At 40.4% G+C, this 144,179-nt stretch overlaps 2 protein-coding genes across 2 annotated transcripts; one reads left to right on the top strand and one right to left on the bottom strand.

The window, feature by feature from the left end:
- Positions 1 to 12,832: 12,832 nt before the first annotated feature.
- On the bottom strand, positions 12,833 to 57,207 carry ADAMTS5 (ADAM metallopeptidase with thrombospondin type 1 motif 5). Its single transcript, XM_064644023.1, has 8 exons — positions 56,057 to 57,207; positions 44,117 to 44,249; positions 29,163 to 29,330; positions 23,106 to 23,389; positions 21,776 to 21,959; positions 21,162 to 21,337; positions 20,360 to 20,535; positions 12,833 to 16,926 (listed from the first exon to the last, which is right to left on the bottom strand). The coding sequence occupies exons 1-8, from the start codon at positions 56,921 to 56,923 to the stop codon at positions 16,371 to 16,373; spliced, it is 2,544 nt and encodes an 847-aa protein (XP_064500093.1). The 5' UTR covers positions 56,924 to 57,207; the 3' UTR covers positions 12,833 to 16,370.
- On the top strand, positions 23,314 to 59,148 carry LOC135407230 (uncharacterized). The gene is made up of 4 exons (XM_064642118.1): positions 23,314 to 23,522; positions 55,957 to 56,282; positions 57,198 to 57,615; positions 58,651 to 59,148. Exons 1-4 carry the CDS (start codon positions 23,314 to 23,316, stop codon positions 58,997 to 58,999), a joined length of 1,302 nt encoding a protein of 433 aa, XP_064498188.1. The 3' UTR covers positions 59,000 to 59,148.
- Positions 59,149 to 144,179: the final 85,031 nt, after the last annotated feature.

Here is a 144,179-nt window from a genome sequence, read left to right on the forward strand (position 1 = left end):
CACCTATAAACCCTGTTCAGATGCAGATTCAAAAGTCCTTGCGAGAAAGCCCCTCCCCAGTGTCAAAATATTTTTTTTTACATTCTTGAAAGCCTATGAAAGAGTTGTAGCAGTTTTATATATTTAGACTTAAAAAAATTAATAAGAGGAATGGTGTAACACAGTCTTGGCAGACAACATGCCACTGGAATAGTTTATGACAGGAGTGTTTGTCTTTATAGACCTGCTCACAGAGAAGTCAACCATTGTTCCATAATGCAGTCTGTGGAGCAATCGGAGACCAGGGATGCAGCAAACAGGGAAGCATCCCCTACATATAACAGTAGAGACCAGTGGGCAGAAACAAGAGCCTGTAGGGTACTGTTCATCTTATCCTAAGGTCAATGGCAAAAGCCACAATCCTTGTACCTTTTAGGTGCTTACTTTTCAGTCCTGTTTGATATCTTCAGTTCTGTTTAATATCCTTATTGATGATCTGAATGAAAGGATCGAGTGTACTCAGTAAATTTGCAGAAGACACCAAGTTGGGCAGGAGTGTTGATCTGCTGGAGGGCAGGAAGGCACTGCTGAGGGACCGATGGGCCAAAGTAGACAGGTTCAACAAGGCCAAGTGCTGGATCCTGCACTTGGGTCACAACAACCCCCTGCAGTGCTACAGGTTTGGGGCAGTGTGGCTGGAGAGCTGCCCAGGGGAAAAGGACCTGGGAGTGCTGGTCAACAGTAGCTGAACACGAGCCAATGTGTGCCCAGGTGGGCAAGATGACCAGTGGCATCCTGGCCTGTATCAGCAATAGTGTGGCCAGCAGGACCAGGGCAGTGATTGTCCCCCTGTGCTGGGCACTAATGAGTCCACACCTCGAGTGCTGTGTCCATTTCTGGGCCCCTCACTGCAAGAAAGACACTGAGGAGCTGGAGCATGTCCAGAGAAGTACAACAGAGATAGGGAAGGGTCTGGACCACAAGTCTGATGAGGAGCACTTGGGGCAGCTGGGGGGGGCTCATCCCAGAGAAAAGGAGTCTCAGGAGTGACCTTCCTGCTCTCCACAACTACCTGACAGGATGTTGTAGACAGGTGGGGGTCTCCCAGGCAAATAATGACAGGCCAAGAGGATGCAGCATAAAGCTGGGCCAGGGAAGGTTTAGGTTGGACATCAGGAACAATTTCTTCATGGAAAGAGTTGTCAGGCATTGGAACGAGCTACCAGGAAGGTGTTGGATCACCATCCCTGGAGGTGTTCAAGAATCCACTGGATGTGGCAATTAATACTGTCATTCAGTTGACAAGGTCATGTGGTCAGTCAAAGGTTAGGCTCGACAATCTTGTAGGTCTTTTCCAACCTAAATGATTCTGTGATTCTCTGTCAATTAGCAAAGATGCCTGGGTTGACTAATTAAAGGTGCTTTAAGAGTTGCTGTAGGCAGGGCCAGCACTCCTGTCTGCAGTGTGGAACTGCTTCTGTGCATGCAGCTGCAAGAGGTGGCTGGAATGAAAAAAATAACTGAGAACGTAAACCTGATGCTGAAAGCAGCTGTAAAAAATCCTGGTAACAGAGGAACAGTTGTTTTATATCACTATTTTGGAGCCTAGAAGCCCATGGTACATTCCTGGCTGTGGTTCTGCTCACTGTGTGACTTAAAACAGGATAATTATGACTTTTATGTCTTCCAGTTGCTTCAGCTGGGAAACAGGGGTAAGGATATCTTCTGGTGTCTATTTGTCACCACTTCATTTGACCTGTCTAAGCATAGGCAAATTCTGAAATCTTGCAGCTCAACTTCACAGTTAAGGGGAACTTGGGGATATTTGATTAGGATTAGGTTTTGAATGGCGACGCTATCTTTTAGTTAGACTAGTCTTACATCAACCTAGCATAATTTATTTGGGAGAAAATCCAAGCAATGAATTAATCAGTAAATCCTTGGAGATACAAACTTCAATTTATTTCATGTCATTATATGTATATGCTTTGCTTTTTCTTCTTGTTTCTTTTAATTTCTCTGTTGCTGCAATGCATGCTAGCTCAAGGTTGGGAACTGGAGACAAAAGCAGGGAGCAGACATTCCTGTAGTTGTACAGCCTTTCTCCCTTTCTGCCACTACTCTGGAGAGGGTTTGTGTAACTCCACCATTACCCACACAGCTCAGTCACAGGGGGCTACTTGATGACTCCTGCCATTAAACTGCCCAGTGGGAAGGGACTTCCAAAGCCTGAAGTCCTGTTGCTGTACTTACCGGATAAAAGAAGCTAAAATGCCTAACACAGCTGTACAATACATCACTTGCACAGAGGCAGTGACAACCATTTTGGAGGCAAAAGTCTCAGCAAGGCGGGCACTTCTTGGGGAGAAAAAGGGTTTCAGTGAGTGAGCACTGCATTAACACAGAGTACTGGGCAATGCAGTCCCGTTGCTGAACCTGGGAGCAAAACTGTAGTAATATTGACCCAAAATTTGGGTTGGATCCATGTCTCTGCTGTTACATTTCCTTCCCTTCTGTTTTTCATGACTTCAAGCTTGTGTACTCTGTGTGTGTTTGTGTGTTTGGGTGCTTACACTGTCTACGCCCTGTTTCTTCTATTTGTTTGCAAAATATCTTGTAGGCTGAAGCTACTGTGGTGGAAATTATTAATGATCACAATGCCTGCAATGCCTAATTAGACCTGGAACTCGTGCCTTATCCTCTCACATGCAGCCAAAAATCCCAAAGTGACTTGAATCATGATGGTTGTGTTGCATTTTAATAAAATTTCCAAATTCAGTCAATATTAGAGAATTCCTGCTTTATAAGTGACTTTTCATTCTTGATTCGTTCAATTTTTGACATTCTTGTAAATTTATATTCGCTACACAGGGGCTTGAAGGAACAGCACATTGAACTGTTCGCTCAAAGCATTGCTCTGTTACAATGTTTTCTCATAATAAGAGAGCATGAAATCATCCAACTATCTGCTGGAAAACGTACTAATTATTTTCTGAGTGGGTAAAAGGTCACAAGCAACAAAGCAAGGGAAAGACAAGCAAGCTCCACATAACTCTGCACTGGAATTACACATCGGCAGGAAAATAATATTTATTAATATAGCCTACAAAAGTAATAGTAAAGCTTTTCTAAAAGCTTTAGCATGTTGTCCAACATGAAATTTAAGAATTATTTTGTGTCAAGACCAGAAAGACCTGCCCATAGAAACAGAGTTATGGTACTAGCAAAGAATAGGAACATTTTATTTTCAGGTTCACAAAGCAAACTTTGATCATCAGGCAGGAAATACACCAGACTTAAGAAATCCTGCCACTGACCTCTGTGGTAGAATAAAACTGAGAAAAAAGGGGAAATAACTCACCAATTTCTTAATTACTATTATGCCAAGACTTTTAAGAGTTTGAATTCCAAACGTGTTCTAAGAAAGGAAAACATTTTCTTTCATTGAACAGCCCTTGGGGTTGACTGGCTTTTTTTCCCCCTCGACTCTCCCCGAGAGATTTTTCTATTTCTTTTCTATTGCATGTACGTGTAAAAATACAAAGTCATTTGTAAGAAGTTCACTTAATTCCTCACTCTTAGCTCACATTTGTTACAGATTTTGTTTGGCTTTCAGTTTGCCAGAAGGGAAAGGAAGAGTGTGCTCCAGCCAGGGAATGCTGCTGTCCACTGAAAAATGTGTTTGGATGGAGGAGCTCTTTTTCATGGATGGATTGTGGCTTTTGGCAGCAGAGGTGGCAGGAAGCAGTTGCCATAACTACTATACCATTAGAAAAAAATGTTTTAAGTAAAGAGACATTTTTGAAATTATGGTTTTATTAACAATCCTGGTAGAAACAATCAGTTCAATATGATGGGTGGCAGGATACTGAATGTGGTCTCCTGAGTGTATGCTGAGGATATGCTTTTAGGGCTATATTCAGGCTTTAGCTTGTAAGGTACATAGAAGAGGAAAATATGTAGACAGCCAGAGAACTGAACATAATCTGCCTTGCGTGGGATTTTGGGTTTTGGCTAGAATCACACTATGGTGTTAAATAGCAGAGTAAAAAAATAATATGTTTTTCAAAAGCTTTAAGGAGGGGATTTACAAATTCACTGCAATGATTTAGAAATAAAATTTACATTTTAAGTCAACACTAAGGACTCTGCCTTAAGTATAAACATAATTTAATATTTATCTCTATTCAAGTGACAGCTACTACTCAGATAAAAAGCCCAGATACAGGTGGTTAACACTGCATATTACTGGAGTAGAGCCAGGGATGGTTTATACTGGGTGAAACCCAGCTGAAGGTTTTTCATCCTCAACATTACACTACACATTATTGTCACTGGCAAATTACTTTGGCACTTTTTGTGTGCTGGTGGAATCAGAAAACATTTCACACTGCTAAAATAACCTCAGTCTATTGCCATATAGACACCAGTGCAGTTTTTGTGGTCCTTTAGCTACTTTCCTGTATTGCTTTGAGACATGTCCCAAATGACCAAGCTATTTATTTACTAGTGAATTGGCCTCGTGCCCTTGCTTAAAGACTGGCTCCCAGGCAGGTTTATCCCCTCATTCTGACAAATTTCTGGGGTCAGCACCTAGGAGACTGTCTCGCAGTGAGCAACCCACGGTCATGGTGCACCTTCAGCTGGGACCCTGGTCCCGGTCCCACGCACAGGAGAAGTGCAGCCACATTCCCACCTCATTCAGCCAGTGGCTTCCTCTTGTGTGACGACACCAAGAGCCCTGGGTCACTTGTTAATCAAGCTTATGCCTAAATCCCAGGTGTCTGAAGTGTGTTTCCTATGGTACGTCTTGCTGAGCAGGTGTAAAGAAGAAACTCTAGTTTACCTGCTAACCCTTTGCTTTGAAAGCCAGCGTTACATTAAGAAGTACATTTGGAATGACTGATTCACTTCCATACCTTTGTGGGTTTTAATGCATATTGCAGCTACAATTGCTTCCATGCAAGTGTAGGAACCTCCTGGAATATCTAATTAAAAAAATAACAAAGCTTTGAAAAGGCTTGAAATTATAAACCCATCTGGGCTGCAGTCTTCAGGATTTTAGTAACAATATCCACATTCTCATGAATAATTGGGCTATGAAGTCTTAAGGTACTGCTTCCAATGGAAATCCATATTTATTGTTTTGGAATCAAAAATTTTTGTTCCTTATATTTAGCTGATAAGTTTAATCTTGTATGAAATTATCCTAAACCTGGGACTATCTGGGCTCCCTTCTTAGTTACTACTTCTTCCTTGCTGTATCTAATTGAAAAGTAAAGCATTTTTTCCTCTACTGCTGCCCCATTCTCTTATTTTAGCTGTTCTGTTTTATATTTTAAAGCTTACCCAAAGATATTGAGTTCTCTGAGATCTAAATCAACTCCCTGAGTTTTCCAAAGTTTTTGGATGCTGCCTGGTTATTGCTTAGATCCAGATACAAAAGAGAAAAGATCCTGTTCACAGATACTGTTCTTTCTTGGAGTTTTTCCCCTGCTTTTTTCTTTTGTAGTTGTAAATGAGAAGTAACTACATCTCTTAATTTTTTTTTTGCCAATGTCTTTCTTTTTCCTAGTCTTCTAGGTATTTAACATCCTCTTTTACATATTTCTAGAAATCTGACTAGCTCTGAAAACAAACCAGGTGATTATTTGAATACACATTATGAATGCGGCCAAAGGAAATGGCTCCTGGGGTGGAAGGTGTGGACTATGGGGAAGAGGAGCCTGAGACTGGAGCCACACTGGAAAGGCCTTCCCAGGCTGAGGCAGGCAGAGATCTTTTGGAGGCAAAGCTATTCCACAGTAACATTACAACTTGTTCTGGCTCTGTCTCTGCCCGGCCTTAAGAAACTATTTTGGGGGAAAAAATAGCCAAAAATACACAACAAATCTATCCCAAAATAATAAACATTCTGATGGAGGGGGAAACAAATCCTTTGGTTCTTTCTCCTCTCCTCTGAAGGAAAAGTTCTTCATATATAATTCTTCACCGTTTCATTTTATTCTGACGAACGGGCAGAGTTGTGATGGTGATTTCCTGCATTCATGGAGAGGCTGAGGTTTCCACAGAGGAGTTCTGCCACTTCCCTTCTCCCTTTGAAGTGAAGCTGAAGAGCATTACAGTGTGCCTGTGCAGCCAAGAGTCTGACTGTGTATTTTGGCATTTGAATGCCAGACTGGTTGGTAATTTCCCCTTAAATCCTTTCATAGCTCAAATTCCTGTTGAAACAACCTATATCTCCGTAGCCTCTGGTTTACCATACAGGGTCTGCCATTCGGTTTATCCCTCAGAAGCCATACCATTTCATGTGCCTTTATTTGGCTGTGTGCAGCATGTATTTAAAATGAAATATTGGCCCAAACCCCTCTGGATGGCTGTCAGATCTTAGCATGCCACATAAATATCAGTGAGAAAACATTCCTCCCAGCCCACACAGAATGTATCTAACACTGTTTTTTCTGGACAAACCAGCCCTAGCACAGTGAGGCCTTCGGCAAAGGACCACTTCCAGTGGGCAGAGCCCTGTTTTAAATTGACCACTTTAAAGTGCTCTGAACGTTTCCAGTATAATTTTTGTTACCCTTTAGTTACAGACCACCTTTACTAGGTAACTAAGCTTGTTTGCCAACCCATTGGGTAGCTGCCATCTGAGCAATTCCCTGGGTGGCCTGCTGCCAGCTCTCAACTATTTCAAGATGTGAGTTACCTGATGCTCTCAGGCACGACAGGACTGTAGTGGTGCTCACTGTGCTGGTTCCTGCCTGCTTTACCAGGCAGCTGTTTCTCTGTGGTGCCTCCATGGTTTTTTGGCTGCACAGGGCTGGTTTGCAATGGGCCTCTCTGCTGCAGTGCCAGTCAAGTGCAATTTGCACTTTTTTTTTTTTTTTTTCAAAAATGTACAGTTTATGTGCACTAACATGTGGATGGCCCTTATGTGATTACTGGCATGGCTAGAGCAGAATTTACACCCGCAAACCTCACCAGGGCATATGGGCTTCAAACTTTACAGCAGGTAAGCAAAATTATCCATGGGCATGAGAACATCTGGCTCCCATCAGCAGAGGGCCTGGGCACAGCACCTGCTGCCAACAGCAGCCTAAAGCTTGAAAGGAGAGCAAGGGCCTCAGTGCCTGCAGAGCAAACAATGCAAAATCCATTTTGACTGCACTCTCTCAAAATAACACTGCAACTGTGCCAGGGTGAAAAAAGGACACAAGCAGAGTTGGCGCTATTTAAAAGATTGATTTCTGATGCACACCTGTGCAAAGCATCCAGATGAGCCAGAGACAGGCATGTCCTTGACCTTGTGCAGGATCTGAAAGTTCAGCTGGTTTCACCCTGTGACACAGTGAGAGTCAATGCCGGCAGGGCTCTCAGATGCACTGTGGGGTTCAGCCCCCTGCCCTCCACTTCTGGCAGCTGCGAGGGCAGGGGTTCCTGTTCCTTTGGAGCCCAGCTGGCAGCCATCATGACTTAAGGGAAGTGCTGCTGCTAAAGGGAGACTGCTTAGCAGAATGCACCCTTCTGTGGTCAGGGACATGGGGGAGGGCTTGGCTTAATTCTACAAGTTTAGGTCCTTTGGGTTTACTGAGACAGTGGAATAGATGGAAGAAATAAAACAAAGGCACACCACTGAATTACACACACAAATTACAGGTAGGCATAAATAGATGCTTATGAGCTTCCTGTGTCAAGATGCATTAAAGCTAATAAAGGTTACAGAGTAAAACACTTCTAACCCCTTCCACCTTCTGAGACACCCCCCTCTCTCCCATACCTACGTGCACGTGTTCTCCAGAATTTCATCCAACTTCCCGGTCTTACTGTATTTGTTAAGCAGCACTTGGAGCAGTCAGACTATGGTGGCAATGGCCAAAGTGGCCATTTTAATAAACTCATCCTTAGGCTGCACACAATTGCTACAACAAAGCTTTCTTGAGCAGCTGCTTAAGAAAATGTCTGTGCACTTTCATTTAGATGTGTTTTTCCCCAGAATGATCAAGGGAAAGCAAAGCGATTGCTGCCCTGGCCTTCCAAGCATGGAAAATAATAATTTTTCTTTGGCTTTTTTTAGATTATTTTTCCCACACATTTGCTCTTCAACCCTATCCTTGGGTCAGCTTAGAATGCTGAGTGGTCTAAGTATGATGAATTTATTACTTTAAACTTCGCAGAGCACAGCATAAGGAGAGTGAGAGGAACAGTGGAAAGGCTTGTACATTTCCTAGTTTGATTACTGGATGTATTTTGAGGTTTCCAAAACTAATTTTTTTCTTAAAAAAAAAGGATCAGTTTGGCTAGAAGACTGAAATTGGATCAAATCCATCTTGCATCCCCACCTAAAAATGAGATTTGGGTCTGCAAGTTCAGAATCTTGGGAATAGAAGTCTCCCTCCTCACATGTAATTACGGATAGTTTCTGAAGAGGTGAAATGTCACATTATGAAGAGATGGAAAATACATTAAGAGAGAATGAGTTCATCTTCCTGATACAGAACAGTCTCTGCAGAATAATGGGATTATGGCAGCGTTGGACATTTGAGAAAGTCTATACTGCTGTGTCTGCTTTATTTGATTTGTATATGAATGGATTTCTGTTCCCAGTAATCGCTTTCTCTGAGCTACTGCAAACTCTAAAATGGAAAATAAAAATGGAATTTTGGGGAGATAGGACCTGCTATAATCACTTGGTGACACTGCAGCTTGCCATGCAGAGAGAGATATGGAGGAGGTGCTGACTTATCTCTGAGATGGTAACACTTGCAGAGTTCTGTAGGAGGCAAAATGAAAGTAGAGGGTAAAGTTGTGGCTTAGGTTGCATATCTGGTATTTCTACCTGCAGGTGGGCAGGAGGAGACAAGGTGTTAGAGGAGGTTTTGCACTGCTCTAGGACCCTGGCTGAGGAAAGATGCAGGGAGGGGTAAAAACCTGTTAGTCAACTTTTACTGAAGACTGTAGCAGATGATCCATTTCCCTGAAACATTTAGGCAGGGTTAAGTGCCAAAACTGCCTTCTAGCACAGGTTTTTCACTGCACCCTTCCCTGGTGTTGACTGGTGTAGGCTTGATGGGCAGTGACCAGCCTTATAACCATCTAGTGTAAATGTATAAGCAAGATTTTCTAAAATATCTTTATATATGTGTATTTCTCTCTATATACAGTAGTAATATTAAAAGTATGAAATACTGTGCATATATCAAGCACTAGTAGAACAGCTCTCTTCAAGCAGATTTATTAGCCAATTTTTTCTGAAGACCTTGGGCCCCTCTATAGGTACTGACGGCTCTGTAAAGCTTCACTGCTTTTTTTGTTTGAACAGCCTAGGAAGAAAAGCTATTCTTGGCATGTATAAAACTGTTTCTGCAAATAAGAACCAATTTCATTCACAGTTTGTAAAACAAAATAAAAGCAAAACCTCCAAATTAATAAAAAGCAAAATCAAAAATTCATAAAAAACACCAGCAATCAATAAATTAGACATGCACATGGAGTAAGATTTAGACACGATGAGTTTGCTTTTACTTTGGGGAAGAACACCTCTTTGGAAAGCATAATTTCTGGGAACAAGAAAAACTCCAACTTAATGTTGTGCAATGTGAAAGGATAAGCAAGAAATCAGCGTGAAAAATGAAATATAAGGTATAATAATATGGTTCTATTGGACAAGTAAATCTTTGTAATAGGGATCTTTGTCTGAGGCTCTGGAAGGGCACCGAATGCCCCCTTCTGCACTTTCCTGTTATGTGTCTTGACTCCTTCAAACACTTTGCTGGAACTCCACCCAACCACAACTTAAGTGCAGTGTTTACCTAGAGAAAGGATATTTATGCCTTAATGTAGAAATCAACTCTTTATGCTCTTCTGTCTGTAGTGGGGCACAAACAGCAAACAGTTGCCCTGAATATACCATATAAACAAATATTTTGGACCTATGATACAGTTTGTATTTATTACTTTTACTGAAATCACAGAATCAAATGTTTCAAGATTACAACTGGTAAATTATACATATGTAATAGTTCACAAAACAAAATATTGGCCTTCAATGTGTCATAGTACAGTGTAGACCTTGTACAATTCAGTTCAAATGAATCTTTATTTTGCATAACATATTTTTAGGATGTAAACTGGCTGACATAGTAGTGCTCTAAAAATGTTAACTCTTCGGTTGGACACATACTAGGATGAAAAAAGAGTTTTGTGACACATCTTGTTTTTACAAAGGGTACTGGTATTTCAGCCAAGTTATCTGTAATGCACAAAGTGACACGTCCCAGAATATGCTGACACCAACAGTGTATAAAGAGGCACGTGAAGTAAACTAAGCAAAACCAAACATTGTGCTTTCCCCTTAGTCCTTCCTACAATACCTCGTTCATTTTATCTTATCTGGTGCTGGGCAGATGACCTGGCTATAGAGGTTAAAGGGGTTTATTGCTGTACAGGAGTATACACTCTGTCTCCAACTTGAATTCAGCGTATTATTTCCTGTATCTGGTGGGATTTTAACAATGCACTTATGCTTGACTGTCACTATGTTTCATATGATAAACTATTTGAAGATTTCACAGTTCATATGATAAATAGTGTAAACCAGTTACTATAAATTAAAGTTATGCTGTCACTTACAGTGGTATAAGTCTGAAGCACCTCCTGCAAAGCCAAATGATGTAATGAAGTTACTCTAAATTTACACAGATATAACTAAACCCAGTGTAACTTTTCTCCCCTGTGAGTGGGAGTAATGGAGACCCCGAAAACTTGCTTCTGTATGTATGTACATGTACATGTTTATATATACACAAGCATACACATGCACACACAAAAACTATGCACTTTGCATTTAGCCACGGGGAAGCTCTACATGTGCCCATGTATGAGTTTCAACACGGACCAAGCCAGGCTGATGTGTGTGGAGATGATTTTACTGTCCTTACAGTGACCATGAGCCCCCACAGACAACATCCAGAGCGAACGACGCTGTGGGTTTTGTCTTCGACGTGTAAAAGTCTGCAGTGTGCAGAGCAGCGGGGTGGTACTGGGGTGCTTGGTGTGATGTGTCTGGAGAGAAGCTCCTACACCACTCACCTGCGTTTGGGCATTTCAAATTTTGCACTCTGTCACTGAAAATTTGCACTTGTGATAAAATCTTCTAAGGCTCAAAGCCACCTTCTGGGGTCCCGGCTGAGGACCTAGTTTCCCTTACATTGAGTCATTACTGGTACACCTGATAAACCAGAAATACCTGCATTTGCAATGTTATTTAAAGCAAGGATGTTGAAATAGCTTTACCATACAAGTTAGTATCAGCGTACCCACAGAAAACACCCTCTCGAAAATGTTGCAAATATCAAGTATGAATGCAATGATGCACTCTGGCAGCTCTATAAAAATCAATCACTTAATTAAAAAAAGGAACAAACCCCTCCAAACCAAGCAACTTTTTTCCTGAAAAATTGCAGCCCATGCTCAGAGAATCCAATTTTGCCTCTTGTCATAGGCTCCATCTCCCTCAGTGACAAAGAACACCATGGCATTCACTGGCATGAGGAAAAACATTCACCTAAACATATTGCTGAAAGCCCACAATTGTTAATGAGCCATCCCTAGAAATCCTATTTAAAGCCTGCCCTGAAGATCATCAAGGACCTGGCTAGTAGCCACTCCATGGCATTTTGGATTGTGCCTTGAGTGAGGCAGCATCACCCACCGGCCACCACTAATTCATTTAAAGCCTTGTGGCTGGCACTGGGTCCTTGGTAGTGCCTGGGTGGCAGCAAGGGCTGTGCAGAGAGGCTGAGCTGGAATTTAACTTAGGTGAATGTGGGCACTGGTAGGCAAGGGGACTTTCAACAGCTTGAAATTGCTTATAAGCAATCTGTAGTACTGCCTTTACAGTGAAGTGGCTACAGGAGTCACTTGTATTGTTAAATAAACTGCAGAAAAGCTGTACGTTTGTCTGTATCACATTTTCCCCTAACACTGGACCTGATACTAGTTCCCTTGAGTTCTGCAGTAGTTGAACTGGAGGAAAAGTGGAAGTAAAACAGATATGGTTATTTTCATGGAAACATGCTTTACTAGCTTTACTAGCTTTTTTTGTATCTAACTTTTCCTGATGTGGTGCAAAGAGCTAGAATACAATGAAGTAAAATATTGAAAAGCATTCCAAACTGGGCTTTTGACTTTTATAGCCATATATACATATTTATATATGTATATATAAATATACATATATATATGTATATATACATATATATATGTATATACATATATATGTTTATACATATATAACAGTGAAAACACTGGAAAAGTACCTTCTATAATGGTTCAGGCTTCATAAACCAAATCATACATTGTTTGAGCTATTTCTTAAAGAGGTACCCAAGAGTTTCTCTTTAGTGTTTTCACTTTAATGTAAGAAGCTGCATGAGAGAAGACTCACTTGCCACCCTGGCAACTCAGGAACTTCATTCACATATAGAGGACTCCCAGTTACTAAAAGTCTGTGCCTGCTTCAATGGAAGCACCAGCCTCAGTGGTCAGTCTGAGGTGTGCAGCACGAATTGCACAAGTCTAAGCGAAGCAAATCTGTTGTCTGACTTCTTCAGGAGCCATTATGGGGTTTTTTTCAGTCCACAGACCTTTATGACTCTCTAGTTGAGAGATTTTTGAAGTGTAAGTGTAACAGGGAGCTTTGAGCACAAGGTGTCACAAAATTACAAATCCAGAACCTACTCTAAGTAAAAGATGGTAGCAGAAAGAGAATATACATCTATACAGTGTGCACACATGTATACACATATACTCCTGTTTCATGAAAAAAGTTTTCTAAATAAAATCATACAAAAAAAAATAACCAGTGCCATATATTATGTAAACTCACAAGGCATACTTTCAACACAAATCTGAAGCATAAATTAAAAGAGAGCGAGAAAGTGAGAGACAGAGATGATAGCAAAACATTTTAAATATAGAATTTGCACAATTGGTATTTTGTTAAATAAGAATAAATAAATTCATTACATCCATTCACATACCAGTTGTAAAAACAATAAATTACTTTATTTTTTTCAGTGCTGTGTTGCCCTTTTCTTTTTTTAAACAGCTGTTATTATTCCACAAGATTATTCCCTCTCCCCCTTGTGATAAAACTGTTTCCACAGGAGGGCAGCTAAATTTAATTTCTTGTATACAGTCAAACCAAAGTTGACAGGCTTTTTCCTAATGAGAATCTCTTATTTGAAAAGCAGATGCTGTAAAACCCACCAAAGCTTAGAGGTCCAAATTCACCTAAGGGCACCCTAAGTGTGTCCCAAAGTCAGTGTGAATTTAACTGAGGACTGTTCCTTAATATGCCAAGAGCAAAACTCTGGGTTTCTATCCCCTAGGTGCATTTTATGACTCCAGCTTGGCAACACTGGGTAGCGATGTAAACAATGATGTAACAGAGCGAGTGACACAGAATTTAGTTGGGAACAGATGTGGACATGACAAACTCAGATACCTTCCACCAATTCTTCATTCATCAGTTACATGAGACAGCCATGACTGACAGAAGGAAGGTTTGGAATTGGAATCTGACTACCAAGAACACCTAAAAAAGTAACAGTTAACTACAGCAGGCTGTGTTAACTACAGCAGGCTGACCTAGTTTATCTTACACTTTTAGGGTCCTGCCTTGGTCTGTCCCCTTTGCCCTCTCACCATAGAAGGGCAACTGCTCTTTGCTCATGATACTATGCTTCATTGCTACACTGGTGAAAAGGGTAAAGTCACTATAGTGGTTTGTTCTCATACTTATTTATATTTATATAAATAAACTCTTTCAGTGGAAAAGATACTCTTGATCTAAGGAAGCTTTAAATTTATACCCGCGTATGGTATTACTCTTCTGGAGCCTAAACAGCATCCAAAAGCTTTACTCATCCTTTTGAATATATAATAAATTATAACCATCATGAAAACACAAATACTTGTACATTCTGTGTCTATTATGAAAAAACGCAGGAAAAACAAATACCACTTAATGCAGCAGCTGTATGCTGAGACAAATGTTAAGTCTGTGCTGAGACACATTAAATCTCCTGATTTTTCCTCTCATGATGGTTTCTATTTGTTATTGACTTTTTCGAGAGGTTCTAGAACATGGGTAATATATAGATAAGTATAGAAATTTGATTACCTGAAAGGAAAATAAGGCATTTCAAAGCGATCTTATTTTAACAGGCAGAGAAGGCTCTCTGCAAATATTCAGAGCCTCCCAGTTCTTAGGGTGGGATCAAGATTAAATGGGGAGTTTTCCTCAAGACCCACAATTTTGCATAGGGACTACTCCTAAACAGAAGGCCACACCGGTTTTGAAAGCTGAAGATGATTAGTAACATTTGTTGGTGATCCATTTAACAGAGGAGGAGGCCCTGCCCCTGTTACTGTTTATTTAGAACAAGGTACAAAAATAGATACTTCTCCAGGTTTCACAGTTGTGGATGTAGCAACTCTATGCTGTTTTGAAATCATCACATGATTTCTAAGAGTTCATACAAACATGCCACAGTTGCAAAAACATGTTTGTGTCAGCCTGGAGTCAGACTTGCCCTTCTTGCTACACACTCCAACAAGTTTTCCCTCCTGATTTCATGGGATTTTCAGAAAAGCCTGAGGTGCTCGAGGACCACTGACTCACAGCTGTGAGGCTTGTCTGAAAATCCTCCTGTGATCCTGGACTCTCCTGTGTGGATGAACAAAGGCATAAAAGACAGATGGGATTCTAATTCCATCAGTGTTTTTTAACTGTTTCTTTCACTACCTGTTATCTCAGGGCTTAATTCAAAGCCTGCTGATATAAGAGGAAGCAATTTTAACAGGATTGCTATCAGGCCTTCACCTGCATAAGGTGAAATGTCCATCCTCAGTAACAGAACTTCTACCAGACAATAATGGGATTCAGGAACTGCTGCCAATGAAAACTATTACCAGCTACTGCCTGTACTGTGGAAACAGTCTTATTGATATTGGACAAGTCCTCCACATCCTGATGTGGTTTGACTTCCTAGTGACCCCTCTTCCTCCCAAATGTGGTAGATATACAAAACATGAATGCCTTCTATAGATTTAAAAAACCCCAAAAGACACACAAAACAATCAAAAAAGACAAACAGTTACAAACTTTTGCTGGTAAGATGAATACCAGAGTTAGACATGATGGACAAAACAGTGATAAAATATTAACTGCTTGCTGTGTTTTTTTGACCTTTATAGCCTCTTGAAAAGATGTAGGTACATTACACATTGTTAGATTCAAGGTGGAAGCCATAGAGAAAATAACAGAGAAAGCAGCTGAACACAGCCTCAGAATATCTGAGTTAGAAGACACTTGATTATCTTACCTGTAATTTTTGGTTCTCTAACTAGTTTCTACAAAATACAGTATGCCTTTGTTTCATGGAAAGAAGCAGCTAGCAGCTATTGTTAACTGACAACAAGGACCCCAAGCTGTGGCACAGCTGGAACTAAGTGAAAGGTTTACAAGCACAGTGTACACAAATTCCTCCTAGCAGCCAAATCCTCCTTCTGTGCATGCCTGACACACACATGGTGAGGAGCTGCTGATGGTCCTGGTATTTGAGCAATGTACACGTGGGGTGTTCTGGTCTGCAAGCTGCTGCACCGCTCCTTCTGAGAATTTCTTGGTGGATACACAGTACTTGTCATAGAATAATGATATATACTGTCAGGAAATTCTAGCATGAAAATGTATTTCCTTTTGTCAAAACCAAAAGGTATTACTTTTTAAAACCAGCAGCAAGCTCTTCATTTTCCAGTAAAACATCTGTGGCCCTTTTTGAAGAACGGACCAAGTCCAAAAGGGCTACAGATATACTTTGGTCAATCACTTTGCTTATGTAGTTTGTCTTTTCATTTCTTAATAGAACCATGTCATATAAAGTGACATACTGAATGAAAGATATTTACAAAACAGTATAAAATAAGCTACTGTGGGATCATGGGTACATGTGGCATTTTCTAAGGACATACTGTATTAGAGGTAGGTGAAAAAGGGGAGATGATTCTGTAACCTTTAAATATCCCAGGCTCCTCCATTCACTAGTTCTTCTTCTTTTGCATTATTTTAGTTTACATTTTTGCAGACACAGAGGGCTTGTAACAACTTTAATGCTTAGTTTTTTTGACATATTAAGATCACCCTACTATTACTTAAAGCAGTGCACATCTTCATTTGGTCCAAATAGGCAGATTCTGCCCATAATTTGAGACTGTATGTAAGTACATTGAAGCCTTTGCTTCGCTCTGTCTGGGCAGACCTAATACCAGTATGTCAACAATGGCTTAATCAAACCTCTTTTAAAGAAGATCACGACCACAGGTTAACACTTTTTCAACAAGCACTGTTTAAATGCTGACGGTCTCTGAGAGAGAAGACAACCCTTAGCTAGTTTTCCATGCCCGTCTTTGCACTGGACAGTCCTGGTGTGCCATCCCGTGTCACACGTTCGAGAACAGGAGAGCCACGGCCCCGTAACCCAGCGGGGTTGCGTGAGCTGCGGAGTCACTTTGCTGGTGACAGAGTTAGTCATTTGCCCGGGTTTCTTTGGCACGAAGAAACTGTAGCGGACGTCCACGGGCTGCGTTGGATCGGTCGCCAGTATCTGCACAATCAGAATCTCCTTCGTGGCAGAGTGTCCCATCGCGTGCAAAAAATCGTCTCTGTGGCTCCATCCGCTGTAGTTCATGACAGTCCCGTTGATGTCAATGATTGTTTCTGAAGTAGAGATCATGTATTTCCCATTGACAAGGTACTCACCGTTTTTCTTCTTCAGGGCCAGGTAGGCAGTGAACCTGCTCTGGTCCTTAGTCTTGAACTGCCGAACTTTGATGTGGGTTGCCCCTTCGGGGATCCTCACTACGTCTGTGTAGCCCTTGCTGAATGCAGGGAGAGAAAGAAGAGCATTCAGTAGCTAGCATGAAATAAGCCTCAAGTCTTACTGCAATGCCTCACGAAGTCATTGGTATGACACATCTCGCTTCATTCAGTTCAGGCCCTGAATCCAGCTGTATTGAGACTCATCTTAGATTAATTTGACCAGGTTCCACTGCTGGTCTACTGTGTTGTTCTTTATGTTCTTGAAGAAATTTCTATTGCACTTCTTTCAGATTGCTTAATCTTTAGCTTTAGTAACAATTTTATGTAAGTCAGATACAAGAGGAATGAAAAATAACAGATAGCTCATATATTTCACCAAAGGGTGGGAGATACGAAATATGATGCATGCGTCTCCTGCCAAGGAAAAGATAATGAGATATGCATTGGTTACAGCTGTTTCTTGCTGTCTTTGCTAAAATGATGATTAAGGAAAGCATGAGCAGAGAAACAGCTGGGTAGAGGTACCTCAGGAACATTTAAAAATAATCTTGATCACTGAGAAAAAATTTGTTTACTCTGAAACTCATAAACCCAAAGATTAATTGTCTAATAAGAGGGGCACCCAAATGTTTCATTTGTATCATCACAGAGTTCTCCCTGTTGCTACTTATGGAATATCTGAACTCAGATTTAGAAAAAGGTATTAAACTCTTTTACCGAAAGTGACAAGCATTCAAAACGTGCAAGTGTGCTGGAATTTGTCACTATCTCAAGCATGTTATTTTAACTTTACTGATACATAGAAAAAAATGTAAAGACTATACATAGCTATAAGCTACCAGCTGGACTTTGGAGACACGTATTTTCATTTCTAAATCCGTGACAAAACCATACTGCAAGTGTCCTATATCTGAAAGGTTTAATGAGAAAATACATTAAAAATATATAAAAGTGAAGGGGTGTCCTTTGGGATTGTTCAAAGAACAGATTGCTAATTTTGAGAATTTCTGGCTGCACAAGTAGAGATAGCACATACTACACATGAAATGCTTGTGCTATTTCCCTGCTATTTCCAGCAGTTATGGGACAATGACTAAAACTCTAGTGATTTAGCACCTCCATAAAGCTGAAGGGATATGGTGCGAAACCCAGGCAGGGGACTCTGCTCTACAGCACTGCACAAATATTTTTACGTAACAGTTGCCAGAATAAGTCTGTTAAAACATGTCATTAAGGTTACAAAATCATTTGTTCAAAAACTAAAAGCAGTACTGGAGAATTCAAGTCGTCTGCATAAAGAACTGTAACACTTCATGTGCACAAAGAAATATGTGCAGGATTAATTCTCCTCTTTCCCAACTTCTTATAATTTGGCTTTAGAGCTTTTTAAAGAAAGTTCTCAGGAAGCAAGTTTCCCAGAAGATTATGTTTTGCCTGCTTTGAAAGAAAAAAAGTACAAACAAATGTTGTTACAGCAATTGTCTGCAATGGGAAATACTTGTGCATTTAAGTTTTGCTGTACACTTAATGTACAGATTGCTACAGTTTGATTATAATGGACAGCAACACATGAGCTGCCATTTTTTCAGTGGAGGAAAGACAATTCTACTACAGCCATTGCCTTTTCATACACAGCTGTAAAAACTGTTTACAGACAATTAAGATTTCATGATTTTAATGAGGGGTTTATTTTAAAGTCAATTACTCACATAAAAGAATCGTCTCAAACAACATTTCCAGTAAAAATAAATCCTCGTCAGTCCAAAATCCAATCAAAATCCAGTTAGAAGATACTTGTGACTGGTTGATTATGACTTTCCAAAAGGGGCAACGTTTTAAAATGCATTGAGGCTGAATTTATATTTTACCCTCTGGCCAGTCTCATGTCACTTAGAGGTGTGATTTGAGGTGTAAGATGGGAACTTCACAGGAATAATTATAATAAACCTCTCCATTTCCAAGTGTATCACTTCTACAAATCTGGCCTCACTGAAATTCATGGAGTCCCTTTAACACTTCTGCTGGAGGCTGGATCCCAGCATAAGGATTATTACTGAATCATATGAAGTGAATCTCCCACTGTCTTCATTCAGACATCCCAGGCATTTCAATATTTACAAACTGGAAAAGATTTAGTTTATATAGTTGCTAATTTGTATGGAAAGCCATTCCTTTTGGCAGAGGTGTTTTGGCACTGTTAGGTGAGCAATCATTGGTTTAGCAGGAAGAAGATTAGTTATGTTTATTTTTAGAATAAATTCAGTCTCAAAGCCATTTTTGACTGCTATTAATCTCTATGTTGAAATGCATAGAAATAAAAGGTCATTTCAGGAGTCATATTTCAACTTCTGGTAGCTTTCAATATGCTATGTAAGAATTTGGAAGATATAAAACAAAATCAAGTTTATATATAAAGATGTTACACTGATGCAGTCACTGATTCTGAGTGGTAATTGTCAACTAAAAGTTCCTACCTTTGGATCTCTACAGCAATCCTCTTAGACCCTGGAAGCTATATGAATGATAATTTAAAATCCTCATTTTTCTATGAATCTTAGGAATTGGAGAGGGAGGAAAATGAGCCCAGACATAAAGGAGACTTACTTGATATTGGTATCTCTGCCCCCTCAACGTGGTGAGGGAAAACCACGAGGGCGGTTCCTTTTATTTTACTTAACGTGTTAAGTTTTATTACAGTTAAAAGGTGAACTCTGACAGAAAAAAATGGATAACTGTTATAAATATTTTGACTTACAAAAATCCATCTGGAGATTGATATTATGCCAATGGACATGAAGGGATATAGTCACACTTAAGCCAATGTTTACTTCTGGTATCTCATCTAGTTATCTAAACTCCACACATACTCAGCAGCTGAAAAGGTGATTTCGGGGTATAATCCCTCTCAGCTATTAAGTAAGATGTTTACAGCTGTCTGCTTCTCTCCATTAGTTATACATGGAATGTGTGTCACAAAATCACGTGGAATGCTCTCACTGGCATTCAGAATAGATGAGATGAAAAAACCTTCTCGGGGCATAACTTGCTAATGCAACAACACCTGGGAAATGCAAAATTTCAGATATGGAGATAATTCTGATCCCAAAAATTTTCTGATTCATTCTTCTCTTCCTTTTTCTCTGTCCTCTAGGAACCACAGTCCACCTGACACAGCAAGATTAGCAAGTAGGATGACTTGCTATGCCTTATTCTAGGCAGGCTTCCCATTAATGGGGTGCTCACCTGCATCACTGGCACTTTGTATCAGAAATGAACTTGGTACAGTGTTTTGCCAGTTGATGATCTGCTAGTTTCAGGGTAATGCTAAGAGCCAGCTGTACACATCTGGAAAGTGCAGTATAGCACAGGCAATGTACTTTTTTCCCCAATCTTCATATGAAAGCAAATTGCATTGAGAGACATACAGAAAGCAGCACATTAGCAAAGTTATTATTTGCACAAGATACATTTAGCAATACTTGAGAGCAATACCTCTTTTTGGTAAAGGTGCCCATGACTTTTGTGCAGCTGGAGTTGTCTCCTCCACACACCCCACATTTGTCATACTGGAGCTTTGAGCCGATGATGCCATCACAACCAGTCCGGATGCATTTTCCTCGGACACAGACTGAGTTGCTGTACGGTCGACATTCAGTACCATCAGTTACCTGGGCAATCAAATAAATGAGCCTCAGTTAAAACTGCCACAGAAAAGACCGACTTTTTTGGATCCAACCGGCACGACACAGTTACTTATGTATGTCACCTACTCAGAACAGAGAGCCCGACAGACCAGACTGAGTTTCTCTAACATCCCCAGCACAAAAACAATTTAGTAAAGCGCTGAAAGCAGCGACAGGTAACTTTCAGTTTGAGTGGCATCTGATAGAACAAACTGACCACAAGTCACATCTATACTACTTGGCTAGGTTAATTGGCTCTGTAAGATTTACTCTGGACTCCCTAAACCTAATTCAGGGTTAAAATTCCAGAATAATGGAAAACTCCAGGCAGAAACCCCTTTAGCCCCTTCTGAGAACAAACTAGTGCAGAGAGCACTAAGAGGCTCATATTTTTCATGAATTCACATACTGAGATGTGGAAAAACCCATCTCATTTTAGAGGCCAGTTCTGGTCCTAATGTATAACCAGTGGATCAAACCATTAAATCTAATCACACAGTGAAATCTCTGAATCATAGGATTAACTTCTTTTCCCTGGTTGAAGGGAAAGATTTTTAGATACAGGCCACTTCTGCACTGGAGCATGAAATCATGACTGGAGTTGCCATTACCTTCTGAGAAAACACCACATAATAGCCGGTTCCCTTGGCTCGGCAGGTGAGCTTGCAGACATCTCCGGGAAGTACTCCAGCATACTTGGGGACCCATTCAACAAATGTCTTGACACCCTTTGCATCAGACTGATAGCCATTCCTTGCTTCACACTGCTCTTGTCGAAAAGACTTAGCTGCAGAATTATTCACATCATTAGTGGCTATTTCAGACTACACTGCAAATATCATTATGTCCATCTATTATTTCAATTTCTTCTTTACATAATTTTTAAGATACATCTCATCACTTCTCTACTTAAAACTGGCCCTCCAGTCCTTCAACTGTTTTAGCTTGGAAATGTTCCTATGGCATAATAAGCATTAAAGGCCTAAAATTTGCATTACATTTCATTTTCCAGGACTGAAAATCTTTTTTCATTCACGTGTCCTTTCTCTATGGCGTCTGGGGAGAGCGTGGGTGAAAAAATTACGATACCGTATCAATGATTAATGTCTTGCTTTAGTAAGTACATTTTGAGGAAACTACAGTGGACCTTTGCTGTGTCCTTCTACAGCAGATATTCAGTATTTACTGTCTATGAACAGACAGGCTGGAACACGAAGGCACTCACCGTTGGCGGGGCAGGGAGCGACGTTGCAGGAGCGGTAGATGGCCCTCTTGCCCGTGCAGTACCGCCCGTTGTTTCTGGGAGCTGGGTTGTTGCAGTGGCGATAAGCAAACTGAACTCCTCCACCACAGGTCCGGGAGCACTGTCCCCAAGGCCCCCAGGAGCCCCAGTTACCATGGCTTGAAGCCTGGAACGTAAGAAACAGTAGCAGGTAAGTTCATCATCCAAGTGCGGATGAAGTTGTGACATCTCAAAGTCGCTGCTAAAATTTTCCTCATTGAAAGCAATTCTTTGATCATTTTAATCAGGAGCCTTCTTTCTCCCAGCAGAGTTAATTTCTGTCTTTTATCTGTACATTGACAACATCTCATTTGGCAAAGGCAATACTAGGCCTTGCTCCACACAGCTGCCTTCACACTGTTCCACGGAAGACACCGATGCACCAGAAAGAACGCCCAAAGTCTCATGTGCTGCTCTCTTTTATTTTGCTTTTCCTACCAAAAGGGCCCTTTAAACTGGCTTCAAGGGGTCTGGCTCCCAGAATATGTTCATAAAGCTAATCTATGATTAATTAAATCCAATTATTGTGATGTGTAGGCATTGCTTTGAATTACTGGCAAGAGATGGAGTTGTCAACTCTGCTAAACTGGCTATCTAGAAACAGTATTGCAATAGCATGTAGAAGTCTATAAATCTGTAAAACAGGGTGTTATAAGGGCTGTAGCTTGATTTGAATGGTTCTCATAGTTTGCAAATATTTTCACAAAGCTCTGCAAGTCCACACCTCTTCTGTGGGGCTACTCTCTTACCCAGTAAATTTAGAAGTATCTGAACTGACAGTTCTCATGAGCTTTCAGATGCACAGTGGACATAGGAGATTCTGTCACTGGAGGTACAAACTTCTCTCCTCCAGAAATTATATTTTGTATTAACTTCATCAACCTTTTCCTTCACTGCAATTAGGGTCCTGGGGCCTTTCAGATGAGGGATGTAAATTAAATTTACATATTTAATTTATCTTGCATTCCATGGCCAAGAAGCCCAGAGAGCTATGTCCTGATAACTGATTTACTGAATGGGCATATCATCTACTCTGAAAGGATGCTCCCAGTTTTCCAGGAATGAAGGTTTTCATACTTCAAGAAGAAAACATGCTTCCTGAACCTCAGCAGCATTTTTCCTATATCCCTCACCAATAACAATCCAATTACACGCTAAAAAAATAAGGCAGCTTTCAATCTGACTTCCAGAAAGTTCCTTTCACTTTCACAAAAATCAGCAATTTGAGGATCACACCTTTTAAAATCCCCTAGGGTCACAGCCGGTAACTTACTGAGTAGTATTTCTTCTTGGTTTTGTCAACACATTTTCCTTGGAGGCAGATCCTTCCTTTTCCACACGGTGTTCCCTCGACAGCAGGGAGCTTCTTAGTCAGACAGACCATCTGCCCTTGGCGCACCACGGCACACCAGAGGCGAGAGCACACGTCCATCCCGGGACACACGGTGTACTCGGGCCCGAACGCCAGCTTGCACTGACGAATGGCGTCGTACGTTTGTCCCGGCAGCTCCTCGGGGCCCACGATGTGTTTCCTCGGTTGGTCCAGCAAACAGTTACCTAAAAGAGCGATCCAACCTGTTACTACTCATTTCCTACTCTTCTCTGCAAAGCTGCAAATCTGTCAGGTAAGGCAGAACAACGATGACAGCAAACCTCACTCAAAGGAAGCTGATGTGAACGGGGAAGCTCTGTGAGATGACAGCAGGTTCTGCACAAGGTCATACTGCTGCCACTGTGTTCCCACCCAGCAGCACACAGGGTGTCGAGCTGCCTATCTCCCATCTGAGCTTGTAAGTGAGTTTTACTCGGGTCCCCTTGGCCTTTCATCCTGGTTTCCTTTATGCGACGACGGGACACGTTCCACACTATCAGTTTGTGATTTAAGGAGTGAGCAAAGTAAGCAAAGTTGTCATTTGAGTTCTGAGACAGAATGTCAGAAATGGTAAAGCTTCTAAAGGGATGTCAGAAAAACCAAAAAACACAGACTTGTAGCCAATGAGGCACTTAAAAAAAAAAAAAAAAGGGAAAAAAATCAAAACAAAAGGGAAAGAAAAAAACCCTAACAGACCAAAGGGAAAATATAAGCTGCATGTCAAAACTAATGCTGGTGGTAAACCTGGACCAGTCTCCTTATAAGGAATGATACTCAGCTGCTTATGGAATTAGTTTGAAGAGGGCTATCCATTAATTAAAAAAATACATAAATACCAGGAAGAAAAAATTACAAAAACATACAGAATTGTATATGTGTTTTAAGATCTACTGCAGTGGTCAGGATTTGTCTGGCATACTCTAAACATGAAAATTCCCATTTATGTTGTAGGTATCTACTGATAGCTATTTTTTCACCACTGGAAACCTCACTTGTTGACATGCAGAACTATTTATTCAGTGTAACCTCTTTTACACTTCATGAAAGGGATATGTGGTCTGGGCAAGCTTCACTTATCCTTGGCCAAAATAACTTACCACAATTTACCTCATTTTGGAATCTATACCAGTGTTCTTCAGTTGGATCGTGGGTGAGAAAAGCCTATCTATAAAAACCTCCACTATTTACACAAAATGGAATAGAATTTCAAGCTATGGCAGTGAATTTAAACAAACCAAATACTTAATTTCTCAATAACTTGGGTTTTCCTTTCAGAACACATACTTACTGCAACTGTTATTTTGTTCCTCTAAAGACCAAGGCCCATTAGCCAAATTAGCCAAAAATGCTTTCTGCATTACCTCTTACTACCAAAAACTCTCTGTTTTGCTAAACCTGTTCCATTTGTTGACCCTGATTTACCCCAGCCTTATCTGGACTATGCCGACCTTTTTAATGCAAACAAGGTGTGACAATGCTAACTCTCAAGAGATGAAGATACTTAGAAGTACCCTGGCATTCAAAGGTTGTTGTAGTGTAAAATATTAGAGACATGATGAGGAGTGAGGAAGCACCTATCTTTTTTCTCGAGTTTCTGAAAAGGACATAACTGGCAAAAGTTCTGGCAAAAATACACTTTGTAAAAGTAAGTAATAGTGGAAATTCTACTTCATATACCTTGTGATGAGGAAGGAAGCTAATACATTGTTAGGGCAGTGATGGGAAGTCAGTAGTGTATCAACACTCATTATTATACATTGCTATTGTACCTATGGTTTATCCAACTCACATGTAGAACTGTTATTCAGTATTTTAAAACATCATAATAACACTTCATTTCACCATGACAGACACCTTTGCCCCTCACTGAAATCTCCTTTGACTGAAATGCCTGGAAATACAAATTTAGAGAAAAAAGAAAGAAAAGTCTCATCCTTGCATATACTTATCTGTCAATCATTTTAGTTAAAACCCATTCAAATACCTTTCACATTGAATAACAAACAGGTTTCACAAGCTTACATAGAAAATATAGTATTTTTCCCCTCCAGAAGACATTAATTCAAAACTGAAGATAGTGAACATCCCTAAGGATTCCCCACAGGAAAAAAAATTTATATTGGTAGAGAGTAGCAGTGTCTATGTTTAGACAGGTTGCAATGAAGTGCAGGTGTTGTTACCATGAGCTGGCCCAACCTCCTACTTGCAACGGTAAAAAAAGAGTTGAGAAGTTGGAGAAAAGTTTGTCCTGGGCCCCCTGGTTGAGAAGGCAGAGAGGGCTTCAATTCACTGGTACACTTCAACATACAGAATATGTATATTCTGCAATTCCCATTTTTTGTCCTGAGTACCAAAGAACATCTTTGTGCCCTGGAATAGAACGACGTTGTTGGCTGATGACAGTGCTAATTAAGCCTTCTCATTATCTCTCTCAATGTTTTGTGTAATCTATCTTGGGGAAAAAAAAAGGTGGAACGAGATCTGTGCAGGAAGCAGATAAGCAGGATATAAATTAATTAAAATACAAACAGTCCTTGTTTCAGGTTGCACTGAGCGCTGTGGCTGAACACAATAAATCTCAGGCAGTCATACCACAGCCTCGTGGTTGGCATGACAATAAAGGCAATTAGTACCTTTGGAAAGGCTTTGCTAAAAGCAGATGGAAATAAATGTCACTCTCTTCTGGACACTAACTGAGCCTTTTCTTCCTAAATGTCAAACTGCTGTGTGGGGTCATCTCATGAGTGTAAAACAAATGGTGATATCATGACAACACTGTTTATCGTTCTCAGAGCAGGCCTCTGGAACAGGGAAGCAGGACCTTGATCTGCCCCAGACCTCCTGGTTGACCTTGGACAAGACATTTACATTGGGATTTATTTAGCTGACTTTAGCTGTATGTAATGCTGGTGTCTGCAATGCAGTCAGCTGTCAGGTGTTTCACTACTGAGGCAAACAAGTTTATGGTGTAATTAAGCACCACTAAGGCAACTGATGAGCTTCAATGCTGCTGATGGCATCGATTAGACCTCTGTGCACAACGATGGGAACTTGAGTACCCAGTTTAGGAGCAGCTACCTACATAGTAAGTACTCACATTTTATAAGAATAATACAGTCCCCAACATCACTTTCCAAATTTAGAACTTAGGCATATGCGTATTTGACAAAGTCACGTCAAGGAATTAGAGTCAAGACTGTAATGCTTTCTATTACAGCAGTACAGGGTGACTATCTAAATCTACATGAGAAGCTTGCTTAAAGCTTTGGTAAGACATGGACTCTTCATTTGTAATACAATAGTGCTCACAGATCCAAACTTCTGGACTTCACTCATATTTAATTTTGCTTACCCATAAGAAGGAGCAGATGAACCATTTTATTTCCTCACGCCAATGCTGCCATGCCCTGTTTGTCATCCCAAAGCACAATTCATATGCTCATGCCCGCTCAGATCTACATAGTGCCTGCTGCACTTCTTGAAATTACACCCAAATGAGTGAGGGTTGTTTCCTCTCCCTAGCAGTGCTTAAAAGAGATAGGATTTTCTTCTTTCTGCAGCAAGGTTGGAGGGGAGCTCCTTCTTGAAAACGAAAAGGAAGGAAAACACTGAAATGATACAGCAGTACATCTGCCACACCTAAGGAAAACCCAAAAAGTAGACACATACTTAATCTGAAGGAAGCACAGAACTGTGGCATGTTTGCACTGTTCCATTATCAGCCCAAAGCTGATAGATAGCATTGCTCTAATAGGCTCCTGTGGTTTCTGATACACTCAGTGCACTACAAATGGGAATTATGGAGTTACGGATTAATTAACTGTCTGAAAGATGAAAATAAAACAAGAAGAACCGTTCCAAAAATAATGCATGTCCTTTCAAGCACAATAATTTGAAGAAAGTGCAGTTTAAATCACTGACTTCCATTTTTACTTCATGGATAGCATTTGCATTCTGTTAAGACTGATCTCTGATTTAAAATAAATAACTGTAAAATTATAAATTTCAACAGAAAAGAAGACTGTTACTCACAAAAGGTCCCTGAAGGGCTGATCTATCAAGAAAAGAGATTTCCTAAACACTGTGTATTTGAAATCACATCAATCAGTAACAACATTAATTCTCAGAGGACTATGGAACTCTGTGATGAGAGGTTCAATAACTCTTATTTAAGACTACATAACTACTCATGAGTTTTCAAAAAGGCAATACACCCTAACCCATTCCTTAACAGACTGACAGATTGTAAGTCCTTTACATGCAGCAAAGAACACATGACATTGTGAAAAATTGGGTGGGTGGAAGGTGTCCCTGCCCACGGCAGGAGGTTGGAATTACATATCTTTAAGGTCCCTTCCAACCCAAACCATTCCGTGAGTCCATGATTCAAGGGAAAGTGTCAGCAGCTGAGGACTGCCAAACTTCTTGCGTAGGAACTCAGCACTCATGATGAACAAGGAGACCATAATGCAGCTCTGAAGGATGTGAAGCTCTTGCCTATTTGTACATGAAAGAACTGGCAGAGTTACATTGTTAAACCTGCAGGACAGACTGTTACAGGCCCACCTTACTTCGATATTGAGACTGGGCCCAACTCATGAATAAGAGTCCAAATTTCAAGCATCCTCCAGACAGAAACAAGCCAAAGGTAAAGTGGGTGGGAGAAATGCTTTCTTTGCTTGCTTACTGCTGGAGAAAGCAGCTCACTGGAGGCACAGTAAGGAGAACAACTCAGGTCACCAAAAAAAAAAAAAGAAAAAGGAAAAATACAACCTTTCTACTCACCTGCATCAGGAGAGGAACAGAAGAGGAAAAGTAGTTCAGAGTTCCTTTTGCTCTCTAAGAGGTTATTTATGCATGGTGAGAGAAGTCCCTTTTTTTACCCCAGTGGACTGCACTGTACCTCAGTAACTAAACTCAAAAGGGAAAGTTCTCTTTGTATGTGGAAACTAACTTGGTAATATTAAGTCACTGCCAGAGCAATATGGACCATAAAACAGGACAGTACAGATTAATGGATCTAATAAAATTGAGAGAAAAAATTAAGTCATTCTCCAATCAAGAAAAACGGGAGAAAATATTTCAGAGAGCACTGAAATTAGTCGACAAAATATTTAAGAGCAAACCTTTACATATAGCAGACATACCATGGTTTTTATCCATAAGCATTTCAGTTACCATAACAACTTGATGTATTCACTCAATTATGTCATTTTTATCTCAGCATTTTGGAATTTCAGTGGTTTATTTAAGAACTGCTGTTGCTTTGGGAGCATACTGAAGACTTTAAAACTCATTAAAGAGTGAAGACTATGCTTTTTTATTTCTGCCTTTGGAAAATGAAAGCTTTACACTTATTCTCCAAGAGGTAAATTTCATATTTAACAAATAATAGTTACATGACTTTGGAAGGTAAGCTCCTGGGGCAGAAGTTACCTCTTACCATATATAGCACAGAGGACTCTGTATTTACATAGTAAATACAACGGCATTATAAATGAAATAAATGCAATAAATATAACAGCATTATAAACATAATAAACGCCATTAATGGTAACAAGAGCTAACTCCAGGTAGACCATATCATCCACTTTAATTTCTGTGAGGAAAAAGCCCTTTTCTTGTGCTCTTTGTTTAAAGGACCCCTCTGAGCTCATATCTGTGGCATTTCGGAAGACAAGACTAATTTCATGCTTTTAAATAAACCTCTCAATTTTCCAAACCACAGTATTGCCAACATATACTCCACCAACTCTTTCTTTTCTCTTGCATTTGAACCATTGGAGGGAGGGTGAGACTGTGCCAGGTTTTTAGACTTTTGCCTAGCTTTGCAGTCACTTCCAAGATAGTCCTGAAGATGACCAAGGAATGAACAAGCTGCCATAAAATGTTCTTATTTAAAAAATAGATCACAGCAAAAACTAACATGTAGCTGACACAAGGTGTGATAATACATACCATGACCATCATCAAAAAATTCTGTAATAGTTGCTGAAGTGCATTTGGACCAGGGTTTTGAAGCATCAATGCTGGTCAGAATGGAGGACATCAGGCGCTTGTCTTCCATGGAGCCAAAGTTCTCCTCACAAAATTTGGAGTCATCATGGGAAAGTCCAAGCAAGTGCCCTATAGATATGAAACAAATAAATAAATTATATTACTATCCGTAACAGAATTTACCAGCTGGAGCTCACAGTCATGGCAAAATGAATCGTATAATTCATCCTCAAATTTTAAAGAGCAGCCCAAAGCAGGGCACTTGAAATGTGGTATCTCCACCTAAATAAAACACCAAAAAAGCTATGACAGTTTACACCATTACATATAGAAAAGAAGTAATGCCATCAGCTGACATGTCATTGAACTAACTGAAATCTGATGGAGGGTAAAGGGAACTGTACTCAATTATATTAGTCAACAATTTAGCCCTTACTGTTTTTCCAAATCATCTTCTGCAAGAAAGACTAATACTTTACGCTGTAAAGGCATTCTGCAATTGTCTAGGAAGGTGCTACAACATCTTTTAAAACAGAAAAAAATCAAAGTATTTATGATGCAACCAAACAACCTCTATATAAATTCTTAAAGTGCACACCTTGCTTAAGTGCAAGTACCCTCAATAATATCAAATGCATAAGCCATTTGAATAATGTTTTCAGCCCCTTTCATGTAGAGTCTTGTTTTGTGTTTTTTTAGTTTGTTTTGATTAGGGTTCTAGTTTTGCTGGGTTTTACTTTTAAATGTACATGGTACTGGATATTTATACTTCAGAACACAAAATAATATGTGCATAAAGCAGCACACGATGGAACTTTCAAAAATCCTTTATGTTCCAGGGGAGTTCAGTCCAGTGCTATGTGAGCTCCTGTAAGTGTGACAGCCCCAAGCTGACAGAGCTCAAGAAGTGTTTGGACAACACTCTCAGGAACACGATGGGACCCTGTTCTGTGCAGGGTCAGGAGCTGGACTTTGATGGTCCTTCAGGGTGCCTTCCAACTCAGGTTATTCTGTGATTCTCTGAACCCTTCCTGTAGATTAGTGACCCCCATCTTCTCTCCTCTCTGGGCGACAATAATAGTCTGTAGATAACGCACCCTGTTCCCTCTGCAAACATTAGGTGTAACTTTAATTTCCATGCCTGCACTAGATCATTTTGCAGCCAACTTACTATCCAAGAGGTAGAAGAATGAATGGGAATAAAATTGCAGAGAGCTCAAGCTCACAGTCTTCAGCCTAGGCCAGGAGATGATTAATCCGACATCTAGGGCTAGACCAAGAGTCCTTTAATAATAAGGACAAAGACCACCCATCAAAGCCACTGTAGAGGAATAAACCTGATGCCCTGAAAGACGCATACTGTACTATTCTGCAATAACTACAAGCCTTGTATGTACCATCAGTTTCATGTTTTGGTATAACTGCTGTGGACTAGCTGTAAGGTGACACAAGGGACACTTGATGGCAGGATAAATATTCTGATATCCATAATCATAGGCATGACAATAGTAATAATAATAGTAGAAAGTACAGTACACACTGGAAAAGAAGAAAATGAGCAAATTCTACTCATTTTCCTTCTATAAACTTGCTGTTATGTTGTTTTCATCTGCTTTGGGGGAGAAGTCAAGAGGAAAGAGATGCAGGCAGTACTCACTGCTGAGCTGTATCTGCGATTACAAAAGTAGCTGTCAGATGAGAAGTCTGTGTTAAGGTTATGGGAGGTCAGAAATCAGGGTTTCTATCCTGTGAAAGAAGCCAAGGAATCATCTGGCAGCCTTTACTCAGACGCTGGGTTCCTGACCAAAGGATGGAGCCACAGGAAAAGTGACAAGAGGACCTTGATCTATCACTCCCAGTTGTAGCAGTGAGGACCAAGAAGAGCCAATCTGTCTTCTGCAGCTACTGAATCCCCACTGGAGGGGAGATGGGAAGGAGAATGAAGAGGGCATTTATCTTTTTTTCTCTCTTCCTCTCATGTGCACACATTTACCAACATCATTCAAAGACAGCCGGTATTTTGAACAAAAGGTCCTGTAATGCCTAATAAATGAAGAATTTATTCAAGGAACCTGGGTTAACACTGATGGGAGTTCATACTTTTTGCCCTGTTACTCCTGTTGCTAACTGCTACTGCAGTGCTACATGACAAGTACATTGCTGCAAAAACATAACGAATCAAACTTTCACACTGAAGGCACATCTAATTTCTGGTGTGTTTTATATGCAAGATTTGGGCTTATTTTTTTTGGATAACCCACTTTCCTTTGGCAATACTTACTGTATATGGTCAGATAATGCTATTTTTATACTGCACTGAGACACAGCTGAGTATCAGTAGGTACATGTTGAATTTCAATCTGATAGAGCACTACATAAAGATGTGCTCTTAAAGAGATGACAGAAACTTTGTTTTATTTAAGACAAATGCTGGTGTTGAGCAAAATAATTTACTACCAACATTATTATTTCACTTCATTTCTCTGGATTGATAGATTTCTCTGACAAGAGTAACCAAATAATCAGTGCATCACTTCTAACCTACAGAGCAAATTCTGTGGAAGTGTCACAGGCTGAGTGAGGGTTTGATGCATCAGCAGCTACTGTGCCAAGGAGAACTGCCTCTGACTTTGCCAAAGTCCTAGACACAACTAGCGTCTTCAGGAAACGCAAAGTTGATGTTACTTTTGGTTGCTGTTCTATGCTGTGTTATCTCTGAGCTTGCTAATGCACTGAGGAACAGTGAGGTCACACCTCACAGCTCAGAACTGTGGGCAGAACTGACAGGTTAGTGAACCTCAACATATGCCTAGTAGTAATATAACTAGAACCATTTTCTGCCGACATTTCATAGCTCCTTGTTAGCACGTTTCACCAGTGTTCTCCTAACCCTAGCAGGACAGGGCTTCAGGCCTATCCCCTGGCTTTTGTTGATGGACCCCTCAATATGCAGCACAGCCCCTCATTTAAATCAGGACCACACACTGCTTTGCAGAGCTGTTCAGGAGTTTCAGCCACTTTCTTGCATTTAACTTGAATCCATTCACTTCAATATGCACATACTAGCACTCAACCGAACAGAAATATTTGCAAAAAATTAGCCCAGCCAGCAAGAAAATGCCACACTGGTTAGACTTAAGCCTCACTAGAGCAATCTTCTCTGAGACAACTTGTATGCTCAAAGGTTGCAGGAAGAATGCTTTTGTATTTACTGTCCCAAGAGTACTCATAGCTGTAGAAATTACTTCATTGCAGCATGCTTGTGAAATAAGGCAACGAGGCTCTCTCAGTGGAAAAGGAGTTTCATTTCTAAGTCATTGGCTTGGTAGTAAACATCTCCGGGTGAATAAAAAAAGCTGGAGAATTGATCTGAAGAGTTTGGCTGAATAACATCACATGGCACACAACACATGTTCAGTGTAGGATATGAATGACAGTTGAGTGCAAAACAGAACTTGACAACTTAATTTTTCAAAGTGCTCAACATTTTATAGCACCACTCAGAACCATCCAAAACTTTGTGATATGAAGCATTCAGTCTTGTAGGGCAGAATTCAAGTTTCTTAACCTCTGGTTACCAGCCTGTGATACCACTCTTCAAGACTCCACCCATTTAAGATACAGTTTTGCTCTCTATACGAATCCCTTTCTTGCACAACTGTACTTCACCTTTTGGAATTGTTCATTTTATGTGAAGGACACTCCATGTGAGCACATAATTAAAGACTTAATGCATTGCATATATTCACAGCCCCATTAATGCTGATGCTTCTGAATGCACAACCTGAGCACCTCTGAGTTTCTCTGCTACCTGGGACATTCTGAAAGGTCCTCTTTGCCTTTCCTACATGTGTTTTTCAGCCCTGGCTCCTCCTGCAGTGCAATTTGTAAGCAATTTCAGCTCAGACTACCTACTGTTAGAGCAATGTGGTCACACCACATCAAACTATGGAAACCCTACAGCCAAGCAACGTGAATGCCCCTGGAGCAGGCCAGGCAGTACATTTTGCTTTAGCTTACTCCATCTTCCTGTCCTGAAGACAGTTTAGTTTCCTTCTCTCTCAGCTCTGAGAGACACACTGACTCTGCAGAGAATGAAACCGCTGAATTGTGGACTGAAATTCTTCTCCTTCCTTTCTTTTTTTCTCCTTCACATAGAAAAAAATATCCTTCAGATTAGAGGAAGCTTGCAGCCGAATTTCAAGCTCTTCACTTTGAGCAGAGTGATTGAAAATTTTTTCATAACATGATTAAAATTTAAGTCTCCCTCTCAAAAAAGGCTGGACAGTCTCTGTGGAGAAGTTCGGAGTAAATAAATAAAATTAAATGCTTCTCAGGAGACTACTCAGCACAGAACATTTCATCCCAAATACTTTGGCAAAAGCACAGGAATCTGAAACAGGGTCATCTTCTGGAAAGTGTCAAGCTACTGGCTTCACCTTTAATTGGAGTGCAGCATAACTTCTATACAGTGGTAAATGGGGTGAGCTGAGGACACACCTCATTAACGGCGTCTACTTTGTCATATTAAATCAGGCCATTGTTCTAATGCATGACGAGAACTAAGACACTTACTTGGCAGACTTCAGCTTTTTGAGGAGAAGCCTCCCAAAGTATTTGTGAATCTCTCTTGTTATGTTTAAAATTTTCAAAAATAATTTAAAAAAAATCTTGACAAGGAAAGAAGCAGTAAGCAATAATACATAATCCTGATTGTCAGTTTTTGAGCTTCTAAATTAGCCACTGGTGACGTTAGCTGTTTATAGCATTAAATATATGGATTTTAGCTCTCCATACTGATTTGCCAGTTAAAATGATTTGCCAGTTAACTCTGTATGCATACTTACAAACACCGCGAATGCAAATTTCAAAGGATTTTATGGAAACTAAAAATCCAAATTCTTATCCCAATCTTAATTTCCCTCTGTCCTAACTTCGCCTTTTAAGGCATTCTGACCAGACTTAAAAGTAATTAAAGCACAGGACAAACTTCCAATGACACTTAAAGCTGGTTTTGCCTTTCATTAAAAGGAATCAAAATTCAAAATATCACAGGGTTCTGCAATCTCTACTGCCTAGCTAAGTTATGCTCTTTTTAGCACAGAAGTGAGAACAACAAAATACTTCAACACCTGTGCCCTTTGTCCTTTTGCATCCCAAAATTAAAGAAGGGACGTTTCCCTTCCTACTTCAAAAAGTCACTCCCTCCCAATCCTTGCATGCATGAACATGTTGGTGTTATCACATATTGCTCAGGACATTAGGGGAGTTTCTGGCATTTATTGGTGAGGTGCTCCCTTTCATAAGAACCTGAGTTAAAAGCTTACAGGTGATCCTTCAAGTGATCCTGTATGTCAGCAGAACTCCAGAGAAAGCTTTGGACAAAAGCAAGACTTAAGGAATACAAATCTTATAAAGAAGGCTTTTAAAAACAGTGCCAATTTTAGCACCACACCATTTTGTACCACTATGAACGTCAAACCAGGCTATTGAAAAAAAAGAAAGGGCTCCCAGCAGCTGTGTAAAATGATGACTGATTGAGAATGGGTTAGTAGATCATCTGATGTTTTCTACTTAATGAAGCATCTTACTGGTGTTGACAGTTCCCACTGAGTGAAAATGACATAATATAATTTTACCAGCAGGATGGTGTTTAGTTAAGTTATGCTGTAGGAATGCACAAAATGGTGAAAGAAACAGATGGCGAGGAAGCAGGGTTTGCCCTCGTGGAAGGGAAGAGGAGTTAGCCTTCTTGTGAATTGGTTCTGTCCCAAGCTGAAAAAAGACCAACCACCTAAATGTATTGATACCCTTTCCTCACAGCCTTCCTTCTCCCCCTTGAGGGGAGACAAAGTGTGACTACTTCAGTAAACTGCTGACAGTGGTATGACAGCAACCTGCGTTCTTTGGACAGGAGTATATTTTGGAACACCACATGCAAGGGGCTCTTGGCATGGCTCAGCCAGTTTAGATTCTGAAGCAAGAGGAGGAAGAGGAGACAACAGCAGCCAATAGTTCCTGGATCCCAGTTCACCTGCACTGTCTGCATTGCTGATTGTGGGCCTTGCACTGCACAGGCTTTCCTACCCCAATACTACTGAAGGCCAACACCTGCTACAGCCCAACAGGAAATAATACCTGCAATGGGTTAAAAAAAATTCCTATGTCTTGTAGGAACGGGGTGTATATTCCTAATATAAGGTGGGAATACCCCAAAGCAATTATGACATATCAGCTAAAACTCTGATCCTCTCTAAGCATCAGGACACAAAGAGCTCTGCAGGGAAACCAGGAGTTGGATGTGTGGTGGAGCACACTGGACTGCAGCTATCTTATTCCCAGATGAGGTGGGAAGCAAAACAGAATTACAGAATCACAAAATATGCTGAGCTGGAAGGGACCCACAAGGATCATCGAAGTCCAGCTCCTGGCCCTGCACAGGACAGACCCAAGAATCACACCATGGGCCTGAGAGTGTTGTCCAAATGTTTCTTGAAGTTTGGATATTTCTGATTTTTCTTAATATATTATTTCTAGACTATCTGCAGAAGTTCTCTGAGTGAAAAGCATGCAAAATTAATCTCATTCATTTTTCCCTTGTATCTCAAGCATAAGAAGCAAGAAAACAAGGTGTTCACAATGTACAGCAAGCAACCCCCAGCTTTTGATTATGCACAAATCATGGTGGCTCTCCTGAAAAAAAGCCAACAGTCTTGTTTATGGACATACATTGATCTCTAGTGCTTGAACTGAACAGCTTGTCAAAGTACAGCTCTTGCACTCAATTTGACCACAGGACACATGCAAAGTGACACAGCATGCTAAAAAATGCTGCAGGCATCGTAATTTGTTTTCTTAGAAAAGCTCAGCTCTGGTGAAGCATGTGTCTTCCAGTGAGGTCATACCTTTCCCCTAATTTTCAGTTGGGATGACTGGGGTACAAAAGCAGGTCAAGTGATTTGCCCAAGGTTACCCAGTGAGTCACTGGCTCTCATGGGATCAGGACTCAGGAAGCTCCTGGCTCAACATTCCTCGGTCTAATCACCAGCCCATACCTTCTGCATTAGCCTCCCACTCTCTCCTTTGGTAAACAAAGATTGCATGTGGTAACTCTTTCAAAATAAAACCACTTCTTTTCATATGTACTGTTTTTCTAACTTGTGTCAGTACATGACGCCTTATTAAGAACTTTATATTGATATAACTTACAAATCCTCCTGAATTCATGGGAATTTTGCATAAAAATGATGGACCTAAGCAATAACAATTAATAAAGTTTTTTTTTTTTAAAGTGATTTGAATTTCACAAGCTTACGAAAAAATTGCATAGAATATAAAACTGGCTATTCCTCTTTCTTCATCCTTGAACTTTCCTCCCAATTTTCTTTTCTTTGACTGCTATCAATCATTTATGAAAGAAAAAAGAATAAAAAAAAACCTCTCTCTTTTAAATCACCATCCCAGAGGCAATTTTTAATATTTCTGGCTTAAAAGAGTTCTTCAGACTAAATGAAACAATAGTATGAAGTGCAGCTTCTTCTCAGGAGCAGACATAAAAACAAGCCACAATCAGACATTCATACACCAGCGCTGCAGACTTTACACAAAACAAACTTGGGCTGGAAAGGCTTGTTATAACAGACTTCTGTGGGAGATCAGAGATACATCACCCCATCAGACAGGCAATTTGCAAGCAAAATTCTGGCCAGGCAATGCAGTCAAGGCAATCAGAGACCACTACGTCCACATAGACCCAAATAATCATTAAAAACATGCGGTCTTGGAGGTCCACACTACCTCTACTGCACTAATTAATGGGGCATGTAGAAGATAAATATTAATTTCAGTGAAAAAGTGGGAGGTGGTGACACCTATTTCACATCTGTTCAACAAACAATATAATTCATCGCAGCTCATGGTAAATGAATGAACTCCAGGAGAGTACACAGTGTAAAAATGTAAAAATTGCATTGCCTGCTGCCTGCTTATTAGGTAATTCTGCCTTCCTTTCTGTACCAGAAGTACCTTGCCCACAAAAACTACATGATCATAGGTAGGTAGGATCTACCTGCCAAGGAGGAAAGCAGTCCCTACTTTACCCTGCAGCCTGGAAGACTGGGGATCCAAGCTGAACACAGAACTTGTTCTAGGATCATAGAATCACTTAGGTTGGAAAAGACCCTTTAAGACCATTGAGTACAACTATAAACTTAACACTGCCAAGTCCACTGCTAAACCAAGTCCTTGAAATGTTTTTTGATAATGACTGTTCTGAAACATTAGACAAAATATGTTTTATTCTCAACTCCCCTGTGGTTGCAGAGATACTGATATTCCACTCTACATATCTGGCTTTAAGTTATGATGTTCAGGATCTATAGCAGCTTCTCAAAGCATGGTGTCTGTTTAGTCTAATTCTTCGTGAGGTTACACGTACACAGAGATCAGCACAACTCCAGAAAACCTCTGGAAACTCAGGCAATGTTAGTGCTCTGAGTCACTTCCTGAAGCCTCTGGTTGAGAATCTGACCTTTCACCTCCTCACTGCTCTGTCAGGACCACCTCAGAGGCATTATGAAGGCAGAGATCCCCAGTCCACTCAGACTTAAAAGCACATGGTAGATAAAAAAGAGCTCAGGTATATTCGGAATCTGAGGATTATATTTTTCTACAGGATATCAATTTATCCCTTCCACCTGTCCATATGAACTGCCTCACCTTCACCAAATAAGGTCTGCTATAAGCACCACATCTGCTGCAGGTGGAAAAATTATATATTTTATATAATATTACAAGTTAATAAAAATATTGTTGGGTAAGCCAAGAATTTTTATTCAAAATTTTAACCAGCAACCTTTTATACAGCTGATGTTTGCTTTTTGAAGCATCAGCTCAATTTTCTGCCCTATCAGCACCTCTTGTGAAGGCTTATCTTGGACTGCTCATCTTTTCTCTTAATCAAAGGGGAGATGCTCATGAAGGCTTAATTCAAGAGCTTTTGCAAGCAGAAGTTAATACAGAAGTTTGAAAAAGGTTCAAAGAGAAGGAATCAAACAATTGTCCTGATATATGTCATCAGAGAAGACTTGGATAAGTGTACTCCCTCTCCTTTTTTGTTGTTTTAAGAAAGCAAATCTGCCTAATTATGATTACCTGGATATTTGCCTAAACTTCATCTGTCATGAAGGAAACATAATACGAGAGTCAGACAGCCTTCACCGTTTTTTCATGTGGCTATGAGATTCTGTGCCCTTGGCAATGTATCCCCCTTGAAATGAAAGGCTACAAAAGATTTGTAGCTGTCAAATCTGAAGCTTGTCTTTATCTGCTTTATCTTGACAGCCCTGAAATCAAAGGGCTACATGTTCAGCAGTGGAAAAGAAAAGATTACTGTATTTAGTTACTTTTGAGTGTACACAAAATGAGCACATGTGGTAAAATATGAAATGGGAGCATTTTTTGACTGTTCTATGGACATCAAAAGCAAGACTACCATGGAAGTATCATACACATTGTTCCCAGTTTAATTTTTTACTGAAGAAGGGTCAGAATCGTAGTTTGCTATAAACCTTACATAGGTTAGACGTGGTCTTCTTTCCACAGAGGCCTGCAACTCAAACACAGGCTCAGTTGCTGAATAAATAGCTTCAAACCACTTGGAATTCACCATAATGGTATTCTGACATATTTCAGTGACCACCAGAGTAGAGATGCCAGGAGTGATACCTCACTTCTAAAATGGCTTCTTTACAGAAAATTATGTTCTCTAATAAAGCACTACATTTTGCCAACGGTGCTTGTGACACTTTTGTCGTCAGTGGTGGCAGATGCTGAAAAAGATTTGGTATTAAACACGTTATTTAGTATTTGGAAGAAATTCTTCCCTGTGAGAGTGGTGAGGCACTGCAACAGGTTGCCCAGAGAAGCTGTGGCCACCCTATCCCTGGAAATGTTCAAGGTCAGGTTGGATCTGCCCAGCAACCTGGTCTAGTGAAAGGTCTCCCTGGGAAGGGGAGGTGTAACTAGATGGTCTTTGAGGCCCCTTCCAACCCAAACCATTCTACGATTCTGTGATTTTCTAGTTTTAGTTTCTGTACACTTCCCTGATTTTAAGCATTACACAGTACAGCTGTGGAGGAAGTTGTGATAACTTCACATAACCACAGAAAATGAAGCTCCTCAGAGACCTTGAAAAGGCACCTTGTGCATGCCTCTGCCCTAGGGTAGGATCACTGGCCCCTCAGCCACAGCTGTTTTAGTCAGACAGCTCCTGTGAAACTCCAGTAATGGAGATTTCACTGCCTCCCCAAGCAATTAATTTCTGCCCTTAACTGTCCTGGTTAGATGATTTTGGCTAATGCTTAAAGTAAATCTCCCTTGCTGCAATTTAAGGCCATTACCCCTTCTGCTGTCCCAGATGGACACAGAGAATAATTTATTACGCAAATTTTTGCAACAATTTTTTTAACATATTTGAAGGCTGCTTTTATTCCCCCCTTTGGCCTTCCCTTCTCTAAAGTCACATGTAAAAGATAAAAGAAAACTAATGAACAAAAGTTTAATTAGTTCCACATAGCAATACTGAAGTTATATCCTAAAAATAAAATACTTGGAAAGAACATCAGTAAACCATATTACTCAGGACAGGAGGAGTAATAGCCTGCCAGACTGTTTGTGCAACAGAGGAATAGGAACACTGCAAAAGGTCAAATGGACATTATCATTCAGCAGAAAGGCAGAGCTTTCTCTGTATTGCCTCCTCTAAAAAAAATAAGTTGTTCAAGATTGATGAAAGGAACAAAGATACATATAATTTAAGCTATTAGACCCATGTAAGGCTCATTGAACTGAACTGGAGCTTTGCCTACTTGAAGACTGCAGGAAGGATGCTTTTGTATTTAAGGATTAGATCAAAACTCAAGAGACAACTTTAAACCTTGGCTTTCCTTGTGACTTCCTTTGCAATTTGGGGAAATGACCAACTGATAAAACAAGCAGTAGCTCCACTTATGTCCTCTTGAACTCTTCTCATTTTGCTTTTGTAGATGACAAACTGTTTAGGATGGTGGGCTGCCTGTAACAAAAAGCATGTGGAATTGCAGCATAAGAGGAGCCAGTCAGCAGAAACTTCTGGCTGTGACTGCACCTCAAAATACTACTCCAGGCTACTAAACATGGACAATATCCCATCACAAAATATGTAAACTTTAACTTCAAACTAACTGACTGCGCCTGTTGGTGACGTTGGATCACGCTTATCTTCAGGAGATGCAAAGGTTGGCTTATAATTCAACACTGTAAAAGCAACAAATCTCCAACCCCAAAGTCCAGAGTACTGAAGTGAGAATCTACTTATTATTGTTTCCTGATGGTTATTTTATAAGGGATATATGGAGAAGCAATATGCTAGTGCTGACCTATGAAAAACATAAAATAAATGTTGAGATTATGAGCAATAATAAGTTCTTCAATGCTTTTGTCCCCATGAAGCAGAAAAGTGCATGAAGTAAGGAAACATCATTTTTTTTACAGATAATAGGCTGATGACAACAAAGACTTGGAGAATGCCTACATACTGTGCCTAAGCTAGCTCAGATAGCTCTGCAAAGCCACGGAGGTGTAGCTGAAGGAGCTGCTAAAAGTAAAAAAAGGCATCCATATGCCACAGAGTGAACTGATGATTTCAGGCAATAATCCAGAAGACTATTTTTGTGAAAACAAAGCTACTGCTGTCCAACCTGATAGAAGCATGTCCTTTGCTAAAAAAGAGCCATATATGGATTTACTATTAGTGGCTGGATGTCTTGACAGGCTATGATTTAAATATAACATTTACGGTATTAGTATTGCTTCTCTTTATTCTGAGGAGAAACTGGATTATCACATTCAAAGTTGCAAGATTTCCTTCTGGTTTTGCTGCATTATCCTAATTTTTTGCATGTGACATTGGAGACAAACTATTACTGATTTCCCTACATTCAAGTAGGACAAGATTCAGCTCCTACCTCATCAAACTTTATATATAGATCTCCACCTCTTATTGTCAGCTAAGCAGCTGCACTAAGTATTTGATTGCATCTATGTCTTTGGTTGCATCTGTGCTCTCCTTTACAGACCTTTGGAGATTTTGCCTGTTACTGCCACTCATTCATACTCTTCCCCTCAAAAACCACTGGTCAAAATCCATCTATTTTATCTGAAAGAAATAAAATAAAACAAACATCTTACACACAATGTGGTAGACACCCCAGAAACAGAAGCAGCAGGCTTTACTCTGTATCAGGCTGCTTTCTGGCTTCCTATGCACGGATCCAACCTGAGCCCCCGGGCTGTGCATCGTCCTGTTTGGTTGAGCTGCAGTTCAATTGACTTTGGTTGCCTTCCAGAGAAAGAATGTGATCCTGAAAAATGCTCTTCAATCCTTCAGAGAGGAAATACGAGCACTTAGGTCCCCTTGGAAGTTAAAGTGAGGACACACAGCCATTCTGTTGATCTAGTCCACCTTAATGATGCTGCATCTGCTCCACATGCACACAGACATGGGTTACTTAAAAAACTGCAGAGAGTGACTCTGATTCACCTTGTGGCTCACTCTGATCTTCCTACTAACAGAAAGGAACACCTTAGAGCCCTTAGCATCCCTCTGACTTGCAGGGCATCACTTATGTCGCCATGTGAATTCTACCAAGTAACTAAGCCTGGTGTAAAATTAAAGCTACACCCTGCCCACAGGACAGGGGGAACTTTAAGATTTCTGGATTGTAGGAAGAAATCTAGTCTCCAACTAAAATAAAGCAAGGTTTTCCCCAAAGCGTTTAACTAAAGGGTATCCATGCCACACTTTTATTTTTCATCCTTTTTTGACCTTTGATTTAAGTACTCAAGCAATTTTAGCTGTGTTTTTTTCTCAACTTCTCCCACTTCAGGACACACACACAAAGATCATTCTGTGACCTGACACTCCTCCTTTCTTTAAAACTTCTGGTGAAGAGAAAAAAAAGAAAGGATGTTATTTTAAACAGCCTCAAACTAAAGGTTTTAAGTCCATTAGGGTAGTTATTCATTAATTTTAATTCCTGCCTTTTTTACATTGAAAATGTTTTTACAGATTCCTGTAAATGTCTAGGTATGAAAATGGCTCTTTTTCAAAAATGTTCTTCTAGATGACTAAAAATAATTCACTTTTGTTTATATTTTCTTTGTGCAGAATTCAAGGTAACAATATGTACGTTTACTGCTCATCCCTATCTTTATTGATCTATATTCCTTCATTTTTAATCTGCCTAAACATGTATTTATTGCTGATAGAGTGGTAGTCGAGACACATTACTCACTTCTTCACATACCAGATACACTGGCATCACAAGCAGGTTCCTCAGCCAACCTCACCAATGCCCACTAACCCTCATCCTTCTGGATGCAAGGAGATACAAGCAGTCCCTCCCAGCAGGCTGGCCTTTGACTGACAGGCTAAGTTTGCAATCTATTTGTCCCAGGTCTAGACCAGGTTCGTGATGGGTCGTTGGCTTCACAGCATCCGCGTTTGGAGCCTCTGAACACATACAGCATGAATCTGTATTTGACGTGTTGCTCTAGCTACCTCCAAATGCTCTGAATTACTGATTTCAGAGGGCTTTTTCTTTTATAATTACATTATTGTTTATTAAAATAAAATTTCTGTTCGGGGGACTCGTCCTGCCACAATACCTTATGTTTTCATGCAACGCATGATCCCCTCTCCAGCCACTACTGATTTAACTTCTTTGTAGCTCCATAGGAGCAGTAGGTTTAGGTTCACTCATCACTGAAGAGTCAGGTCACTGACACACCAGCTGCTTTTACACAGTTGGTGACCTCTGTTTGCGGAGCCCGAGGTATATGTAAGGCATGCAACTCTTGGGCTCTACCTGCTAGCTACTTGAAAATTGAACTACTGCAGTGATACTCCCAAAGCAAACTTTACTTTGGTTTGGCATGAGGTACAAGGCAATTCAGCAATTGGCTCTCTCTGAAAGTTCTCCTTTCCTTGTTATTTCCTTCCAAGAATGTTGGGGAAAAAAAAAAAAAGAACCTTCTCCACTTTTAAGTTGCTGTTTGCTCACCGAAGTGAATAGCCCTTACAGCAAATGTGAACACAGTTCAAAAAACATCAGTAAATTAAACATAATCAAGATAGCAGCAGTCTCTCTGAAGGAATATATCATGACAGACGTAATATTCCAGAACATAAACTTTCTTCTGTCACTAATTCTATCCTAAATCCTTCTGAAGGCTACATGTAAGGCTTCTAATTTAATTGCTGTGCACTGCAGTGGAAACTGAAACAAAGTTAAACAGTTTTTTTGACCAAACCTTTATCACCTAAATACTATTGCACTTATTACAGCATTCATATTAGTACCTTATTTCACCACAAAGGTGGAATTTCCATAAAGTTAGAAAAATATTAGAATTATAAGGCTTTTTTTCCACAAAAGTCTTTCTCTGCAGGTAATACAGTGTCCCAGGAAAAAAAAGCTTTGTAACAGCAGAGTATGCAAACAGTTCAAAAATGTCAGTTATTTTCCACTCTGTATGTACTAAAAGGATGCAAATTACAGTAGATGGGCCAAATGCTTTCTCAGGAGGGACATGTATTGACATCTTTGGACAGTAACAGTAGCAGCAGCCTTTAAATTTTCACTTCAACTACTGCTTAGAAACGACACTGTCAGAAAGGAAACACCTACTGTGCGCCTTCACTTGCCTTCTGATCCCTTATTAGTTAACCCTGAAGTGCATATGTATACAGCCTTAATCCCCAAGTGAGTATCTGGACCAGGGGAAATCTGGAATTAATTGCGAAGTATTTTGGTTACTAATGCAGCTGTTACAAGTGTTTGATTTGGCAAGGGAACAGAAAAGGCACTGCATACCAATTTCGTGAGCCACTGTAAAAGCTGCGTGGAGGCCGTCATCTTCAATCACCGCACAGCTGCGCTCCGGAGAGCATATGGTCCCAACGTCTGCCATTCCCAGAGTATCACATGAATGATGCCCACATAAATCCTGCCCAGGAAAGGGGAGAAAATAAAAAAAAAAAAAAAAGGCATTAAAATAAATTTTTACACCCATAGGTAACAACCGGTTAGGGGCACCAGCCCTTTGCGAAGAGCAGAACCTGGGTAAAAACATCAGTGTAAGCGTCTATCTAAAGGTATCAACGCAGTTTAAAAGAATGATGAGCCAATCCCACCCCTGGTAAAATCAGTGGGAGGATTTTCATTGACTTTAACAGGATTTGGATATGTTGTGTAAATAATTACTATTTCTTTTTCTGCTCAAAATTGCACTGAGGTAGGTACTCAAAATATGCTGTAGAAGCATTTCTTCATTGGCAATAAAAATGGAATATCCTCTTTATTTACAGAAGGTAAACAAAGGCACAGAGAGAACACTTCAGATTCCTGATCAGTTCTTGAACCAGAGATCACCCTTCTTCTCCAAAGGCAGGTCTCATACTTTGCACTTAAATGAGATTGTTATATGTGCAATGTCATTCCACATCTGTCAGGCAACACAATGATTAACAGTGTATTACCCAATATACCAAGTATTTAAGCAATTCTCAGAGGTTGCTTACAGAGTCAGTGATGTGATAGAGTCCAAAATGCCTTCACTCTCAGCCTTACTAGTGCACCAACTCAACCACATCTCCTACGTGTAGATATGGGGTGTCTCCAAAAACCATGCAGGTAGCATTAGGTTTATTCTTCCATTCAGGATGGTGATAATGGCAATGATAATAATGGAAGGAACTTTGGTCAGACGTTGTGTTTTAATCATCAGCAGTAACATTTCTGTGCTTCTGTTGAAGCAGAGGGAAGAATACTAGTCTGAATATACGTACATAATGCTTTTTTGGGTGAGAAGGAAAAGTAGGTATCATGCTATTTAGAACACTTCAACATTTCATTGTGGTTGAATGAAATTGTAATTTTCAAGGCATTATAGTATTATCAAAGGTTATCATCAAAATGATCAAAGAGTACCTTTTTTTCACCTTCATTTTTAAGACTCTCTGCTTTCCTTCACATCTCTTTTTATAAGGACTTCTTTTGATGAAGCCTTTCATAATTTATCCATCTGAATAATAGACACTTTGTATGAGGTTTGAATTGTACGAACAATGTTCACTGATTAGACAGGTTAGGCAAACTTGAAAATGCACAGGATTCAAACCCACTGAAGCAAAAGAAAAACACACCGAGTTCACAGATATTGTGACAGAGCATCTCTTTTAAAAAAAGTAAAAACAAAACCAAACAAACAAACAAAAATTTTTTTTTTCCCCCAAGAAGAAACAAAGAAATTTTTCAAGCTAAAAATACACAGCAATATTACATATATGGAGGAAGAATTTCAGGCTCAGTTCTGGCTTCCAGGTGTCTGGGAACTCTTTTTTCAGTAAGTGCATTCTTGGTGCTACTTAATACCAAGATTTAAATTCTGCAGTACCAATGAACAAAACAGCCTGACAAAAAGAGAAGGGATACAGTTCAAAAGTATTTCAATTTCCAAATTACAAGTGTAATCCATGGTTTAAGAAAAATTTCCATTCTGCAGCAATGCAGATAATATGCAGACAATTTTCTCTCCAACACCCCAGGCTCCCCTCCTCAGAATCCAATCAGCTCCCCAGACTTTGCCTCTGGCTCAGCATGGGTTATGGGAAGGTATGGGATGCCTGCTTTAAAAGAAATTCAAAATGTTTTCACTTGTATTTAGGGAAATAAACTTTGTATCATTTTCAGCAGCTTTCGACTAGTGTTGGATCAGGCTCCAAGTGAGATCATGTTATTATAATGTCAAATATCTGGGGCATATTCAAGAAAAAAGACACAATCCTTAAACTCCTATATCTTTTGCTTGGGTTCATATCCATTTAGCCCTTTATGTATCACTTCTGAATCTGGCCCTTTTGGTCTAAGGGTACATTTTAGATAAAGTAAACTCCATGTAGATGTAACTGTAAGTGGTTTACCTACAGGAGCACGTGTAACAAAACTCAGAAAAAACGCATGTGCATAGTACCAATAAACATACCTTTCCATGGGGATATAATCCTTCTAAATAAATGAGTGTAAGCCATATAGGAAGTAAGATACCTTTATACTACAGCCATGCAGTGCTAAAGGCTGAGGGAAGAGTGGCTGGAAAGTGGCCCTCCTGGAAAAGGACCTGGGAGTGCTGGTTGACCGTGGCTGAACAAGAGCCAGTGTGTGCCCAAGTGGCCAAGAAGGCCAGTGGCATCCTGGCCTGTATCAGAAATAGTGGGACCAGAAGGACTAGGAAAGTGATTCTTCCCCTGCACTCAGCACTGGTGCAGCCACACCTCGAGTGCTGTGTCCAGTTCTGGGCTCCTCACTACAGAAAAGACATTCAGGGGCTGGAGAGTGCCCAGAGAAGGACAACAGAGCTGGGGAAGGGTCTGGAGCACAAGTCTGGTGAGGAGCAGCTGAGGGACCTAAGGTTTACCCAGAAGAAAAGGAGTTCCAGGAGAGACCTTATGACTCTCTACAACTACCTGACAGGAGGTTATAGCCACATGGAGGTTGGGCTCTTCTCCCAGGCAACCAGTGACAGGACAAGAGAAAAGAGCCTCCAGTTGCACCAGGGAGGGTTCAAGCTGGACATCAGGAAGTAATTCTTCACAGAAAGGGTGATTAGATATTGGAAAGGGCTGCCTAGAAAGGTGGTGGAGTCACTATCCCTGGAGGTGTTTAAGGAAAGAGTAGAGGTGGCACTCAGTGCTCTGGTTTCACACACGGTAGTGTTTGGTCAGTGGTTGGACCTGATGATCTAGGAGGTCTTTTCCAACCTAATTGATTCTGTGATTCTGTGATAGTGCAATTTGGCCTGAATCCACACAAGCCTGAAATTCTGAAACTGAAATTCTTACACAAGTACCAAAAAGCACATAAATGAGACACAAAGCAGCTCACTGTAGGAGGTCTAGGCTACTCTCAGGTTGACAGTGCCAATGATAGTATAAAATGCATTAATTCAGGCTTTGTCTCTGCATGCAGATTTTATGTCATCTGGCCTTTTGTTGTGTTTGGGTGTCATTATTACGCAGATACTTACATCAATACCACTGCCAATGTGGGCACAATTGTATTACCACACAGATGTCTTATGCCAGTGCATGATTTACTTCTATTTGCATAAAAGAAGCAGCTATGCCAATGATATGGCTGGGAATTTATACCAACAGACACAACCAGACCTCACAATGATTCACCGGATTTGATGACACAAGTATAATTAAAAGAATATAATCTTTTAAGCAGGCAATCTCATAAACTTCCTTAGAGTTACTTTTGATGGGACGTGGGGAACATGGAAAATTACGACAGGGATGTTAAACATAAGCAGCCCTTCTGACTCGTGGCTGGTTAGTAATCTCACCCTCAACATTTCAAAAGCTATGCACAGGATTGCATTACCATCTTCCTTAGACATTAGGGCTGTATTAGTTAGAGGCTGGCCCTAGGAAAACCCACAGCAGGAAATAAATGGTAAAATTACCTAGGTCCTCCAATTCCCCATAGACAGCTGGGAAACAGCTGTCCTCAGATGGTGTGGGATCAACAATTCCCATAAAGGAGAAGAGAGGAGAGTGACTGCACTGGGGTCAGGAAGTGGTGGACAGTGATGCATTAAAGCTCTGCTACCTCCAGCCAGCCCCATTTCCACATCCACACTGCTGCCCCGGCACTTGGAGCAAGGACCTGGGGGGGAGTCCTGCAGCCACCTACCAAATCCCATCTGGGAAGTGGCAGAGGTGGCCTGTAAAGGATTTTGGAAACAGGGACAGGAAATATTTTCTGGCATTAGTATGAAGGTGTTTCTGGGATGTCTATGGGTTGGCCATCTGCTGCTAGAGCAGGGCATGCAATGGCTATGCTTTGAACAGAGAGCATGTGTTGAGCCTCCTGGTTTTCCTTGCCAACTTCAGTCCTCAGTGACTGCCTGAGGATGCTTTTTTCTCAGCTAATGCTGACATTGTCAAGAATCATTTAGGCAGATTACTAAAGGCTCAGATCCCTTATGTTGTCAACTCATTGTCTCGTTTATTCTTTACTTCTCTTGCCTCTGCATGATTTGAACTTTAATATACTTCTATTCATAACATCACATAGTATATACTATAAACAAAACTGTAGCCTATCAAGTGGCATTTCTGAGACAAATATTCTGAAAGGTTTGCTATTGGGTTAACTCAGTGATACTAGTTTCCCAACAGTATGACTTCAAGTGATATTATTGAAAATCATGCCTGTTTACACTTCCACTGATTTAAATCTTGATGGCAAAATTTCTCTTGACTTAAACCTCCTATAGCTGCACTGGCTATTGATTACTTGATACCACCATCAACAGTTATATTTTTTTTATTTTCCTGGGCAGTCTTGGAAAGCAGTCTACAACTTCTAAGAAGTAACTTTTCTGGGAGTACAGTAAAAAGTTTTATTCCCTTGAAAATATTTTAATTTTTTTCCTAAAAACATGCCCCAATGTAATGATGCAAACTAAGAAACCTGTAAGGGTCACCTCAACTTTTCATACTCCAGCTAAAGCACTAAGAAAAAGGGGACTTGGGATACTTAAATTTCCAGTGATTATTTCACTCTGGTGTTTGGCTTCTATTAGAAAGTTAATCAGTTACTCAGATCTGTATACTCAAATGCCTTGAAACAGTGGCAGAAGCTTCAAAGAATGAATGTTTCTTGATATTTCTAAAGAAGGAATGCAGTCTGGCCCTTGATCTGCATTACAGCAGTTTCAAAACAAGAATGACTAGGAAATGCATTTGCCACGGAGGAGGCAATAGATGGTAAGACTTAAGTTTTGGCAAAGAAACGACTTAGGAAAACTAAGCTGTACATCATAAAACTAGTAGTTAATTAGCTTATTAGAGGCAAAGATTTCTTGGCATTCTAAATACATCAAGAGCAGCTGGCTGTCTGCCATGTATACATGGCATTGTGGTGAAAGAAGATAACTGTCACTGCATCCTGCTGGAGCAATGAATTTATTTTACCTGAAATTTCTTCCGTAGGTTAATAAAAAAGCCAAACAAAAACTGTTTAGTGAAAGCTGGTATTAGATCAGAGCCCGCTGACCAGATCCAAATCAGGATGTAAACACCAACATGGACAATTTGATGGAATGTACAGGGAGAAGAATATGTCCTTTGGTCTTTTGAGTTATCTACCCTTCCTAGGGCTTGCAGTTTGTGACCTTATGGGCCCCGAAGTGCCACAGTTTCACAGTCCTAAGCAGCTTAGCACTTCGCTTATACTAAAGCTTGATTGGTTTTGAGATGCTTAATGTTTCTCTACCTTTACTCCTGACGGAAGTTAAGCCTACAGATAGATGTTCTCAGATCAGATGTATGAGAAACCCACAGAATGAGGCTTTCTGTGAGGCAAAGCTGCACTTCACCTTCTCGTAAAGCTTTTACATCTCTGTGTGTTTGTTCACTTGCTCTTCTGGGTATTTTACAATGGCTCATCAACTAAAGCCTTTGCCCAGTAAGAACATGATCCAGCTTCAAATTCCTTTAGGGATGAGGCCAATTAGAAGCATGTTTCTTAGGAGAGCACCATATGGTCTGTGCTAGACTGTGGCCTGCAGGGAAGGTCTGCACGTGCCCATGCACACAGGGAGTTGGGGCTCTTCCTGTAGCAGCTGATGTGCCAAAGGCTTCCCTGGCCCAGGCTGCTCTTAGTGCTTACAGTGCTTGGTGAAGAGACCTAGTTTTGGTCCCTTTCTCAGCTTGCTTCTCTATTTTACACTGAACAGTCCTGTGGTAAATTACAGAAACAGTCCTCTCTCCGTGCTTTAGGAACCCAGACCACCTTGCTCTAAGCGGTGCACTCCAGTCAGCGGCTTCAGGTCACGATTCCTCTCGTTCTCACCATATGAATTACTCACTAAACAGTGACATAGCTTTGGTCAGAGGCGTGGAAAGTTTCCTTAACACCTGGAACAGCTTACAACCTACTGGTTAAGGACCTCTCCAGGGAGGTGGGCGATACAGACCTAAAATCCCTCAAGCAGAGGAAGGAATTAAGTATGACTTTCCGACTTCCTGCAGCAGCATTCCCACCGCAGCCCCGTAAAGGGAGGGTGGGGTGAGGCGGCATTCGGAACACACACATCCACCCTCCCATGTGCCCCTCTGCAAAGCGGGCAAACGCTTATTAATGTCACAGCAACGCGGAACGGCACATGTGGAGGGAGGTGAGGTTCACCAAAACAGAAAGGATCTCGGGTATCGCCCAAGGAGGGCATGACATCTGCAAGGCAAAAGGAGCATAAGACTGGAGCTGACAGTCTGCAAAAGGTATACTGTAAATAAGGGCTATGGGGCAAACAAAGTAATTAGAGCATGGTCTATTTTACCCTCAGCCAATACCATGACACTTAAAAGAAAGGCTTTGCAAGCCAAAATAGTGGGACACTGTCCTGGAGGAAGAATGCTGTGAAAAATCTTCTTTGAGACACTGGTGGGTCTCTCTCATGGGGATGTCTAGGTTAGAGCACCAGAGGAAGGGCCTGGACATGACTATGAAGAGAGGAAGGACTCCCTCAGACTCACTGGGTTACTGCTTTGTCCTTCTCCCCAGCCACATTTTGCGAGGATGGCCGAGGCCTGGTTACCTTTTGAGGAAAACCAGAATGGTGACGCCTGCCATATCTACCACAAGAAAAATAACATATTTTTTATCCAGTAGTTGAGCTTAAAAACTGACATTGTCTGCCTTTTGGGTTCATTTGATAAACACAGGCCTGAGGTTTGGGCATTTGAATCTCAAATGTACAGAGGTGTCTTTCTGAATTTTAAGTAAGAAAATCCAACGTATGCGTGACACCTTTTTTGGCTCAGTTTAACACATGCATGCTACACTTGCTGGCTTCAGAAATTACCTCCACACCAGTCTGGATATTTAGGCATGTTCTTATTTTTCCCCTGTATGGTACAGGGACTCTGTGCACTCATCGTGTGAGGACACTGAAGCAAAGTATTAGTAATAGAGCTTAAATTGGATTAAGCTTTTATGTTATGAAGGGACAGATTAACAAAATGTTTTTTTCCCTAGAACATTGAAAGAAAACACAGTAGTATTACCAAAGGTGATTTAAAAATATTGACAAATTGGATATAAAGCATTTGGACTCTGCATGGGGAGGAGAAGTTTCAGTTATGAAACTGGTGACTGGTGAACAAGGAAAAGTCTGTGATTTAACTTGCCTAACCCATAGTTCCTTTGTGGAGAAACTGTACACCATCTCTCTAGATCAGTGTGAATCATACTGCATCTCCTCTACAAGTTTTGTCCCACTTTATTTTCCCCAAGGACGTTATTTAAATGTATTAGATTTGCAACAAAATTGGTGAAAATATTATGAAAGTGGTAGAAACATCATACTATAATTTCTTCAGAGTAATAATAATAAACAATGAAATATATTCTATTGACCATTGGTACAGTGACTTGTTTTACTACCACGGCATAATAACTGTGGGAAGACGATAATAGAAAAAAGAAAAAAAAAAAAGGAAGAAAGAATTAGAGCCAAAGAAAGCATGTGCTCCATGCAAGGAAATTATCATCTACAGAGCTGAGATAATATAAAGCTTGGTGTTAAATTTCAACAGCACTGTCAGATGGACAGTTAAACTAAATCACAGCCACAAGACCCATATAATTACTGTGTAGAAAAAGGAAGGACAGCAGCCTTTGGCTCTAGCATGAACTTTTTTGTTAGAGCCACAGCTGATGGTACTATCACAGGTGATGCTAACAAGCACTTAGGAAAGTATTTTTTATTGCTCCTGTCTGTATCTACTGTGAGAAATATCTGTTTTAACCTCCATATGATTCAGAACTGGAGGAAAAGGAAGAGAGCTGGATTTTGTCCAAACACATTCAATTGTTCACTTGAAATTTAACTAAGGGTCACTAATGAAACAGATTGGATGAATTCTAAAGGATAATTGCAGAGCAGGCTAGACTTCAGAAAAGGTACAGTGTGAGTTCAACTACAGTTTGCAAGTCATGTCTAATATGTTCTTCTACTGTGACAAATAATCTGGCAAGTGTTTTGTTGCACCCATAAAAAGCTGAAGATAACCTGCTTCCAGCTTCTGAAAACTGTTCGCAATAAAAAGAGGTTGAAAGAGTCTGAACTCTACTGTTGACTTCATTGCCATTGAGAACAAGCGAGCTCATCTGCAGGGAAAGAGGGCTTTATAAGCTTTTCCTCCTTCCCACCACACAGTCAGTTCCCTACCTGCTGCATGGGGAGTAGGACTCACCTGGCCACCAGCTGATCAAATCCTTGCACCACCATATTCCACGGAGGATGCTCTAAGCATGCATGCAGCCCAAAAATTTACAGCTGCTGTCAAGGACTCAACCACAAAGTAGTTGAACAGCAGGGGACCCATGTACTCTCCGAAGTCCTTATGGCCAGTCTGCCTTAATGAGAGCTCTCATGGGATTTAGAAATATTAGAAAATTATCCCTTTTTGTAACTGCCAAGTCAGACCTCTGTCATGTTTGATACTGGCCATCATGACCCCAAATGAGAGATTGAGATCCCTGAGAAATTACACTTTTCCTCATCAGATTTTGGGAATTTACATAATCACTGTGGAACCCAACTAAATTTCTGCAATATTTAGTGATAGATAACTTCTGTGACCACTGAAGGTTTTCACAATCTCCTACACAGTTGATAACAATGGTCAGACATGTTCCTTGCAGTTACAGAGTAAACACAGGACCTACTGCAGCTAATGGACAGGTAAATGGCCCTTGCCATCACTTGATAAGCAATACAGAGCCTTAAAATATCTTTAACGTGTTGCCTGTATCACCCAAAACTGAACTCATGTTCGTATTTATTTACTATTTACTACAGTCTGCAGCATAATTGCTTTAAAGCCTTTATCAAATTAAACACAGATTATGACCGAAAGTGGCTATTTTAACTCAGAATCAGTAAATTTCCTTCTAAAAATCTTTTTTTATGGGAAGTGCTTCCTAGTATGAATAATGATGATGACCATAATTTGAACTGCCAGTACTAATTTTATAATAAGAGAGAGCTGCCAGCACACCCTTAGTCTATCAATGGTTACTAATTTATCTTTAAAGAGGTAAAGACAACCGAAGAAGAGGGAGCAACAGTGCTGAATTCTGTCAGGATTCTTCCTTTCTAAGGAACTCCAATAAAGCTACTATCTTTTCAGACAGCCTCTTTTGGTGTAAAAATAGCATGCAAGTAAATGTCACTCCGGGATGAAGATAATTATATTAGAGACTTGTATGACAACAGACATGCATAATGTAGATTCTATCTACACATAAACAGTTACATACAGCTGAGGAGATGCATTCAGCTGACAAATGATTTGCAAATATTATTCTGTTGACGGAGAGACACAAAGTTCAAGGTGGCCTTGGTTAGTAAACAAAGACGGAAAATGTACCTCACACACTTACTCCATGCCTAAAAAACAAGCCATTTAGAAAAAGGCGTCTGGATGTTCAAGAATCAGCATGACAGTATTCAGAGCCCATCAAAACACGCGGCCATGGCTTGGCGTCTTGTAGCTAGGCAACGTACTTCATACATTCAAAACATAGTTGTAAAAGTGCAATTCTCCTGCCAATTGCTGCCACTCTCATTGAAAAGCCAAACTGGAAAAATATCTCTTTAGTTCAAAGTGGGGCTGTTTTGTCCAGGAAACATCTTTACTGCTTTTTCATCCTTTAACCGTTTTTGTGTTTACATTCCAAGAGGAGCAAACAGATTCATGTTGACATTTCAAGTGTAAGCATATAAAAATCGTGTGGACTCACACATACTCCCTGCAAAGAACATCACGAACACATGTAGCGAGAAACTCTGGTCTTGTTCTTATTGAGTAAAATACCAAAATACAATGCCAAAGGATGTGCTGCCACGCCAAACAATGTGCGTGTGCACACAGCTAACCATTAAAGCAGATTAACTTATCCTGAACTGCATCGAGGAGATAATCCTATAGTTAAAGCTGTTAAAATGTAAACTAAGAAAACGGAAGCCTGTGCTTTTTTCTCAGAAAGCATTTACATCCCTAAGTAACAATGCAAGCAATATTTGCACCTTAAGAGCAGAAGAAGACCACAGGAACTGTGATGTTTTGTTTAGTTTAGGTACTACTTACATTCAAAAGAAGTAACTCTACACATGGAAGATGCATTGCTCAGGAGTCTTTGAAAGTGGGTTACTGATTAGCAGCACACTCTTACTCTGGCAGGAGGGCATCCATGCAAAGAATTACAGATAAGCATCTGTAAAGCAAGTGCACTTTAAATTCACATCCTATCTCAATCCAAATTAACTTAATAATTGATGTTAAGGTTCACAGTCTGCCACCCTAAGAGTTTCTGAATTGTCATAAATCCCAGGGAAATAAATGGGAATACTGGCAGAGAGAAACACTCTTCAGTGAGAAGTGATGGATTCTGGCCCAGGCGTAATTAATAAGCCATTAGAAAGGATCCTTATAGCAAAAAGCAAGAGCATTCTGACCCAGGCTTTTATTCAGATTATAATGATAAAAAAATGAAAGTTTGCAAATTGGACTGATGGGTCTTAAACTGCTAAAAAAGGCTCCTGTTGCACAAGTGATGCCTGACTGACACAGAACCTAATGTTTCAACTATTTACAGCTATAAAAGCAAGCCAGGCACTTTTTTTCCCCCTTCTGGAGCAACTCCTTCCACAAACCATCCAAAGCATCCTTTTTGGCAGGCTCCTATGATGTAGAAAAGCAGGAGAACTCAAATGAACGGAAAGTCATGCAGTTATTTTTTTCATACTTGGGGAAGGGAAAAAAAGAAAACACCAAACCCAAACCGCTGAAGGGATATTCTTACAGAAGAACTTCATTGCATAAACTCAGCCACATGTCTACTAGAGCAATGTCCCTTAACGACCTCTGGCAACGCAATTAATCAACAACCAAGCGTGGAGCATGGCTCTGCATGGGTAATACCAGCTAGATCCAACCCACAGTTATCAGGACACCCATTTTTCACCTGGGGGGAAAGAAAAGGACTGCATCCCCTCACCAGCAGCCCAACTCAACCAACTTTTGCAGCTCTGTTTACCTGTGGTTTGCATTTACGTCCTACACTTGAACCACAAGTGCTGCTGGCTTCCAGTGTGGTCAAGCTATTCTTGCTGGAAATAGCATCTCAGTGCACTCAACAAGGAAGTCGTCTGTACTCTTAAGGTGTTCTCCACCATTTTCACTAGCAGGTTTGTTTAGGGACTAATTTAGTCTAGGAAGTGCTATCAACCCTTTGTGCTTGGACCACAACTGCAGAGAGAGAGGAGCTGCGTGTTAAACATCTCACTGGGAAAGATGGAACAATGTCATGTCTTAAGCAGAGATAAGTTGGGCAGCCTCAGCTGAGTCCCCCCGATCAGGCAAATCACCCCCTCTCCACCCTGGCAGGAGTCCCAGCACTGCACTGGCACGAAAATGTGTACCCGCAGTGGGGGTGACTGCTCAGGAGAGGGGAGCGGGCACACACAAATACGTGCACCACTGGTTGGGTTCTCAACCCCTCTTCCATCCCTGTCGGCTGTCCCTGAGATGCAGTGCAACCCGACGGGGCGGGGAGGCAACCACGGGGTAAAGCAGAGCTGGAGGCTGGAGGCCCGCCAGGCTCGCCACGCTGCAGCCCGGCCACCCACGGCCCGAGGAGCAGCACGCCTCTGCCGGCCAGGGCGATGCCTACCTCGCGGGTGAAGAGGATGGCGGCATCGTAGTGCTCGTCGTGGTCGTCGTCGAGGCGGTTGTGCTGGTGCTGCCACTTGCAGAAGTTCTTGAGAGTGGTGGCGGCGTTCCTGTTGACCTCCAGCCCCTTCTCCTTCTCGCCCAGGGCCACCACCTTCACCACGGCCAGCCGGACGTGGTTCTCCAGGCTGGCGTGGGCGTAGAGCCGGGAGGCGATGGAGGCCAAGGTGAGCAGGTAGTGCTGCAGCCCCTTCCCGTACTTGCGGACCATGGAGGCGTCGGCCACCAGCAGCAGCTCCACCTGCCGGGCCCGGGAGACGGAGCGACGCCGCCGCCGCCGCCGCCCGTCCCCCCCCTCCGCCCCGGCGGGGTCGCGGGTCTCGCAGCTGGTGCGGGCGGGCACCGTCTCGAAGCTGAAGCGCTCCCTGCGGAAGAGGTGCGGGGTTCGGGCCGGGCCCTCCCCGTAGATCCGCGGTCCGGCCGCCTCCGCGCCGCGCCGCGCCGGCCGGACGGTGTAGCGGGAGCGCCCCACGGCGAAGAAGCCGTCGAGGCCGCCGCAGAGGTTGAAGACGGCGAGGGAGCGCGGGCTGCCGTCCACCGTGCCGCGGTAGTGGCAGCGCGGCCCGTCGCGCTCCAGGTCGAGCAGGAAGCGCTGTCCCCCGGCGTAGAGCACATACCCCGCCTTGCCGCCCCCCGCGTAGGTCGGGTCGAGGCGCCGCACGACGCCGCTGGCCCCGCGGGGCGGCCCGGGGGCGGGGGGCCGGGGGGGCGGCGGCGGCGGCGCTCCCGGGTCGGCAGGTGCCGGCGGCGAGGCCAGAGCGCGGTGCGGCTGGGCCGCCAGCAGCAGCGACAGCAGCCTCAGGAGCATCCTGCCCCGCCGTCAGGAGCGGCGGCGGGAATTAGGAGGAGTAATAATAATAACAGGAGTCGGGGACGGCGGTGGAAAGAGCCGGCCCGGCGGAGTGCGGCAGCGTAGTTAAGGGACGGGAAGAAGAAGGGGGAAGATGGGGGGGAAGGGGAAAAAAAAAAGAAAAAAAAAAAAGGAAAAAGAAAGTTCTCTCTCCCAAACTCGAGTCAAGTGTGAGTGGGAGAGAAAAAAATGTCAACAAAAGCCGCTCGCGTGTGAACTTTGTGTTTCTCAGCAGGGAAGAGCCGGGAGCACATGGAAGGAGAGAGAGAGGCAAAAAATCCCAAATCGCTGCTGCTGCCGGGGAGGCAAAGTGGGGAGAGAGGAAAAGGAGGAGAGGAGGCTCGGAACCGGCAAGTAGAGAAGTTTGAGCACTTCCCACTCCTCTTCCACTTCTCTGCTGTAGTCACCGGATCATCACCAGCAGCAGCAGGGGCAGGGGCCAGGTCTGCTGCGACTCGGCACTTTCTCGGGCTCCGGTGGGGTCCCTTTCCTTCTTTTGCCCCCTTTTGTTTTGAAGAGGAGAAAGGGAGACAAGAAATTCAGGCACCAAAAACCGCCTCGATCGTCTCCGGCGAGATGGTTAAAAAGAAAAAAAAAAAAGCGCCCAAGAAGCGGAAAACGTCCTGGATTTCTGTAAAAGCGCCCTCCCTGTATCTTTTCTGTTGTTGTTGTTATCCCCAGTCTGTCGATGTGAACAAGAGGAGAAGGGAGAGAAATGTGAAGATGAGAGGAGGTGGAACAATGAATTTATAGCGGAATGCCATCCTGCAATGGCAATTTCAACAATTCGTCACTGCAGGCTGCCTCTTAAAGGGAGAGCTTCAAAACCACCACTCCCACACTTCCTTCTCATTTAATCAGACAGAAGGAGAAACTTGAGGGGAGGCGGAAAGGGGGGGGTGGCTGCGGGGGGAGGAGAAAAGGAGGGATAGTGAGAGGGAGAGAGGGAAGCAGAAGAGGAGAAGAGCCGGAGGAAGCCGGGGAGGAGAGAGAGACCGGGAGAAAAAACTGTGTGTGAAAACCGCGAGGTTTTCCCCGAAACGCTTGAAGCCCCAGAGTCACCCGGGGTTTGAGCTGTCACCGCTGGCCGGGGATGGTGGAGCCGGGCTTACCTCCCGTCCTGCCCGCCACCCCCGCACTGCTGCCTGGCGCTGCAGTTTGCAAAGCTCGGTGGAGGAGGCAGGTTTGCGTCTGGCTCCGAAGGGGAGGGAAGCGTCCGGGGCTTTTCCGAGAACGCCGGTGATGCGGCGCCCGAGGCGGCCGGGGGAGCGAAGCGGCTGCGGCTGGCCGGGGGTGTCCCCGGCGCTGCCCCCCGTGTCCCGGCTCGCCCCCTGCCCATGCCTCTTTCCCGGGTCGGCGGCAGCGCCAAACTTCCCCTCTTTGTCTGGGCGGCCGCGGCTCGTCTTCATCCAGCCTGTCATTAAGACCCGGCAAGCTGTCATCTAGTGTGGACTGTGATTTCCCCTGAGCCCCGAGGACGAGAGAGGGCGGGGAAGCGGTAATGCTTGCTCTAATCTTTCGAATGACTTCAGATACTTAGATCATCCCCCCGCTGACACACATATCCACTAACCCTATTCCCTCGTCTTCCACCCCCTGCTTCGTGCTCCAGCAGGGACACCGCGAAGCGCAGATGACTGCATTTCCCTTTTCAAGTGCCCTTTCCACCTTAACATTGCCCACAGAGTGAGTGGAGATTGGCAAACAGCTCATTCTCTGCCCAGACCATGGCTGGAAGGCAGCATGGGCTCTGGGAAGGCGGGAGGAAGGGGACCCCTGAGGATTCCGACCCTGCTGATTTCCCCTGCTGAGGTACGGACCCTGCGTAGCCAGGGCCTTGCCTTGCACCAAGTCAAGCATGGATGCATGGGAAACAGCAGTGCTTATTATCTCATGTTTCCTCTCGATGTCCCAAAACGGGTGCCTGGAACAGGTGCTCTCTGGCTGCAGGACTCCAGAGGGATGCAGGTCTCCAACTCCATCCTCACCTGCAAACAGCATCTCAACCCAGCTGCTCTGACTGCAAGGGAGTGATGGGCACATCTGGATCACAGCCGTGGTAGTGGGATGCACAGAGAATGGCAGACCAGCACTCGCCTCTGTAGCTTCCAGGGGCTGCTTTGAGAGTCTGGCACTTCTCTAAGGAACAGGTTAATTAAAGCCACAAATGTTTCAAAAATTAATATTCCCATGTAAATGATCACATTAACATAACCCTGAGGTTATGCTTATGAAATGTTTAACGCACCGAAGTTTTGCTGGTGTTTTTTCTTCTTTTTCCATTTTTCCAGGTATCCAGTGATACCTGAGATCAAAAGTTCATTTCTCAACCTCCTGGTATCTCTTTTTCTACATTTCAGTATTCTATCATCACCAAGAATTTTTAACTGGAGTCAGTAAGTTTCAAAATTAAGAGTTATATATCAGGAAGATCACATTAACATTTTTGGGTATTGGTCCAGGACTATTCAACATTTAAAAATTTAAACATTTTCTCAGCTACTTTAAGCTAGTTATAAAGTTAAAATAGTTGAAGAAAAATTTAAAGAGAGAAAAAGAAGACATATTTTGATTAGAAAAAGAACCTGTAATTTGCCTCACATTTTTTCTTGGATGGGTTTTACTTTTCATTTGAGATTAATGCATATCTTTTCAGTACCAACAATATTTTTATTGACTTCACTGGGACCTGATCAAGCCCTGGATTTGCAAATATGTCTGGATCCAAACTCCCAGATACCCCTGGGAGAGGTGCTAAAGATGAGATATGGGATAAGGAATGTATTTTGGATTACAACCTCAGAAACTCTCATTAAAAAAGTGTTAGTTTGTCAATGAAAAGGCATATGGTGCACAAGAGGCCGGTGTAAGGTTCTCCCATGCTACAGCCTAATTCCAACTGTCTGGACATATATAACCTTAGAAAAGCAGGAATGCTAAAAGGGCTAGTGATAATTAAATATGTCTCACTGCTCATCTCTTGTGTTATCTTTGATTTCCCAAATGACAGGAAAAGTTGACTAAGCTTCCACAGTGCCCTGTTTCACTGAGCAAGGATCTAGGCTTTCCAGGAAGGTACAAATTAGCCTTTGCAAATTACCCCATAGATTATGAAATCTTTCCTATTTATATTTCAAAATTGCAGTAACTCAGCACAGCAGTGCAATAACGGAAAGATAGGTCAGTCATGCCTCGTGCAACGAGAGAGACCTCTTTTAGTCTGAGAGCCTGGAAGTGTAAGGATAAATCACTGAAATGAATCATCTTTTTCCTCATAGTTTTGCCCTCTTAGCCTCTTTTTACAGTTACAGCACTGCCTTTAAACAAGAAATCCTGTTAGCATGTCCCAAGTTGTGGATGACGCTAAATCCTTGTCAAACAGTTCTGACCTGGAAATTTCAAAGCTGACCTTTCTCAACTGAGAGATAGAGAGCCAGAAATCCTCAATTAGCTTTAAGGCACAATGCAAGTTTTGTACACTTTGGACCAATTCAATACTGATGAAAGAAGACAATATCCCCTGGAGTCTCTGGGAGCTACAAGCTGCTTTCATTAAAGTTGTGTTTCAGCCCCTGGGTTTGTCCATGAAAGCCTTTAGGATCCTTCAAATAACAGCCTTGGTAGCTGGGGATTCCTGATCATGTAGCATCTTAGCCACATAAGAAACGTTGCTTTAAGCAGTAGAAACACTCACATGAAGGAATAACTTGAGGGATGTGGAAATACCAGCAAAGTTGTTAATAATTTTATTTGTGTGTCCTTTAAATTGTTTATAAAATGGTCCTGTTTTGCATCACCTCTTTTTCAATTATCAGTCATGTTACAAGGGGTAGAAAACCATGAATCCAACTGGATTGTTGACAAATTAGCCTTGTGTTTGCCTGCAGCCCCCTGACAGTAGTTAAGGCCTAGCAGAGATGTCCTACCCAACACCACCTACTTTCACCAATGACTTAACACTTTCTCCTTGAAAATTAAAATAATTCTGTTCAACTTTTATTGTTCTGGTGCTAGGACTGTCTGGCATTTCTATGTAATTGCACAGGGAAGATAGCAATTACTGTGGGAGGCAACATTTTTTCTATAAAAATATAAGAAAACCAAATCAAACTCAGGAAAATTGCCTGCTCATCATGATTCAAAGTAATACCAACTGAACAGCATTTAATAAATATGTGATCAACACAGGGAACTGGACCCAGATTTGGGTAAGATCCTATTCAAGAAACTACCTGTAGCAACACACTTCTTAACATGGGACAACTTTCTCTCTCCTGAGAATTGAAAGCCTCTGTTCTATTAACTTTATAGGAAATTTTAATATGTTGAGAAGGACTTGGGGGTGCTGATGGATGAGAAGCTGGACATGACCCAGCCATGTGCACTGGGAGCCCAGAACCCCCCCGTGTTCTGGGCTGCATCCAAAGCAGTGTGGGCAGCAGGGCAGGGAGGGGATTCTACCCCTCTGCTCTGCTCTGGTGAGACCCCACCTGCAGTGCTGCCTCCAGCTCTGGGGTCCCCAGCACAGGGAGGACATGGACCTGTTGGAGTCCACCAAGGAGGCCACCAAGATGACTAGAGGGGTGGAGCACTTCTGCTATGAGGAAAAGCTGAGAGAATTGGGATTCTTCAGCCTGGAAAAGAGAAGGCTTCGTGGTGACCTAACTGTGGCCTTCCAGTACCTGAAGGGAACCTTCATGAAAGATGGGACAAGAGCATGGAGGCACAGGATAAGGGGAATGGCTTCAAAATGAGAGACAGTGGATTTAGATTGGATATTAAGAAGAAATTCTTCCCTGTGATGCTGGTGAGGCCCTGGCACAGGTTGCCCAGAGCAGCTGTGGCTGCCCCATCCCTGGAAGTGTTCAAGACCAGGTTGGATGGGATTCTGAGCAACCTGGTCTCGTGGAAGATGTCTCTGCCCATGGCAGGGTGGTCGGAACAAGATGATCTTCAGGATCACCTTCCAACCCAAACCATTTTATGACTCTATGATTCTATGATATCGGCAAGGCCAAGCCTGCCTGCAACAGGAGGCTGTTTGAATCTTTATTCCTCCACAAATCTACCAGTGATATTTTGCTGCTTCTCTAATCTACTATGCTTTATTGGTCTTGTCAGCAGTTTTAACAATACAAACATTATGATTATAATGTTCAAGTCTATTCACTACAGTTTTCCTACAGTGATGCATGACAACCACTGAAAAAATTTATTTCTAAAGTGCTCATTATTAAATAAAATATTCATTATAAGTAATTTTGCAAAGAGCTCTTAAAGATTAATATTTTAGGCTAGTGTTCTGGAAAGGACTAGATATTCCAGCATTTGGAATAAGTTATACAGCCTTGACCCCCACCCTAGGACAGCAGCACAGTCAGCATTGTCCCTTATTTGGACCATGTGTCTTTACATGGCTTGAATGCTATGAAAACCCATTCAAATGGAGACCTCTTGGTGGTTGTTTTGACTGACTCTAAGTTGCTTGTTGATATTGAAGTGGGTTTGTGATTGATAAATAAGACAACACCACCGTTATTGGTGTATCCTTCCTGCCAGTCTTACCAGATGTGTTGGGAATTGAGGGCTTCTGGAGACTGAGGTAACTTCTTTGTCTTTCTCATATTGCACGTGGCAAAGGCAGTAGTGGAAAGCTTGTTGTGGGCTGTACATTCTCTCTGTTCCACAGCTGGCATTTCCTCCAAACACAGCTGACATTTTTAAGGAGTCCTGTACAGTTTTTACAGGACTTAAATTATTTATTTAAAGGTCAAGTAACATCTACCTCAGAAAAACAATTAGAAAGTATTTTCACAATAAGACACAGGCTGGCGTTCCTCAGTGTGCAGGTTCTTGGGTGGCATTAGTCAGGTTGTACCTTTGTGCTCCTCACAAGCCACCACTGCATTTGGCCACCACCTGTAGTTGTTGTAATTGACCAGGTTTAAAATAAAATTGTCTTCATTTACAGTAAAATGATGAACTTAAAGAAGTTATACTTGGTAAGGAACGCAAGTCTTTATGGTGTGAAGTGCTGTAGCTTTAAGGCAAAATGTTTTGCTTGTTTCTTTATGGTCAATGACATCTTCAAGTACAGCCATGTGGGAGTGAAGGAGACGCCTTTGGCTTGGGGCTTATGTTTTTATAAGTGGCATGTGTAAATAATATATCGAGTATATAACAGTTCCAGTAGGCTGGAAATCTTACATTTGACATCAGCTTCATTTTTCTGTAAGAGCTAAGGAGGCAGCCATAAGGGGTATGGAGCTGAAGGTGGGTTGGGCACTGTTTAAGTGTAACAACACAAGAATATTGTGAGTTTGTGGGTACCATATCAAATTAAAATAGGAAACTCTTTGAGGCCTGGCATCCAGAAATCAGATTGTTAGGGTGTCAGCTTATGGAGGAGGAAAAGGGATTTCTGCAAGATTAATCATATATAAAAATAAATCACATAATAAAAGTGCACCCTTCACCTGCATAGCAGGATCCAGAGGAGGGGTGAGTTGACTGATCAAAAGAAACAATACGATTGTCCAGTCAGGGGGAAAAAGAAGACACAAATGACAAATCGTATTTCCTAGGTGTTGACCTAGAGAATAGACAGGAATGAGGTCCTCACCTTCCTACAGCTGTTGCAAGAAATGGACTCACATAAGCCATAAGTGAGTATTTGTGACCATTGAACCTACTATGAATTTTATTTAAAAACACATGTTGGGTGGAGGCAATGCTCTGCAGGAAGTATCAGATGTTAGTACAGTAAGTATCAGACCCTTTTTTATTTTCTGAACAGCAGCAAGATAATCAGGAGAGTAGGGTAAAATGTTAAACTTTCCTTATAAAAAAATGACACTTGTTATAAAAATACATTTTAAGAGTGCAAGATGTGCATGTGATGTATGCTACAGCTGTTCGTTCAGAAGACTAGAAGGCCCAAAAAACTCTCAAGTGTAGTTTTTGTGAGGAGCAACAGACATTTAATTAATCTCAGTCCTAGAATTTTACAGCCGATATGTGGTCTCTGAACATCTCTGCTCTAGTTAGCAGAACATCTGTAGTAGAAAAACAGAACTCAAATAAATCTGCATTCTCTTGTAGCCCTCCAAACCTTACCACTTTTTATCATTATTTCTTTAAATATTTTTCCAAAGATTTTCATGTTTAGCTTCTCCCTCTCCTCTCAGCTCCATTCATGAATCTTTCAGTGATCTGTGCAACTTAAAATTTTTATTGAGCCTCATCTAAACAAAAACTAATTCAATACTGAATTAGGAGACTCACTTCTACTCAAATCTTGTTTTCCTTTTTTTCACATAGACTGTATATATATCCTTAAATACCTAGGTCTGAAATTCTGGAGCAATTATAATAAAAGAAGTGCCTCAAAAGTTCTCTTTTTTTTTCTCTTTTTTTTTTTTTTCAGTCAAGTCCTCAGTTTATGCAAATTGGCATAGTTCCATGTGGACAAATTGTTAGAGGTATAGCTTTATGAATTTACACTTCTATAAATGATATTCCAGTACTGTAGGTGGAATATTTTTTTACATGTCATCTGAGGCATAAACCAGAAAATGTACTTCCCTAGACTTCAAAGTTAAAACTGTAAGAGTGATTAAAGAGAAATTTAAAACAAACGTTCACTTGCCAGATCTCACCTGGCATTAATACACATGCTCCACCATCTAAGATATCAAGTTCTCGTTGCCGTGTGCACAGATTTTTCCATCTGAATCCTGGTTGCCCTGAAACTCAGGGAGGAAGAGCTTTGCAGGTGCTGTGGGGCAGGAGCTGGGGGCAGTGCTCTCAGGTGGTATGGCTGTCAGCACAGGGCTTCAGCTGGACGGCCCTCACTCAGAACAGAAATCTTTGTCATGAAGGGGAAACGTGGAGACCCTGCAGCTTGCTCTTCCCACAGAGAGTTCTGTAACATTAATCCACAAGTAGGATCATTTTAAGAGCACTTCTTGCTCTTGTACATTGTCTAAGAAGGCAGGTAGGTGTGCACTGGGCACATCTAGGGGAGGATCATGAATGTGCTTTTGGAGGGATTCTCCTATTATTCCCCTATTATCTCCACTTACTGCGCTTTGATTTGCACCAGGTAGGGGTCATGGAGCACACAAACAGGATTCCTTTTGAATGAAACTAAACCAGAAGTTATGTTCCCATGGGCACAAGAATAGACTAGAGCTAGACCAAATAAATCCACCTAAAGGTGTACTGAGTGGATGCCACATCGTTAGCACCAGCTGTTCCACATCCAGATCTCCTCCTATCCAGCTGCACTACTTCCCAGAGTGGACAGTCCTGCTACTGTTGAGGAAAATCAGAAGGACACAAACAGACTGCAGTTTCAGCTGAGAGCTACACAGTGTTCCTTTTCAGATGGGGAGGTCTTAGACACTTTGCAAACTAGGATGTTGTATGAAGAAATGATAAGAGAATGCATACGTAAGACAGGGCCATCATTTTTGGGATGTATTTTACTGTCTTTAACAGTGGAAAGCATACATTTAATGAATAGCACATTTTATTGATTAACACATACATTTTAATGTTTAGCACATTTCTTGCAATGCACTCACTTCCATCAAAAGGGCCAGGAGGTCCATCTAACATTTAAATGCTATGTTAGTCTTATTTTAAGGGCTTAAATGGATCTCAAATGATGCATTAGACTTATGCTGGCCTTGGGCATAAGGGCGCAATTCACCCTGAAAGAAGAGACCAAACAGAAGTGTCATCACAGCTGCAATATTCATTTCTGGAATGCACCCAGCAGGTCTTATCCAAGCCACTACAGACAGGCAGTTTGAGTTTTTCCAGTTCCTAATGATTACACAGTATCCTGGAGTCAGTTGGACAATTTCCACTGAGAGTGAAACTCTTTGTATTTAATATCCCCCTAAAATAAAAGTGGTATAAAAGAAGGGCCTCAGTCTTTTTCTTCTTTTATTGCTGCTGTTGAAAAGGCATAGCCCACAGGGATTGGAGCACTGGGCAAAACTACAAAATATGCAGTACATCCTGTTTCACCAAAGTAGGCAGATCCTCTCCTGTAACAACCAGACCAGTACAATGGAAGACTTTGTCTACTTTTCCTGCCCATACAGTGCTATAGCGTGCGTGGTATTTCATTATGGTTTCCATTTCAGGAAGGTAAATGGTGAAAATTGATAAATATCATGACTCCTTTTTCTCCATTGTTCCGGGATGGTGTGTGTTTAAAAGGAATGGGAAAATCTCCCCGGAGCTCTATTACATGATACTGCAATGTACCACAGGAAATTATTTCCCTTTTTAGTAGACACCAAAAATATCATCAAATACGAGTCTTGAAAATCGTCAGCAGCCATGTTGCAAAGAAGTTTGTAAAGAAATAAACAAACAAAGTGTCTAGGGATTATAACACATGGGCAAAGCAGAGAACAGCTTGATGTTAGGTTGATCTGAACAACTGGTCCTTTCAAAATCCATCTACGTGATCTTCAGCAGGAGAAAACTCTGGAGCAGGTTCACTAGACAAAAACACTACTCCACTATACATTATGCTACAAAATGTCATTCCTATCTCTGGAATTGTTTTACAAAGCAGTATCAAAACACACAGCCCACCTTTCAGGGCATTAGGAGAACAGGGCAAAAAACCTCCCAGTCAACGCAAACTTTTGCTCTCCTGTGTAGTCTGAGTTACAGAGATTTCATCATAGCCTCAAGGCTGTTTCCCAAATTACCTGCTGTCTCTCAGAACTTCTCTGCTCCCTTGCCTGCAATATTTTCAGATTTTTTTTCTCCCTAGAGAACATTTTGAAATGTGCATGTCATGGTCTAGATCATAGCCACACCAGGCAACCTTATTTCCTTCCTGATGTTTACTGGGGTTTATGTGCTCCAATATGAACTGAGAAATGTGTGTACTCAAACCCTTGCCAATGAACAGCATGACTTTCCATGGTTCATAAAAACTCACCCATCCCCTGTGTAGGAAAACCATTCTCCTCTGCACAAGAGCAGAAGTTCACTACTTCAAAACATGCAAACCATATGGTGACATGTTTTAAAAGAAAACATAACAACACAGTGTCCCACCCATGACCTTTCCCAACAACAACCCACCCTTTTCATCCTGGAACACTGACCACTACAATCACCTGGTTTACCACAAGGTTCTCACTGCTGTTGTGTGAGGAAGGATGAGTGTTAGCACTGTGTTTGTGCTTGGCAGCTGCAAGCTAGCCTGTTGTCAGCCTCACCACCTTCTTATTTGGTGACTGATTTATGCCCAAAGCAGGAGGAAGGCAGAGCACATTAAGGGGTGGTTTGTGTCTTGGGCTCTTCCCCTGCTGTGGCTGGGAAGTTCTCAAACCTCAGCCTCCAGGAGATCAGAAGCACACACATAGACTTTTGGAATCAATATATGTTTGGGCTCAAGAAAGGCCATGTGTTCACATCCAAAACACTGAGCTTGACCCACTTGACTCATTAAACCCAAGATCTTGGTATTTCCAGGGAAGAAACAAGAGCTTTTGGTAAAGTGTTCCAAGGCTTATTTAACCTTAACAGTTAAAAAGTTGCATCCAACTTCTAATCTGAATGCATTTAGCTGCAGTGCCCAGACATCACACCTTATTAAACATTTTCCTGCTAGTCTGAAGAATCTACTTCTTCTTCCTAGTGAGGAAAATTATAGATAATAGCCTTGTCACTCTAGCACTTGCTTTGTGAGGCTTAAACACAGTAAGGACCTTGTGCATAGGCAAAGAAAAATTTTTTAATATTTCAGTCATTCTCAGGGTCCATGTCTTAGCCTTCTTCAGTTTACAAAAAATATCTTTCAGCTGTGGATGTTGCTGCTGGACAAAGCAATGGTGCTCATGCCAGTGTAAAATACATGCACAACTTGACTTGCCATAACTCTGTTGTGCAGAGCACCACACGAGGAACTCACATTACCTGATGAACAGCAGAAGTTTCTCCCTTTGCCTTGGCAAAAGGTCTATGTCTCCCTGCTTCTCTGGAGCGAATGTTCCTCTTCTAAGGTGGAACAGTCTTTGTTTCCAGATGTACTGCTCCGCTCCATACTTAATCATCAGGATCCTAAATTCTTCATGTCCATGTCCAGCCCACCTTAAGTCTTAGATGGTCTCCCAAACTGATTTTATGATTTATGATGTGACCATGATTTTATATGTCAAGTGGTGTCCTTCAGGGGTCTATATTGGAACCAGTGTTCTTTAATATCTCCATCAATGATATAGACAAAGGGATCAAGTGCACCCTCAGCAGATTTGCTGATGACACCAAGCTGAGTGGTGCAGTGACACACCTGAAGGACAGGATGCCTCCAGAGGGACCTGGACCAGCTTGAGAAGTGGGACCATGGGAATCACATGACATTTAACAAGACCAAGTGCTGGTGCTGCACCTGGGTCAGGGCAACCCCCAGTGTCAATCCAGGCTGGGGGATGAACAAACTGAGAGCAGCCCTGCTGAGAAGGACTTGGAGGTGCTGGTGGATGAGAAGCTGGACATGACCCAGCCATGTGCACTCACAGCCCAGAACCCTCCCATGTCCTGGGCTGCATCCAAAGCAGTGTGGGCAGCAGGGGAGGGAGGGGATTCTGCCCCTCTGCTCCACTTTGGTGAGACCCCACCTGCAGTGCTGCCTCCAGCTCTGGGATCCCCAGCACAGGAAGGACATGGACCTGTTGGAGCGAGTCCAGAGGAGGCCACCAAGAGGACTAGAGGGATGGAGCACTTCTGCTATGAGGAAAGACAGAGAGAATTGGGATTGTTCAGCCTGGAGAAGAGAAGGCTTCAGGGTAATCTAATTGTTGCCTTGCAGTACCTGAAGGAAACCTACAAGAAAGATGGAGAGAGACTATTTACAAGAACTTGTAGTGACAGGGCAAGGGGGAATGGCTTTAAACAGAAAAACAATAGGTTTAGATTAGATAGTAAGAAAAAATTCTTCCTGATGAGAGTGGTAAGGCACTGGCACAGGTTGCCCAGAGAAGCTGTGGGTCTCTCATCCCTGTAAATGTTCAAGGCCAGGTTGGATGGGGTTATTAGCAACCTGGTCCAGCAGAAGCTGTCCCTGCCCACAGCAGTGGGGTTGGAATGAGATGACTTTAAGGTCCCTTCCAATCCGGGTCATTCTATGATTCTATGATTCTATTCTGTTTCCAGGTCACTGATAAAAATATTAAACTGTTTTGTGCTAAGAGTTGTGTTCTTTGGTATTCAGCAGAAAAGTCTTGCTTGATAATAAGTGCCTCTTTATAATCACACATTGAGGTCTATCAGTTTTCAGTACAGTCAACGTTTGCTGCGTGTTTTCTACTAGACAAAGCCACATGAACAACACTGAGCAACTACACTGTAATAAGGATGAATAATAGTTCTTGGTTGTGTAGTCACTTCCTTCTTATCCTCTGTCTGCTGGCACATTTGCCATTCAGGTCCAGGGCTGCTGTCTAGAACATCGCTGCTGGGGTCCCTCAGGGTGAAGTCAGGCTTCCTGAGTGGCACTGACAAAGACATGACCTCACTCCAGCTATGTTTTGTCTGCTTGTACACGTTTCTACTTATAGGGCTCAGATAGCACCTCCCTTCTGTGCTTCACAGAGACATAAAAAACCCTGTCCTTTCCAGACTGCATCTTCTGAGAGCTCCTTTTGGTAAATCCTATTTGCAGGGGTTTTTTTTGTCTTACTTAGAACAATCTGTCTACACTTTTGTGTACACCAGGCCAGACCAATTTCTGGTGAAGAGCAATATAGCAATCTCACTTACTGCTGAGTTTTACATATTATGGAGAAAAGATTTAGTGGGCGAGGAAAATCTGCAAATCCTTGACAAAAAGCCTTACTGCATGTCATTGTGCACAAGCTGTACTTGTCCTTGGAAGTAAACACTGAGTGAGGACCTATGTTCTGTTGGTTTGGTTTTGGATTTTGTTTTGGTTTCGGTTCTTGGGGTTTTTTTATCTATGTGTTCATTTATAATGATATGGAGTAGTCCCCATTATAACTAATCAAGAAATTATAATGCAGCAGTCTTGCACATGTGGAAATTAATGACTGCACGAAATGCAAGGCAGTGGCCCATCAGACTGTCTGTTGTCTGCAGTTTAACCCCCGTGGACCTTTCTCCTCTCTCATTTTGCGAAACCTGTTTTAACAAGCACCTGGAATGGTTCAGCTATGATGTTCCTGCTGTTCCTGCTCTGTAAACCCAGAGGACTCCCTCACATACTTCTCTTGACACAGTGACTCGCATGGGGCAGAGGCAAAATTCCAAAACAAAGCAAGCAGATGCTGTGGGTCCATGAAAACCACATGAAGTTGGAGCTCTGATGGTTTTCATTATGTTGTGGTGTGAGTGCCCTGCATTCACATGGCCTGATGAATTTTAGTAAACTCTGCCATTAGTTTGAGTTTCACTCTCTCGGCAAATTTGAAGGCGCTCTGTGTGCATGTATACTTGCCTGCATAAGATGGGGATTTTATTTTATTTTTTAATGTTGGAAAGCAAAACACTCTTATTCTCTATCTTTACTTACATTCTCCATTCTTTACTTACACTTTGCTGTGCTACCAGGAAAACACTAGGAGAGTTATTGGTCAATACCTCTTCGAGTAAAAGTTAGTAATCTTTCCCAGTAGTAAGTGTTGTGGGAAAGACATGAATTCCTTTTGAGTTCTGAATCAGATTCTTTTTTTCCTTTAACCCATTCCTGAGATCTGAGGAATTCCGAAAAGAAGGGCTTTCATACTGAATCCAAAACTATCTATATTGTTAATGGGACCATCAAACTGCTGTTTTTACAACGTGTGATTCAGAGAACTCAGCCACCCACACGCTAACTGAAACCACAAGAGGCAACACTTCAGAGCATCCTATCTGAGAATCCATCTATACGGACATTTCAGACAGACCTGAGGCTGCTCTGCTTGTGCTTCGAACTGCCTGGACATGAGCCAGCTCTAATTTAGAAGTCCTGCAAACGTGTTAGCTCAGTTCTGTGTTTGAGCTAATATCAAAGCCCTTGCAATCATCTGGGCTGAGATGATGCCTTGTAGGTAAAACTCAGTCCTCAGGTGATCCAGGGTTGTGTTGCCCCCATGGATGTCAGAGGAATTTTGCCTCAGAATACAAACATACAGGGAATATGTGTTTTTCTGCTTTTTGTTGTTCATGTGCCATAACCATTGCTCTTGCCCAACAGATTTTTCTACAGAACTGATGCTGAGCCTAGAACCTATTTCAGAGAGCCTTCTTGAACACAGCAACCTCTCTGCAGAGCATGAAGGAGCTCGCTAACAACCCCCACCCCTGGCCCATCTTTCTCTTCCTTGCTTTGTACCCACTCAGGCCTGGCCAAAATCCAGTCCTCAGCCGAAGCCTGTAGGACTCCTATCCCAGTGCACATACTTCACACACAAAAAAAGTAAGACTTGAATCAGAAGAAAACCAGCCAGAAACCCCCTGCTTGCAGTCACGTGTCACACCCAGAAGCAATATAGAGGGTTCTTGGCTCTTAGTCTCGGCAGACAACAAGTTTGCACCTGAATCATTTGGAAGGAAAATCTTTTCAGGAAAAAGGCATCTGGTCCAAAATACAGTATCAATTCCTTTGTTTAGTTTAGCTGAATCCCATGGTTTTGCATTTTCATCCCTCAATCCTCCCTACGAGAGAAACAAATCTCCGGTAATTTGAACACGTGTATGCTCTGCACTGACTCCCGACACTGGTAACTTGTTCCATACTCTCAGTACCATTCACATTAAATAGTTCTGCCACGTTTCATCTATGCTGCAAGTGCAGAGAAACAGATGGGTAAACAAAGCAAAGAATGGCTGTGCCTGACTGCACCTGAGTTTTGGTTTGAAATCTATGCAAACCTGGGACTAATTAGGCCATTTTAAAATAAGGGAAATTCCTGCAAAACTTTTTTTTTTTTTACTTCTTCGAACAAAATTAGATGGGAAGCATCCTGGATTACAGCATGTAAATTGATGTGGAGATAAGATAGGCTTTGTTTTATTTGAGACTCAGAAAGACACTTTAGGTAAAGCTCCTTGTTGTTGGCAGCCTACTTAACCTTACTAAAATGCGTTTTAATGTTATCATTTACCAGCTTTTTTCACAACACTTTGATGAGAGGAGGAAAGTGGCAGTGGGAAGTCTTTCTATGGGAGGTGTGCTGAATGATTATGAAAATGTTACACATAAAAACCGGTGCAAGATAACCTCTCTGCTTATTCTTTTTTTCTGAAAAGTCAGACTCATGGTTGACTGTGTCTTTCACATCATGTTGCTACTGTTTGTATCAACATTTCTCTCCATTGCAGACATATTCATGTTCTCTGCTTGTGCAGCACAGCCTTCTGTGGCCCTGGCTGTGTGGGCCTCTGAAATAGGTTCTAGGCTAAGCATCTCCTCTTCCATTGATTGTTGGAAAACAGGAGACCAGTTGATGAAAAATAACTTCACAAAATAAATAAATTCTCTTCAGCTTAATGGTTACAGTTGTGGAATTTTTTTTCTTTTTGTTTGTTTGTCTGTACTTTCTTTTGTTTTGTTTTGTTTTGTTTGTTTGTTTTGTTTTGTTTTAATGGGCTGAAACTTTTTCATGCTGTTTAGCATGACAATAATAAAAGTTCTTCAATTAAAAATAAATACAGATTTGGTACCTGGAAAGGCTAATTACTGCTTCCATAGATTTAAGAGACTGCAACTCTTGATGGGAGGTTTTGTGGAAACCAGACAACTCTCTAAGCTGAAGTCACTGCTATGCTTTTTTATTGCAAATTTTTCTACTCTCTGGCTACCAACTAGTCACAGCAAGAAGTTGTGTTGATTCAGTAGATAAACATGAAATCAGGGTAATAACAGGTGAAATTCTTGATAAAGGGACTTACAGCAAACGTGGAGCCTGGATGGCATCTGTTTCTCAAAGATCTTCTTTATCAGAGGATTTGAGACTCTCACAGCAATTTACTGTGTGGCACTGCAGCACAGGGAAATTCATCTTGCTCTTCTTTCCAAGTCAAGCCGCAGAGAAAAGCTGATATTGTAACATCAGGTTTCCTGGTTGGAGTCACGTGGAGAGCTCAGGCTGGAGGAACAAACCCCTAGAGCCCAGACGAGCCCAGTAAAGTCACCTCTGTGAGTAGCCAAGGACGGGTGTATCAGACCTGGGAACACAGCGATCCTCATTAGAATAAATTGTTTCCTCTGAGACCTCCCGATGGCCTGTAAAATAGGAGAGGACTGGGCTGCAGTCCCGGACACGGCAGGTGCGAGGGCAAAGGGTGCTGTCCTTGGGGCTGGGGCTCACCAGGCCCCCTCCAAGGTCACCCTGCTCTCTGCACAGCCCTCGCCATGTCCTGGGAATGTGCACACAGGGAAGCAACCTGTCAGCAGGGAAGGGGGCAACGCTGATGCCTCTGAGGATCCTCTGACCCCTCATTAACCACTGTCTGAGTCCCCTTGTTGCCTCGTACTGCTCTGGGTTTTCATCCCTTTGGCTCGTAGATTCACAGGTGCTTAATGTCTGCTAGACATCCTAGCTGAACCACAGTACACTGAGGGGCCTTGGAACTGAGACAAATGAGGAATCTTTCAAAACTCAGATTTTCTGTTCTTCTGTTTTAGTTTTTGGGCTTATTCAGGATGTGTTGAATATGGCAGATCCTTATCCAAATTCCATAAGCATTCAAATTTGCAATGAGCTGGAGATGCTTGAACAGGGAGGTTGGACCAGATGACCCACTGTGGTCCCTTCCAACCTGACCCATTCTGTGATTCCGTGGAGTACCTACAAATTACCTTCATTAGAACTCTTGGGAAATGACAGCAAAACCTTTTCCGCAAGTTCTTACACTTATATTCCAGATAAGTGCCTGAGGTCTTTCTGAAAAATGCTGTTGAAAGTCACTGACAAATGGCTACAGAGTTTTTTCTGAAACCCCAAATAATTTAGGATATGTTTAGTAATCCCATGAAATTGTAGGCTTTGTAAAAGCTCATTAATGTGAATTTATCATTCCAAATGAGAGACAACAGGAAAACCTGTGAAAGGCCAAGTCTTTTTTGTCATTCTGGAAGACATCAGCTAGCACATTTTGTCTTCTCCTGCATCTCTACCTCAATTTGTTCTCAAATCTTGGAATAAAAGAACGTTTTGGTGCCCAACTACTTCAAGAACAGTTTTCCTATATATGAAATTACATGTCTGAAAGCATCTTGACTCTAGTAGTATTAGTGCTGTGATACTGAAATGTTCTCTTTCATGCATTTGATATTCGGACTCTGGTGACAGATCTGCAGCCTTGCCTAATAACAGCGCTTGTAAAAGTAAGATTTCACTAAGCATTAATTTTACATGACACAATTTTATTTTTATCATTCTGTTTGCCTAAACAAAAGCAAACTTGCCTTGCATAATTTGCCTTTACTGATGTTAGTTGTACAAATATTTACTGACTCACCTAAGCCACAGCTTAACTAAAACAGTTTTTACCCAGCTAAATAAGGTAATTTTAAAGTCATATACCATTAAAAAAAAGAATTTTCACATACATCAAATGCAAATTTTACTTTTGGTGAAAGGGAGGGTAATTTGCTGTAATCAGACTTGAACTGGGCTTCATTTTATAATGCAGTAAATAGATTAATTTTGCTACCTCTCAGCTCAAACCAATTAAAGTGGCATTGGTGTATGATCAGCCTGTTCACAACCTCATTCTGCTGTTTTGTTCAGAGTAAAAGGATGAGTAAAACATCTCCAAAGGGTGTTTTATCTAGGCTGACATTGCAAAATGAGCATTATTTCATTTGTTTGTTTGTTTTGCTGGAGGTGTGGACTTGTATCCAGGTTCCCAAACAGTGCAATCTCGTCAGTCAAAAGATGCACAGCTTACAGCAGTCTTTGTTTTAACCACAAGCAACAGGGAAACTGGAAGAGGTCCATGATGCAGGAGGAAGGAGAGAGGGAGGCACCCATTGTGCAGGCTGCCTTAGAGGCCATGAGCATAATGGACCTCTATTTGGAAGGATTTTTTTCTCCTCTTCCTTAGTTTTAGCTTTTGTTTAAAAAAAATTAGATAAAAAGGTATAATGCCATTAGTCACAGGTTCGTTAGAAGGAAGCCAGCACTAAATCTTGCTTCCTTCCAGGTTCTGCCTTATATTTTGCTGATGTGAAGAATGAGGTCTGAATGCAAATGGGCCCACTGTTTATTCTGACCTTCTTTTCTATTTTTCTCAACATTTTTTGTTCAAATGCAGCACCGATTGTCTGTTTCTAAGGCCATGATTAATGGGAACAGCCCACATCCTTAGCAAAACCAGGAATGCCTCTGACATTTTCCAAGTCTACGCCAGACACAATATTCCCTGAACTGCAGTGGAATCATCCAGCTGACCCTGGTGGTTTTGAGCTCAGACCCAAGGTGTGTGGTGAATGTGCAGAAGAGACGATCTGGATCGAATTCCTTTTTAGTGTCTGTTTTATAGAGGAAGGAACTGGTTAGTGGGCCTTCCCAGCTCAGGTCTCAGTGCTCAACCATATCATCATCCAAGAATGGGAGAGTTATGAAGTCTCTCTAACTGCTGTTTTCAAAAGAAATGCCTTCCTCATGCCTCTGTACTAGAAGCATCTGTTCTTATTTATGAGGTTGTTCATACAGAAGAGGATATCATGCGTTTTCATCCTGGAGACCTTATTGCTGATTGAAAAAAACAAACCCAAACCTACAAAAAACAACATATGAAAGAAAAAAAAATCTCACACCTTGAAAATGTCTCCAAAGGAGGTGGGACTGGGTGCCTGGTTACTCGGTGAGATGTTTTCACCCAGGCTGGCGCTGCTTCAGCAAAGCACTCAAGTGCATCCATAAACCCTGTTCACTCCAGTGGGTCTTGAAGCCTGGACTTGAGTTGGACTTGGTGCAACAGCTGCTGAACAAAGTCTTAGTACTGCCTCCCCCTCAGTGATGCAGGGAGGAACCTGATTAGAGCTGATGTAAGAGACTGCTAGCAAAAGCCGAGTGCTCTGTACAACAACAAGTTTTATTGATCTCGTAAAACTCAGGAACACTTCTCTTAGCCAGCCACCTATTTTTGACTGCCATTTACAAAAAAGGAACATACTATTCACGTCTAAAGACATAGACCAATCAGTCTCAGCATTTAAAGTACTCCATAAAAGAAACATCAATACTCTCCCCCCTTGTGCAGCTACATAAACCTTGTCTCTTATTTGGATATGTCTAAGAGGGTTTGTCTGCCAAAGGTTACTCTGGCTGCTGAATGCCTGGTGCTGGTGCACCGTAGGTAACAAGGTTGGACAGCCTCTGAAAGTGGTTACAGTTCTCACTGCAACCCTGAATCGCCAGGATAAGCCTCCTCTCCTTCACACTGATCACTCTTAGAGAGCTCCCTATTAGTTGTGTGGGAAATGAACAATTGAACCATGTGCCCATGAGCCCAAGGAGGCCAGTGGTGTCCTGGGCTGCATGAGGAAGAATGTGGCCAGCAGATTGAAGAAGATGATCCTTCCCTCTTCTCTGGTGAGGCCACATCTGGAGTTCTGTGTCCAGTTCTGGGCTCCCCAGTCCAAGAAAGACAAGGAACTACTGGATTGGGTCCAAAGGAGAGCCATGGAGGTGAGGAGGGCACTGGAGCATCTCTCTTATCAGGAAAGGCTGAGGGAGCTGAGCAGGTTCAGCCTCCAGAAGAGATGACTCAGAGGGGATCTTATCAATGCATACAAATATCTTAAGGGCAGGTATCAAGAGGGTGGGACCAGACTCCTTTCAGTGGTTCCCAGAGACAGAACAAGGGGCAACAGGCACAAATTGAAACACTGGAAGTTTCATCTGAATATGAGCAAAATCTTTTCTGTGAGCGTGACAGAGCACTGGAACAGGCTGCCCAGAGAGAATGTGGAGTCTCCCTCTCAGGAGATATTCCAAACCCACCTGGTTGTTTCCTTGTGCAACTTGCTCTAGGTAAACCTGCTTTAGTTGGAATAGATGATCTCCAGAGGTCCCTTCTGACTCCAGTCATTCTGTGATTCTGTGAACCACTGCTGTGTGCTGCTCTTTGGGGAGTATTCAGACATGTGAGACTTCCAAAACACAGCTCTAGTAGAGTGTGACCTAGGATGGTGGGGAGAAAAAGAATGAAGTAGAGAACCCCATTCTCATGTGCCACCCACTTAATCCACTATTGTTACCTACATAGTTATATTTATTAATTTAGAGTAACTCAGATCTGTTTCTTTGCTCTTGCCCTGGCTGGGCAGGGGACTGGCTAGTTCCTTGTACTGACAAATATCAACTTCAGCTGAAATCAGACACTAGAGGAAATGAATTGGATTTATGCATGTGTAGAAGGGTTACTCAGGCAGGATCTATGTTTATTAAAGCACTGTCTGGCTATTCTCATAGGGTGCCTTTATAACTTGTAAACCTTTACTAGAAAAGAAGATTCAAAATACAATCAAGAATACAATGGGGTTTGCAGGTTCCTGCGGTTATCCCTCTGCAATCCTATAATCCGTACTTGCGCGGTGACTTGCATAGTCCTGGCCTGATTCTACAACCCTCTTCATATGGAAATAAATATATTCATACTAATAACTGTTGAAAATCAATACTATTTTATTACATGGTTTATATGTTTCAGAATCAGACCTTCTGAGAAGGTCTGTTCTGTTTGCAGGCAAAATAGTCAAGAGAGCAAAGTATTACTTATGCTCAAATGACCTAATGGGAGTCAATATATTAATTTCTCTCATATAGGGAAAAGAGTGAAAATATAATATTTCTAAACCAAGAGGAGAAATCTTAAAAAAAATGTCCACTTTAATTTAGAGACATAAAAATAAGTCTTGAAGAGGTGTGAATTGGTCATGTAGTCCATATCTCTATTGGAGGACTGGCTTGTAAGAAGAGACAACAAGAGGAAAATTTTGTCTGGTGTTAACTAAGTATATCAACATAAAATACACTTTTAGCAGTTGGTGATTAGTTCTCACATTTTTAGAAGAAAAATGTTACTAAATGCCTGTGATTTCTTTGAATATTTTTTTTTTTTTAATGCACACAATGCTTTTCTGTTTCTGAACCAAAGATAACTTCTGTTGCCTGGTTATCTCAGTACAAAAAACTCATAGTGGGCAGGCAATTGTATTTTCATTTGCGTTTGATTGCTTCTACTTACTTTATTAAGAAAGACTCCCACTTTCAGCAATGTTATCAGCTCTTCAGATAATTTATGAGCAAGCACAGATTACATTTGGAATGAAATAACTATAAATCTGTAGTATCTAATAACATGGCTTTGTTGAAGTAAAAGTAATTTGGAATTAGTAACCTTAAGCACAAATTTGTCTCTGATGCCAATAAACCTTTTTCCCGAGGAAGAGCTTATGCTACGGCAATCAGCTTCTCTTCTGAGTCTGGAAAGAAAAACAGCTTCTCACTTCCACTAAACTGAATACTGAAACACAGAATTTTCACCTTCCCACCATTGCTGATCCAGTCTCTGGAATAAATTAAACCTTAGAAACTTTAACTAAGGAGAGCTTGCAGTGTCTGAGACTGCTTAGTGAATTGCTTAAAACAACAGATTCTTGGCACCAAAAATTTCTTGAGATGCTCTTTCCATTGTAAAAAGTATTAATAATAACCAAACATTGCTAGTTAATTTCTCCAGAGTACTTAAAGGGTGGAAACAGTGTGCAGATGAGGGAGAACCCTTCACTACTCTCAGTATTCAAAACCCTGCTGGGTATTCAAAGTCTTTGAAATGTCTGCTTTTAATTATGCACATTGCCTTTCTGCCAGAGAGCAGGTGGAACAGCTTTCAGTTCAAGTGGGAGCTAATATAAACTCCTCTCAGCAAAGTCTCTTCAAGAGGATTTTCTTTCAAGGCTGCCTGTGTCAAGCTGAGACTTTAGGTATGCACAGGAGAATTTCCTCCTTTCAGTAATTGCCCAAGAAGAACCGTCTTCTTCTGCGTACTGAGAATTCAGTAAAACCTGCACTTCCTCTCCTCCTCTGTTATCTGTCCAATAGCCAGCTATGTGGCTGTGCTGTACTTTGGTGAAATAACACTCTCTCTTTGTGTACAGCCTGGCATAGAATCATAGATTCATAGAATATCTCAAGTTGGAAGGGACCCATAAGGATCATCAAGTCCAACTCCCTCCGCTTTACAGGACTGCCTAAAACTAAACCATATGACTACCAAGAAAAAAATTAGAAAAATGTTAACTAGGAAAGTCTTTCAGAAAATGTCATGCTAGTTTTCTTTTTATATCCAAATCTCCCAAGGTATATACACCTGTGTACTTTGTGTTGGGATTGTTCAGCCTGCAGAAGAGAAGATTTTGGAGTGACCTAATTGTGGCCTTCAAGTACCTGAAGGGAGCCTACAAGAAAGATGGAGACAATTTACAAGGGTCTGTAGTGACAAGACAAGGAGAAATGGCTTTAAACTAAAAAGAGTAGGTTTAGAGTGGATATTAGAAAGAAATTCTGTGTGAGGGTGGTGAAAAACTGGTGCGGGTTGCGCAGAGAAGCTGTGGCTGCCCCATCCCTGAAAGTGTTCAAGGCCAGGTTGCGTGGGGCTTGGAGCAACCTGGTCTCATGGAAGGTGTGCCTGCTCATGGCAGGGGGGTTGGAACTGGATGATCTCTAAGGTCCCTTCCAACTCAGGCCATTCTCTGATTCTATGATTCCAAAATAGAAGTTCAAACAATGCATTAATGAAAAATGCTGACATCAAGCTTGTCCAAGCACCCAGAAGTCACTTTTGTCTCTACCATATCTTTTCGTGACTCTTTATTTTAGACTATTATAATAGCAAGAATAACTACTGGATAACTAATGTAGACCTGCTGTTTGTTCTTATTCCTTCACACCTTACATTGAATCTGTCAGGGCCACTTTTTCTCCTTTTATGGCAATTTTTTCCAGGTTTTCCCTGCGTTGTCCATGGACAGAATGAACACAGCTGTATACTCAGGCATGACTGAAAGTCAGGCATTCAAACTCCCTGCTTTGTTACAAGTTCACATGTGCCAAAGGGCTTTTGTGCACAAGCTATTTGTTGACAGACATAAGGAGTTAGAGGTTTGAAAATTCTTGGAGATATTATTACACTGTACCAAGAATATCTGTCAACAATCAGGAGAAATCCTATAGACCCAAGGTCTGCTCTTCAAAAATGACTCACAGAACTTTGGTAAAGTTTTGTTAAAGAAGACACAGCTACTTACAGACTAAAAGAACGTTACATTTTTAAACTTCTGATTCAAGAAAAGGCAGGCTCTACATATGAGTCAAAGTGCTTTTCTGAATAAGTGTAAGTGTAAATAAAAGTTCAGTCAAATGAAAACAATCTAATAGCCCCTACCTCCCATAAGCCTCTCATCCCCTTGGTTTCATCTAGAACTAATGTGGATGGGAGAGGAGGGCTTGTGAAAAGACAGCGTGGGCTTGGCCCACCTACAGCTTTAAAAAGTGTTAATATTTGTCTTGAAAATGAAAAATATAGGCTACTACCACTCAGTAGATGGATTTTGTTATAAAAACTATAATCGGCATCCAACTTTTTCCTGTTGACTTCATTGTCAAGTACAGACAGGAGTTTTTTCAATTCAAGACTTTGGTTTTGCAAGGAATGCAGGAACAACTCTCAAGGGTAGGTCTATAAAAGTAGCATATACTCCACATCACAGACCAATTTTGCATTTGAGAAGAAACTTTCACCAGAAGAGATAAGTCTTATGGTGCTATGAGGTGATAATTAAGAAGAATACAGTCAGGAACTTGTTGTCTCTGGAAGGGGTCTATAACAAGCAGGAGAAAAATTAAATGGAGAGAGAACTAGTAAAAGCAAGAGGGGAGGAGAACATTTTATTCAACAAGGCTACTGAAAAAAACCCTGAAGTAACAACAGTTCTCAACTTCAGTGTCCAGAGGTTATTACATTTTTATCCCAAACTCTTAAAAAGGCAGTTCCTTATACATTTTCTCAGATCAGGTGACCAGCTCCTCAGCTATTGTACAGAGATGTCACTGTCAATTTTCATTAGTTCAAGATGTAGGCAAAAAAATCAAAGTAGGGCTTAAGTGGGGTTTAAGATGGGTATAAGCTCTTTGCAAAGCCCGAGGAACAGCTGGCATGCAATGTAAGCATTGTTCATCCAGCATGTAAGAATCCTGTGTCTTCTCTTACATGAATACTCTCCTGAAGAGCCTATTAACCCCTGCTGTGTCACTGAGCCCCATAAACAGCATGAGAACCACAAGAAAGGTAACTGAAACATGCACGGGGCTATGAAAATACTTACATATGGCAGTGAAACCTTGCAAACTGTAAAAAAATCCCACGCCAAAACATGTGAACTAGAATAGTAGGAATGATCCTAATACTCTTAAAGGCTGCCTCTGTCTTCAGTACTGTGTTGACATTTTGTATAGCCATAAGACTCCTCTAAGGACATGCTTAACTCCTTAGTGCATTTTGTGCACGAGAGACTTCACATAAAGACTGTGTTCGTTTAGGTGGTTGTCAAAAACTGTGTATAACTGTTGAAGAAAAATATCAGTGGAATGTATGATAAGAAAATCAGGCTGAAAATGTACGAAAAGAAAATCAGGTGTATGCAGCAGTTCTGATGGCAATGCACAGTGGTTCACTGCCTTTTCAGAAAACATCTGCAGTACCTGAACACTTGATATAGGATACTGATGTAAATAAGTAAGGAAGAGTACTATGTGCCCAGACTGTTCCAAAGCATGTTACAATGCCACATTTTTTTTTCACAGGTACCCATTTCATACTTTTAATAATAAGAGGAAACGGGTTCCTTGATGTGCAAAACCCAGTTGAAAGTAACTCAGAGATTTAATGGAGTTATTTACAGCTGAAACAACCTTCAACTAACCCCATGTGTTGCTTCCATCTCTCACCATCTTGTACTGAAATTGTGGTGTGTTAAGAATCCTCCCATGGTCTAAGAAAAACTCAGGCCACATATAGAGATAAAATGTCTGCTGCTTTCCTTTAATACTATTCTAATTCTACCAAAGTGAAGCAGAGATAAAGTTTTAATGTAAGACGCTTAAAATACTTTTTTTTTTCTGTCTTGGTTTAAGTCAAAGCTCTAATGGCATTTGAGCTTTTTTTTTTTTTTTCAAAGACATGTAAAGCTGGACACTGTGGCAAAAGGCATAATGGAAGGAATGTGCTTCACTTCTCACCTGTCTTTCCCAAAATGTGCTGGCAGCCAAGTAAGATATTTGAGACAGTTTCAAAAGAATGCTTCTCTTCTCTAATAAAAGGAAGCTTTATTCAGATACACTTTTTAATTCCGAAGTCCAAAAGGGGCCACGCTCTTAACATCCTCAGAAGCTCAGCTGGATTGAAACGGAAATATTGGAGCCAGCACATGTGTTGCTACTTCTTTTGGCCCAATAATTTAAAAAGAAAAAAAAAATCATTATTAAATCTGCTAAAGGGTTCAGTTTTGCCTGGTCCTCAGTGACCTGAAACTCCCATAAGGCAATAAAGTTGAATGCTCAGCCTCTTTTGGGAATCTCCATATGGTACCTGCCAAGCACATGACTTCCTGACATCTGCTGAAGCAGCAGTACCTGCACAACCCCAACACTGCTTGAAGTACTGGGAGAGCACTTGAGTCCAACTCTTTAAAGATGAACATTGCAAATATCCCAATATATCAAGTAATTTCTGACATTTGTGGACAGGAGAACCTCTTAGCATCGCAGTACTGGGTAAGAACAAGCACAGAAATACATCTTTAAATTTAAATGGAAACAGACATAAGTATGGATTTTGCTCAACTTTACCCTCCAAATTACCAGTCATTGCAGTGGGTTGCAAACAAATCTGTTGCCCCTGTGTAGATTCTTCAAAACCAAAGAATGAGTTCTGATATTTAATCTGATTTAAAAATTACTTTCTTAAGCTTTTTTTCTGGGAAAAAAATATCACAAAAGCATCTAATGTAGTCACTAAATTGTATAAGATAACATTTACATAGGTCACTGAGAAATTTCTCAAGATTTACTAGCACATCTTTTTGTTTTTGGTTTCCCACACCTCCATCCTTTCAGAAAGCTGTGAGTTTTCACACAAAACACCCAAACCCTGTGAACATGTTCTTTCTTTTTAAAAGAATAACAAAAATTTCTTAAAAAATAGCAAATACTTTTGGCTGAGAACTAACCTTTTCATGGTTTCCACAGATTTAAACTGTCTATGTTTTCCTTATGGTTGCCAGCATCTCATTTTTATTTCTTTTTCAAAGCATAAATTTGATTTTACAAGGAAAAGTTAACATTTTCAGTTGAAAGCTTCTTGTGAACATCAGTAGTTTTCAGCAGAGAGCGAAAGTTTTGTCACCTTCCCTGCTTATATCTGTTCCATATTTATTGCTCAGTCCCAGTGAAAAAAGGAAGGGAAAATTAAGGATAGATACATGAGAACCAGAATCAGTCAAGAATGGCTTTTCCACATGCCAGCTTCTCAGCTGGCCCCTCTAACAAAACGTCCATCACCCCCTGGCCTTCCCCTCTCTTTTTTTGCCATCACACCTTTATTTCCACAGCAGGTTACGTGGCTTGTTTGTACTCCTGAGCAGTGGGAGACCAGGGCATCCCATCCTACCCATCTCACAAGACAATAAGAGCACAAGCATTATCCTGAGCACTGACACTATTAAATTATTCTAAATTGTCAACAATTTCATGGCATCATAGAATCTCCTGAGTTGGAAGGGGCCCACAATGATCATCGAGTCCAGCTCCTGGCCCTGCATAGGACAGCCCCAACAATCCCATCACGTGCCTGAGAACATTGCCCAAGTGTGTCTCTTTCCACAGATCACCTGTAAACTAAACTGAACCACACTCAGACTTTGAGCTAATTAGCGAAGAAAAGGAGCAAAGGTGTTTCTACAACTCTGTTTTGGTTCAGAGCATGGCTTCAAAGCCACCTCCCCTGCTTGTCCCCACTTGCTGCACTTTGTTTCTGTTCCCAGGGTGGTTTCAGTATCTGTGAACAGGTTTCATTTTAGAGGCATTTAAGGCAGGTGATCTGTTCCAGCTGCACACCAAATGCATTCCAGCTCCTAATGGAGACAACATGGGTCAACGAAGCATCCTTTTGGCAGATACAGACAAGGCGGGGGTGGTCTGTCCAGCAACTCAGCCCAAATTTATTTTGACTTAAAACCACCTGTTGCATACAATGTACGTGTAGAGCATTGAGCACCATCTTCCCTCACAGAATCAAACTAATGTAAAGTAGCCAGAAAACATTAAACTCGTGTTTGCAGAATTGGCCGAATAATTTCTTCACTGCTGGGGAGTTTAGGCTTTCAATTTAAAACATGTTAAAACCTTTAATAACAATGACATGATTACTATTATTAAACCCCCATTATTTTTATTTTAAGCTCACTACTGAACAGTTATTACCCTGCAAAGCACTTTCATAATCATAACCAAAGTACTTGTCAACAGGTGCATTTTACTATGTATTATCCATGTCTCCTTTCACTGCATTCAATTCATTGCCACATTTTCTTGGCACAGTTGTGTGGCACCAGGCATCTAATGACTGAGAGGGAAGCTTTGCTCTGCTTTATGCCTTCCAGAGCAGCCTAAGGTTTGAGTAATTTCTCTGCCTTTACCTCTCCATCTTTTTGGAAGCCCTTCCCCTCACCATCCCCTCCAGCTCCAAATGTTCTTGGCTTGTTATTCCTTGGCTTGTTGCCAAGAACAGGTTACACTGTCCACCAGTGAAGTAAAAATATAACATCATTGTAGACCTCCTTGAAATAGAGAGCGGCCAAGATTAGCCACTGTCCCAGTGAGATTTACTGGCTCAGTGAAACAAGATCATGCAGAACTCTTCCTTCCAAGATTTCTTTTCCAGCAGAGTAGTGGATCCCCAGAAAACTATGTAAACCTGGAAAATAAAATATTTGGAAGCTTTATGCACATAGCTGGTTTAATTGAGACTCATTCAAACATCTTAGTTAATGACATTTAAAAAGGAAGAAACCTCAAACCTTTAGGAGTACCTGCCTCAGTTCTTGAGCACCTGCAGTCACTGTGCCAGGTTTGTATTTCTGTGCTTTCCTAGAGAAGTTCATTAAAAGCTTTCAAAATTGTCAATAAAATGGAGTTAGTTTTGTCTTTCGAAGACAAATTAGCTGTATTTTCTCAGCTTTTATTTATTTATTTACAGGGAGTCAAGTCTCTTAAAAATCTTCCTTCCTCACCAATAGGAAAATAATTGCATGTTTTTTCCCTCATTCACAAATAAGGATGTATGCAGCACAGAGCACACTTTAAAAATCTCTTGTTGGCTTGCCATTTCTTAATTCTAAACATCTATTGGTTCTTTTCACAATGCAAGGTCACTGAGATGTTTTTACCTGTAGCTGAACAGGCAGGTGATCGGCATAAAGAAAACCTCAAGGCTTAAAAAGTAGAGAAGCTATAAAAGCAACCTCAGTCTTACTTGCTGATTATAACAGCAGCTCTGAAGCCTGGTGTTGTGCACAGGCAGTCCCAGTAAGGGTTCAGTTGCCTAAGCACAAGCACATTATGCCACTGGAAAGGCACTGGCAGCACTGGCAAAGATTCTATGGGAAACTCATGTCCTTCTGCATCAGCAGCTAGAGGCCAGGTGGGATCCCTAGGGCATCTCAAATGTCCCTAAACACCTGTGTCTGGCAACTGAGCGAAATGCAACACTCCCATTCCAGAAGGCATGTTTCTGAATAAACTTACACTGATGCCACTCCTGATAGAGTTAATGAGATAAGGACCAGTTTTTCAACTTCACAGGCTGTAAAGAATTACTCTGAAAAGTGAATAGGTAAACCATGTTGGTGTCTCACCAGATTTTTAAACATATAATTTATCCTCCTTTCTTCTTTGAAACCATAGTTTATAAAAGGCGAGTCACAATCTCGTTCTAATTTCTTGGGTTTGTTTCTAATGTATGACATTCTTACTGTGTTTTTCAGCTTCCCTCTATAATTATAAATATATAAAAAACACTATAAATATATTAAATAAATATAATTATATGAAAACTTTTCTTTGTTTTTTGTTAGTGTTCCAGGACATACATGGTTTTAGGAGACATAAGTTTAAAAAAGAAAAATTGCAAAAGTTACAATATAAGACATTCAAAAAACCCCATAAGTCTTTGCAGCTTGAACTACTAGTGTTATCCTGATTAAACATGACTCTGTATAGCTCAAAACTTAGAAGAACTGGATGTGTTAGAATATGATTTTCTGGAAAGTTTGTGTGTGTTGTGGAAGTTTTTGTTACAGCTTTATGCTCTGTATACATTCCAAGTTTTACTGCCTATTAGTAAAGTGCAAATAAGTGACTGTTGAAGTGAAAGTAGGCCTAATGAAGCATCACTTCTGATTCTGATTTGATTATTTAAAGAATGTGCAGAACAATTTGCAGCAGTTGGTAGCATCCACTTTACTCTTTGTATTCACTACCTCTGTTACAGAGGTATGAAGGATACTTAGGAAGCTGAAAAGTCAGAAAAACATGAACTTGCATTTTAAAAAGCTGAAAGAATAATTTTTTTAATTAAGAAAAATTAAAAACATTAATAATGACTGTTGGTTACTGAACCTTCCATCATTCGGTCCGCTTTCTTGTCTGATTTCATTTAGTTGGGAGAGTGGAGTAACTGAACAAACTTTAGCTTTTGTACCTTCGTGGCAATAAAAGGTATTTTCTGTACAGCTAGTTTAGCTCTCAAAAGGAGTTGCTTTGTGTTTTAAGCTTGAGAACCTCTGCTGTTTGGTTAGATCTTGGATTAATGCCTTCTGGAGGGCAGCAAGAGCCATCAGAATTAGTAACACTGAAAACCAGAATGATTTATAGGCTTTATGGAAACTGCAGAGGGTTAGGCAATGAGGCCCAGTAACCCCCTCACTTCATAACTTCTGCCTTGCTACCAGGGTTTATAGCAAGAAACCATTCTATCAGGCAGGTGGCCTTGACAAAGAAGGGTCACTTGATGGTAATCTAATCTCTGAGACTGTTTTCAGTTGCAGGGAAGATGAGAATTATTCAAAAAAACTCTCAAAGAGAAAGTTAAGTAGGAACCAAAAAAATCTATTTAAAACTAATCATAAACCAAACTAAATAAGGAGCATAATCTATCTTCTGTGAAAGTGCTGTCTGAAACTGCATTGGAAACAGTGAATAGCTTCCATTAAAACTAATTTCTCAAATTGCCAACCTGCCTTATTAGATACTGCTTAACTCCAACAAGAAATAAAGTTACCAGAGTTGCCTTCACTGCCTTTTCAGTGAAGCATTGTCAGCTTTTATGTTGCAAAAATTATTTTAAATTTTGATTGTGCTGCTTTCCATGAATGCCGTGGGAGCACTGGCAAAAACTTGCTTGGTGTAGGGTGTGGGATTTCAAAAACGCAGGGGGCTGGGAAAGCATTACTGTCTTATTGCTTTTGCAATCACTGAATCACATTGCTGACCACTATAAAGTAGTTAAATCAAATCTGCATGGCCTTACTCTTTACAAATGGTTCACTTGCCTTCAGCATAGACAGAGGCTTAGGAAATTAGAAAACCTGGAAATGCATGGAAAAATGTTTTAGCTGTTTTGATTTTCTTTTTTTGCCTGCAAGTATCATTTTTTACAACTGCTTTCATCCAAAATTCAGGTTAAGGTGTCCAACAGACCAAATGGTGCAGAGTTAACCAGTCTGGCAGCTCTAGTCACCCATCACAGCTCCCTTCCCTGCAGAAGAACAATCCATGTCACAGCAGCAAGATGACTGCATCAGTTTCCAGAGAAAGGTCTCATTTCCTTCCTGGTTTCTTGGTCAGGAATAGCACTGTCATCTTCTGAGGAAGCAAAATCCAGTGAGACTGTGTAATTAATTCCCTAGCACCTCCAAATTATTATTGTTCATTACGAGAATATTTGTTGGGTTTTTTTGTGGTTTGTGTGGGGGTTTTTTTTGGTTTTTTTTTTTCCTGTTTTGGTTTGGTTTGTTTTTTTTTGTTTTTGGTTTTTTTGTGTGTTTTTTGTTTGTTTGTTTGTTTGTTTGTTTGGCTTTTTGTTAATAGTTGGTGACTTTCTGGCAATTCACAGTTCACAGGTGCATTTGAGGAAAACACATGTTTCCTCAAGGCATTAAAAGACATAACTCACAGCAACTCCCTGGGCCTTTCATAAAACAACATTAAATGTCCCAGTATCATGTTCCTTGAAGGTTTGTCTGGATTCAAGTCTTGGAGCACAAGTCTTAGGAGGAGCAGCTGAGTGAGTAGGGGAAAAGAAGCCTAAGTAGAAACCTCATTGCTCTCTACAACTACTTGAGAGGAGGGTGTATTGAGGTGTGGGTTGGTCTCTTCTACAAGTGACAGGATGAGAGAGAATGGCCTCAAGTTGCACCAGGGGAGATTTAGATTGGATATTAAGAAAAATGAAACGTGGTCAGGTATTGGAACAGGTTGCCCAGGGAAGTGTTGGAAGTGTTCAAAAAATGTGTAGATGTGGTGCTTCAAGACATATTTTAGTGGTGGAACTGGCACTGTTACGTTACTGGTTGGACTTTCTCAAGTAATAGAGGCCTTTTCCAACCTTAATGATTCTATGATTCTATATGGCTCTTTATCTTCCCGCCTCATGAGGTCTGTGGGATTTAATTTGGATGGGTTTCTTGACCTGCTTCATTCTGTGTGGGTACTGAGGGCTTCTGGCTGGCACTGACAGGGGTGTACACGTAGCCTCACACTTGCTCTGTTCCCTGGAATGTCCTGGTTCCTGCCATGCCCCTGCTCCAGCCCTACTGCTGGTAAGTCACTGTGTGAGTGCCTCAACTCAGGAAGTTGGAAATCTAGCATGAGGCAAGAGGATATTTGAGTTCCTTACAAAGAGGAAACTCCTGCCAAGGAGCAGCAAGAGAGGGCAGCTGGGGGTGGTGGCCAGATCCCACCAGGAGCTGAGACCATAATCATGGCAATATCATGGTGATGAGGCAGGTCTGGGGTCAAGCTGAGAGGTCAACCCCAGAGGTAGGGCCAGGAGCAGGTCCAGAGGCTGGTGGGCAGGGCCATGGGGTTGGGAATGGGCTGGGATGTGGTCCTAAGCATGGGCCCAGCTCAGCAAGACCCGCGGCTGGGCAGGGCAGGGCAGGGCTGTGGGGAGCTGGAGACCAGCCTTGTTGTGTCATGGCTGGGGCAGGGGCTGACGGCCCCATGAGGGCTGGGACACAGTCCTGGGCTGTAGGCAGGGGGGTGAGAGCCCCAGGGGATCAGACAGTGGGAGTCAGGGCTAACAGTGCCCTCAGCGCCTGGGTAGGTGCATACGCGTGGCCAGAATATCCTGGGAAACCAGTGGAGAGGTCGGACATACAACAGCTGAAATGCAGATGATGGAGAAACCTGGAACAGAGGAGGAAGGTGTCTCAGGACTCCTTGTCATCTCACTTATTATGATAATTCTTCTGCTGAGAAGTCTGAGTTTAGGGGTCTTTTGTTATTGTATATTTCTCCTTCTGTGTATTGATACCTCTTTCACAGTAGCTGGAAGATGGGAAAGTATTTTTGTCTTTGGGAAGTCATCTGCACCATACAGTATTTGTGTCACAAATAATAACGCAGAGGGGAACAACAACATTAACAAAAGAATCTGGTATAACAAAACTTATCACCGTGGAAGCTGGAGAAAAGTACGTTCCTTTGCTTTTTACCTATCACTTCTGTTTTCAGAGCATCCAGAATAAACAATGATAACCTCTATAGACACTGAGATATAAACAATTGGCAATTTAAAAAAAAGGCAAAAATCATAGCAATGTTATGGGATTGAGTGTCTTTATTTCCATTTAAAATACATCTTATAGTTAAAAAAAATAAATTAAAAAGTGAAATGTGAAATTAATCTAAAACAAATGACAATTTTGCAGCATCAGTCTCTCAGTTGAGCTCACTGGAGTTTGAATAATTGAAACCTACCTACCCCAAACCCCTTTTGCTATGGAATAGGGCATTTTTAAAGTATTTTCCTTTTTCATGACTGTCTCATGGAAGCAAAAATGGGAAAACTTTGTAATTGTGTACTTCTCTTACAAGCTTTCCCGTTTATAATTCTACTCTTATTCCAGAGCCTACAAAGTCTTTTCTATTCAATTTTACTCTTTGAAGAAATCATTGGAGACCCTTCTCCAGATGCTGAAGTAGCAACAGGAGAAACTGATGTTTTATTAGAAAAGATTCAAACAAATAATCAAACTTAAGATAACCTAAAAATATTTTTCGTATCTTGTAGTTAGAGCAAACTTGCATGTAACTCCTTTTTTAAAAAAAAAAATAATATTTTCTCTTTAAATAAAATTACCTTCTAGTATGCTCAGAAAATTCAAGATCATTCACATCTTGTTTTACATCATCTTTTAATACTGTAAGATGAGAAGAAAATAGTGTCTGGCATCCTGCTACACAGAGGTCTATCTAAAAGCCTTTGCATTTGTTCTCATACAATAGTCATTGTAAAATGATACCTCTGCTCATGGCTGGGAAGTTCTGAAAGATTAGGCAGTCTTCATTTGGCAGAATGCAAAGCCCAATTTTCCTTCTGTTCAAGGCCTCCTGCACAGTACACTTACTTCAAAATCCAACTTGCAATGATGTTGCTTTGTAAAAGTATAATGAAAGGGTTTGGAATAGGCCTTTCAAGTCAATTGCTTTGCATCTTTGCTGTAGTTTTTTGGAAGGCACTTCTCATTATACTGTGTTTTATCATAGCTATTAACATTTATCAGTTGGTACTTGATATAAAGATTACTCTTGTATAATGAGCATGATGAAAGACCCGTTTGTGCCTCTCATATCAAGCACACTGGAGATCTCTTGCAAACTAAATTACCTTTATGAGAGCAGCTTGCAAATACAAAGCACTCCAAAAACCTAAGCTCATATTCCTTTCTTGTATGAAAATGCACTCAAACCTTAGCCTTAAATGAACTATGCTTTAATTTACACCTAAATATACACCAAGAATAACTTCTCCAGCTCCGGTGCAACTTCGTACAATCCTAGGGATCTTCCCAAACAGATGTAATTGAAAGGTTGAGAGCTTTATTTGTTAACCCAACAACATCAACATGCTAGTGAGTCATCTGGTGACTTTTATAGATCTAAATTTACACATAACTAGGGCTACTTTTGTTCCTCATCCTGATCCCATACTACTATGATCTGATGGGTTCTGGTTTAAAGGAAGAGCAGTTTTAGACCAGAAATGTCATGATGGCTTTTAGCCAAGACCCTTATATAAGGCAAAAACCACAATGAACAGCTGACATTAGTAGTTCCTTGAAGTAAGTCCAAAGCAGTTCAATACAAGACTGTAAGCATAAAGTATGATAAAACATCATTGTCGATTTAAAAACCCTTTTTTCAAATCAAAATCTGTAGTCTTTCAGGGATTTGGGATTTACAAAATAAACTGCAAAGGAAATAAATCCGTACCTGGCGTAAAGTGTTCAAGGCCAGGTTGGATGGAGATCTGAACAACCTGATCTAGTGGAAGGTGTCCCTGTCCATGACAGGGGGGTTGGAACTAGTTGATCTTTAAGGTACCTTCCAACCCCAGCCTTTCTGTGACTATGGTTCTATGGCAAGATTGCTCTCTGAGTGATGTTGCCTCTAGTCATGGTTTTCTCTCTCACATATTACATCTCTCTTCTGTATCTTGTACTACCTGTAGCAGAAACTGCACAAAAATAACTACAACAGCAGAGTAAAAGAAAAATATTTTGAAGATCAAGATGCTAATTGTATATTGTAGCAATGGCAGAAAAAAGGACAGGAAAAGGCCCATGAGTGAAGGAATGAGTGTTGATGTGAATTAGTTGATGTGAATTCACTGTTTGAATTATGTGATGACACTGATTTAAAAAGTAATGTACTCTTCAAACAGTAGCAAATTATTTAATTAATAGTCCAGATTCCTGTAGTGTTCATCAAGCTACTATTTAGCCCTTCCAGAGGAGGACAAGAGCATGGCTTTTGTACAGTAGTATAAAAACTTTGTTCCTTGTGTAGGAGCACAGCAACAGGCAACAGGCGAGCTGGTGCAAGAGGTATCTGAAAGTGCAGATCACGTGGTTGGCAGTGGGAGAATCTGTGGGAGTAGTACAGGACTTCCTGGCTTTCAGCAAGAGCTTAAACAGGTTAGGTAGTGAAGAGGAAGGCAATAAAGGGCCTGAGGAGGTAGGTTTCAGAGGCAGAGTGAGCAGCTATGAAGATGATTCTGGCAGAAAGTGTGTGTGCACTTGTGCATTCAAGAAGAGGGAAAGCTGTGATGGGGACAGATGAGGAAAGAGAGAGAAAAGCTGCTTAAGTGGTGGAACAAGGTCTTGGAAATAGTTTGAGAGGAGAGCAGAGAAGAGTTGGATGTGTGGGGTGATGGAGAAAGCAGTCCTAGACAATGTTTTTTTCTAATTCAGTAGAAGGGCAGTAATATTTCTAACAGTGACAAGGAGATAGGAACGGAAAGTGAGATAGAATCTTGACCATGATATATTTAGGATAAACTATTCAGGAGTAAGTGTCAGAAATATAATGATAGGAAACAACGAAGAGAGAAAAACTGAGTTAAATAAAATAAATTCAGGGATAAGGTTGACCTTGTCTTTTCTTGTATCCATGTTTGCTTCAAGTCTAAGCAGGTAATTTATTTTTCCATATTAGGTCATAAAATCACTATTAACTTCAGAAAGAAGGAGAAAAACAGAATGAACAGTTTTGTGACAAATGTGCTTATGCTGTCACCTTTAAATTACTACGTTTAGTGTACCTGTCCAGTGTATGCTGCAATGCATTTTCACATTTTTTGTTCTGACAGGCAGGATTTTATTAATTTTCATATTTTGGAACATGCTTCAGGTCTGCACAGATACACAACATGCTTTAGCATAAGAATTTCCTTCTTACCATCAAGTAATAGCACACATGGCAGTTCACACAGCTTGTGTCAAAGCAAGTCAGAACTCGTTACAAATTAAAGGGTGGCCATATACTGTTTTCTTTAGGCACTCAATTAAAGGCAGGTTTCTGGCCCCTCATCAGTTCTAGGTGGTCTTTTCCTCTTGGGTTGTTTTTCTTTTCTTGGTGGTGACTCAAGTGCTTTCTTCACTTTTGAAATTTGTAAAACAACCCACGATCATTTTGTAATATTCTCTCTAGTTACACGTGCAAAAGTTTCCAAGTAACAGTCAGGACTCAGTAAGTAATTTCTCTTTCTTCTTCTCCTAGGTACATATTTATTCCAAAGTCCTAATGGTGGTTAGTGATCTCAAAGGAAATCAAATAATCCATGACTGTGGATGGCAGACATGCCAATTTTCCATTGATGAGTTCGGGGGACACTGTAAATTATGTCTGCTGCTAGAAGACCCCAGAAATGGAACAGTCAATCAGAGGACTCTTGCCTTGTTTATCCTATAATTTTGGGACTTGAAATTTAACTCCTCTCTCTGTCCCTTCCTCTCAACAGAAAAGCTGAGAAGGCACCACATGTTTGGATTTAGCCTCTTTTGGATGTGCACAAAATTCACATTGACTCTGGGACCTTTGCCAGGGTACATGCTGACAGAAGACAGCACAGACCTTCATTTGATAATGAACCTTTCTTCAGTCATCAATATTTCGCATTAAATAATATAATCATAGGGTAACACTGTTAGTCTGAGGATCAAGAACTGCAGAGACCCAAACTTAGAGGAAAAAAGATGAGAAAATACCCACGAGACTATGTGACTAGGATCATTTGCTGTAAAGAAAAATTAATTTTAAATGGACTGTTTACCCACACCAGGTTGCTAGAGATAAGCTCCCATCTTTGGAAAAACACCTCTCTTCAAGAAACAGCCATCCGCTTGTGGTGGAGCCACACCACGCTTGCCTTGAACAAAAAACACAAACACTTGCTCTGGCAGCCTGCTGCTTATGTTAAGCAGTGGTGCAGAAGCAAGTTTTGCCCATTCTTTATACAGCTGTGCCTTGCAGGAAATGGTGGATGGAGCTGTTTCCTTAACCTTGCCTGGCTCCTGAGCCTGCCAAGATCGTGGGCTCTTTGTGCTCTGGAACTGAAGAGCTCACTCCTCCAAAGCTTCCTTGACACATAGCTAACCAAGAGAGAGTGGACAGGGGAGGAGGAGAGGGTAAGGAAAAGAGGGAAAACAGTCTGGCCGTTTGTCGGGGGGTTTCCAGATGGCAGGCAGGCCAGCTGGGGCAATAGCTAAACCAGGCTGCCTGACACCCAGAAGTCCAGGACAAATGGCTGCTGCATGTGCACAGTATGCCCAGAATACATTAGATTTGTCATGCATGTGCAGGCCATCTGTGAAGCAAATGCTCAGTAGTCCCAGTGAGCTGAGATGAAAATATGAGGGCCCCTGCAGAGCACAACTGTCACTGGAAAGCAGCTCCCCCTGAACTGGGTGAAGAAGGACTCTGTCCCTCTGTGGTATCCATGCTGTATTTCGGCATCTGACTGCCAGCATTAAAGATTTTTTCAGTGACAGCATGACCATGAGAACATTATACACATCTGTGGAATAAGATGGATGTTAAATTGTGCCCACAAAATATATCTGTTTGCATTTGCCAACAGCTCATTTAAGCAAACTAAAGTTACCATGCACTTTCACAGTGCCAGCTGCTGGCAGGGAAATATTAACATTTCTTGCCCTCCCTCCATTACATGGCACTGCTGGAGTGCAAGAAAAGGACAACCAGTGGGCTGTTTGGGAATTAAGTTGTCCCTACTGCTACTTTGATGCTCCAGGAACTGATTTTAGTGAGATATTCCAGAATCATAAAACCATAGAAAAAAAATGTGTTGGAAGGGACCTCTGGAGGCTCTGTAGTCCAAACTCCAGGCTAATTACAGGCTTATGCAGGGTTTTGTCCAGTTGAATTTTGCAAATCTCTGAGGATGGAGACTTCAGAGCCCTCCTGGGCACCTGTGCCAGTGCTTGGTCACTCTCACAGTGAATCAGTCTTTTCTTAGGTCCCCCTGGGACTGCCTCCATTGCAAGTCATGGCTGTCATCTCTTACCCCTCTCACTGTGCACCTTGAGAAGAGTTTAATTCTGTCTTTTCCATAATACTCTTTTAAACAGAAAGGGAAGAATTTTAAATGACATTTCTATCCTGCTAGTTTTTCTTCCACTTAGAATCTTATACTTTATTGTTCATTCTTTCACAGTGAGGGATAGGTTGGTGCCGGTTGCATTTAGCATTTCATAATAGGCCCATTTCTTCACCATACCAGAGCAAAGCTTATTATCGGGAAACCTGAATAGAGGATATGCCTAAGTGTTAGAAAAAAAGGACAGGTTTTAAAACTTCTAAGCAATTACTTTTTTCTTGGAGGGGAGCAAAACACAATACTACCATCTCCTTTTGTCTCCCTTTGCGTGGCATTCCACAGATGTATTATTACTCTCACTTTTCCAGCTTGGATTTATAGACAGAGAAATGGGACGTGTTTTTGCATAGGATTTTTCCTACCTCACAGTGACTTCATGAGTGTAAATATAAAAGATGTTCTGTGCATACCTCATAGAAAAACGTGCCTTGACAAAAGAATTTGGGCATATTTTTACTAGTATAGTACCTTTCCTGAATCCAGTCAGGAAGATTTTTGATGGGACAAAGCAATCACTGAAATGCACTGGAATTTATACAACTACTATCCATTTGTCTCTTTGAAAATCTTTTTACCCTAGTTAAGATCCTCTTTGAATTGGTCTGAAGCCATTAATGGTGGCAGAGTGGCTTCTCAACTTTACTATAACTTTCACAAAAATTTGCTACCTCTTTAATTCAAATTAAAGTTGTGTTTTAATCTTCATGACATGGCAATGCTGCATCATGATTCAGAGGCAGGACACAAAGGTCTTGTCAGCTCTAGTCAGCTTGCTACACCTGTTCCATATGATCTTGACATCAGAAAAGGAAACATGGAAATGATGCCATATAAAACAAAGTTTTATCCTTTTAAACAATTGCAAAAACAATGCCTGCAGCTTACCTCAAGCAAACACTTGTTTTTTTCCCCCATAGAACCTAAATGTGTATATCATGTGTTTGGAAAATGCAGATCCCAGGGAGAGCCTAACAACTGCCCTCTGGAACTGTATTCCTCTGGGTTCTCTCTGCTTGAAATACCTCACTACTACCTGCTTTGTTTTTTAATGTATTTCTACAATTTTAATTATTTTCTAATTTAATTACTTTTCCCTAAAAGAATCTTCAAGCATATGCTAAATGTAAACATGAGCAATCTTTAACAAACTGTTACAGAAAACTATGTCAGAGTTCCTTCTATCTCTGTCATGTATTCATGACAAATATTCTGTCTGGTCTTAGAAAAGTAGCTGTGAGGGAATTGCTCATAGGGCACAAGCATGAGAAGAGACAAAAGTGACTAATTTCATGTGGTCTTTCATTAGTATTCTTTGTAACACAGGTGTAATGACCACAATGAAATGTGACATCCCTCAGGTTACTGGAAATGTTTTAAGTAGGAACCAGGTAAACAGAGACTATTTATACTCTTTTGGAGACAAGTAATAAGGCTGTAATGGACAGCTATAGACAGGCAGTGACATAGTGACTAATGAAAAGAAATAGGAAAAAGCAATTGGAAAATTTTCTTCCTTATTCCTTCTATGAAAAATAAGTAGGAAAAACACCATGCTAACTGGAAAAAATGCAGATCTTAAAGGTGTCTGATATCCTTCCTGTTATGCTGAAAGAAATGGGGAACTGGAAGCAAGCAAGAAGGGAAAAAAACCCCCAAAATAAATAATCAGCTTGTTTACGAGGAAGATTGCAGCAGCTGGATGAGCAGCAGGAATGGAATGGGACAGGATGGTCTGGCCCAAGTCCACACTGTCCACGCGCACAGCCTCCTCACAGGAGTGACATTATCCCCAGCCAATAACCTCTTAGACAAAAATATAACTTCAGCACTCCTCCCACAGGCCAGTGAGTAACTCTGAGCACGGGGCCATGCAGCTGAATTAACTGTCTTGTGGGTTTCCTTTTCTGCTTTTCCTTTTGCTTTCAGGTTTCCTATTCCCGGTCATACAGTTGGATCTTTCCCATACAATCCTAAACTTGATGGCTTCTAAATCAGTTGCTATTGAGCTGGATGTCCCAACACAGTTCCATGTTTTTCTGTGATCGTGGCTATGGCTGCACCTCCTGAGGGGTACTGGATCTGGGGAGGACACTGATAGCAGCGTTGTGGGAACAGCCTTGTGAGTGGCCTGGAAATATCTCAGGCATTTTGTCTCCTCCAAAGAAAAGATGAAGGGTGATTTCCTTTACTGACTCTGCATCCATTTCCCCTTAATTTTTCCTCTCTCATTTTCCTCCATTGTCTCTTTTTTCTTTTTCCCTTTTTCCTCCCAGTACCCCTTTTCTTGTTCCATGCTCACTATAGTGCTCCTGACATGTATTTCCCTCTCTTCCCTTGTTGTACTCGTTCCCATTTTCTCTTTTTACCTCCCTTTTGCTTTATTCATTCACCTCTACTGCCACTCCTCCTGTTCCCTCTTTCCAGGTATCCTCCTCATTCCTGTCAGGTGGTTCTTCTTTTTCTGCTAAGTAATCCTGCAATAGCTCCATTTGTTTTCAAACTCACTTTTCATGGCTACACACAGCAAAACCACTTTCGTACCATACAAAGAGTCAGAGGACATAAAACGGCTGCATCTCTGTTCTTCCTGAGAAGGCTCTGGCTCACATCAGTCCTGTGATAACACTGGTGAGATGAAAATGATGGACAGTTGGACAGAGTGGCCTCCATCGCTGTAGTCCCATCTGCCCTGACATGGACATTGTCCCCTCCTGCTGGCTGTGATGGGGTGCTGAGGCGGACAAAGCACAAAACCAGTGAGTTTGGCTCCCAGAAGGTGATGGCACGAGGGTCTTTCAGGGCTCAGATACTCATCGGCTGAGTCAGGGAGACAAAAGTTCAAAGAAGGGCAGCATCTACAATCAGAAACATGTTTTGGGCCTGAGGACAAGAGGAGTTAAAAATAGGAACATGTGGGCCTCATTACAAAACAAAGGAAAAAGGGGCTAGAAAAAGGAACAATTTGAGGAAATTAGGAACAGTTGACCAACCAGAGTTGCAAACAACCTCAGATACTGCTCCTGCTTTCCTTACAGAAGAGATACAAATCATGTAACAGATGTCCCATGCTCTGCATGGGAATGAAATGCAAGGAGGGCTAAAACCTCGAGATATGCAGTTGACAAGATGATCCTTGCATGATAAAAATAGGAGTTAACTCTGTCCTTGTAGAAACTGTGCAGGCCTAAAAGCTGTAATAGCCTTCAAAGCTCACAAAATACAAAACCTGCTGATGGAGACCTGCCTGATCTGTCTCTTCAAGCAAGCTAATTCATGTCCTCTCTCTCAGGCCCTCACAAACTTACTCCCCTGTAAACTTGAATGGATTCTGCTTAGCTTACTTCAGCTCTCTGCTTTAATGAAATATATATTTTAGCAAAACTAAGTCTCTGAAGATTCTCAAGTTCAACTATATTGGCTTTTTTGAATATTGTATTTCATTGGGTATATCTTTAAAACTCTAATCAAGATAATAAGTTGATGCCAGTTGTACTATAATCTGAAAATGAAATGGCCTTACAGTGGTACACTGTAGCCAAACTTCCTTTTGACTTGGGTCTAAAACCTGTGTTTCATCTTAGATTTCTCGACCTGGTTATATTTGCCTGTTTTGAATGCCCTCCATGCTTGTACAGATGGTAGAAGATTGTCTCAGCTATGAGGCAAAGAAGAAACCTACCACAGCAAAGTAGTGGCCAAAGCAAGCATGGAAATTACTGGATCAATGTATTAGACTGCTACTTTTCTTTGTTCTCGCTCTGATTCCAGCAGGGCATGTTTAACCATGCCAGGCTCTGTGCAGTGCTCCAGCGCTCTACTGGACTTTGATGTCACATTTGCCAGTAGCACCTGAGAGTAAGTGCATGACTTCCTGGTTATGTCTTACTTTGCAGTGGTGAAGCACCATTATAGATCACTGTCTTTTTCTTCCAGCATTTATAATACAAGCTTTTGTATACCAAATCTAGATTATGATGAGAATCTTGTGCAGAACTGTTTCTTTCCATTAAGATCTTCCCAATGCAAATCAGAGAAATGCCATGAGAAATATATGCCATGGTAAATTCAGAGTCATTATGAGTCTTCATACAGCACAGGAAGCCTGTGTGGTAGGATCTAACTGTGTCATCTAACTGATAAAGAAGCAATACAAAATTTGGGTGATCAGTTGTGGTGATTACAGAGGAAAAAGTAGCTGATTTTCTCTCCTAGCACATTTTATTAACGTAAGTACTTTGCCCTCAGAACACGAAGAAACGTCAGCCAACCTTGAGAACTTGCACTCCTAAGCAAACCCTGTCCCATACAGACCAAGCACAGAAATGAATGCAGCACTACATTTACTATCCAACCCATGCAGGAGCTTGTTATGTTCTTTGTCATAATTGTTCTTGGACACAGAGATACTCTCATTCAATGCTGATAATTTATAGGCATTTTATCATTGAAACCTGTTTGCTTTTCTGTGCCCCTAGAGCTGCTCAGATATGGCAGAGATCAGTACTTTGAAGGAACCTGAAGGCATTTATTCTGGATCAAGCTTTTTTGGAAGATATCAAAGAAAAAAACCCCTAGTTTTTAAAAAGCTCTCTGACTCAGAAATCACAGAAATTATCAGATCCACTGAAACTTATTGCTGAAACCTATAATGATGATTGTTTTTAAACTAACTGCTACATTTTTGTTTTCGCTCTCCAGTTTGGCCTGAATAGGGTAATCTCACATCTGAATGTATACATTTACAAGTGTGTGAGTTACTAACAGACAAAAATCCCTGGGCTCTGCTTACTTTCCTACACTTGAGTAGTAGCATCAGAGGATATCCTTCATACCCTCCTGTTGTGCTTGAGGACACAGGCCTCCTGCAAACCCTATACGTCCTTTGCCTGCCCAGTGCTGATGGGTGCTGTATGGCATCTCAAATGACACCGGATAACTGAATCAAGCCCCTGAATAGCTATATTCTAGACATCTAAAAATAAAGTTTTCAAGGAAGAGCTTCCAGGTTGGGATGGTTCAGATATTGGATATATGCTTGTATCAGATCTCTAAATAGCAGTGCACTTGCAGTCTGATTTTCTGATGAACCTTATTATGTGGAATTCTAAAATGTAAATCTGAAAGAATTTTTGAAATGAAATTGGAAAAAAAAAATCCTCCAAGAAGGGAAGCGTATTGCAGTTTCAGTACTTTTTACTTTACTCCTGAGTGCTTCCAGCAGAATAACAGTATTCCACGATAAATACCAGGATAATGCTAAGTATGTATAAGCCCATACAACATATTTCTGAGAGTTTACACCTTAGCTGAATTTTTATATTATAACTGTGTCATCTGTATGCTATTCTTGACATCTAGAAGGGGTGAAAGATAAAGAAAAAAAATATGCAGTTGAACTAACTGAACAATGATCATCTTTCCTCTAGACGTGGATATACTTTATTTGCTCCAAATAACAAACAAGAACATGAGAACACATTCTTTTGGGTCCAAAGGATCTCCATGTCCAATCTGACTTCCTTTTACACCCGTCAATATCTTGGATGGACCATGCCACCCATACCTGTAAAAAAATTGCCATCTCTACCAAGATGCATATTAGAGAACTTTAGCATATTTATGCTACAGGAGTTATTTCGAGTCACCAAAAAAAATGAGAACAATTTTAGAATACAGTATAGAGATTGTCTCCTGTGCGCCTTACAGAATGACAAGGAATGGCTTGAAAATAGCATTTGCTAATTTCCAAAGGGGTATTTGAAATAAACTTTCCTCTTGCTTCCCTGAGGTGTTATTGAAATGACAATTTCTTTCCATTTCCAAGCAAAGAATGTTTCCAAAAATATTTTCTCGCTTGACCCCAGCGTGCTGCTAAGGCATAAAGTTTAAACACTTATTTTCTGCAGCTCCCAGAGTTTTATTTCTCCTTCTTTTATGTACGCCTGTTTTGCAAAGCTATATCTCCAGTGCTTGAATGTGGAAAGGCTGATAACTTACACTGGAACTAGCGTTTGGGGAACTTGTATATCTGGAGAGCTGGTTTGAATAGAAATTGTAAAAATGCACGAAGGGGGAAAATTGACTGCCAAAATTAGACTGGCACACTTAAAGATTTTAAGCGCCAAGCTTACTGCATAATGGACTGATTAGCTATGTCTAAATTCATTACTGAAATACAATTAATGCTGGTATGCTTCAAAACTATGAAAGATAAAAAGTGCAGCAAACGTTTGAATGCATAAACTTAGGCTTTAGGGTATTCTTTTGGAATATATAGTGTTTTTAGTGTTATAAAGTACTGGACATGTTCAGACAATGCCCTGCTAGGAGGGTGGCTGAATATTCTCTTCAGTTTGACCTCAGGGCACTGTTCTTCACTGAAGCTTTTCTCTTCCCCCAGTAGTTGCTTCAGTGGAAACATATTTATAAGCAAGCTGGGAGTTTTCTTTCCTTATTCCTCTAACAGATTTTGGAATTTCGATTTGGTCCTTGATAACACGGTTTCCAAGTACCACAAGGAAGTTTGTTGTCCAGACACATAACCAAAATGCTGTTTCAGGTACTGCCTTGGTAGGCTGGATGGGAACTTATGGTGAAGGAACACAAGGCTCAAGACCCCAGCCTGAGCACTGTAGGAGGTTAAGGCCTTCTGCTTCCTCAGATATACCTTACAAGAGCAGGGAGTGACAGGACAAGGGGGAAGAGCTTCAAACAGAAAGAAAGTAGGTTTAGGTTAACTGTTAGGAAGGAATTCTTCCCTGGAGGATGGTGAGGCGTTAGCACGGGTTGCCCAGAGAAGCTGTGGCTGCCCCATCCCTGTCAGTGTCCAAGGCCAGGTTGAATGGGGCTTGGAGCAACCTGGTCTAGTGGAAGATGTCTTTGCCCATGGCAGAGTGTTGGAACTGGATGATCTTTACAGTCCCTTGCAATCCCAACCATTCTATGATTCTATGATTCTATGATTCTATGATTCTATGATTCTATGATTCTATCCATCACCTCTATCTTAAACCTCACATTTACCACTACCAACATTGAATAAATATCCTGGACTGTGCTGATGGGAGCACGGCCAAGTATTTCTTGTCTGCTGACTCTGGATCTGTAGGAGGAGACCATGGACAACTGGGATGAGAGTGACTATGCCCAACAGCAGGACAGCAAGGTGTGCCCCAGTCTTGCAGCAAGGATTCTCTGTTTTTTCCATGCTTCCCACACTGTCAGGTCTCAGAGGCAGTGTGTCAAGCAAAGAGAGACTTGCATATGCTAAAGACCAGTTATCCAGTTTTTACTCAAATTCTCTATTTGGCCTTTAATCACAAAATTTCATGTACAAAACTACTCATGGAAGAATATTCAGAACATACAGCTCCAACTTTCCCTTGTGCAGTGTGTGGATCCACTCCTGGCTCTGCTGGAAAAAAACCCCTTTGAGTTAAAGGGGCCAGTAATAGAAATTCCATGCTTACACATGCTAGAGTTTCATTTCAGTGACATAATTTATCAGTTAGACTTTGCCAAAGGGAAGAAGTTGACATTATAGGATTCAAAAGCAGCATTTAGGATGAAATCAGTTAGAAAGGGCTCAGGTTTCAAAAGGACATGCTGTGTGTGGACCTCAGTCTACTCACTTGAGCTCATTTCTGGAGATTTGTATTTGTAACCAAAACTTTCTTAGTTTCAACCTTGAAAAGCACTTAGAAAATGGAAACACATTCCAGACAGTAAAAAAGGCTGTGTTAAAAAAGCTCGTATTATTTTTTGGAAAGACATAAAGAGAATTTAGGGAGATTTCATGCAGATTCTCTAGTGGAAAGGCATGCCAGATAAAAAGCTTAATCATATTAACTCTCTAGAAGACAAAAGGACAGGCAAACTTTATGCATGTCAACTTATGGAAATCCTAAAACTCCATGGAAGGGTTTTTGTAACTTAATACATGCTGTAGCCTCTTTTTTGCTCCTGGTATATATTTTCTAATATTAATTTTTATTTTTCATCTTGCTATGCATAACTGTATAACCTAAGTAAAACTGTATAAATATCAATATCTCAAACACAAAAACACAGGTGACTAATCTAGCTAAGTCTTGAAAATGTCTGCAACTGTGTGAATAATATACAAACCAGTTGAGCTAATTTAGGAATGAAGTGAAGGAGATATCCAACCAACAGAGATGAATTCTATTCCTGTTTCAGGCGTTGGCTGGAGGTACTATGAATGAAAGGCAGAAAAGAAAATTGGCATTGAGAATCTCTTTTTACCTTCTCTTCTGAGCTGATATTACATTCCTCTGATGGTGTCACTTATAGTTTTCTACCCTCTTGTGCTCACTTGAACCCACTTAGACAGCTTGTTTATGCACATTTGACAGCAATAAGAATAAGTGAGCAGACCAGAGACTGAAAAGGAAAGCTGGTCAGGGAGTAGCAGATGGCACATTTCTGCTTGGTGCTGGTATCCCTAAAAGGCTCATTTAAATACCAGCCTAGAAACAAGGAATCCCATATGATTTTTAGTTAATTTTTTCTAAACATTACCAAAAAAAGTTGTTTGCTGCTTTAAGGGAACTGTATTAGAAAATTGAACTTTGTGAAATCAGCCAACTCTAAAATGGAGTAGAGGGTGGCAAAGGGTCAGATTACTTGATTTAGACATGCAAATTTGCGCCATTTGGTGAAGTTCTCTTAAATAAAAATTGCCTTCCTAGATGATAGTAAATCTTCATCCAAAATTCTTTCTTTTATTTTGACCAATGTGTAAGAAAGAACATAAGAATGGATGGTGTCCATTCAGGACTTGCTTTCAGCCTCTGACAATTTGTAGCTGAGAAATAGTCTAACACTCTGTTGTTGTTCTTGTGCTTAAAGACCTTCAGTGGGCTTCTTATTTTAGGATTTTACCCAGTTGCTTTCTGAACCCATATGAACTCTCAGGATCCACAAAGAATTCCCCAGGTCAGCTAGGTAATATAAAGAGATGTAATATTTTTGTTTTCTTTTGCTGTGGTTTGTTCTGTTTCTGTTTGAATCTTCCACCAGTTAGTTTAGGTCAGTTCTCCTACAGCAGGTGCCTAAACCTAAGCAAGTAGAATTTTCCATGGAAGGCCCTCAAAAGGCAACTCTGTTGATAGTTTAATAAACTTGATTCAAAAATACTGTTTTGCTTCGTTCCCAAAACTGAGATATGACCTAGATGCTTAAGTCGGGGAGCCAGGGTCACAGTCAGAATAATTTACCAAATTATTACATTTGTGTGTGGTATTGTGGAGCCTGATAGGGCTGACAGAGAGGTTCTCATGTACTGTGCATTTTCTGGGTGTGGCAAAGGAAAAAGAAATATTTGTGCTGATGATGGACAGTGGCTGAGCTGCTGATGTACCATAAAGAGTGGCAGTTTACTGAAAAATGCAATGGTTTGTGCTACAGGAAAGCCAGAATTAGTGTAGTTGAAGCATCAGGACTGGTTTTGTGAGGCAACACACTTACTTTAATTCCTGGGAGTCTGAGTCACTGTTGATTTTAATCTCTCATTCTGTCTCTAGTTACCTTAAAACTGACTAGAGCAGGGTTTTTCTAAAAGCAAGCTCCTCTTTGCTCTTAAGGCAATGGAGAATTTGTATGAACTAGGGCTTATGAGATGATAGTTTAATAGGATTAATGAGCAGTAACAGAATATATGACAGTCACGGAGATATTTAGGGAAGCTTCAGAAGCATATATCTTTCTATTGTCAGTTTGATTTGAGGAGGGAGAAGAGCACAGAGTAGTCATGTCTGTTCCTTACCTCTCCTTTTTGTACTTCTATGAGGTTTTGGCAAGCATTCTGTGTTTGGACTCCACACAGATGAAAGGAGCCTTTTCCATACTGATGAAAACATAGAAGGGAAAATTGATATAGTTCTTCAGGGCTGATGGGAAAATGAAGATCAAGAATGTTGTTAAATTATAATATAGACCTAATAGAAAATAGATGATGATGGAAAATACTGACAATATAGCTGGCCTTTAATGAAGGATAACATTTTCCATTACAGGAAATATAAAGCACTGGAAAACATTTTGAAGACCTATCATTTAAAGTTTTGAGTTTTAGTGGAAAATATCCCTTCTCAAATCGTATTCATGATGCAATCCCATAAATTTGGGATCATGAGTTCCCTTTAAAGTTTTGGCCTTTCTTCAGCATATTTTTTTTTTATTCTTTTATGTTGTATTAATTTTTGTTTACTTTGAAGAGAAAAAACCACTCCTCTCTGTGTTTCCATTCCCCTCCCTATTCTCTTCTTTTAATGAGTTGTTTGACTCAAATATCATTCTCCATGTTACCCTCCTAAATTTTTATGCTCTCTCTGTTCTTGTTTCTGTAATCTGCCTTCTCACTTTGTACAACTAAACAGCTCTCTTAAACCCAACAATTCTCAAATCAGCACCTAAACTGTCATTTCTGTTGCTTTTAAATCTCACGAGCATGTATTATTTTCCATTTCTATCACCTTAGTTTTAACCAATTCTTTCCTGATTGTCCAATTTAAATTAGTCTATTCTTCTGGTGTTTCTCTCCATAAATACAAATATTGTAGTACAAAATACCACTGAGCAGTTTGTGTCATCAGCCTGTTAGTGCTGATATAATGGGTTTTTTCTCATAGACAGACTTTCTCAAAGACCCTTTTTTGGAGATACCTTAGGCTATATTTATTCTTATTTTACGCCACTACCTAGGCGGCTGAATTCAATGTTCCTTACCTTAGACATCTACAAAACTCAGGCCTTTAAATGTGGGCACATCTCATTTCAAGGTCTAAATGAAGGCAGTGTTAATATCACAGCTCCTTTTTCTATTTCCAATTTGATCCTCTCCCTGTCTCTCTAGATACTCCTGTAGAATACCCACCCATATGTCCCTCTCTTCCATGAAAATTTGATTTTTTTTTTAATTTATCCTTGACAACACTACTGTCAAGTTGTGAGTTTGTTTCTTCTGTAAATCTGTCATGGCCCCTCATGGGTCTATTTCTTATTCCTGAGACTAGTTTCCTTCTCCAGCCTGAAGTCTACTTTCAACAATGACAGATTCTAGTTCTTTGGACTTCTGAGGATGGACAGATACTGACTTCTGTACAAAGAAATGAGCCATCTCTTGAGCTGTTATACAAATGCAACTTTCCTGTTAAAGCTGCAACCTTTTGACAGGAAACCTCAGTTTATCAAGAACTCTGCTTTACAACGGAATGTCCTTTAAAGAAAATGAAAAAGATTTGTATTTGTCCAAAGTGGAGAAAGATGGTTCCGATGTTCTTATTTAATTCCAATTCCTACCAAATGTGTTTTTTGTATGAACCTTGCTAAATAAGTTTATTTGTGATGAAATTAAACTCTTCTGATGTGTTACTTCCCAAACTAAAAGGGAGAATTTGTGTACCATTGAAGATGCGTTTTGAGCAGAATATTAACTAGAAAGTGGACAGGAACCACCCAGCTTACATGTGGACAAGGTATTGGAGTGAGATCAGAAGCTGTCAGAGCTGGATGACAGTGCTGATGCACTGCAAGCGGGAGCTTCCCAGTTTGAGATCAGTGCAGCCAAGCTGAAAAGGAAGTATTGGTGGAAGAACGGCAAGATGTGGGCAATATTGATAGCTGTTGTTGTCATTATCATCATCATCGTTATCGTCTCAACTGTGTCTTCATCTGGGAAAAAATCCAGATCAACTGAAGGTGCCTCTGAATCTTCAGTCTCTCCACTTCCAACTTGCTGCATTTTCAGTCCATTTACTGATGTTTAAAGCAAAACTATTTTCATTACTGAAATGTTAACTAACTTTACTGGTTGCCTTAAGACAATCCTGCCATTAATTGCTAACAAGCACAGCTCACCACTTGCACAGTGCCTAAGGTGTTTGGCAGCAGCAGTTTCCAATTCAATGGAATTCCTTAATTTACTGTCAAAGTCATGGTAAGAGGAAGATAAGGTGAAGATGAATAAAACAGGTTACCAAAGCAACTTCATTTTCTGTGATCGTTGAGATTAAATATACAAACCTGTTGCAAAAGCTGACCCTTAGTTCCTCTTGAGAAGGTGCAATTTACAATTGTGTCGTTTACATCAAATTATTACCACCAAAGCAGGTGAAGGTGCGGTTAAGGTGGATGTAAAGTTCACAAAACACGCTGCATATTCTAGTCATGAAAAATGAGGTGTTTGGGGTATTTTTTTGTCTAGCTCTGTGGCTCTACCAGCAAATTGCTTTTCTGGATAAGTTCTTTTTTCTGTTTTTCTAGAATTTCATTACTTGGGAAGAGCAGGGGAATAGTTACTGTCCTACTGCAAAATTTAGAGTTATTTACACAGAACAGCAGACAACTGTACAAAAATCCTTGAGCTGGTGGGAATCTGAGCCAGTAATTCCATGTGATATACTGAACAGTCCTGTGGGACTGGGAGCAGTCTAACCACTATTAAATGGCAATTTGCCAGAGTCTGGGTCTGGACCCCTGACAATAGCAATGATTATGTTAGATTAAGCTTTTTGATCATGTAAACATTGTGTTGTCCCAGCATACATGGGCTGTACAAGGCCTCCTCTGAAGCTGTGCTGTAAACTTGGTCTTGGTCTATCACAGGCAAACTCCAAAGCTCACATAAAATCAGTGGATACAGCCTACATATCTGACCCTCCCCTCCCACCTGCCCCAGCTCAAACATGCTGTACACTGTCGCTGTTACTCATAATCTTGTCATAATTATTATTATTTCTTTTAAAAGATAAAACTTACATAATCTCAATGGTACAAAACCTACACAGGCTCAGTAGGACCAAAAGTTCATTCTGTCAGATCAGAATTATCTGTAGGTGTTTCATAAGGTGAAAACCAAACTTTCAATTGCCTGTCACGTTCAAAGGTAATTCAGATAAGACTCTCAATTGCCTTAAATTTGCTCACCAAAAATTGAGGAATGTTGTAACCCCCTGTGAGCACAGTTAAATCCTGGCAAAAAATCATTGCTAAAAAGAGCCATTATTACATTATGTTTGAAAAGCAGGAAGATTTTGCAAAAGCATCAGCTTGGTGAGACTTTAAAATCCATTTATACGAGAAGCAAAATTTCAAATTGACAAAATCAAACGCTGTAGAAAGTACTTGCTTCTTTTTCTTAGCAGTCACCAAAGTGCATAAGTATTTCAAACTGCTTAACATCTGTATTACATAAGCAGAAAGCAATTCAGCTGCTTGGAGAATATAAAAAACAACTTTGACCTTACATTGGAGTCATGCTTCCAAAGACTGATTATTCATACAAGGAAAATTGCTCAAAAACAACTGCTTGAAAATATTCTCGAAAGAAAATAGATCAATTGTTCTGAGGCAATAATATAATTATGATATGACAAACTGGATCTTTTCTATTTTATTCCTAAGGCTTATTCTTTTTTCACAATAAGTGTTTCATCTGCTAGTATTTGGAATATTTTATCTTTCAAAATGTTTTCCTTGTTTGTTCAGCATATTTGTTAGCTTGCTTGAACGTAAGTCTTCAAGAAGATTGAGAGTTGCTGCTAATGGGACAGTTTCAAGCAATGTTAGGTCAGAAACCACACCACTGTAGGGTTAAAGAAGTGTTGTGTTGGTAGAAAATAGTGTAAAAATGTCCATAAGGGAAAAAAACTGTGATTCAAGAAATTTTCAATGTATCCTTGATATAATACTAAATTACATAAATTCTGGATTTATTTTAAGGTAATATTTTCTCTCTGAAGGAGAAGGTCTAGTCGTCTGTTTGAGGGGCTGAGTAGAAGTTCAGGAAATCTGGGTTCAATTCACAACACTGCTACTGATTTCCTCCATGATGGTGGGTAGAGAGTTCAGGCCTCACAACTGAAATCACTTATGCTAATCTTTATCTTCATTGCTGTGAGCAGTTCTGGGATTTCAATAGGTAAGACTGTAGCCTAATTAAATGCTGAGACTGAGACCATGTCTCCTCAGCTCTCCTTTGTTAACTGTGGATATCAGTTGTTCACTTTCTCCCACCCATTTCCCTCTTGCTTCTTTAGCTTGTTAAGTCTGTGGATCCAGGATCGGGCTTGGGCTTCTCTAGACAGGCAAATTAAGCTGTCTTAGCCTGATCAGTGCACTTGAAGCAGCACATCCCCCAAAGTGTGCTCAGTTGTTACAGCGCAAAAAAATGAAGCGGACTCAAGTCTTCTCCAGAAGAGAATCAGTAAGTTTGGAAAACACCTGTAAGGTCATCAAGTTCAACCATTAACCCAACACTACCAAGTCCACCACCAAACCATGTCCCTAAGCACCACATCCACATGTTTTCAGAACACTTCCATGGACAGTGATTCTGCCACTCCCCTGGTCAGCCTGTTCCAGTGCTTGACAGTTGTTTCTCTGAAGAATTTTTTCCTAATCTCCAATCTAAACCTCTCATGGTGCAACTTGAAGCTATTTCATCTTGTCTCTTCACTGGTTGCCTGGGAGTAGAGACCGACCCCCACTTTGCTATACTATCCTTTCTGGCAGCTGTAGAGGTGATAAGGTCTTCCCTGAGCCTCCTTTGCTCCAGACTGAGCCTCTTCAGCTCCCTCAGCTGCTCCTCATCAGACTTGTGCTCCAGACCCTTCCTCAGCTCTGTCACCCTTCTCTGGACACACTCCAGCATCTCAGTGTCCTTTCTGCAGTGAGGGGCCCAAAACTGAACCCAGGATTCAAGGTGTGGCCTTACCAGTGCCCAGCACAGGGGGACAATCACTGCCCTGTCCTGCTGGCCACACTATTGCTGACACAGGCCAGAATGCTGCTGACTTTCTTGCTCACCTGGGCACCCTGATGGCTCATAGCAATTAAATCAGTCCATAAACAAATCTTGTAACTTGGGTTACAGGATCTGGTTGATGCACAAGTATTGGGATTCAATTTGTTTTCAAGTTCTCCTTCTTGATACTATGCAGAGGTCATAATTTTTTCCTAGCAGTATTGTTTATTATAGTTTATTAACAAAGTCAAACTATAAAGTTGCTGTGTATTCTGCAGGAGAGGTTTCTGGGGAAAATCAGAGAGTTTTCTCCAGTTATCTGCAATACACCTCAGTGAAACTGTTTCAAACTAGGATTTTCCCTCAGTGATCTGGTCAAGTAGCTCTGGACAGTGACATTACATGACATTAACCAATCTTGAAAGGTAATTCACTTAGTGCTTCTGATGTGCGTCCTAATTTTATCAGTTCAGAATCACAGTTCAATGGGCTTCTTCTTGTCAAACTTGAGCTATTCTTTTTCTACCTTACATTTTTCAAATAGCTTTCAAACCAAGGGAAGGAATTTCACACCACTACTCAAAATAAGCCACTCAGCAGAAAAGTTTCAATTTCCAGCTCTTAATAAATCACATAGATTTAAATCAGATTTGCGAATTCCAGAGAAGTTAGGCATTTATGTTCTCAATTTCCATAACGGAAGTTGCAACTCAGTAGGAAAATCTGAACTCTCTAATAGTTACCTGCTGAATTTAATTTCAGGCAGAACTCATTTGTTTACGTCTCAGTGTAAAAATGTTATACAATATTAACATAAACTTACTGCCTCATTCAGTCCCCTTTGTTTTGACCTAAACAAGCAAAAAAAATTTCCCCCTCCAACTTCAGCATTGGTCTCTATTTATTACACAGCATGTCTCCCTGTTAGCAGAGGTTGAGCAAGGACCATAAAAATATCACATCTGCTGACTTACAAAAGCAAAGTGTGGGAGTGTAAATCTCCCTGAAAACTTCTCTCCATCAAGAGACACACAGTACCCCCTTGTCTGTAAGATGCGTGGCATGACCACTTGCTTGTGACGTGATCATCTCCCCATTTCATACTGTTGATTACTTAACTTTCTCATTTTGATGAGCACTGCTCCCCTTCTCTGAAGGCTGACACTGCTGGGGCCTTTCCCCCAGAGCCAAAAGGAAGGCTGCTCCAGGAGATCTTTGCCAGGGATGCTGAAAATGAAGCAATGGAGTCCCACCCTTCCCCTGTGCTGAGTAGGGGGCTGAGGAATGCAGATGGATTCAGTCCACAGCTGAGGTCTCCAAGTTCACAGCATAATGTGCTACAGTCATGTCCCTAAACTGGCTTCTTATCAGACTTTAAAATGAAACATTATGCTTTTTCTCTTCAATACTAACTTTGCCAGAAAGGAGTTTTTCATTTAAAAAACAAAACTGTGCGTGTAGAAACACTGGAAAAAAAAATAACATCTGTGACCTGATACCTGTGTGTCAGGAATGATTAAAGTCACAGAGGGTGCATAAACATATGTAGCAATTAATTCAGCTCCTTCCTCGTTACAAGCATCACATTTTCTTTTTCTTCTGTTGATTACAAATGCTGCATGATTACTTTTAATCCAAAAGCAATAAATTTGCACTGGCTGCTTAATCTCATCTGTAAACTGAGCTTTTTTGTTTCATCAGCCCCCGATTTATTGCATTTTTGAGAGAAAACAGCCAGTGTTTGATACTGTTTGATTTTGGTGTACTGCATCTTTTTCAATTCTTACTTTTATTAGGTTTATGTTTACTTAAAATCCTTCTGCAGAAAAATTAAAACCAGTAAGGCTCATCTTTAGAGTTCCAAATCTTTCTTCTTTCCTTTTTTTTTTTCTTTTTTTTTTTTTTTTTTAAATTCTTTTTTCCCCACAGATTTTCCACTTGGGATGCCTATATAGTACCAAAGACATTTCAGATTGTGCAGCATTAGTTGAATCTCAGGATGTGTTCAGACTCTCTCTTTGCAGTTCTTATATTGGCCAAATTCAACATTGTGCTCTGCCAGAAAATGTCAGGTGGTAACAGAGAGTAATTTTAGGTACTTTCTTAACTGTCAACCAGATGGTGATAACACAAATAATCATATCAAACAAGAATTAACTAGTCTCTCACTCTTGCTTCCATATGCTATAGATGGAAAAGGTCATTCGTATGAAGCACTTGCCATGTATTCTTCAGTACACAGTAGACATTCCAGCAAAACTGGTCCCTGGAGTATCCCGGAAGCACCCTGGTTGGAATTCCCCAATGACAATGGAAGAGACAATAGAGGAAAAATAATCTATTATTAGTGGTTCGTGATTACGATTTGAAGTGAACCACATCAAGTAAGTACTTCATAGTTTTAAGTCACTTTAGTAGCCTTAGCAAAGCCTCTTTATTCTCATGTAGGCAAAATTCTCAGCTCTGTTCTCCTGCATTTTCAGATAGTTACCACAGTAGATCATTATACTCCTTGGTTGATTTGCTGGAATTTGCCATGAAACTGATGTAAGGATGACCATAGAGGATTGAAAAGAGTGCTGACAATATTTCAGTCATATGTGCTGGTTGGTTTCTAATCTAGTGCAGGCTATATTAGCATCATTAGTAAATGAAATTATATTAACTTTTGTCTGCTCAGTATATGGTCCATGTGTTTCCTGTCTAAAGCACCATTTCTGTGAAGGAAATTAAAGCAATGGGTGAGCTTTAATAGGATTGAGCATCACTCTTTCAGGTGAATGTAGTAATAGTACAGTTAAAGGCTGTATACTTCTTTAAGGCTTACCTGGTTAGAGGGATATTTGTAAATTACTTTGACATGAAACTTCCCAAAAACAGCATTAAAAACAAGCATGTGAAATCAATGATCTAAAATGAAAGAAAAACAAATTTTTTCTCCCTTCACCTTCCATTAAAAAGAGTAGTTAAAGCCTTCTACTTCCTGTGGAAACAGATGAAACATAGATGCCTTCTGTCTTAATTTCCCCATGCATATTTCCGAATCCTGACATTTTCTTTCTCTCAGCAAAATAAGACCTGAAGTTACGGCCTCTCCATGCTGTATTACATGTCTTAAGAAAAATACTGGAGCACCTCAGAAACTATATTGGAATAAAATCATCCAGATTGCAATGTCCGAGTGGTTTGCTTTTAGTTTGAATATGAGAGTGATCCATTCCAAATGCTCCAGAGAAATATTTCCTTGTTCAACTCCCTCTTTCTTCCCCCTCAGCTCCACCTCCAGGCTTCCTCAGGTTATTTCCAGTTTGCTTTTAATGGAAATTCCTTCTGACCCCAATCTGGTACTTGATGAATTCAACCTTTTGCATGTATCAATCATAGTAGCCTGTAATCCAATTTATGGAGGGCTGGGGAAAAGAGAAAGAAGCAAATATATGGAGATCAGTAGAATCACAACAGTGTGATAAAAATCCACTCCCAAATGGGTGAAATTAAACAGTCTTCTGACTCTGGTAACTGAGAGGCCTTTAATATCTTACTGCTTCTTACCTGAGTTGGAGCCAATGCTCAGGGTCTTCTAGACTCATCAAATTACAGGTTATAGTTCTGCTTCCAAAGTCTGCCTGGCAATTTCTCCTCAGTGCTCGTGTAATCAAGGTCTCATAGGTATTAAAGGCCTCTGGCTGATCTCTTCTTGTGCATACATAGTTTGCATGCCTGACTGCACAACAGATCCTCATGCCTGATCTCTGTTTTAACCAAACAATGTGTCCAGCCAGCCATCAGCACCATCTTGTGGTGCTGGCATCGCCAAACCTCTTAGTGCCGTCGTGGCACAAAAGCGGGAAGGTGAGTTCTTGAATAATCAGACAGGCAACACCTACAACTCACACTCTGAATTTGCAACTGACTTTGACCTACAGACCTTTCGGTGGTGTGTCCTGTGCCTTCTGTACATAAAAACTCTGATATATTTCACAATATTCAAAGGTCGATTATAGCAGTAAGAAATATGGTTGCAATTTCCCCCTCATAGTCATTTTAGCCCATTTATTTCTGCTATCACACAATCATCTTTTATTTTGGCATAATTCTGCTGCTCAGCTCAGAGGATGATACATGTGCTACTTGCCATTGGTTTAGTTAGAAGCCAAAAGCACTGGCATCGTGTCAATCTAAGCATGAGATTTGTGTAGTCTTCCATGGGATCAAAGTGTTCTACAGGATTCGTGTCCTCCTAGCTTAACAGTTTTTCAGTAAACAATGTCAGTCGATTTATGAGGTTTATTCCCATCTTTCATATCAGCCTCAGTGCATGGAATGGTGAAAATGAAGTAGCAAAGAGAAGTAACTTGCACCCATGTTTGGAAGAAGTTTTGTGGTGCCCTTTCCACAACTTCATACTGATAGCTCCTTTCAGAGAAAATGGAGTTAGGGGAAAACACATACCAGCACACTAACAGATTTAGACAGCAATTTCAGGAGTGGGATTTAGCACAAACATTGTCTCAAAACCACTATTCAATTTATACTACAAGCATGTACATAGCACATGCACCATTTTCTCTCATCAATGCAAAAATCTTTAAAATTTGTGCTGAAAGAAAGAAGACAGAGAAGAAAAAGGATAAAAGAGGTGTGAGAAATCTTAATGAAACATTCTTCTAGGACAGTGGTTTCTCCTAGCTCGGTGTATTCCTGCAAAATATTATCCAGTAAGATGTAGTTTTCACCATGTATTGCAGGTGTTAAGGAGGAAGTGTGTCTCCTTCAATATCCCAGCAGAAGGGCATGTCCAATCTACAAATATTTTTTTTTATTTTTTCCCCCAAAATACATTTAGGAAACTTCCAAGATCCCAATAACTTGGAATTGAACACTGAATCAATAGAAATCAGTAGAAACTGTGTAGCACCTCTGCTGATTTCAGCTGAAATGTAATGTTTTACAAAACTCCAGATTGTTGCAGAGAGCACAGATGAGTATGATCTATTTCAGGAGAGCTTAAATACCATAACCTAACAAAAAGTATTGTTTCATAAAATAATAGGTATCCTTTTCCTCAGACTACTCAGTATGCCACGTGGCAGCTTTGCACAACTCAATTGCTTCAGTAACTACTCTTATCAGTTGAGAAGGAGTCAAGATTTTGTATAGGATTTCCCTACCTAGAGCCATTCCAAAGAAGCAAAATCACAGAATGGGTCAGGTTGGATGGGACCGCAGTGGGTCATCTGGTCCAACCTCCCTGTTCAGGCAGGACCATCCCAGAGCACATTGCACAGGATTGTGTCCAGACAGTTCTGGAATAGTTCCAATGAGGGAGACTCCACAGTCTCTTTGGGTGATCTATTCCAGTGCTCCATCACTGCACAGCAAAGAAGTTCTGTCTCATGTTCAGATGGAACTTCCTGGGCATCAGTTTCTGCCCGTGGCCTCTTGTCCTGTTGCTCAGCACCACCAAGCAGAGCCTGGTCCATCCCCTGACACCCTCCCTTCAAAATCTTCATCAACAGTTCACCTGGTCAGCTAGTTTCCTCAGTCTTGCATTTTCTTTATTCACTTCTTGTGAAAAATGAGCTACTTCCATTTTCCCTCTCTTCACCTGCTCATAATTATTTGATTCTTTAAAATTAAGATGGAAAGGATTTGTTTTCAAAGCAAATAAAGTTTCATAAGAAAACTAACTGGAGTTAACTGTAGCAGTATTCTTCAGTAACAGCTTCAGCATACTCCTGTCCCTTGAATATATAATAGAATATATATTACTTTATTCCAGAATAATTTGTGTGCTTTCAAAGCAAAGTAATTCTTCTTGTGAAGAATAAGGGAGAGGGGGATGGAGTCCAAGCCACTTTTATTCTAGGTTAGAATTCCCTAACAGCTGTTCTATGCTGCTCAACAGCGCAAAGAAATGACAACAATGTGCTTTTCTGGGACTTGGAATAGACAAAGTCTTACCACTAAAGAAGCTGGATAAGAAGACAAAAAGCAAAAGAGAAAAAACACCCAACCTCAACATATATTGCCCTTGTACAAAGACTTCTTATCAACACAGCCCAGGACCAGCTATTGCCCAAAAAAAGTAGTTTTACTTTAGGAATAATCTCAAACTGTAAGATCAATTCAAAACCCCTTTGGAAAAGAAAGACATGTAATATGTAAGGTTCAGATAACATACCCATGCTTAAATTGAGCCATTGCAAGTTTTTGAAGTGTGCACAAAGCTAGAGATACTAACAAAATGTGTTAAAGCATTTTCCTTTCTGTTAGTTTTAAACTGAATCTACTACCACAGATGTTTCTGTAGTATTAAACAAAATATTCAAAATATTGTTTAATTTTATTGAAAATTGTGGACAGAAATTTTAATAAATGTATGATATTAATAAAAAAATTGGGACAAGTTTTGAGAAAAATTTATTCTTCCCATTTTTTCCTCACATTAAAAGCTGCAGTCCAGAAAAACCCTCGACCTATAAATGCATGAAAAAGACTTCTGTGAAAAGTCTTGATTAATTTTATGAAGAGAATAAAATTTACAGATATACTGTAAGAAATGTAGTTTCTGTGCAAGAATAAGACTTGAAGGAAATGGTTCCTCAAATGTATTTTCTCACCCTTCTTGATTCATTGGTAACTTTGAAACTTGAAACTGGTTTTGGTTTTATCCCACCATGGAGACTAATTTTCATGATCTCTCATAGGAGTACATTATTAAGTACAGGTTAAATTTCAGTGAGTGGTAAAACAATCCCTCTCATGACAGTCTGTCCTCTTCAGGAGAAAGGAGCCTGCACAGACACCGAGATATTAGGAGAAACACCACAGTTAATCACTGGGAACATGGTACTAATCGGATTATATTGTCTGATCCTATTTTCTAATCACAAGAAATTGTGATGGAAAGAAAATCAGACCACGTGTTTTATTTCTTTACATACAGAAGTTGCTGTGGAAGGCACTGAACATGACAAGATACAAAATAGTCTAGAATGAAAGGATCTATAGGAAGCATAAGAAATGTATCAAGAATATATAATGAAAACACCTTAAGCATTTTATTCCCAGAACTCTCCTCTTCCTTAGGTAGGAAAAGGTGATGATGGTGATGTTGGCAGTGAGAGGGAAGGAAAGGGAAGGAAATGAAAAATGGAAGGAGAATCTTCTGGGGCAGAACTTATTCAACAAATATTCAAAGAGCCTGTGTATTTCAACCATTAACAAGTTATGTTTGAAAGGTGATTTTTTCCTGCTGATTATCTTGAAAGTTTCCTTATAAAATACATGGATGTGCTATGACATGCGTATTGTTTTATGAAAATTGCAATTTTTATCAAAAATATGTTTTCCCTTAAATATATTATTTATGAAAATATCTCAGTTGTCTATAACTCCAAGACAATTGAGTTCCACACTGCAAAAATGTTGAGTACCTTTATTTCCTCTCCAACTTTTAAAATCTGTTTTCTCAGCATAGTATTCAATGGACATTGCACCAGCTTAACAGAGCCGGACACTGGGTAATAAATACCCTTATCAATTGATTAGCCAACAATTTACACAGTCAAATCTGAAGCATTTTTTACCATGTACTTAAAACCATGCCAAAAAGGAAGTGAGGAAACTGGACCTGTGCCTGCAGATCAGTATTTCAGGCTGCCTCACGTGTAGGATACGAAATGCATTATCATAGAATGGCTTGGGTTGGAAGGGATCTTAAAGATCATCTTGTTCCAACCCCCCTGCAATGGGAAGGGACACCTCCCACTCGACCAGGTTGCTCAGAGCTCCATCCAACCTGGCCTTGAGCACTTCCAGAGATGGGGCATCCACAGCTTCCCTGGGCAACCTCTTCCAGTGCCTCACCACCCTCACAGGGAAGAGTTTCTTTCTAATATCCAATCTAAACCTACTCTCAGTTTGAAGCCTAGCTTTTCTTGCTGAGGGGGCTTCAAGTGGACTGAATTTAACTCTCTTGTCCCCCTTCTCAGTGTAATTGAGAAGATATTAGAAGAACATTTATGAGAAACAATTTTACTCTCTGTATGGCAAAGTAAATGTAAACCATGTAGTAGGAAAAATGCAATTCCCACAGCAAGAATTTTAGTGTGCTACCTAGAACAGATCCTTGTTATTTGAAGAGTCAGGTCCATCGAAAGGTGTTTCAGATTGGACCTTGTGCAAAAAGCAAAAGTCTACTAATCTTTAACTTCCTACAGCTGAGCAGTAGGACTTTGTGCTAAATAAATATGTATTGCCATATATAGAGTGGAAAAGAGTAGGAACAAAAAAGTATAAGAACACAGGCTGAATTATGAGGAGATGGATTATTTTGTAAAAGATTCATATTTGAGGATGCACAGACATCATTGCTCCATTCTTCAAACTCAGAAAGAAGGCTGAGTCATGAGGGAACACTACATCTAAGAGAAAATGGGTGCAACTCAACTGAAATAGGTTCAAGTGACACATAATAATTTACACAGGTCATCCATGCAACCCAGGAGGTGTTGGGCAGGCCTTCGGCATACAGAAATGTGCGAGGAGGTGAAAAAATGCCTCCTTCTCAGCTTCTACATTAACTAGAGATTTGAAAAAGGGCAAGTCTGTATTTTCCACAGACCTTGGTAGGTATCTGTGGAGGCATAAGCATAGGCAGAAAATTACTATATTCTTGGCATAACCTCCTGGCAACTGTCCTGAGGACCTATAGTGGATGATTTCTTCTCCTTTGGAGTCAAAGTTGCTTTCTGCTCTGTGCTTATCTGCTCTGCTAGTGCTTGGCTTTCCTGTGTCTTATGAAAGACAAATTATGATGTCTGAAAGAGAAAACATAATTTTTTAAGGGAAATAATTTGTAAGTCATTATAGATAAGTCTCTATTGAATTACAATTTTTCTAGTTTTCATAAGAGGCACTAACATGTGAAAGTAAAAATATTACATCTCAGGAATCTACAGTTCATGTAAGAGCCTAAGGAGTTAGATTTTCACCTGGAATTTTAAGTGGCACAGGTGAAGCAGTGGCAGAAGCACCACGATCGTCCATGACTTTATCTGCTCCAAAAAGCTGAGGGCTCTTTTATTTCTCCCCCCATTTAAGTGTTGTACAAGGTTAATGGAATAGGAATTTATAGTCCTGCAAAAGTTTACAGCTTCTAAATCGAGCCTCGTGATTTTGCTTCAGCAAATGTCTGTCAGTGGCAGTGTTTGTATTGCAAACTATATTCCATTAATTTTTTCAGTGTAGAGTATGAAAGTGCTATAAGTGACATTTTGGGGCATGTTCAAAAGATTGAAGAAACAGAAACTGAATAGTGGTAGGAGGAAAAGCCAGAGGAAATCCAGATGGACCTTTTACATCCTCAGTTTGGTATAAAAATTGTTAAAAGAGTGGGGGGTTACGCAGTGACACCTGTACAATGTGATCTGTAAAGTATTTTTGAATGACTTTCTCACGTTTCCCCTTAATGAAGTCCATGCTTTGTTATTGCAAAGGGAAAGGTGGGGACAGCTTTATGTATGCTCTTTTGCTATGTGTGTTCCCTGTTAACTCTTTCCTGAAACACAGGCTAGGTGCTAGAACTTTTCAGGAAGCATTATGTGAAACCTAATGTCTCCCAAGTTTTAACATGTTGTGAATAGTTCCTAGTCAACTCTCAAACAAGGGCTATCAAGCAATTTTTAAATAAACATGCTTTGTGCATCTCAGTGCACCCACTGTAGGCTGTAGGTGAGAAAGCAAGTATTATCTGCTAAAACAAATAGGGGAGCCAAGGCCAGAGGAAAACTGCTGTTTCATTCAAGGAGGAAAGTGGAAATACAGGGCTCTGTGCCACTGCATGTTGTTTTTCCTCTTCTTTCTGCTCCTTCTTTCTCATCCTTCACTGTGCTCAGGGGATCTTCTGGACTAAAATTGGTTTTGGTACTGCTATTGCCCGTGGTAGACTGAATGTATTGTGCCATGCATTTTGGGAGAGTGGGACAGGGAATTAGGCACAGCCACAGCTCTGTGGGCAGCACCAGGGGACTCCTGACCTGGGTGAGGAGGATAACAGCAGGAGTTATGGTAGCTACAGAAAAACAAGTTAAACACTCCCAACCTACAATTCTTTGTTAATTTCTATATATCTTCCTAGATCCTGGACTTCCTCAGGCTTTTACCCTGAGACCTCACCTGAGAACTGCATCCAGCTCTGGGGTTCCCAGCACAGGAAGGACATGGACCTGTTGGAGTGTATTCAAAGGAGGAACACCAAGCTGATTAGAAGAAGGGAGCACCTCTGCTATGAGGAAAGGCTGAGAGAATGGGGATTGTTCAGCCTGGAAAAGAGAAGGCTTCAGTGTGACCTAATTGCAGCCTTCCAGTACCTGAAGGGAGCCGACAAGAAAGATGGAGAGGGACTATTTACAAGGGTCTGTAGTGACAGGGCAAAATGGAATGGCTTCAAACTGAGAGTAGTTTTAGATTAGATAGTAGGAAAAAATTCTTTACTGTGAACATGCTGAGGCATGTTCACATGCATGCATGGTGAGGTTGCCCAGAGGAGCTGTGGATGCCCCATCCCTGAAAATGTTTAAGGCCAGGTTGGATGGAGCTCTGAGCAACCTGGTCGAGTGGAAGGTGTCCCTGCCCATGGCAGGGGGGAATGGAACAGGATGATCTTTAAGGTCCCTTCCAACCCAAACCATTCTATGATTCCTTGCACAAGCACAGAACAGAAATCCCTGCTATCTTCATTAATTTTCTTCCTTCCTTTTGGCCAATTAGAACAGAAGCGCATAAACAAACAGTATGTTCATCAGATAGCTTTAAATTTATACAGAAGCTCATGTCCCTGGGAGAACCTAGTTGACAAAGTAGCAATTTTTCACATTTGCAGCCCACCAGGGATCAATTTATAGACTATTTTACTCTTTACTGCTGGTGCAAGATAAAACCAAGTAACATCTCCAAGGGAGCTTCTTATACAACCCAGATTGAACTTAATGAGGGAAGACATTTAACAAATGCTTTGAGATGTAACATGCATTTAGCACTTGTGAAGAGTTGTATTCCTGATTTAACCAATTTATAAGTAAGACAATGCTCCAGCCTGTGTTGACATAAGTGAGACTGAGGGTGGTGGCTTTGACAAGGCTTGAGGGCATTGGATACATTGAGCAGGTCAAATTAATGGGATTCACATTAACCTGCATTAAATATATGAGAATGGATAGCCCTAGACTCGGTTGAGATTTTTCCTAAAACAACAAAAAAAAGAGTGTATTATTTCAATGCAGATTGAGAATCTGAAGTTTAAAGAAATTAATGCATGGGAGTGGAGACAGACTCATCCTTGCCTTGAAATTTGTCAGACATATGACGACAACTAAGAGGAGAACTAGTCTCATGCTAAATTTGAGGGTCAGAAGTGCTTTGGCAGATCAAAATATAGATAAAAAAGAAAGGTCTTGTAGACAAACCTTACAGGATTATACTCACTAAGAATAACCAGCAGTAATAATTCTGTACAGATTTAGTCACTCAGGGGTACACTTGTCACCAGACAGGGCAGTCTGTTATCCCAGCTCCAATATCAGTGAATTTTAAGGACATTGAGTGAATTTTAAGGACATTTTGCATTGCTACTGAGGGCTTTATTCTTCCTTGGACTATCTGAGTCACCATAAATTTTATTCTCTTCACTCTGTGAAAGGATAGCTCCATCTTTTGTACTTTTATGCCTGCTCTCCAGTTTTTAAATAATAACGGTAGTGGGTAACAGAACCTTGGACTGCTATTTCTTTGTTATCAATTTCTTCTAAAGAGATGAAGCTTTTCACCTGCTGCTTGGCATTGTGACACTTCCAACTTGTTCTAAACCCAAACTGATATTCAAAATTGTTGAACCTCTCACATATCTCTCATATATATCTCATATAGCTAGATATGGAGAAACCAACAACTTTGGTGCATCTGTAAAACCCTTTTCATTCCCTCACAACAGGGAACCTCAGCTCAGGATGAGGTTTTTCTAAAGAAAATATTGACAGCAGGCAAAAGTTGGCCATGTTCTTTCCTATCTCATTCTGGGCTACTCTTACAGCCGTGTTACTAGCCAGAGAGACATATGTTTTAACAGCTGTGTTTAACAAGTGGGTGAGAAAGATTAGACAGGACAGATTATGCGATAAAAGAGAAGACTAGAGAAGAAGGAAACTATTAGAAAGATGCTGGAGAGCATTCAAAGGATGGCTACGATGATGGTGACGAGTCTAGAGGGGAAGCCATACGAGGAGCAGTTGGGGGCACTTGGACATTCAGCTGGAGAAGACCAGACTGAGGGCAGACCCCATAGCAGTCTGCAGCTTCCTCGTGAAGGGCAGGCACTGATCTCTGCCCCATGGTGAGCAGTGGCAGGATCTGAGGAAACAGCTAGAGCTGTGCCAGGGGAGATTTATGTTGGATATTAGAAAGAGGTTTTTCACCCAGAGGGTGGTTGGTCACTGGAAAAGACTCCCCAAGGAAGTGGTCACAGCCCCAAGCCTGCCAGAGCTGAAGAAGTGTTTTGACAATGCTCTCAGACACATGGTGGAATTACTGGGTGTGTCCTGTGCAGGGCCAGGAGCTGGACTTTGATGAACCTTCTGGGACCCTTCCAACTCAGGATGTCCTATGATTCTATGAAACTGATGTGGAGAAAGACAGTTAAAGTTCTAATTAAAAGACTGACATCAACATAAACAGTGTTAATGGGAAATTGTAACTGAACTTGAGTAGGAAAGGAAGAAGTGCCTGAAGACTCAGACGAGATCAAGGCTGTATGAATGTGAATGTATCGCCAGACCCTGTGACTTATGGTCAATGCTGCTTCTTTTGTTGCAGATCTTCATTAACTTCTTCTCTCTTTGAATTATTTCTTGCATCTTTTTTCCAACATCAAAATTACAGCGAGTACATGTTACAAACAAACTTTGAACCTCAGCTGGATTCAGAAAGTTTTCTGCCACTTTGTTTTGACTGGAAACCCATAATACAAATATCTTCTGTATATAAAGATGCCTCCCACCAAGGCCAGAACCACAGCTTCCTTATCAAGCACGAAGAGTGTATACAAATTTGTCTTTGGGTCCATGTCACACCACTGAGTGTGACACAGGTTCTCTGCGGTGGCAGCACAGTCTGAGGGCACACAACTGTTTACATCACCCTAGTTAAGGACAGGCTTGTTTTCAAAGAGCAGTAAAGGGTGCGGAAGGACTACATCAATGTTGTCTTATTTTAAAATATTTTTAAACATAAACTGCAAACCAAAGCTATAGTAAATTCAAAGTGAAAGTTACAACAAAAATTAAGAAAATCTATAAGTTAAACAACAAGTAGAGAAAAATGAACATTAAATATTGAGTTTCCAGTTTTGCAGCCTCGGATCCCCTAACAATATACATGCTGTCCTTTATTATGAGGCATATAGCTGTGAGCTCCAGCTCCCTGTTTACCACTCTGTCTAATGTGGCTGTATCCATCCTGACTAGGAAAACAGGACAATGTGCAATTCTTATGGTCATCATCATCAAGAGACAGTACTTAAAACAGTGGTTGCTTCTTGGCACGCTCCAAGCTAGAGAGAGCTGACAGTATCAGGGAAGGCATGAAATCTCTGGGTTTGGGCTCAAGAATGAGCTTGAGTTGTGAACCAACAAGGGAAAAGTCTTTTGATCCTGATTTTTTCCCCTTAATGTAAATCTGTCCTTTTTCACTGAGCTGTTTCTGAGGCAGAGTTCATGATGCTGAGTAACTCCACCAGGTCGGCAGCAAGATGCTGCTCTTCCTGTGTAACTGCTGGCAGAGGAGTAGTCACTAAACTGAGGTGCTGTCAGGTCTGTTTGAATGCTCTCATATTTGAGATCTATTCAACACAAAATAGTGGGTAGAGAGAGGGAGTAAGTGACAACTGTTTCATCCTACAGCAACAGCTGCTGTGGTCTTGGCTCTGTGGTAGACAGGCATCAAACTCCATGACTGTCTTAGAGATCTGTCAAGATCTTTCTTAAAGTGCTGTCAAGAGTTTTCATCTTTCGAAACAGAGGAGGTAAAGTTTTCCCATATCCTTATGTTGCCACTTCTTCAGCACATTTGTAAATGCAACCAAAGTAAAGAACAACTGCACCGTAAGAGATTTTATGGGCAAGTGTTTAGTACAAGTAGAACAACCTTAGGCCTCTCCAGTGCAAGCACAAGTAACAGATCCACACAGAAAGATGAATTAAAAACACCATTTCGTTTCTTCCATTGTATCTGGGTCATTCTGTCTCTAGAGCAAGGTGCCACAAGCTCTGGTGCAGAGAGGGGTCCTGCCCAGCAGGCTACAAAACAGAGGCATTAATAGAGTTCTGTCTGCACATTTAAAACTTAAATCCAAAGGTAGCTTTTTTTTTTTTCTCTCTCTGTGCTCAAATACCTCCAGTTTCTCTCCCATCACAGCAATCTCACATGTTTGCATGCCCAGCTTCCACGGCAGGCAGGACAAAGGGGACTGTTATAAACACAGTCTCAGCCAGACCTTGCTCACAGGCCTCACACCTATATTTCTTCCATAAATTTCAGTCAAATCTCTATTCTAAGAGGTAGCTGCCTGAGTTGGCTGCAGGCCCTGGAAAGCCACATTTTCAAATAAAATGCAATAGAGGAGAAAAGAAAACTACTTTTCTTCTTGGGAACAACAAAACAAAGCTAACTACTGCTAAAAAAAAAAAAATAAAGAAGGATTTTTAGGTAATGGCTATAAAAATAGGTTCAAGCTAAAACCAGAGTGAGAAAATAATTCTCAAGAAAGATTTCTACTTAAAGATCAGTGGGGCAAGAACCTCAAGGGGCATAAAGTGGGAGAGTGCCTAAAGTTAATGGATTCCTGACCATTCATTTCAGGGGTGAATCAATGTCTCTTTTCAAGACAATCCCCTCTGTACCTGTGAGCTGTAGCAAGGTGGGCAAGTCCTTATATACTGCAGCTTCCCCCTCATAGCCTCGTGTTTTGATTGATTTAGCAGCCACCTGGTCTAAGCGGCAGAAATAGAATGAGAAACATTTAATTAACACCACAGGAAATGCTCCAAGTGTGCTTGGAAATAGCAGGGATAACATTAACATGTCAGTAAATATTTCATAGATTTACAATCCTTTCAATTTAGACTTTTATTGACTTAACAAACAAGCATATCCCTGTGCTGCCTTTCATCCATTTATAGTTGGTTGGTTTCTTTAATCAAAGATATGGATAAAGGGTAACAGGAGACCACTAATTTCACGCTCGGAGCTATGAGGTATGAAGTGCTCAGGGAACCAGCAATCTCTAGTTGTATTTTCAAAGATGTTTAGCATCTAGGGCTATGTTCAGCCTCTATGCCATGCTACATAAGTATGCCTGATGAACAGAAAAAAAGCAGTAAAAGAAGTGGAAGAAAGTTTGAGTCCTCTTTTTTTAAAAAAAAAATAAAATGTTTGAGTCCTCTTTTTTTTTTAAAAAAAAAAGAAGACAAAAACACCATCTTTTTGGTAGAAGAAATTAAATTGTTCTCCTGAATCATGAATCTGAATCACCAAATTGATACTAAAGCAACATTCAAGATGGAAGAGACTAAGAAGTTTCTTTGTATCTGACAGCTTAAGAAAGCACAACATCTTTCCAAATTCTTTTTAATGATTCTAAATTGAAACAAAACTAAATCCACAAACCTAGCATTTTGATAAGAAAGAGAAAAGTCTTACAATATGAGCATCTCCTGCTTGGAAAACCAGTCTTTTGTGAGTCTGTTTCCACCTAATTTCAAAAATTCCTCTGCAATCAGAAATATAAAATTTTGCAGTCAATATTTGTTATAAGTCTAGCAGAAAATCTAGAAAAGCCTAATCATTCAATAGCAACAATCAAGGAAAGAAAGAATGTGGCACTGTTACAAAAGACTGAAACATTGCTTGCAGCATATTAGAAAAATAATTGAGCCAAAAGCCATACTAGATTATTTTAAGTGTGCAAAGTGCTGAAATAGCCTCCTAGTGCTCCATGCTGAGCAGAAAAAATTCTATAGAACAAAACAAATTTCTCTGGGTAAAATCTAAAATGAATCTTTATTCTTATCAGAGTCTGGTGCCAGCAGGAACAGCTATAGCTTGCTCTGAGGAAAAGTGCTTGGACACGGCATACCAACACCTAGTTTTATGATGTCTTTTCCTGAGGAAAAGTTAAACTAGTTCACTCCATAAAGTCAGCTGAAAGGTACACAAATTATTGTTGTGCATATGGGGTGCATGTGAAATGAAATATGAAATCGTTTTGCCAGTGGAATGGAAAAGCAGACGTGGTAGGAACTGTAGGAATAAAACACTGGAATTACTCAGATCACTTTCTAACTGATACAACCCAGGGATGCCTCAGCCTTTCAAATAACTCATGTTTGGCCTCTGGAAAAACTCCCTCAAAGATGATTTTTGTTTATGTTAAAGCTGGCCACAGTTATAACAGTAAATGTCTTGGAAGTATACAAGGGTCAGGCTTTGCTACTGATTTGGAAATTCTGTGTTTAGAAACAGTATTGTTTCCTTAAGCATTTCATGGAAGGAGTTCCTTTATTAAATTAACTCTGGCGTTTTAGCCACCAATCTGTAGCAATAAGAGGAGTCACTACATAGGTGTAGCAACCACTGGGCATTGAAGTGGTTCAGCAGCTTGATGTGGGGAGGCCCCACATGGAAGCAGCATTTCAGGTTCACACTCACAGTTGTATCAGAAATCACACCTGAGTTACTTCAGGCTCTGTCAACTGCAGAAGCAACGCAGTCATACGCACCACATTTGTTTCTCTGTTGGACTGGGGGTTTTTATAGCTCTTGATTCTTTTAGTGGCATTTACTACTTGATGATTCATCATAGTGAGACATTAATGTTTTTCTTTATTATAGAACAAGGTTTTTAATTTTTTTTTTTTTTTTTTTTTTTTTTTTTTTTTTTTTTTTTTTTGAGAAAGAAAGTTCTGAGCTCTGACCCACTGGCCTAAGTGAGGAAGCTTTAAATACCTTTGTCAATGGACTCTAGTTCTGCTGCCAAGGTGGTGGCCTTCTTTGCAAGGGCCAAATAAAAACTCAAAGTGAAAGCTATAAGACTGAAGAAGCTGTTCTTTTTTCCAGAAAGAGTAACAAAGATATCTTTATATACACTGTTCCAACAACCGGAGCTGTGGGAAGAGGAGGGGGAGTACGAGCAGAACAAGAGATTCCAGAGGTTTAACTGAACATTAGTTTGAGGGAGGAAGAAACTGTAGCCCATGTGGGTGAGTTCAAAGCAGCAGCTGACATTGTCCAGGCTGTTCAAACAGGCCTGCGGTGCTTTAAGAGACTTTCTGAAGTTCTCATGAGAGGTCTTTTTTGCACCTCGAATCTAAGATATCAGTGACAAAAAATAGGTAGATTTGGAGTATATTAAAGCTGAAGAAACAGTTCCTGAACTGTGGTCTATAGATAGCTGTGTATTCCCAAACTCCTTGGTGAAAGTCTTTTGAGAGGTTGCTACTGAAATATGATGCTGTCTTTTCCTTGTCTCCAACGGCAAAAATGGATCACTGGGTCTGAAAAATACATGAAAATCTTTCCTGGTACTACAGTTCTATTGGAGGTCAACTTGAAGGATGTTAGCTGGTCATTAGTGGGAAGGGAATAGGTACCTGATATGACTTGAAGGAATCTTTGCACTAAGGTAGTATTAGGACTCTAACAACCTGTAATGAAGTATCATTCCAAGGAAAAGGAAAATGTCAGGATAAACATTTTTGAGGTGGGTGGTCTACATTTTTTTTTTCCTTCTGTCCTTATAATCACATGAAACAACCAGGCAATCTGTTTGATAAGCATCAAATCATATATTAATCTTGTTTCTTGAGATATCTGCATGCTAGAGATGGGGAAAGAGGCTTTAAAACTTTACCTCTAAGCTGTATAAAGGGCTTATGCATAGGAAGAAGACCTAATATATGGTAATAATTAGTCAGTAATACAGAGTTTGAAGCCAGCTAAATGCATGTGCACATATGACATGACAGGCTGTTGTAGAGAAGCTGATCCATGTAGGGAAGAATAGGAAGCCAACTATTCAACGGATTATTCTACCTTGGTTTAGAGCTGCTGGATATGCTGATTTAAAGCTCATGTACAATGATGTAAACCTATAAATTTCTTCTCTACAGTCACTGGCTTAAAAAAACCTAGAATCAAAGAATCACAGAATAATTTAGTTTGCAAATCTAGAATCACAGAATAATTTAGTTTGCAAATTTAGTTTGCAGATCATGGAGTCCAACTTTTGACCAAACATACCTCATCAACTAGACCCTAACCTTCATTACCACTTGCCTGAGTCTCGAGTTCCAGAGCCTCAAACCTATTCCATTAGGGCACCTTGCAACACGAGGAAGATCAGGAGAGGATTCTCTAACTCCTTAGGCAGGGACCTGTTTCCATTTCCCCCATCTTTCTGGTCCCATTCTTCTGCCTGATGGAGAAAGGGTCGAGGCTCCTCTGACTCCTGTTGAGCTTCCATCTACTGCATTTCTCTTAGGGATGGAAGGGTGTGAGTTCCTGCAGTATATTTCCCTCTCACACCCCCTGATATTCATCAGGGTGTCCCTGAGCTCAGGAACCCTCCTGTATAGCTCGACGTAATGCTCACCTCTGGCCTCACCTCAGTCACCACCGCTGCTGCTGCCTCGCCAACTGACTGCTCAGAATAAGAAAACGTGCTCAAAATGTTTAGGCCACAAGCAACAGCTTATTCTGAAGTGGACTGGATGAGAAACTTTCATGCCATTTGAGTAAATACCATGGAAAATTTCAACTGTGGGTTTGTTTTTATTTCTCCTCCCCCCCCGAAAGAATCAAGAAATTTCCACCATTATTTAGTGAGAACCTATCTCTGTATGAAACTTCAAGAAAATTTGGAACAAGATATTTGTGAAATGGTAAATTCACCTGATGTACTAATAGGAGTGTGCATGTCTGGGCTTGTCTGTGTCTAAATGTATAAAAGCCTTGTTCTGAACAGGGATATAGAGCTTGCTTTCAGAATAATATGTTTCCATTTTTCAGAGTGTGAAAACAATGAAATAAACACCTTTTGCAATGTAAGTAAGGACTGTGCATTTTCTTCCAACTTCACATGTGTTGTATGTTTTAGCACTTTGTCCTGAAATATGCCATATATTTAGGAATATGTGGGAAAAATACAAATGCAAATCTGAAATTTTCTAATATTAAGTAGGCCTTTATTTTATATATATATGAACATAATATAATAAATATAATATCATAACTGTACTAAATATACTATACTATAATATGATACAATATAGAGACATTATAATTTCTATGTGCTAAACAGTAACAATTTTCACAGTTAAAACTTCAGTAGTAATATATTTAAGATATTCAGCAATAAAGAAGGGACACTGTTGTTTAACATTTCTGGGTAGCTACCATGTCTTTCAGCATTTTTTTTCTCTTAAGTGCATAATGTTTTGATTAGCTATCCAATATTTCCTGACTGTATCTGTTTATTCTTTCATGTTTATTTTCTTTGTCCATTATGCAAAAGTAGCCTTGGTCTTTTTCATTTTGCTTTTTATTTTTTTTTTCCCTGCATCAAGCAGAATCATTGCAGATATTGTGTCATAAATAGAACCAGCAAAACTTTCTTGCTCTGAGAACATTCAATTCCTAACCCACTAATTTAGGGGTGGAACTACTTCTGGAACTGTTATGAGCCTCTGTGCTGAAGAACCTCTTATTCCGTGAGTGCAAAGGCACTAACACTTTGATACAAATGGTCTGTGCTCAGATGTTTTCCACACATTTGGTGAGTTGGTTTTATTGGAATTCTTCTAAAAAGTACATATCTCATTAAGTTTGCATGCTGATTTTGGCATCCAGTTTTCAAATGCAGTCAACATGAAGTATACAAAAATGCTTTATTTTTTGCATCTCACTCAAGGATGTATATTTCCTATTTCTTCAAGCCTCTAAGCAGGGTAAATGTTGGAGGACTTGGTCCATTTTCCTAGCCCTCGAAGTCATTTAAAGGGAAAGAACAGTGTGAAAAGTTTTGGAGTCTGTGAAACAGCGAACGCTATTATTTTAGTTTGTTTGTTTGGTTTTTGTTTGGTTGGGTTTTTTTCTCCAGGACTAAAACTGAAGAGCATGATTTTAGAAAGAAATGATATTACTGACCACTGGAGAACAAATACCCCAGGACACAGGGGCAGGTCACTGAGCAGACACTCTCTCTAATACAGTTAGAAGAGAGAGGAGGAAAAGAGGTAAAAATTGCAGGTAGGGTCTTCCTACAGAAATGGATTTTTTTTTCTGATGTGAAATTATTTTTTCCGTAGAAGGCTTTTTATTACTGTCCTCCTACTCTAATGTGCTTCAAAAAGGAAGCAGCATAGAATTCTGCCAGCAGAAAAGAAGTATAAGCAGTCTTTGAACAATATTTCACCTTGTTTATGTTAGGACTTACCTGAAAAATGAGATTCTCAGAAAAAAAATCCCAAACTTGTTCTTTCTTCAATGTAATATAATGTAAGGGATAAGGACACAGTAGTGTCTGTAAAATAGCTGAACAGCCCAACCTCCTCCAAGTTCTTGTCTGTGAGTGCTTGATATCTGGACCATATCCTCCATACCTTGGCTTTCCACATTTTAAATGAGGATTTAATGACTGTGAAAGGTGTTAGGCTGACAGTCCAAGAAACAGGGAAATAACCTCAAATAGTGCAAGCATCACACCCTTCATAAAAATATCACAGCACACTGTAAAATTAAATTAGACCCCTTGTTTTGCCCACAGATCAAATACACCACAAGGCAAAGGAATGCAGGGGATTTTTTTTCTCCACTACCCTGCAAAGGACCTTCAACATCAGCTCACAAGACTTCCTCAAAGGTGTGTGGCTAATCCCATTTGGTCTCCACTCCTCTTTAATAAGCCTGAAAAAAATTATGTGTGGTCACAGCTAGTACAAGTTAAACCGGTGTTTTCTGTGCTGTAAACACCTAATGGGAATTGATCTGTACCAGTTTTTCCTCTCTAAACCGAGGAATCATGTCAATGGCAGTGCAAAACATGTGTGATTCACAGGTCCATGCATTTGAAGGAGAGATCTGAAAGGGGAAAAGACACCACAGTGGACAACCTGTACCTTAAACTGAAGAATTAGAATTTGGCTCTGAGGAAATTATTTAGGCAGTTATAATGTTCTCCAGAGTTTCAGACACAGAAGAACAGTAACATTCACCAAAAAATGTCTTTTTTTTTGTTAGTTTTCTAGAAGAACAATTAAAATATAATGCACTTTCATTTACATTGAAAAACAGAAAAGCCACTGGTCATTAGTATAAACACTTAGGACTAAAAAAATTAAACAATCATGTTTCAGAGGCTGTCACTATGGGGAAGGAGTTGGCTACTGCCTAGCAACTGTCCATATTAACATATTTATGCTAATAAAACATTTACACTCCTATTTTTGTTTATAGACTTTAAATAGATTTTTGTGCCTGGTATACTCTGGCAATACCCTTGCAAGGAGGTAAAGAAAGTAAGAACCTTAGAGCATGCTGTGGTCTAACCCTAACCAGGAACTTTGCACACTAATATCCTTGCCAATTCCCAGCCGGCATCTCACCCACCTTTTCTCGGAACAAGGTTTTATATCCTCAAATTCCTTGGACTGCAATCAGTCAGACCACAGACTGAAGCAGGGTGGTTGGGTGCTGGAACAGGCTCCCCAGGGTAGTGGTCTACAGCATCAAGTATGATGGGGTTCAAAAGTGGACAACGCTCTCAGGCACCTGGGGATTTTCGGGGCTGTTTTGTGCAGGGCCAGGAGTTGGACTCAATGATCTCTGTGGGTCCCTTCCAAATCAGGATATTCTATGGTTCTATGATTCTATGAACCTCCTTCCTGCTCTCAGGAGAAGACTTTGAGTCAGTGCTTTGCATTCATTCCTATGTTCTTTTTTTTTGTTAGACCCAGATACATCAGACCCAGATGTAATAAACTTTCGCCAATGGCTGACTGAGATTAGTTTCTATGTTTAATCTGTGAAGATTCTCATCAGTCTAAATAAAATTCAAGTGATGTTCTTTGGCAGGAAGAAGTCTTCTAGATGTCTATTTGGTTGACTGACAAGTGATGGCAGATATCTGGCTTCAGCTGTTGTCCAAAAGGTGTGTTGATACTGTCATCACTGAGTCTAAAAATGAAATACTGGTTAAGGTGAACATTTGTTCATTCACTTAAAACAATCAAAATAATGCTAGATATACATCACTGAGTAAAGATACTTCTTCCTTTTGTGATTGAGATGGAGTTTGTAACACTACTGATTTATACAAGTTTGTGTCTTCACTGCCTTTTTAATTAGACTACTGCAGTGCAATCATGACCTCAGTCCCTGCTAATGAACACCAATATTACATGCTGAATTGCTTAAATTAATAAAAGAGGACATATTCGGGGGGGGGGGGGGAAAGGAAGGTAAAATGAAAAGTTTTCTCTGAACAAATATTAAGGGTTTGATTGAGAAGAAAAGCTTCAGCTTTCATTTTATTAGGAATCTTTTTAATTTTCTCCTGACATCTTTTCACTAGGAGAAAGAGGGAAGAAACCAGGAGAAAAAAAGGGGAAAATGAGGAAGGAAACAACAAAAAGATTTTTTTTGTTTGAATCCAACAGGATGCATATTATTTAGTTGTAGAAATAACATAAAATAAGAGAATACATAGAATGGGTTGGGTTGGAAGGGACCTTAAAACTCATCTAGTTCTGACCCCTTGCCATGGGCAGGGAAATCTTCCACTTGACCAGGTTGTTTTAAGACCCGTCCAACATCACCTTGAACACTTCCAGGGATGAGAGATCCACAGCTTCTCTGGGCAACTTGTGCCAGTGTCTCACCACTCTTACATGGAAGAATTTCTTCCTAATATGAAATCTAAAACTACTCTCTTTCAGTTTGAAACCATTCTCCCTTGTCCTGTCACTCCCTGCCCTTATAAATAGTTTCTTTTCGTCTTTCCTGTAGGTTCTTTTCAGGTACTGGGAGGCCCCAGGTAGATCACCCCGAAGCCTTCTCTTCTCCAGGCTGAACAATCTCAATTGTTTTAGCCTCTCCTTGCAGGAGAGGTGAAAAGAAAGACAAGCACATTAAAATTGTACAGAAAGATTAAAAAAAAAAAAGGAAATGTTTTGATTAGTCCTACATAATTTTTTTTTGTGTGATTTAAGGGCACATAATAGTTATCAAGAATAACTTATCTAGAAAGTATCAGAGGTACATATGCCTGCACTGAAAGAAGCAAAGTGAGTGTGTTGAGTGTGTACTTTCAAAGTAATCAATCTAGAGAGACAACTGTGTTGTCAAGTACAGGATCTTGTCAATGAAATGGCAGCTACTCACATGCAATTATTAAATCAACATATTCATACATTTCAGTCTTATTGTGTCTTATCTAATTGACACAGCAATTAGAAAAGATGCAGATGATGATTATAAAGTATGGAATCTATTATGTCATGGCTTATGAGATGTGGAATGGCCTGTTTAATCTGGTTATTACCCCATGAACTAAATTTTTGTGAAATCCATCCAAGATTCACATAAGCTTTTTCACATGAGCTCAGAATTATTTTACTCTTGCAATTCCCAGTGAAGGGAGTGGTCTGAAAGGCAATATGGAAACAAGCCTTTCCCTTTTGGGGAGCCAGTGGTCATATTCTCCTAATAAAAAGTACCCTGTAGTTGTGGTGGAAAGGACATTTATTAAGAGAAAGCTGCTTAAGTAAGAAAGTAGAAGAAATGTTGTTCATCATGTATTTTGATCTGGGAATTTCATACTAGCTTAGCATAAACCAAAGGACAAGTGCTCTCTTTTTACTTATTGAAAAAATTTATCATTAACAAGGCAGCTACATCAGCTCTGCTATTGTGTGACAGCACAGAGTTTTCATTCCAGCAAACAGTTGTCTGAGCACAGCTAAACACATCTAAAGGTAGATAGCAAGACCAGAGATACAGCTGGAGATCCATATTTCCAGGTGTCTGCCTTCTATGCAAAATTTTAACTTGTTTAAGAAACACCACTGATGTGAGAGGGATAGCTAGTGTGCTTAAAATTAAAACATACATAGGAAACGTTGGTTCAATTAAGGCTAAAAGAATGTCAAAATCAAGGGAACAGAGTAGGAAGGAATTTCATTTTGATTATGGTGACTATTACACAAGAAATACAAACTACTGAATGAAAGTGTTACTGTTGATGTTTTCCCAGTCAGATTCAGTCATAAGGAAACACACAATATTTCTCCCACCAAAGGCTTATAATTAATCAATATTAAAAGAAAAAAGTAGATAGGAAATAAAGAAAAAAAAGCTTAATCTGTAAATCCGTTGATCACTCTCCTATTGTTATGTTAGGTAGCTTTGTTGAAAATGAAGTAAAAAATTGTGTGTTTTAAAGCATTTAAATTTAGCACTCTTTGATGTGAGAAAGAAAACAGACAAAATATTCCAAGGCAGGAAATGCTGAGCTTCTAAGAGGTTGAAGGAGTAGAAAATTAATGGGACCTCAGTCACAAGATTATGTTATTTGTAAAAAGCTCTTTCTTCTGGCAAAAGAGGAAGGTAAAAATACCTAGCACTAGGTCAAATAGAGGAGCTAAAGAACCCAATACAGATTCTTGCCTTCTCATTTTAAATAAATCACATTAATGAATTTTTTTCAGTTGTGGGTAATGGTACTTTCTCTTTTCCCCATTTCATTTGGAAGAGTTGATTTAGCTCTTTAGAGCTTTTAGAACTTTTTCTTTTAGACAGAAAAATTCTCTTTTTTTTTCTTAGGTTTGTAGGATTAATTTTAAGTATATGCTTAAATATTGTGTTACATTAGGGCTACATATGGTAGTACTTTTAGCAAATTATTGAGGGAAAAACAAAGAAGTTTCCAAGACAAGGCTTGAGCAATCCCAGTAAAGGCAGAGTACGTTGCTGGAAAGCTAAAGGCTTAAATTTTTGGAGGGTAGGGACTCATAAAGGAAGAGCATCAGTGATAAGGAATTCAGTTCCTTTGTGAATTAATGGTTACAATTACAAGTAGAGCCAATACCCAAATGGCCTAGTGGAATTTGTCAGGTTCTGCAAGCAGGCTGTCCTATCAGAACATGCAACCTGCTTATGAAGATTAACACTGCCTATTAATCACAAGTAGCTGAACTCTAAATCAGATAGCATAGATGGGAACTATAATAAAGTTTCCAGAACCAAATTATATTTTGGAGAAAATCCACTGTCTAGTCCCAACAGTAGAAACTTGCTTTAGCAGGTCAGTAGTTGATACATATGGGTTTAGTCCCTTTTAGAATAAGATGTTTTTCCTTGCTACCTTTACCATTGCAATTAAAAAAATGCCTTTAAAACAGCCATTATTTATTAAAGCAATACATTGACATTGTTGATAAAGAAGGAAATGGTGCCCTGTTGTGTTTCTTGGCTGGTGTTTTCAGAGTTGCTTTCCCAAGCACTGACTTCAGTGAACATGTCCCAGGCCACATGGACAGTGAGGTGGGTCAGTTCAGTTTCCGTACTTCCTGCCCTATGAAAACACAAATGGCTAAAAAACCTCTCCCCATGTTAGAAAAAGGCATTTTTCTAGGGAAGTCTAGAAGGATAATAAGCAAAGCTTTCACTGCTTGTGAGTTGGACTATGCTCTGCTGAACACTGGCTGTGGATAAGGAAATTCTCCTTTGCCCCAGGGCCAGGTCAGGTTGCTGGGCCAGACTGGATGTTTCTTCTCCCTTCAGCTGCTGTGTCAGTAGAGCCTGAGGTGGTGATGAGCTTCCAGGGTGGATGGATCATTTCCCATCCCTGCTGTCCTCTCAGAGGGGAGGAGGCCTTCTCTGCTCCATGCTTCCCAGCTTTGCACAGAAGGACAGAGCTGAACAGGTTGGCAGAAGAGTAATTTACAGCTTAATGTTCCTTTCAAAACTTTTTGGTTTTGTCTGCTTATAGAAGCTGTCCAAAAAATATGTTCATACATCATTTCACAATTAATTAAAAAAATCTGGGTTTACTGTTCTTAATCTGGGTTTGTAGAACATTGAAAATACAGAATTTACAATGGTTTTGCAGTATGGAGATAGGTAGCAGAGGAAGTACCTAACACTTATTTCTGTCCGTTTTCTGGAAGTCTTTTGAAGGTGGGTAGCAGGCCCTATAGTCAGAAGTTAATGCTTCTACACAAACCCATTTTCTTGTAGGCCATGTTCAGCAGGATAATTTCACAAAATCATAGATAGAATGGCCCGGGTTGTAAGGGACCTTAAAGCTCATTTATTCCAACCCCCCCCGCCCTGGGCAGGGACACCTTCCACTAGACCAGGTTTCTAAAGCTCCATTCCACATGATCTTAAACACTTCCAGGGAAGGAGCATACACAACAAAATAACCCCTCCCATTGTATTTCTCTCACCTCTCACAAATTACATGTAGGATCCTGAGACAGGGGTCAGAATTGAAGCTAAAACATATAAAATATCGCAAAATTGTGTGAGTATGACCCTAGAGATTGAAGTTATACTAAATGGCATTTTATGAACAAACTTACTACAAGAAAAGTAGTAATGATGTGCTGAATTTCAAAATTTATTGGATTTTTGTACTGGCAATATTAAATGAGAAAAATTTGGTTTATAAATGAACAGTCTATCCATTATAATGTCTGATTTCTGGTATTGACCCATTTTTTTTTCTTCATAAACCGGTTTGATTCTTCCCCTTCTTTCCCCTATTTTAAGAAAAAAAAATACTTTCTTTGCTCAATAACACCGAGCTTTTCCTTGGCCCTTGTGAGTTAGAGTGAGATGTTGTGAATGCCTGCTGTGAAATGATGAAAGAGGTAGCACTGGTATGGATCGCATATTGCACTTGTGTGTGAGTATGTAATGGTTAAGCAGCCAATGATTCTGCTGATAAACTGTGGACAAGAACAAATCTGTCTCCAGACAAGGACCTGAAAATATCCCCCAACATACTCTTATACATAGAAAAGGTAGTTACCTAAAACTTTTCTAGTTCATCTGAAACACTCTGGAACAAGATAATCAAGAATTGTTATGTGCTCATTATACCAAATGCTGGTTGGGTAAGAAATTAACGTTCGTATTACTCATACACAGAATACCAGAATGGGTCAGGTTGGGAGGGACCACACTGGGTCATGTGGTCCAACCTTCCTGCTCAAGTAGGGTCATCCCAGAGCACATGGCACAAGACTGTGTCCAGATGGAACTGGAATATCTTCAGTGAGGGAGACTCCACACCCTCTTTGGGTGATCTGTTCAGTGCTCAGTCACTGTGCAGTAAAGAAGTTCTTCCCCACGTTCAGGTGGAACTTCCTGTGCATCAGTTTCTGCCTGTTGCTTCTTGACCTGCAGTTTCATCACAAAAGATTCTGTAAGAGGGAGGCCTATACATACACAGCAAACCAAGCATTAGACAATATAACAGGTATGGTTTACTTAGCCTTGTATCTTTATGGCATTAAACCCCTCATGTTTGTGTTTTGAACAGGTGACTCTGGCACTGTCAGTTCCATGTTTCTCAGCTAACCCAGCAGCATTTGGAGGCAGTCATCACGTTAATGAGCTCAGCTTCTAAGGCTTTAGGGCAGTGAGTGTAAAGGACTTCATAAACCATGAACCTTTGTACTATTGATGTTACAGCAGCAAAGGTTGTTGAATTGTTCTGCCTTCCTTGTTGTGCCAAGGTCTCACAAAACTCCTCTGAACACATGCTCTGCATCTGTCAGCCATGGGAGAGTGCATGGAGACAAGACTTAGGCAAGGAGACATCTACAGAGAAACCCCCTTTTTCCCGGTTAGCAGAACCCTTATTTGAAAATCAGTATGCTTCATAATAGAAATTACAGATTGTAGATGCCGCTGAACAATTCAGGAGGTCTGGCTCCAGGGGTGCCAGTGGACACTAAATTTGGCTAAGCTGCTACTGTTCAGCTAATAAAACCATTCTCTCTTGTTGTTTTCTGGTGGCTACCGGAGAGGCCACAGCTTGGGCACCGAGAGTTGTGTGTGCAGGCACTCCAGGGGACAGAAAGGCCTGTCCTATTGTGGTGGACTTGTCAATAAGTGGATACACAAGCTGTGACACTTGTAGATCTGGCTTTAGTGGGAGGATTGGAAGCAACTGCAGTGGGCATCCCAAACCCTGGCTTAAGTTTCACACAGTCACTACAGCTCACGTGGACATTCTGAGTAAATTATCTTCCACAACTCAGAGACTCCTCAGTGGTGTCCAAAGACATGCACGAGCTTTTACTAAGTATTTAAAGATTATCAGATGGGCACGGAGAAAGGATTTGGACCACTGGAATGCATCTCCTTGATCTGTTAAGCTCTATGGTATGCCAGCTGCGAAGGACTTGTTTAACCAGATCCTCATTATTTTATTGGCTGCAAGGAGGAGAAAAGGTTTCCTTAACACCACCAGGAGCTAATTAGCAGGACCTAAATCACGACTTTCCACAAGAAAGTGCTACCTGGTTCCCATCTCCAACTGCACACAACTGTGCACCTCATCCAGCCTGACCAGTAATTCGTATTTTATTTCTGGAAATATTCCATGTTTCGTATGGGGTGCAGTAAAAGTAAACAACAGTTTAGTGGGAAGGTATGTTGGAACATCTAGAAAACAAATGTCTCGGGGTACCACATTAAGAGATAGACAGTGAGGGATTTAAAAGGTTTAAATATTGTTTTCTGGTTATATCAGCCTCCTGCATGGAAGAGTTCAGTGGCTACAGGATCACCCACTCTGTGACTGCTCTGCATTGAAATAGAATTTTTACCATTTCCATCACTGATTAGTTTTTTGCCACAACAACTGCACTGCCTTTACAGGTAGAGATGCGTGTCTGTTAGTCACACTGCGCGTGCCTCAGTATCTCAGAGAGAACTGTTTGAGAGAAAGCTGAAGCTTTTTACAACCAGCTTTAATCTCAGAATAGTTGTGCTTTGCTCACAAAATGGTTGTCTTCCTTAGGTCCTTGCATTTTCCTATTCTGCTTGTCTCCTTCCTTGTCCTATTCTCTTCCTCAGTTGGAATAGTTCAGTCCCTCTGATTGAATCTCTTTGCTAAAAGTGTTCCTCAAGATTTTCACACAGACCTGCATCCGAGGAGAACTACATGTTTTGATTGTACTTATTATCCCATCCACTCTATCTGAGAGGGCTGAGTGCTCACAGCAGGGGCTGTGCTGTGGGTGGTGAAAAGCCCTTGTAAGGATGGACAGAGGTGCAGCAGCAGAGGAGCTGGAAAGGATGAAGAGCAACTTCTAAGTTTTATATTTTCAGGTTTATAATTAAATATTAATAAAGTGAATTGACTGGAAAGTAAAAGAAGGAAAATGCTATTTGCTGGTGTACCCCAGTGAAGCTGAGAATGCTGAAATCACAGCATATGTTTTCTCTCTTCTTAAAGACTGTAGACTATTACAGGCAGACTTTATTGTGGTCTATAATTTTGGTTTTCTACTTCTGACTATGCCAAACAGCATTTTTTGTTTTGTTCAAATAGCAATCAAGAATGGTATGTTATCAAGCCACAGTTCTGTGACCTTTGGATTTAAAGTGAATATTCTAGTCACTTGGAGCCAACACATATATTAAATTGTGAAGTTGGAAGAAGGGTGAAAAACAGAGTACATGTTTTTTAAGATGTCTTGCAACCCTGAAGCTCAGTTTTTCAATTCTCTTCAAGATTTATTGATTTTGGTGCACGACTACAGATTTTACAGGGATGTTATACAAAGGGCATTCCATCTATTTTGGTTAGCAGCCAGACAGTCAAATTTCTAAACAGCTGCCTGGGACTGGATGAACACATGGATTCAACATGTCTTAAAATAATAAAAAAAATTAATGCTGTTTCTTCCAGTATAGGTATGGTATAAATAAACAATTAAAATATTTTTCATTTTTGCATACACGGGGAAGAAAGAGAGAGACTATGAATAAAGTTTCTGAAAGAGAATAGTACATCTTACCTTCAGGACAATTGAATGCTTTGGGTACTAATTAATTTCCTTCCTAGGAGAATGCTTAACAATGTTGGAGAACTTTCATACAAATTTTTTTTTAATAAACAAAAAAAACCCACTATGAAAAAAATCTTTGATTCTTAATTATGCTGTAACCTACCATCCTCTCTGCTTTTTTCAATCTTTTTCTCTATTGCAGTAAAAAGAAAAAGTATCATCCACATTTCTTTGTCTCCCAAATACAATTATTGATTTAACTGCATTAGGTTGATAATAGAGATCTCATTAGTTAAGGTATATGACATTCTTTTTTTTTTTTTTCTCCTTGGAAGCAAAATATCTGAGAAGTACTACTTGCACCAATATGTAGCCAATCAGAATTCATATTCTGATAGCATTAAAGGGGAGTGAAGCACTGAAAATTTTCAAGCTATCGGAAAATAAGGAAAAATTGAAAGGGAAGAGAGATTGCTGCACTTTTTCACACTAAACACCTGAATACCTGGTCCACAAGTAATAAATGTAGTTTGGAATGGGCTTTGACCCAGGCTGAGACAGTTATTGAACAAGTGGTTTTGGTGGCAGGATGGACATATACAGTCAATATCTCTCTAACTTCTGCCATCACTGTTGTGCCAGCACAATAAATTCTTTTTTTCCCTTTTTTTTTTTTCTAAGCAACGGGAAAGGAGAGGATAGATTGGACTGTATTTCAGTCAGATTAGTTTCCCATTACATTCCTCTGTGTTCTAGTACAATTATTTGCCACAGAATAATCTAAGGGATAATGCAGGAAAGAATATATGGCCAGGAAAAAGGGAGATTGCTTAAACAGAAGTCCGAGAACCACAAAACCAATCAGGTCAGTAAGGGCTTTACAGAATCCAGTACCAATACTCCTAATTTGGACTAGAGAAGGAGTAGTGTTACAATTAAAAAAAAAATAAACTCAAAACTTCAAATTAAATAGAATCTTACGAATATGGCTGACTGTGTATCTCTGTGAGGCTTGACAGCTATCAACTCTATGATATACAGATGTATCTGAAAAATACATCCAAAGTTCTCCTCTTTATAACAGAACCAAAATGTTTCTGGTTCTCCTTGTAAAGAATATAGCCAGACATCTCCCAAAGGCTGCATTTGAGGACCTAAGGCTTAAATCTCTGCTTTTATTAAAAAGTACATATTAAGAAAGTTACATTTCATCAGCTATTCACAGAATTTAGTAGGCTTTAATACTGTTTCTAAATTACATACAACTGGTTTGAACTAGACCATGTAATTCCAGACTACAAGTTTGTTCTCTTTCATGATGAGAGCAAAATGCCCTGAGGAACATTTATTGTCCTTTTTTTTTCCCCAAGTACAGTTCACTGATTTGAACACTCTACAAGATTGAAGGGCATAGGCCTACAATGAGAGAGAAGCAAGAAGATAGCTTAGTCCAGGTCATACAGATTTTTGTAAGGATAGTAGTAAAGTCTAGGTAGCTACTAATCCTTCTGGCTTAAATATATTTTTGAAGTATTCATGTGTGGGTAGTAAAATCTTGTGTTGTGTATCCCTGTGCTGGCTGTTGAGACCAGTCAACAAAGAAAGGTTTCACTTAGTGCCAATTGTGATAGGGGGTTGGGGAAATGTGATTATTAATGAGCATTTATGTGGGTCTCTGTGTAGATTCACAGAGAGATCAGACTTTCAGATGTGAAGTGAGCTTTAGCCCATATACTTATCTGATTTTAGTTCAAGACTGAGATCTATGCATGCGAAATTTAAATGTTCGGAAATTAAAATACAGCTGTCTGTACTATAATCACAGAACTGTACAGAGAAATGTTTTCATTAATTCCTGATCTGGCTGTTTTGACAGCAGCTTAGTTGCCTGATAACGCAACGAGACAAATTAAATCCTGCTTCAGGCACTACACAGACCACATTACTCAAAAAGAGAAATTAAAAACTGTTGAACATCTGTTATTACTGTGAATTTAATCTGTAGAACAACTTAATTATTTTACTTCACATATTTAACTTTATTATTGAGGAAAAAGAGAACGTCTTGTGGTTAGAAAATTGTTTTTGGGGTTAAAAAATATCTGTTATTTATTCTCCTATTTGCCATTGGTTCCAGAATGACTTTATGCAAATAAATTAGTCTCCTTTTACCTTAGCTACCCCATCAGCAAAATGGAAATATTACTAGTGCTCTCTTCATGAGGTGCTGGGAATATTAATTAGTTTCAAATTTGCCCCATCTGGAAATGGCAGAAAGTACTTTCCTCATTGAAAAGGACTTTGAGAGTAATGAATTAAGAGTCTCAATGCACGGAGCCAAGCAATTTAAGGTTTTTATTGTAGAGCATTACTACAGTTTCGATGACAGAATAGTTACAGCAAAACCTTCAAATGGGATTGAAATCGTATCATATTTTTCAGTGGCCTGGATAGTGTCTCTTTTAACTAGAAGATATTAAGGCACAATCTTACTTTAAATGATGCAAATAACACAAAATGGCTTAGCTTTACTTAATATTTTCATCATGGATTATCGTCATGTTTATACCCTTTTTCTTGATAAATGATATTCAAAATGAAAACCAATAGTGGCACAACACAAAGAAATTTACAATTTTTGTTTTCTAGTTCACCTCACAAACACAGGGTTGACTTGACAGAGCTTTAGTCATGCAAAGCTCTGGGGGTGAGTAAGACTAGCTGAGCAACAAGGCTTATTAGCTCGGGTATAGGATTGCTATATCATGTAAGGCTGGCATGAATTGCAGTGTTTCTGTACCATGTGCCATTGCATGCTGTGGACAAGGACCCCAAGAAGGAGGAGCAAAGTACTAGGGCTTAAAGGAAGAATAATTTTTGAACTGAAAAAGATTAGAATCTTTTGATGGCTAATGTAAGTCGTTAAACACCACCTCCACACTGCTCATATTGCCTACAAATATGCTGCTTTATGGAGATGTTTTCTCTCTATGCAAAAGAGCTAGAGCTGAGCAGCACACTTCAGAGGATTCTCACAGAGGGGGAGTGCACTCTCATTGCAGTTAGATGGATTTGAACCATGACTCCATAGAGAATAGAAAACATTTAGTTCTATTTTGTAGCAGAGAGTTGTCGCAGGTGGAATCTGACTGTAGGTACCAATCAGAAAATAAAACTATTTGAAAAGAAAACAAAGAGAGAGAGTTTCCAGACATGTAAAGGAAAACAAATAAGACATAAATATGAGAGATAGAAAGCAGAAAATTAAAATTTGGGAAGAGGTATAAAAATAATAGGGTGCAGCTGTAACATGGAGAGAAGGTAAGTTGTCAGTCTTGATGGAGAGTACAAATTAGATGTACATCTTCTGACTGAATTTTTGACTGCATTTGTTTGAATTGCCTTGATAGGATTAAACTCAGCTATATTTCAGGTCTGTGTTATACGTGGTACAGATATGCTTGCAAAACACTGTAAATGCCAATAAATGGAAATCTGGTTTGAACGATGGGAAACACTGGTGACCTGCAGAAACGAGGACCATGACTTAATTGGAATCACAGAAAGCAGGTTTAAATAATCTATCCACTAAAAAGTACAATAATGATACCTGTCATTTAACATGATATATAAAGAAAGGAAAGCTATAAACCATATTGCAAAATAGCAGAAATAGATATTCATAGGTAAGACTACTTTCTACTCCATGTATTTGCTATTCAGTTACTAACACATAGTAGTCCAAATGAAACCAGCAGAAAGGCTGCTTTAGATACCTTCAAAATAATATCTGGCCTTGCAAAAGAGAATAAATGATTTCCAAAAGAAATGGTCTTGCAAAAACCTTGAGGATGGTTTCTGAGATATTTCTCTGAAGAAAATAAAATTTACTTCAATCTGATTTCCTTAATAGATATATCCTGCCTTTCTGAAGATACTGTTACAACCCTGCAGAAGATTATATAGGACTTCACGATGATCATCAACTGCAGAAATCAGGAACAGAGGT

Source organism: Pseudopipra pipra, chromosome 2 (assembly GCF_036250125.1).
Source record: "Pseudopipra pipra isolate bDixPip1 chromosome 2, bDixPip1.hap1, whole genome shotgun sequence".
Classification (NCBI taxonomy): Eukaryota; Metazoa; Chordata; class Aves; order Passeriformes; family Pipridae; genus Pseudopipra; species Pseudopipra pipra.

Excerpts from the sequence above, each read along its gene's own strand:
- LOC135407230 (XM_064642118.1), top strand. The coding sequence starts at position 23,314 with ATGGCGTCGTACGTTTGTCCCGGCAGCTCCTCGGGGCCCACGATGTGT. Across the intron at positions 23,523-55,956 it reads GATGTGAACGGGGAAGCTCT|CAGAGCTGGAGGCTGGAGGC; the intron begins GTGAGATGACAG and ends CACGGGGTAAAG. Across the intron at positions 56,283-57,197 it reads GGGAGGCGATGGAGGCCAAG|CAGGGAAGAGCCGGGAGCAC; the intron begins GTGAGCAGGTAG and ends TGTGTTTCTCAG.
- ADAMTS5 (XM_064644023.1), bottom strand. The coding sequence starts at position 56,923 with ATGCTCCTGAGGCTGCTGTCGCTGCTGCTGGCGGCCCAGCCGCACCGC. Across the intron at positions 44,250-56,056 it reads CCATCCTCTTCACCCGCGAG|GATTTATGTGGGCATCATTC; the intron begins GTAGGCATCGCC and ends TTTCCTGGGCAG. Across the intron at positions 23,390-29,162 it reads ATTTTTTGATGATGGTCATG|GTAACTGTTTGCTGGACCAA; the intron begins GTATGTATTATC and ends TCGCTCTTTTAG.